At 34.4% G+C, this 144,179-nt stretch overlaps 1 protein-coding gene across 1 annotated transcript; it reads right to left on the reverse strand.

Annotated features, from left to right (window-relative positions):
• Window positions 1-10,949: 10,949 nt before the first annotated feature.
• Cdh19 (cadherin 19) lies at window positions 10,950-97,743 on the reverse strand. The gene is made up of 11 exons (XM_027418129.2): window positions 97,552-97,743; window positions 93,011-93,302; window positions 83,278-83,397; window positions 80,785-80,949; window positions 73,888-74,072; window positions 73,116-73,369; window positions 65,259-65,380; window positions 56,990-57,111; window positions 27,614-27,731; window positions 24,924-25,175; window positions 10,950-11,506 (listed from the first exon to the last, which is right to left on the reverse strand). Exons 1-11 carry the CDS (start codon window positions 97,741-97,743, stop codon window positions 11,016-11,018), a joined length of 2,313 nt encoding a protein of 770 aa, XP_027273930.2. The 3' UTR covers window positions 10,950-11,015.
• Window positions 97,744-144,179: the final 46,436 nt, after the last annotated feature.

Here is a 144,179-nt window from a genome sequence, read left to right on the forward strand (position 1 = left end):
ACTAGCCTACAAGCCTTTTCACCAAAGGAACTAGGAAACAAGAAGGACTCTAAGAGAAAAATGCATGATCCCTGGGTAATGGGAAGGGCCAGGATCTCCTAAGCGAATTTAGAGCATGAGGGTAGGGGAAAGGGAGCTGGCAGAATGTGAGAAGGAGAAGAGGAGGGGAGAGGAGGAAATGGAAGGGCAAAAAGGTTGAATTGGGGGGAGAATAGAGTAGAGCAGGATAAGAGATATAACACAGGGAGCCATTATAGGTCCGAGGAGAGATCTGGACTTAGGGAAATTTCCCAAGATCTACAAGGATGACACTAACTGACAATATAAGCAATTGTGGAGAGGCTACCCTAAATGCCCTGACCCTATAGTGAGACTGATGACTACTTTATATGCTATCCTAGAGCCCTCATCCTGTGGCTGATGAGGCACACACTCACAGCTATACAGTGAACTGAACTCTGGAATCCAGGTGCAGTGAGGGAGAAATGAAGATCAAGGGGGTCAGGACCAGGCTGGTGAATCCCACAGAAACAGCTGACCTGAACAAGGGAGAGCAAATGGCCCACAGTCTGCTGTCTGAGAGGACATCATGGAACTGATCCAAACCCCTGAAAGTGGATGTCAATGAGGAGGCCTCGGCACCTTTTCCCTTGGTGTACGAAGGGACTTTGAGAGCCCATCCCACATGAAGGGATGCTCTCTCAGCCTGGACACATGGGGAAGGCCTGGGCCTGTCCTAGTACGATGTTGTGGAATTTGTGGAGCCCCTGTGGAGGGTCCTACCCTCTTTGGGGAACATAGGGAGGAAGGGGGAGAGGGCTGTTGGGAGGTTGGCTGGGGATGGGGTGGAGGGAGGGAGAAGGGATTGACATGTGAATTTATAATTTTGTAAAAATAAAAATAATGGTAAAAAAAGGAAGGAAAAAAATGCCTCCTCTTTCTCCTGGATATTGTCCCTTGAATGTGATTGTCTCTGCTCCATTATCAGTGTCCCATCTGGAATGAATAGACATTTGTTCATCTGCCTCAAATCACACGAAATACACATTGTAGTCTTCGGAATATGGGTAGACTATACTCCCTGCTGAGAAATATTATATTGATGCTTTTGTTTACTGTGCTTTCGTAGGACCCAGTTCAACCAATGTTTAACAGTAAAAACCATTGCAATTACCTGATCAAAAATTATTCATTAATGCCAATTGTCTCCACAATGTAATAATTATCCAAAAATAATAAGGAAATATATTTAGATGGATTGATTTCCAGTACATGAAATGCTAAATAGTTTAAAATAAATCTTGTAAATACATTTGTCTTTTGAGAATGTGCCTAGGTATGCAGTTCCAGATGCATTATTTATAATTTTTCCCATGGTTGGTTATTTAAAGGGACTGCAGTATATTTGACCAACAATTAGTTCAGAAGACATCGTGAAATAAAAAAAAATAAAGTCCAAACAGCAATTAAACTCACTAAAATATAACTGAGTGGACTACATTAATAACCTATAGAGGAAACATTATGTTACAGAGTCAAAATAAAATACATCATAATCCAGATAAGGTAAATCAAAAGGTAGCAACTCATCATTTTGTCTTTCAGTAGCATTTCCTTAAATCCCAGCACAGCCATTTTGTGGTAATTCAGTGTCTACTGTATAAGTATGGGAAAATATTTTAGGTCACTGCTGCCATAAACTGTGTTCAGAGCTTTTGGTTACAGAGCAGGTCGTGCCAGTACCAAGAGGCAGATTATGTTTGCTTTAACTCCCACTGAAACTTAAAGTGTTTTCATATTGTACAACTGTGCAATATGTTATACAGCATTACATTAGTGAGACAGATTTTATTTTTAGGGTCATTTTTAATAGTCAGAGTACTACTCTTTCTACAGTAGGAAGATAATAGACATCTGGAATTTACGAAAATGGAAAATAAAGATGCCAGGTATGTCCAGTGGGACATAGTATATTTTCATAATAATAAATTAAGGATTCATCTGCAGACCTTGGAAAATGAAAAATTAACAAAATCCAAAAGAGTACACAGGATGAGAACATCAAAATAAGGAATAATTGTAAGGAAACAGAATAAAAATAATCATATAAGGAAGAGTTGCTATTTTGAAAATATTAACAAGGCTGACAAACTTTTATTCAAATTAAACAATGAGGGAGTTGACTAGACATTTAGTGTTTTCTCATTCATCAGACTCAGAAAGAAAACTCACTGAAAAAATGTAAAATATATAAGGTTGAGAAACAAAAGGTAATTTGATAATGCAAATTAGAATAAAAAGTAAATTATACAAGAGAGTTTGGACTCACCAAGAAAGGAGAGATAATTGAATGTTTTCTCTGAATTTATTAAATTCACATGGAACAGACATTGTTTATGTAACTTTTGCTGTATATATTGTATATACTTACTGTATTTATTGTATATAGTTTTTCTTATGTCAGTCATATTCTTTTTTGTTATACAAAAAGGGGAAGTTTGGTGATATATTATTTATGACTTATTAAAACATGCCTGAGGATTATACATACCTTTAATCCCAGGACTAATCAAACTATGAGGTGGTGCCATATACCTTTAATCTAAAGACACAGGATTAAGAGATTGATGAATCTCTGTTAGATCAATGCCATGCCACACTGAATACAGAATATTGATCCACTATTAAAAGAAACAGCTCACATATAGTTCATCTCAGCCCCTGGCATCACACACCTTTAATCCCAGCACCAGGGAGGTGGAGTTGGAGGATATGGCTGAGCAGAGAAAGGAATGTAAGGAGGGGGAGACAGGAATTCAGAGGCTTTTAACTCTGCATATTTGTGGAGACAGAATTTCCATTTCAGCTGGGTAGAAGTAATGTCTACCAACTTGGCTGCTTTCCTTCTCTGATATTCAGCTTGAAGCTTGAACCACAATATCTTTGTTTGGGGCTTTTACTTATCCTGTTACAATAAGAAAATGGTTGATGTGGTTTTATAATTCATGTATGTGAATTTGTGTGTGCAAGTGCACTGGGTTGTGTGTGTGTGTGTGTGTGTGTGTGTGTGTGTGTGTGTGTGTGTGTGTAGGCAAGAATATTTTAGACCAATAGCACTAATTCATAAAAAAACAATGTAGAAACAGCTGCTACTCAGTGAAGTATAGAGGGAGCTATGTCCTTCTCAAGTTCACTATAGCTCCAGTACTCACATTTGAAGCCCACAGGTTTCCTACATTTCAGTTTCAGAGATGCCTCACTATTTTCTCACACAAGACACAGCAGTATTTACCTGGTGAAAATTCTTTTCAGGAGATGGGAATACAGTCCACTTTTTAAAATTCTTGTCTGGCATGCAAGGCAACCCAGTTTAGATCTCCTACACTTCCCCAACTAGACAGGATTGTTACATTCCTATATTCTCAACAAACAGTATGTGATGGTAGGTAGATCAGAGGTTTAAGATCATTTTTGACCAGACATCAAAAGCAAGGAGAGTGTGAGCTACAGGGTTCTTCATCTCAACCCCCCACAATCACACATTTGAATATCTAGCTCTTAACTTGATGACCTCAGTAAATTGAATTTGCAAATAGATGCTCAAAGTACAATATGCTTGATGTTTGTTATTTTTCTTAACAAAACATCATTTTCATATTTAGCATATTTAGAATAAGTGAAATAACTGAATATTTGCAGTTCAGTTAATATCATTCTGAGTATAGTGTCTATTTAACAATTATACAAAAATAAAGTAATATGGATATGTCTGATGTGTTATAAAGAAGAGACCTTTTCTCATATCCATTGTATTAGTGTTAAAATTATTTTTACTATAGGCAGTAGTTAATGGGTGTTATTACTAATAAATATATAATAATCAATATATATTGATATACACATTTTTTAAATTCAAGTATTTTCAAATATATATGATAAATTTAGTATTAGGAGAAATGTGTTAGTTTTAAAAAGAGATAACATTGATAATTGACTTTACAGAATATCTTCCTGAGTAAGGCAGAAATCATCCACAATAATAGGAAACTTTCTGAATTTTGAAGTATTATTCAATCTGAAGAATTGCTATACATTATCCCAAGTTGCAACAATGACTCAGAAATGACAGAGAAGGTAGAAATTTATAAATTTTAGAACATGCAGCAATGTGCACTCAAATGAATCTCAAAGGGAACAGAGCAGATAAATTTAAGTTTCTGATTCCAAGTTTCCTTTTGTCTTATCACAGGTGAAATAAATCTACTTCCAATTTATCTTTTTTAAAACCATAAATTGAAAAATATGAATAACAGATGTTAGATATGGGAAATACATTTCCCAGACTTGCTATTGGATAAATCAGCTTATTTCCTTTCTTTTCTTTCATGTAGTGCTAATTCAATCATACAAAATTTAGTTACTCTATCACTTACAAAGTGGAGGATACAAACTCTAACAGATTTGTTTGCAAAGTGCATATACCAAATTAAGTTGTCATAAAGTTGGTTTGAAGGTAAATTTCCACTTTCTCCCCAAAATAATTGCCATAGAGAACTTATTTTATACCAGAAAATTACATGAATAATATATAACAAAAGCAATTAATTTATTCCTTTAGTAATAACAGAATAATGCCCTAGGGCATCAGTGGGACAGAGCAGAAAGGGAAAGCAAGCTAATTATTGACCCAAATTAACACATTTTCTTTTATCTAGTTCATTTAAGTTCTATTAGTTATATAATGAAGAGATGGGTCTATGTCTTTAGGAATCCACCATTAATAATGTAATAATTGTCATTATTTTAGTAATAATAGAAGGAACATGTGTGCAGTATCTGCTGTGAATTATGTATATCATGTACACATTTGTTAGTTATAGTATAAAATAAGAAATCATTATTAGAAATTCAGCTATATTTTACAAAATTTCCATGTATTCGCAATATCCCCACTGCATAGATCTAGTTGTCAAGGGAAAATGTTTTAAATAACTTGCTCAAGGAAAGACAGTAAAAAGTTAAGAGCTAGATAATAATTAAAAGTAAACTTCAGAGACCACTGGTCTAGCATACAAATAAGGAAAATAATAGAAAGGCTTAAAATTCTTGCACAGAGGTAATGAAACCATATACACTTTCTTTTATGGTATTAAAATCTATTGATTTTCTTACTACTCCAATCATTTTGTATTTGAAGTACCGTTTCTAGCTTAATTTATACTAAAGATGTATAGTTTCATACTATGGAAGTTATTAATATGCACAATATTTTAAATAATATTATGAATAGAGGAAGTATATGTAACAAAGTTGAATACACTACTTTACTATGATGTAACCTATTTTAAGGACAATAGAATTCAATTTTATATTTTTTAGGTTTTAAAGAGCAAATGAAATTTTGAATTGCTACTGGGATTCTGTTATACAGAATTTGATAGATATCAAGAAATAGATAACAGTATTTTTGTTAGTTTCTAACAAGAAGTGAGTCATCAATACAATGTCTTTCTTTATACTTTTGTAGACAGCTTTTCATTGACTCTTCTGATATGCACAGAGGCCAAATATTAGTTAGAAATATCCACGGCTTCTGATTATTGTCAAATACTCCCAGGAACTGATTTAGTATATAGTAGAGGAACTTGGAATTTCCTCCAGGGTAAAATGTTTGTCCTGTACCAATGTAGCAACTTCTTGTCATCCTCTGAATCCTGGCATAAGGTAGAGTGCTTAGAATTAAGATGATAAATATTTTGGAGCTTTGTCTTCTGTGAAGATACTGAGTCTATGATTGTTCTTTCCTAGGGTGCATAATGAATTTTGTTTTCACGGATATTCCTCAAGGACATCATATCTGCTGTTTAGTTACCCATGTGAATATTTTTGGATGACTGTTTTAAGCTTCTTCTTAGCTTCTACTATCTTTGCACTCTCTAAAATTGGAATGCCTCTGGCTATTGAAAAGTCCTAACATTCATTGGTTTGGTTCTAAGAACAAAATATTGCCCTTACTTTTCCCATAATGGTAGGGTTGATCAGATGCCATCCTCAGAGGTTCATAAGTCAACTATAGAAAAATTGTAAAAATTCCAGTCTGGTACATGTTTTTAAGCAAATTATTTGTCAATAGATAGATAGACAGCAATATTAGAATATATAAAATGCCCTATATTCATTGGTTCCCTCTATGTAATTAGTCTTAATTTTTTGTGTAGATTCAAGATGCAAGATAACTCATAAACTCAATAGCAATGGGTTCCTCAGTAAGCTTGTGGTGCACATTTTGCTATAGGATCTTTTACATGTTTTTAGCATCCAGTTTTTAATATACCATGAAAACCTTTGAATCTGTCTACAATGATTATCAAAGAATTTATATTAGCCCAATAGTATAAATTTATTAATACTCACTGTCTTGTTTTTACCAATGAATGCAAGCTAAAGTGTCATAACAAAAGACAAAAACAAGCATTACCATTTCAAATGAGGATCCTAAACTGAAATATTCAGAATAAGACATTCAGTACTCACTACATTCTAATATGCAATCAGAATAACTTATAGAATTTCTTCATGTGGCTAATTCAAATAGATTTGGGTTTACTGTTATAACCTAAGAAAAATATTTATTGATCATTTTCTTTTCAGTCTTTTTTTTTTGTTTGTTTTTTGAGACAGGGTTTCTCTATGTAGCTTTGGAGCCTATCCTGGGACTCGCTCTGGAGACCAGGCTGGTCTCGAACTCACAGAGATCTGCCTGCCTCAGCCTCCTGAGTGCTGGGATTAAAGGTGTGTGGCACCAATGCCTGGCTATTGCTCATTTTAAATGTGCTGGAATCCATTAACAAAAGTATAAAGTAACAAAGTTCATGACTTTTATACCACATAGGGCTTATACTTGAATAAGGAAGAAAAAGAGAAAACTACATTTGTTTGTATTAGTATTAATGGTAAGTAGCTAAGTTGTGAATTTTTTAAAATAGGGAAAGCAAGGACTAACCAGAGAGAATTAGTAGTCAGATGTGTCATTCTGAGGAAGTCATATCTGAGAAGAGCCTAAATGTGAGTAGAGATAAGAGAAATGGTATTGAGATGATAGTGACAGATAACACATAATTAAGAGACAAAAATCAATATAGAAAGAACATGTAAAAAGTGAATTATAAATACTGGAAGGTCCATTTTAGAGAAGGTTCCATGAGGTTGTGAATAGAAGGTATATTCTTTCATGTTTGGATGGAATGTTCTATAGATATCTGTTAATCCTAAGTAGGTCATAACTTCTGTTCATTCCTTTCTCTCTTTGGTAAGTTTCTGTCTGGTGGTCCTGTCTAGTGGTGAAAGTTGGGTGTTGTGGTCTCGAGCTATAACTGTCTGAGGTCTTATTTGTGATTTGAGTTTTAATAATGTTTCTTTCACGGATGTTGGTACCTTTGTATTTGGGGCGTAGATGTTTAAATTGAGACTTCTTCCTGTTATGTTTTTCCTTGATGAATGTGAAATGACATTCTTCATCTCTTTTGATTGATTTTAGTTTGAATTCTAATTTGATAGATATTACTATTGCTACACCAGCTTTTTTCTTGTGTTCATTTGATTGGAAAATCTTATCCCAACCTTTTACTCTCAGGTAATGACTCTCTTTGAAGTTGAGGTGTGTTTCTTGTATACAGCAGAAGAATGGATTCTGTCTTTATATCCATTCTGTTATCCCATGTCTTTTTATACGCAAGTTAAGACCATCAATATTGAGTGAAATTAAAGAGTTTTGAGTATTAATTATTCTTTGTTTTTGATTTGTTGGTGGTGGTTGTATTGTGTGTGAATTTACCCTGCTTTTTCTTTTGGCTTTTGGTAAATTGGGATAATCTGTTGCCTATGTTTTTGTGAGTGTACTTAACTTCCTTAGGTTGGAGTTTTTCTCCCAGTGCTTTCTGCAGGTCTGGATTAGTGGCTATGAATTGTTTAAATCTTGTTTTGTCATGGAATATCTTGTTTTCTCCATCTGCCATCACCCAGAAGCTGATAGAAGACATCCATAGCTAAATACTGAACTGAACTGGAATCCAGTTGCAGAGAGGCAGGGGTGATGACCAAAGGGGTCAACGCCAGGCTGGTGAAAATCCACAGAAACAGCTGACCTGAACAAGGCAGAGCTCATGGTCCCCAGACTGAGAGTTGGGAATCCAGCATAGGACAGATCCAGACTCCACAAACATGGGTGTCAGTGAGGAGGCGTTGGAAATCTATTGGTCCTCTTGTAGTAGATCAGTACTTATTTCTAACAGGAATGGAGGAATACTCCATTTCACATAGAGGGATACTCCCTCAGCCTAGATACATGGGGGAAGGCCTAGGCCCTATCCCAAAGGATATGACAGACTCTGAAGATCCCCATGGAAGGCCTCACCCTCCCTGGGGAACAGAAAGTGTATGGGATAGGTAGGGTTTTAGTGAGGGGAAGGCGAGGAGGGGAGGGAGACTGACATGGAAAACAATATTGTTTCTGATTTAAATTAAAAAAAGGAAAAAATAAATACTGGATAGGTCAAAATATGGTTGCTTATTGTAATAGATGCTAGCAAGCTTTGGGGCACACTCTTTCCCGAGAAAAGAGGGGTTGCCATCACAGCAACAGGAATTGAATGTTATCATAATGTTCAGTCATTGACTAAGCCCTTAGATAGTGTCACTCTCTGCATATTCTTTTTTCCATCTTATTATTTATTCTCAAGTATAATTATGTAAATAGGAGGCTGATCCTTCCTTAAAGAATATAAACTGGGAATCCAAAGGATTAGATGGTAACAAAGATCAAAGTTCATGCAAGTAGTTAAATTCATTTAAATTAATTCACACTCGTATCAAGAGGCACAAAATATATTCTGAGTACTTACTATTACTTATGTTCTTTGAATTCTATAAGTTTGGATATCACTCATTTTAATCAATGGCAACTGAAGCATATGTGTAAGATTGCTATAAATTTCCTAGTATTAGATATTGTTCCCTGGGAAGACTAAAAATGTTATGTTGTAATAAAAACTGTTATTTTAACTATGCTATTTTCAAGTGTATCACACATTTGGCAGTCTTCTAATAATATAAAGCACAATGTATTTATAAGAATTCCACAAAGAGTAACTGGTCATGAACAATAAAAATATTGTTATATATTTTATATCATGTATATAAGTTGTTCATACAGATGGCCATTGGATTAAGGCAGAAAATTCATGTTTTGACCCAAAGGCATGATTTTTTCTTGACTTACATTCTTTGTACTTAATCATCTTTGTTCATTATAATTTTCAGATCTTCAGCAAAGATTCTATAAAACTCATGTTTACATTTATGGAATAACCATTAATGAATGGATTTTATTCATTGTAATTTGTATAAATTATGATTGATTAGCAGGCCAATATGACAGGAATGATAAACTACTAAATCATACATCTCTATATGAATTGTAAGTTTTGTGGTTTGGGGGTAATACTTTTGTTTTGTATTTTTTCCCAATGCCATAATGACATTATTCAATGTGTAGCTTACAGTGTCTCATCTACTTATACTGTCTTAATGGTTGTATTTCATATGTGACTCTTTCATGATCTTACAAGGTAATAATATCTGTGACACAAAACATGATTCCCATTTCAAATTTATATTATTTTCTTTTTATTTGACATAGATGTTTAATTTTCAAAATACAAAGGAAAAATATACCTGCCCCACTACATAGAAAATTACTTTAAATGTTTCATATAAATATACATATTTTAGTTCCAGGTCATACACTATTAAAAATAGTCACAAAAATCAAATTGAAGAGCACTGTACTCATTACATTATTTTTTATTAACTATCAATTTTGACTCTATCATTATTTTGATATAATAAGAAACATTCTTAATAAGTCCATTAAAAATACCATATTTTATTACGATATAGCCTAATTTACCCAAACTTGTATGTATGACAGTTTAGCACTTAATCTTCAATAATACTATAAACAGAAGTTTCCATTCTATATGATTTCAGACTCAAATGAACTAGTAGCACTGAATGGTCACTCAGATGCTAAGTGTCTAACAGGAAAGAAATGAAGAGACTGGCATCATGTTTTATTTATATGTTTATATAAGTGAGGGAAACACAGTGCAGGTGTTTATAACAATTGTGGTAAATAGTAATTCCAGTTCGAATCTGGTATTACTGTCATTTGGCTTTCACAATTTTAGTAAAATGGAACACATACTTCAAATTTTCTATACTTCTCATCTCTTACAAAAGCAATAATTTAATAAGTAAATGTTGACCTGCATTTGGTTATTGTAGTTTTTCATGAAAATAATTGGTATTTGGAGGTGGTAGCAAATTAATCTATGAAATTCCCTTAATCTGCTTTCCTTTCTTATACAGACTCAGAATAAATGGAGCAACATGAGATAATGTGTAATTCTCATTAATTCATACATTTAAAACATAATCAAATTCAGAGTACTAAAGAGTAATCTTGCAAAAATATACATTTTCAAAATAAAATACTTCATAGAATCTCAATAAGAAAAGTGCTAACATATAAAGAAAGTCTTTATGAAATCATCTTTGCTTCTCTCAGGTGTTAAAATTGATCTTTGAACAGAATCAGGAATTTAGTATATGTAGAGGCTTCATTTTTACATTTTAAAAGAATGGGTAGATGAAAATTATGCAGAAGGATTTATGTGGTACATTACCCATTTGGCCTTATGAATTGTTGAGAATATGCATTAGATTACATGAAAATATTCTAGAGGACCATCTTAATGATAACAGCAGCAGTGCTTTCAAGTGGTATATGAAATATCATTCGTTTTGTCCCTCCCACCCTCCCTGTTGAACTTGAAATGACCATAATTCTACAAACAAGGACATCTAACAGATTTCCAGAGATGAAAATTCTACAAAAGACTGTCATTTCATGTAAATGCAATACAATACTTTTTGCATATAGGTATAGGAAAGCCTTAATTGTTTGGTTTCATTGCAGAACTAAACATGCACGCTAATCTTTTAAATCGAGGACCCAAGTCATTAAGATAGTCAAAATTGTCTTCCTGATCAGTGGCTCTGGATCCTATGGAGCTGAGAGAGCCTGCTAATGACCCTGTGCCTTCAAAGGCAAAGGTCTGCAGTGAGTCGAAGGGGGGAGCATATGGATCTGTGTTGGCTTCTTCCAGCTTCTCTAGGATAAATTTTCTGAATATGGCAGTGTCTGGCCCTACCTGCAAGGACTGCCTATAAAAGCTCCTGATCTCGGCACTCTTGCTTCTCCGAGATTTCTTTTCTCTCATTACTGTGTTGCTTCTCAACTCCACAATATCATAGGCCTCTGAGTCTTCTTCCCCACCGCCTTCATCATCATAGCAAAATATATTCTCTCCATACTCTTCACTTTTCTCTGGAAATAGGGTCTGCTTCCTTCGTTGTTTCATAGCCAGCATAAAAAAGACAAACCCTGGTGGAAAAAAATGACATATGAACATGAATTAATTTATTAAGCGTAGTATAAATTTTGCAATCCTTGCCTTTGACACAAGTTTAAGAAATTGCCCTCAACTCGATGACTCTAAAGAAACAGGTAAGCCATAAAAAATGATATCTGGATCACAGCCATGATTCTAGCTGATGCTTTATAGGAATGTGTGGAGAAAAATAGAGTATACTGTATTGTTTCTTATTTAATTTAAAACTCAATTTGTAATTTAATTAATTTTCCAGTAGTATACAGAAAAAGTACAATAATAGAATATTTTCCAAACTGAATTACTTAGTGATCAACCATATATGATAATGGAAGTTTAAAAAAGGAACTATTTGATATTCTCTGAGGCACTATCATGGAATAATTATTTTTAAAATTATCATTTACAGACTTCTATGTATATTTTATTAGTAGTATGAATCGACTATATACTATACACTTATATATAAAGTGTATATACTTTATTTATTTAATTATGTATCAGACTTCTTATAAAAGCTTAACAGTTTCTGCTAGATTTTATTATTTTATAATGTTATGCTAAGAGACTCTGCCTTTTATTAGAGAAGTAGCAATTAATATTCTAAATACCAACCTAGCAGAATTAGCTTATGATTATGAAAACTTGCCTTGCAAAGTCTGCAAGAAATACAGATTTCAGAGTATCTGTGGCTATGAATTTGGCTGTATGATCTTGATATATAGAACATGAACTGGGTGCTTTATAGTCTCAAAAAGGACCAAGAGAAAGGAGATTAATTCTCAGTGGGGTATCAATGATAGGAGATATAACATCCAGGATCTCATATAGCCCCTCTCATTGATCTAGTGCTGGGAGAAATAGCTAATATGGATCAAGGGCACATTTCCTGCCAGGTTTATGCAAATTGTCATTGGCTGAAACTGCAATGTCCTTGTTAATGAAATATGGCCAGTGAGAAGCAGAAAGTATAAGAGCATCACACTGTATCTCCCAGAAGAGCAAAGACAGTAACAAAAGAATCCAAATGTCATTCACATTTTGATTCTATGACATAAAAATCCAAATTAACTGGCATGCAAACCATATTAATGATTAGTAGCTATATTGGAAATAATTTTTAAAAATATGTAGAAATGGAACAATTTCAGAAAACATTTTTATTAAAAAAAAAAAAAAACAGGATAGGCTCCAAAGTTACACAGAGAAACCCTGGCTCAAAAAACCAATATATATATATATTATATATATATATATATATATATATATATATATTTGTAACACTTTTTGAGCTTGTGTATCAACAATAACCAATCCTTTCTTAACTTTGTATCTATTTACTTCCTCAGTGTTTTCCATTAAAGTAGTTGAAGTAAATTGAGGTTATATTATTAAAATTTCAACCAAGAGATATATATTGAATACTATTTCTTATAAAAATGGCAAAAGGAGCCAAGTGAAAGAGAAAAAATAGGAGTGATAAAACAGAAAACATGGTATTTTAAGAAAGCACTATGAACAATTTTATAATGATGAATTGTACGATGTAGAAAAAAATGAATGAATGCTGAGAACATACAACCTACTGAGAGACATACTAAGGAGAAATAAGTACTCAGGTTAAATAATAAGAAAGAGATTGGAATTATAAACCTACCATGAAAAAAACAAGACAAGGCAAGGACCTCACATTTTTGGTGATGAATTTTACCAGGAAGTTTAAAAAAATAAAATACCAAGGCTAACCAAAATCTTATAAAAATTCAAAAGTAAACACTAATTTGATTGTTCAAGAAATGATTGTGTCAATTGATACTTGTATTTTTTAAAAGATTTATTTGTTTTTTTATGTGTATGAGTGCTGTGCCTGAATCTTTGTAAGTCTCTGTACAGATGCCTGAAAAGGGCAGAAGATTGATTCAGAACTGTATGAGACAAGAATTACAGGTAGCTGTGAACCATGGTGTTAGGGTGTGTACTAGAAACTGAAGCTCTGCAAGAGCAACAACTGCTCTTGAGGGTTGAAACATCAATATAACTGAAAACATCTAAACTTTTATGTATACCCTTGCCATTGTCAGCATAGATAAGTTTATGATATCAAATTATTATGCTATGTGTGTGCATAGAATATTATTTGTTCAGATCACAACACAAAGTCACTTGTGCCCACATATCCTGAAAAACCAAGAATGTTATGCATACAGAATTATCTCCTCAAAGGGATGAATGTAGAACCTGTACTTTCAACCATAAATCTGGGTATTAGAGTTGTTTAACAGCCTGGACCATGTTATCTCTTGGTCCAAACCATCTCAACCCCTTATGACCAGAACACAACCAGAGGTGGTTAGTAATCTAAATCTTTTTACAAATGTCTATCCCAGGATCTTACAGCCAGGATCAGAGGCAACTAAAAGACTAAATAAATTATTTGGTATCTGTATTATGAATACCAGGCCAGATCCTTTTCTAGCCCTTAAGCTAATATAGGTAGCCTGTCTCCAAACCCAACTTCTAAGAAGAAATGACATGTATTATGAGTTGAATTTTGCTGTAATCAAGGTTCCTTGAATTACAACAGGAAAGTTTTCTTACAAACTATACTGTATTTAATTTTGTTGATGATAAACTACCTGGCATCAGACTCAGTAGAAGTAGTTGAGTTTGATGATGCCAATTCAGTCTTATTTTTTTTTTTGCGTTCCTGTTTCTTTTCCTGTTTGGTAAAATTGGATGATCTATTGCTTATGTTTTTGTGAGTGTAGTTATCTTCGTTGGTTTGGAGTTTTCCTTCCAGAACTTTCTGTAGTGTTGGATTTGTTAATATGTATTATTTAAACCTGGTTTTGTCATGGAATATGTTGTTTTCTCCATGTATTGTGATTGAAAGCTTTGCTGGGTACAGTACTCTATGTTGGCATCCATGATCCTTAGTATTTTTAGAATATCTATCCAGGACCTTATGGCTTTCAAATTGTCTATTGAGATGTTTGGTGTGATGTTGATAGGTCTGCTTTTATATGTTACTTGGCCATTTTCCATTGTGGATCTTAATATTTTCTACCAGGAATTCAAACAAGAGAAAATACCAGTACTCCTCAAATTGTTTCACACAATAGAAACAGACAGGATATTGCCAAACTCTTTTTACCAGGCTACAATTGCATTGATAACCAAGCCACAAAAAGATACAACTAAAAAAGAGAATTACAGACCAATATCCCTCATTAACATCAATGCAAAAATACTCAACACTATATTGACAAATTGAATCCAAGATCATATCTGAAAAATGATCCATTATGATCAAGTAGGCTTCAACCCAGGGATGCAAGGATGGTTCAACATACAAAAATCCATCAATGTAATCCACCATATAAACAAATTGAAAAAGAAAAACCACATGATCATCTCACTAGATGCTGAAAAAAGCCTTTGACAAAATCCAACATCCCTACATGATAAAGATCTTGGAGAAAACAGGAATAACAGGAACATATCTAAACATGATAAAAGCAATATACACCAACCCAATGAACAGCCAACATCAATGAAATGGAGACAAACTCAAAGCAATTCCTTTAAAATCAGGAATGATACAATGCTGTCCACTCTCTCCATATATCTTCAATAGTTTGCTTGAAATTCTAGCTAGAGCAATATGACAAGAAAAGGGGATCAAAAGGATACAAATTGGAAAGGAAGAAGTCAAGCTTTCGCTATTTGCAGATGATATGATAGTCTACATAAATGACCAAAAAAACTCTACCTGGGAACTCCTACAGCTGATAAATACCTTCAGGAAAGTAGCAGGATAAAAAATTAACTGAAAAAAATCAGTAGCCCTACTATATGCAGATGATAATTGCAATGAGAAAGAAATCAGAGAAACATTACCCTTCACAATATCCACAAGGAACATCAAATATCTTGGTTTAATGCTAACCAAAAAAGTTAAAGAAATGTAACACAAGAATTTTTAGTCTCTAAAGAAAGAAATTAATGAGCATAACAGAAAATGGAAAGATTTCCCATGCTGTTGGATAGGTAGAATCAACATAGTAAAAATGGCAATCTTGCCAAAAGCAATCTACAGATTCAATGCAATCCCCATCCAAATTCCAACACAGTTCTTCACAGACCATGAAAGAAAAATCCTCAAATTTAAATGGAAAACAAAAAACCCTGAATAGCCAAAACAACTCTTAAAATAAAGGATCTTCTGGAGGCATCACCATCCCTGACTTCAAGCTCTATTGTAGTGCCATAGTTCTGAAAATAGTTTGGTACTGGCATAAAAATAGACAGATAGAAGAATGGAATTGAATGAAAACCCTGATATTAACCCACACATGTATGAACACCAGATTTTTGACAAAGAAACTATATTTATACAATGGAAAAAAGAAAGCATCTTCAACAAATGGAGCTGGCACAACTGGATTCAGACATGCAGAAGATTGCAGATAGATCCATATCTGTCACCATGTACAAAACTTAAGTGCAAATGGTGTCATGACCCGGCTTGTGTCAGCTTTAACCCACAACACCCACAAGGTTCCACCTGAGTGGGGGTGTGTGGATCTGGAAGCTCCCAGCAACCCAATGGCCATAAAGATCAAACACAGGCATCTTGTCATCTTCAGAAAGCTCTCAGTTCCATGTTGTAGAACTAGAGTCATTTCTTTATTAGCCATCTTCTCTGGTGTTTCTTAAACATCCTCCCAATACCACGAGGAAAACCATTTCCCTCTTTGTTCCCTCTCTGCTCTGGCCACTGGCCCTTAACTTCTAACCTTCCAACCTCACAAGTTGCTGACATACCTCTAGCACCTCTGCTCAGGTGAGGGCCTATTCAGAGGCTTAGGCACATACAGATGCAAATAAGAGGCATATTACCCTGAGGCCATGGTAAACAATAGTAGCCTTACTGGCATTAACAATACAATAGTGGGCCTGAGCTTTCTGGTGCTCCATGTTTAGTGAGACCAAAGGCTGGATCTCAAAATATTCCATAGCAGAAATGCTTTGGTCCCCCACAAAATGGATCAAAGGTCTCAACATAAATCCAGCCACACTGAATCTTCTAGAAGAGAAAGTGGGCGATACCCTTGAACAAATTGTACAGGAAACTTCTTCCTGAACATTACACCTGTAGCACAGACATTGAGACCCTCAATTAATAAATGGGACCTCCTGAAACTGAGAAGCTTCTGTATAGCAAAGGACACAGTTAGTAAGACAAAATGAGAGCCCACAGAATGGGAAAAGATCTTCAACAACCTGACAGAGGGCTGATTTCAAAATATACAATGAACTCAAGAAGCTAGCCACCAGAACACCAAACAATGAACTTAAAAAGTGGGGTGTAGAGCTACATAGAGAATTCTCAACAGAGGAATCTGAAATGGCTGAAAGACACTGAAGAAAGTCCTCAAAATCCTTGGCCATCAGAGAAATGCAACTCAAAACAACTCTGAGATACCATCTTACACTGGCCAGAATCGCTAAAATCTAAAACACCAATGCAATCTATGCTGGAGGGGATGTGGAGAAAAAGGAACACTCCTGCATTGCTGGTGGGAGTGCAAACTTGTAAGACCACTTTGGAAATCAGTATGGTGGTTGCTCAGGAGAAAAGGAATCTGTCTACCTCAAGATCCAGCAATTCCTCTCTTGGGCACATCCCCCAAAAATGCAATCTCATACAACAAGGACATATGTTTGACCATGTTCATAGCAGCACTGGTTGTAATAGCCAGAACCTGAAAGCAACCTAAATGCACCTCAACTGAAGAATGGATAGAGAAAATGTGGTGCGTTTATACAATGTTGTACTACTCAGCAAAAAATAAAAGGCAATGCAATCTTGAAATTCACAGGCAAATGGATGGATCTTGATAAAACCATCCTGGGTGAAGTAACCCAGTCACAAAAAGACAAACATGGTATGTATTCATTCATATATGAATTTTATACATAATCCAAAGGATTACCAGCCTACAATGCTGTTCACCAAAAAACTAGAAAACAAAAAGCACTCAAAGAGAAAAATGCATGGACCCCAGAGAATGGGAATGTCCAAGACCTCCTGACCAAACTGGGAGCCTGAGGGAGCTGGCAGAATGAGAGGAAGAGAAGAGGAGTGGAGAGGAAGTAATGGAGGAGCAGAAATTTGAGATGGGGGAAGAAGGTAGATTCCCAGAGTTCTACAAGGATGACATGGACTGAAAATCTAGGCAATGGTGGAGAGGATATTCTAAATTCCCTTCCCCTATAATGAGACTGATGACAACTTTATATGCTATCCTATATCCCCCATCCAGTGGCTGATAGAAGCAGATGCAGACACCCACAGACATACACTGAATTGAATTCTGTAACCCAGTTGCAGACAGGGAGGAATGAAGATCAACTGTATGGAGACCAGGCTGGTGAAAAACATAGAAGCATCTGGCCTGAACAAGAGGGAGCACATGGATCCCAGACTGCTGTCCCAGAAAGGGACTGACCCAGACACCTGAACATGGACATCAATGAGGAGGCCTCTGCACTCTATGGGGCCCTTGGTAGTGGATCTATTTTTTCCCCTGGTGTAAGAAGGGAATTTGAGAGCCTATTCCACATGAACGGATGCTCTCTCAGCCTGAACACATGGGGGAGGGCTTAGGCCTGTACCAGGATGATGTGGTAGACTTTGGGGAGCCCCCACTGAGGGCCCTACCCTGCCTTGGGAGTGGTGGGGGGATGGAGTGGGGGGCATGTGGGGTTTTGGGGGGAGGATTAGGAGGAGGGGACGGAGAAGGAGAAGGGATTTACATGTGAAGCAAGATTTTTTCCTAATTTGAACCAATAAAAAAAAAGAAAGAAAATTATAACTATACTACCTAGTGTTTATCTCTCCCAAAGACCCCAGAAGGAAATTATATTAACTTAGTAATCAGGAAGTACAAGCAATCCACTTCCAAAAATGTGAGAAATGTTAAAAACAGCTGGCTGCCAGTACAGTCACCCAGGTCCTTCTGAAATGCTGGGGCATATATCTTCAGGCTATACTCCTCGTAACTCTGAAAGACTTTTCTGTGAAGAAGGATTTTTAAGGACTGTACTCTCTTATCTTGGAAAGTTTTCCAGTCATTCTCATTTCTGTCCAGTTTCTCCAATTTGGTCAGCAAAGTATCAACAGTTGAGGCAAGGACACTTTCTTGCCCAGTGGTTTATTTTGCCACAAAGATTCTATTTGTAGAAACTCCATTTGTAGTTTCTTAGATGCTCATCAGCTTTTCTAAAGTATATTTGTGCTTCCAGGAATAGATATGTTTCATTGTCATAAAAAGTTCCTATGTTATTAAAATATTTTAAATGCTATATTCTGTAGATCTCTGAAGTGTTTGAAGACAACCTATCTAAAATATATCTGCTTGACCATGAAAATATGCTAATATGACTTAATATTTTATTGTTACAGTTTACTCATTACTAGCATATATCTCCTTATTATCTTACATAATTGGTAATAATACTTCTGCTAGTTCCTTTGTTTCTTTGTTATGTTTCTGTCTGGTGGTCTGTCTAGTGGTGAGATCAGGGTGTGGAAGACTCCCACTATAAGTGTGTGAGGATTTATGTGTAATTGGAGCTTTACTAAAGTTTCTTTTATCAATGTGTGTGCCTTCGTATTTTGGGCATAGATGTTCAGAATTGAGACATCATCTTGATGGATATTTCTGTGATGAATGTGAAATGCCTCTATTCATCTCTTTTGATTGAGTTTAGTTTGAAGTCTAAAGTTATATATTAGGGTTGCTACACCACCTTGTTTCTTAGGTTCATTTGATTGGAAAAACTTTTCCCAACACTTTACTCTGTGGTAATATCTCTCTTTGAATTTGAGATGTGTTTCTTGTATTCAGCAGTAGGATTGATTTTGTCTTCATATCCATTCTTTTAGCCTGTAGCTTTTTATAGGCACATTAAGAACATTGACTTTGAGATATAAATAACCTTTGATTTTTCATTGTTTTTTTGTTTTGGATTTTTTGTTGTTGGTGTTATTGTGTGTGGATTTCCCCCTTTTGTCTTTTGGTGTTTGGTAAAGTGAGATTATCTATTTCCTATGTTTTGTGAGTATACGTATCTTCATTGGATTGGAGTTTCCCTTCCAGTATTCTGTGTATGGCTGTGTTTGTGGATATGTATTGTTTAAATCTGGTTTTGTCTTGAAATATCTTGTTTTCTCCATCTATAGTGATTGCAAGCTTTCCTGGGAATAGTAGTTTACGCTTGCATCCATGTTGCTATAGTATTTATAGAACATCTATCTAGGACCTTCAGTTTTCAAAGTTTCCCTTGAGAAGTTGGGTATAATTTAAATAGGTCTGACTTTTTATGTTACTGGGCCCTTTTTGTGGCTTTTAAATTGCAGAATCCCTACAACTCAGTGAAATTGAACAATGTGTAATTGCACAATTTTTCGGTTAAGAAAGAAATAAAAAAAGAAATTAAAGACTTCCTAGAATTTAATGAGAATATAGACACAATATACCTAAACTTATGGGACACATTGAAAGCAGTGTTAAGAGGAAAGTCCATAGCACTAAGGGCCCACATGAAGAAACTGGAGAATAGTACACTAGAGAATTAAATTAACAGTGCAACTGAAAGCTCTAGAACAAAAAGAAACAAACTCACCCAAGGAGGAGTAGACACCAGGAATTAATCAAATTGAGGGATGAAAACAATAAAGTAGAAACTAAGAAAACAATAAAAAGATTCAAGGTAACAAAGAGTTGCATCTTTGAGAAAATCAACAAGATAGACAAATCTTTATCCAGACTAACCAAAAGGCAGAGAGAAGCATGCTAATTAACAAAATAAGAAAGGAAAATGGGGATATAACAACACACTGAGAAAATCAAGATAATCATCAGGTCAGAAAAATCATCCACCTTGTTCAAGTAGGCTTCATCCCAGGGATTCAGGCATGGTTCAACATATGAAAATCTTTCAATGTAATTTACCATATAAACAAACTAAAAAAGAAAATCATATGATCATCTCACTAGTTGCTGAAAAAGCCTTTGATGAAATCCAACATCCCTTCATGATAATGGTTTTGGAGAGATCAGAAATAACAGGAACATACCTAAACATAATAAACACAGTATACAGTAAACCACTAGACAATATCAAACTTAATGGAAAGAAACTCAACTCCATTCCTCTGAAAGCAGGAACAAGATATGGCTGTACACTCTATCTGCCATCTGTCAAATATTGTACTTGAAGTGATAGCTAGAGTAATAAGACAACAAAAGGAGATCAATCAATGAAATACAAATTGTAAAGGAAGAAGTCAGATTTTCACTATTTGTAGATAATATTATAGTTTACATAAGTGACCTTTAAAACTCATCAGGGTACACCTACAGCTGATAAACACCTTCAGCAAAGGGGCAGCATATGAGATTAACTCAAAAAGATAGTAGCCCTACTATATAGAGACAATTAAGGGGCTGAAAAAGAAATTAGAGAATCATCATCATTTATAATAGTCAAAAGCAATATAAAATTATTTGGGATATGTAGGAAGCCGGTTCCTGCATTATAATGTTGCCTGAAGACACCAAGGTGTGAATTACTTCACAGGCGCTGGGTAATTTCCATTCCTTTGATCTCTGCCTATCCCGTGGCTCATTTTTGCCTGAGGAGCTGAAGCCATTCATAGGGTAATACGTCCCAGGCGGCTGGTCAGCCTTTTATAAGGGATGGTTTTCTTAGTTCAGTGTCTCTGCTCAGTCTCTGTTCAGTCTCCACTCTGGTAAAATGCATTAAAGCTTGTCTGCAGAAGGATCCGAGTGTCCTGCGTGTATTTCTTGCTGGCGAGGAATACAGAGCGGGCGCGGGACAGGGATAGCCAGGCAGTGATGGCTTTATCCCAGCATTCGGGAGGCAGAGGCAGGCAGATCTCTGTGACTTCGAGACCAGCTTGGTCTACAAGAGCTAGTTCCAGGACAGCCTCCAAAGTCACAGAGAAATGCTAATCAAACAAGTGAAAGACCTGTATAGCAAGAACAATGAGTCTTTAAAGAAAGAAATTAAAGAAGATACAAGTAAATGGAAAGATCCCCCATGCTCTTGGATAGATAGGATCAACATAGTAAAAATGGCAATTTTGCCAAAAAGCAGTCTACAGATTCAATGCAATTCCCATCAAAATCCCAACAAAATTCTTTATAGACCTTGAAGGAATAATATTCAACTTTATATGGAAACAAATAACAGAATAGCCAAAATAAAAGCCTGTACAATATAGCAGCATCTGGGGGCATCACCATCCTGACTTCAAGCTCTATTATAGAGCTATAGTCCTGAAAACAGTTTGCTATTGGCACAAAAGTAGACTGGTAGACAAATGGAAAAGATCTGAAAGCATTGATATTAACCCACATACCTAAAAATGCATTATTTTTGACAAACAAACAGAAGTTTTACAATGGAAAATGAAATCATCTTCAACAAATGGTGTTGTCCACTGGATGAGGAAATGTAGAAGATTACAGATAGATCTATATCTATCACAATGCACAAAAGTTAAGTACAAAAGGATCAAAGACCTCAACATGAATCTAGCCACATTGAACCTCTTAGAAGAGATAGTGAGGCATACCCTTGAATGAATTGGTACAGGATACCACTTCCTGAAAAAAACATGCTTAACAAAGACATTGAAATCGACAATTAAGAAATGGAAACTCCTGAAACAAAAAAGCTTTTCTAAGGCAAAGGACACAGTCAACAAGAAAAAATAGCAGCCCACAAAATGGGAAAAGATCTTCACCAACCCCACATCTGATAGAATGCTGATTTCTAAAATATATGATGTACTCCAGAAGCTAGTCACCAAAACACCAAAAAATGAAATTAAAAAGTGGAGTGCAGAACTAAATAGAGAATTCTCTAAAGAGGAATCTAAAATGGCTGAAAGACACTTCAGAAAGTGCTCAACATCCTTAAACATCATGGAAATGCTTGTCAAAACAATTCTGAGATACCATCTTATATGTGTCAGAATGGCTAAAATCAAAAACACCAATGACATTCTATGCTAGAGAAGATGTGGAGAAAAAGGGATACTCCTCCATTGCTGGTGTGAGTGGAAACTTGCATGACCACTTTGGAAATTATTATGGAAGTTTCTCAGGGAAATGCCAATCAGCCTACTTCAAGATCCAGCAATTCTTTTCTTGGCTTTATACCCAAATAATGCAATTCATACAACAAAGACATATGTTCAAAGACTATGTTCATTGCAGTGTTGTTTGTAACAGCCAGAACCTGGAGGCAAACTACTTGCCCCTCAATTGAAGAATGGATGGAGAAAATGTGGTACATTTACACAAAGTTGTGTTACTCATAGGAAAAAAAAATGAAATCTTTAAATTCACAGGTAAATGGATAGAACTGGAAGAAAACATCCTGAGTGAGGTAAACTAATCACAGAAAGAAAAGCATGGTGTGTACTCACTCATATATGGATATTAGACATACAGCAAAGGACTATCAGCCTAAAATCCATATTGCCAGAGAAACTAGGAAATAAGGAGAACCCCAAGAGGACAACATATGGTACCCTGAAGAAGGGAGTGGGACAAGAACCCCTGAGCAAATTAGGAGTATGGGGGAGAGAGAAAGGAGGTAGGAAGAGGTGAGGCAGAGAAGGCCATGGGGGAGGAGAACAGGAAAGAACAGAACTGATACAGGGGTGGAATAAAGAGGGCAAGAAAGGAGATGCCCTGATAGTGTAAGCCAGTATAGATTTAGAGATAGGACTGGCACAGAAGAAAATTGGGGGACCCCAGGGATGACCCCAATAAAGAATCTAGGACATGGTGGAGAAGCTGCCTCTTCCCCTATAATGAGATTGATGACTACCTTGGTTGCCATTCTTACAGCCTTCATTCAGTAGCTGGTTGAGGCAGAAGCAATCACCCACAGCTTAACACTGAGCATTACTCCTAGAATCCAGTTGCAGAGAGGGAGGAGGGATGAACAAATAAGCCAATGACCTAGTGAATGCAGGGAGACCCTAGTCATAAAGCTGGGGAACCAGCATTGGACTGAACCAAGCCCCTTGAATGTAGGTCCCAGATAGAAGATGTGGGCAGTCTATATGACCTCTAACAGTGGAGCCAGTGTTTATCCTTAGAGCACTAATGGACTTTGAGAGCCCATTCACTATGGAGGTTTACTATTGCATCTCTGATACAAGAAAGACGGCCTAGGCCCTCCCCCAAATGATGCTATGGACTTTGATGGTCCTCTGTGGAGGGCCTCAGTATCCTTGGGGGTAGGGTGGGTTGGGGGCATCAGTGGGGAGCATAGGATGATGGAAGAGCAATGAGATGGGGTGATTGATATATAAATAAGAGTGCTTCTAAAGTTAAAAAAAAAGAATTCCCAGTAAACTTACCAAATCTGCCAATCATGTCAGTGAACAGTGAGGTATAGCATGTCTGAATTGGAGAACTACCTTGTGGCCTTGTGCTGACAGTTTCAGACAGAGGAGAAGGACTGTATAAAAAGCCTGAAAATTTCCTGAGTTTGGTGAAAGTTGAAGTTCCACACTTAATCAAGGATTTGAGGAGAATATAGAAGAAAACCTAATTTGTCAGGAAGGGACACAGGCTTGGAACTGGGCTGGTGGCATCAAAGCAGTTTTTTTCACAAATTCATAATTTATAGTTGGTTGCCAATTGTTGCATGTTAAAGAAAAGACCCACAGATTGATACTGGGTTCAACCTGAATTTCAGGGAAGCAAAGCAGTAAAGCTACTAGAAATGTTTTGTCTATAAAAGGGATGGGGCTTTCCTGTTCTCATTGTGGCTAGAGAATGAATGATGGATACCTTACTCCTGTCTTATATAACTCCCTAATTTTGGGATTAAGTGCATGTGTTCCCAGGTCTTGAGATCATGTTTGAGTGAGCTATTTCTCTTTAGTACTGAATCAATCTTCTATAGATCTGGGTGGCCTTGGACTCAAAGAGACCACTCTACCTCTTAATCCTGAAATGTAGAATTTAAGGTATGTACCACCACCTACTAGGTTCTGTTTGCTGGAATTAAAGGTAGGTGCCTGGCTTCATGGCTTCCAAATAAATTTGTTTTTTGAATTCTCAGTCAGTCTTTAACAAATCATAAATATCACCACACATTTTATAAGATATGAGAAGTATCAAATTGCAAAGCAAATACAAAGAATTAAAAGCCAAGTGTATTTGGTTTTAAACTTCAATATGTTTAGAGAAAATAAACATGTATAAGAATATTTTATAACCACTTCATTCAAATATTTCTAGTTTTCCTTTTGCAAATAAAAATTTGTAACCTTCAAAAATGACTTACCAAGTATTACCATAATGCATACAAGGATGGCAATTACTAGTTCTGTTTTGAATCCCATGATAAAAAGAAGTCCCTTGCTAGTACAAGTCTCTGTGCTTCCACTTTCTCCACAGTCACAGACTTGTATAGTAAGGGTATTTGTGCTTGTAAGAGATGGGATTCCATTGTCAGCAATAAAGATGATAATGGAGAAGACAGGTTCTTCTTTAAGGCTAAAACCAGTTCTATTGGTCAAAATTACAGCTGTGTTATCTACAAAAGAAAATGCATGTTCATATTTTTTATTCAACAATATAAATCAGATAGGATCAAAATGAATACTAAGAGCAAAGACATACCAATATAACCATATCTGTGAAAATATTTAAAATATATTAAAATATCTAGTCACAAATCATTTTCAAATACTCTGAAAGTGAATTATATAATAAGAAGAATTATTTGAATCAGTCCCAATGCATCCTGAGAAATATAGAAGATACATAGTGAAAACACAAGAAAATATTTCTGTACTCATGCATCAGTACTAGTAGGGGCTATTTAGCATTAGACATATGATGAGCTCAACTTTATTTCCATTAATTTTGCTCAACATTCATTCAGAACAAATTAATTTCATAATACTGGATATGTGTAAGACATTCAGTAATCTAACTTCAAAGCTATGTACCCTTAAATAGTGCACATCCTAATTAGAAAAAGACATAATTCAATTTTGGAGACAAATTATATTAGAATATTCATTTTACTGTGACTTTACCAAGTTGTACTTCGTATAAATTCCAGACATACCTTTATTACTTGTCATCCCAATTCATACATCAAAATAACAATACTGCAGAAATTGGTGAATATTTCAAAGATACTTCAAAGCATAAATGAACGTAACAAACATTACTTCCATTTCTGTGAATATTTTCTTCAAATCTAAAATACTTAGATTGATATTTTCATGATTTTCTTCCAACAAATTTTTGACTTTTACCTTTCTAGGCTTTTGTATCTGTTCTGCATTTGTTTTGACATTGAGTATCCCTCTGTGACAGATAATCTTCGTTTACTAGTTGATATAATGGAGAAAATTGAACCTCAATCAGGGAATGCTTCAATTAGCTTGACCTGTGGGCATATCTGTGAGACATTTTCTTGGTTGGAAGTAGATATTCGAGGGACCAAGATTCTAAACCAGCCTTAGGCAAATGGGACTACTCTTTCTAAGAAAGAGAACTAAGCAAATAAGAGAAAAGCATGCTAGTAAGCCTCTTTGTTTTCTACTTCAAGCTCCTTATCTGAATCCCACCAAAATGGACTGCAAGGCAATTAAACTGATTCCTTTCCAAGAGGATTTTAGCCAGTGTTATAACACAGCAACAGAAACAAACCAGGGCACGTTCCCATTACCATAAATAGTATTTGTATCCATAAAACCAAAGTGAGAGGTACAAGATAAAATCCTCATTTCACTATGAGACTGTATGTAATTCATAACTTTTAGGTAAGAATCAAAATTTAAATATATATATATATATATATATATATATATATGGCAAAAATATCTTTAAGGTTACTGAAAAAGCTAAATTAAAAATTTTTATTAGTTATCTTCTTTAGATAGAAGGAACAGAAATGCAGCACAAAAGCATAAAAACAGACCCATAGATACTTAGTGGGTTTTCAAGGTTCATGTTGAGATCAGAGAATCAAAGCAGCCAAGCCATTAGATTTTACTTCTACCCAGGTTAAATGGCAATCCTTTGTCTATGAATCCTCAGAGGCAAAAAGCTCTCAGTTCCTGTCTCCTCCTATCCTTTATTCCTTTCTGTGCCCAGCCATATAACTCCTGTCTCCAGCTCCCTAGTGCTGGGATTAAGGTGTGTGATTCCAGGTGCTGAGATCACTTTTGTGTGAGCTGTTTATTTTAGGACTGGATGAAAATACTTATTCATGTAATAAGTGTGACCTTGAACTCGAAGAGATTTGTCTAATCCTCAATCCTGAGTACTGTGACTAAAGGTGTGTACTATCACTGCCTAGTTTCTATAGCTAACTCTTATGCCTGGCTTTGCACCATGAACTCTCAGGCAAGCTTTATTAAATCATAAATAGTATATATCATCACACAGAAATTCTAAAATCCTAACTTCACGATATTTATTCTTCAATTAATAAAATCTTTGGATTGCAAAGAAACATACTTAAACACTAAGTTTATGTAACCTAATTGTTGTTGATAGGTATTCATTATTAAGTCAAGGTAATCTCATTGTAACTTAAATATAGATTACTACCTATTTGTCTTTACATTGATAATTGATAGAATCCAGTATGGCAAAATATTAGTGATGTCACCACCATAGTTATATTTGAGAGCCTGTAACATTTTCTAGTATCACTGATAAAGGATAGCTTTCCATTTTAAATTTACATCAAGGTGCTGTAAATGAAGTACTTGGTCTTACATATGCTAGACAAAGCAATTATATCTCTAGTCCTTTGACTCATGACTTCTGAATGTGCTTCTAGTTTGAGGAAATTTGAGCAACAACAGAATCAGTGTCATTAAAATTGATTTTGCATTATTTTCAATTTTGGCCATTGCTCATTTGTTATATTTTTCAGTATTGCACCAACAATAAATGATCAGTTCCCCATATCCACTTGTATAAAAGATATTTGATTGGAGGGGTTACCTTTATTGTCTATTAGTATAAAACTTGAGTTGTTCCTGTCTTCCACAAAGTGATTAAAATAAAAATGGTGATCTTCTATTGACTCATCTCTGTCTATTGCACTGATGGTCTGAATTATCTGGAAACATAAAAAGAAAGTTGTTATTATTTAAATTTCAAAATGCTCAAGCTATTATTTCATGTACTGTTTCTTAAAATTACTTTAATAACATCATTGGAACTATTGCACTAGTCCTGTATTTGTCCCATACTTCATTATTTGTTCTCATTATTCATCTGAAAGCCAGTCCTTATGATTTGCAGATGCAGTCATGATGATATTGACTTTCTGTTTATAAACATTTTTAAGGTCATTAGATTTTCCTAAACTAATTAGTTGTGAGGTGGATTTTCAGAAATGATGAATTTAAAGCTTAAAGCTAATGTATGATTTGACAAAAACAGATGATAGGAAAATTATTTCAATTTATGTGTCACTCTGTAGCACAAATCATAAAACTATGAAGAAATGCTCATACAATCAACTCAGTTCTCAATTAATTGTTTCATGAGAAGACATAAACTTGGTCATTATATTAAAAAATAGATAAAACAGTCATGATCACACAGTGGGATTATGATTAATTCTGGAAATTAAAGTAAGTTAACTATAGTAACTATTATTTTCTAGTTTAATCAAATCATCATCAAAATGATTGTAACAGTGTTTCAAATAAAATTTCACTTGATAGTAAGATGAAAGATCCAAATGGATAGGATATATTTTAAAGACCAGTTAACTTTGCACATGGGAACAGATAAAATTTTTATGATACTGAAGCAATATATATAATATACATCCATATTGACTTACATTTTCTAAATAAATTGTTTCTAGTTAAATAATATGTCTTAAGTATGTGATAGAAAGAAAAGTTTTATTGAACCTATGTTTATGGTAATAAATGTGGTTATCACATGATTGCAAGGCATTAATTTTATTTTAAAATACTTTATGCCTTTTTTACATTAATGAGGTAAGGAATTGTAGTATTCTTAACCCATATCATGCTACTTGCAAATTTTCTGATCTCAGACACTTGGCTAGGTGTAAATATATAAGTGTAACCATTCATTTGCAGGCTCACTTGGGCTAGCCTTTTAAAGTGATTTGTGCATCTCTATAATTTTATTGTATCCTCACCAAGAAACCTTTCTCTGATTAAATTCACATAAATTGTGTTCCAGTTTGTTACTGATCATATAGTTTTGTTTTATTTGTCAGAGTAAAGCAAGATTTATCAGAAATCGAATGGCTAAGATCAAAAACACAAGTGACAGCTCATGCTGGAGAGGATGTGTAGCAAAGGGAATGTTTATCCTCTGCTAGTGGGAGTGCAAACCTGTACAATGACAATGGAAGCCAATATGGAGTTTTCTCAGAAAATTGGGTATATATCTACCTCAAGATCCAACTATACCACTCCTGGGCATATACCCAAAGCATACTCAATCATAACGCAAGGACACTTGCTCAACTATGTTCATAGCATCTTGTTTGTAAGAGCCAGAATCTGGGAACAACCTGGATGTCACTCAAATGAAGAACGGATTAAGAAAATGTGGTATATTTACATAGTGGGATATGGCTCAGCTGTTAAAAACAAAGGCATCAGGAAATTTGAAGGCAAATAGATGGAACTGGGAAAAAAAAATCCTGAGTGAGATAACTCAGACCCAAGAAGGCAAATGTGGTATGTACTTGGTAATAATTTGATATTAAGTCTAAAGCAAAGGATAACCATGCTACAATCTACAGTCCCGGAGAGGCTAGGTAACAAGGAAGTCCTAAAGGGGGACCTTGGATCTTCCTAGGAAAAGGAAATAGAGGAGATCTCCTGATTGGACTCAGAGTGGGTGGTCAAATGAGCTTGAGGGATAGGGTTTGGGAGGGTAGGTGGAGGGGGAAGAAAAAAATTTATCAGAAATCATGAAGCTTACACTTACCTTGATGGCATGTACAATTTTTTTTTTTGAGTTTAGGACTTTTAGTTAATTTGTCCTAAAGTCACTGTAGCAAAAAACATGATAAACATTTTTTTACAACCCACAAGGAAAAAAGGGTAGTAAAAAAGCTTTTGAAATGGCTTTTAAAGGCTCTGTCATTTAACAGAATTGTAAAGCCCCACAGTCAATACTTTAAAATGAAGTGGGGAAGATTGGGACTGATTGTTCATGCTTGTGAGACTTGCTGAATGAGGCAGAGGCAGGAGGATCAGAACTTTGAGGCCAGCTTGAGCTACATATTTGGAGATTAGAGCTCACAGATAAAGCATTTGAGAGCAAGTACATAAATTGTATGGCAAACACAATTTCATTTAAAAAAATGACACCCGTTAGAAATGGAAAGCTTCAAAAGATGAAACCAATGATTGTATATGCATGTTCCAATGTGTTTAATTAAAACTATCCAAAGAATATTGTTCATCCTAGAAACAAATAAAACAGATCAGTTACATAAAATATAGATGCACTTACATTTGCTTCATAGAGGGTTTGCAACAAGATATAATTTATTCTGATATTTTAAAAATATTAAGAAATGAACACTAACACGCTCCCAATATTTTTTCTTAAAATTTAACAATGGGACTCATGTATTTCAGTGTGAAAATGAATCTAAAAATGTACTTCTACTTAGAGGTGATTAGTTATCTAAGCTATTATATTTATCTGAGTCTATTGAGCTCTTTAAAATTGATGGTGTTTTCAGTAATGAATTATAAGATTTAAAATTTAAATATAAAATATTCATGGGTTTAGAAAACAAGCATTAGGGATAAACCCACATTATAGCCAATTTTCATAGTGTGTTTCTAATATTCTATTTGCTCTCTGGGTATAACTCTGCCTTAATTCCCCTTACATGGTTTATTGGACTTCCTATCTATAATTATCTTTTGATTCTGTGATAAAGATTAATTCTATAAACATGCAGAATTTGAAAATATACACTTTCAATATGGACTTCCATATGATTTAGGCACTGGTATATATTATTTTAGCTAATCTTCAAAATGCTCTTTTGGAATAAATTCTGTCACTACTTATATTTTATCAATAGTGATATTAAGTTTCAGGGGTGTACTACAATTAAGCAGAATAAGAATGGATGATAAACAGTTGTTTGAATGTCTCTTTGATCTCTTCTTTCTGTTAGACATAGAAGTTTATTACTAAATACATAATTATATTATATACTGGTCTATTTTCATATTAACATAGTTAAAATTTATATAAAATGCAGTATATATGATTAATTGACAGCATTTAATGTACTTTAAAGAATAAAGCATCTTTTACATGGTTTAATTTGATACAAAGAATAACTCTAATTTCAACCATTATATAGATCTACTTATGATTTAAATAATACTTAGAGTGAAATAATCTTTGTGTACTTGATCTTGTCAATAAATTTGAGCATGGATCAAATTTTACTCTCAAAGTTGTCTCATAATTGCTATTTATTAATGAGCTTGTAAAACATTTTATAATTAAAGAGTGACCCTATCCTCAATATAATTGTGATGGATATTATTTATGATGTAATATAGCTCGCCTGGAGATAGAATGCAAAGGAAACCAAGACATAGAAGCAAAGCAGTGTGATACACACCTTTAATTCCAGAAGTCATATTAGATAGCCATAGAATCAGGGCAGTGGTGGCACACAACTTTAATCCCAGAACTAGAGAGTTATATAAGACAGGAGCAGAGTCTCAGACAGGAAATTATTCTCTAGATGTATTTAAAGAAAGGATCAACCCAGCCTTGATAGAGGTAAGAGCTGTCTGCTGGATTGGCTGCTTTTCCAATCATCACCTTAATCCTTAATATCTGTCTCTGAGATTTTCTATTCATGTTATACAATACTTCTTAATATTTTCAGTCTACCAACTGAGATCCAACCAAACAGTCTACCAACTGAGATCCAATAGATGTGCTATTGGAGATCATTCTCATTTCAATCCCTCAAATTAAATGAGTTGAATTTCCACAAATATAAAATCAATGTGTGAAGAGTTCAAAAATTCAAATAAGGATGAACATCTGTTGATCTTCCTGTAAGCCACTTATTCCAGGTTTGTTTTAAATTTAGTTAATGAGAAATATTGTTAAGTCCCTCTTTGCCAAGAGTTTATACAATGTAAATATGTCAAATACATATGAATGAGTATACATTTTTTGGAAATTTAATAAAAGAGAATGAAAATGAGAAATAAAGCCCCTCCTGTGGGGATACAGCTCAACAACCCCACCATGCTTCTCTTTGGACTGTGCAACATACAAGTCCCACCCTGAGCCACAATCAAACAGAATCCATCATCCTCTCCCCTGCTCTGCCATCCAGTCCATCATCCAATGAGACATCAGTAGGACCCTGAGACACAGGCACCACCTGCCATGATTGGTGGAAAAGCCTCAGCATCATGTCAGAAGGTAAGACTCATGCACAGAGGACACTCCATCAACCCCAAGCATGCCACCCATTGGACTCTGCAACCTACAAGTCCCACCCCACCACCCAAACCCATGGAAGTTGTGATCCTCCCAGCAGCTAACTATCAACAATGATAAAATGGACCCCCAGATACACAGGAACCACCTGTATGAATTGGAGGAAGAGCCCCAGTATCCATTCACCAGAGGCTTCAAGAGGTATGGCTCCATCTGTATCAATTTGAGGAAGAGATGGGTACACAGCAGTGTAAAACTACATTCATCAACATAAAGAGCAATTTGGCATGAACATAATCTAGTGCTTCTACAACAGGAAGACCTGAACATCTCAACACCAATGAAGCACGAAAAAAAAAAAAAAACCTTAAAATACACTCTAAAGTTGGCAGAGTCCCATAAAAAGGAAACAAAATGTTGTTTAAAAAAATCAAGAAATATAAAAGACAAAATTTGGAAGAAATCTATAAATCACAAAAAGAAGGATAAAAAAGTCAAGAAATCCCTGATGTCTCCTGAGCCCTACCCTTGCCCAAGGTCACCATCACCCAGGATCTCTCTGGGCCTGTGGCAGCAGAGAGTCAACCCTCCTGCATAGAGTGGACCAGCCCAGACAGGTAGGACCTCCATGAGTCTGGAAATATTCCTTCCACCTCTGCCTCCCTAATTTCACCTGAGCCCTACTCCTGCCGAAGGTCCCATCACCACGGGATTTCTCTGGGCCTGCAGCTGCAGAGAGTAGTCCCACTCAGAAAGGAAGGACCTCCTATAGTCTTGAAATACCTCACTCTCTCTTACCCCACTGCAGCCCCAAACTCTCCTGAGTGAGGAGATTACCACAGGAGAGGCAAGACCATGCATATCTGCAGACATTGAAGTCTTGGCCTACACACACCAACAGGTGACAAGAGGAGATACAAAGACCCAACATGCACCCACTGGAAGAAGAGATGAGAAAAAGGCAAAATAAGAACACACTCAACAGAAAGACCAATATGATACCATCAGAATCAAGAGATTCTAGACCAGCAAGATCTGAAAAGCACAACACAGAGGAAGAAGGAGATACAGACCTAAAAATCTACTCCATGAAGATGTTTAAGACCCTTAAAGAGGAAACAAGAAAATCTCTTGAAGAAATAGAAGAAAAAAACAAACAAAAAATCAAGAAATAAGTAATTCTCTTAAAGATTCTAAAGAAAAAACAAACAAACAAGTGAAGGAAGCATTGTAAACAGTTCAAGGCATGAAAGCTGAAATACAAACAATAAAGAAAACAAAGAATGAGGGAATACTGGAAATACAAAGGCTGGATAAATGATCAGGATTTAAGGGTGTGAGTATAAACAACAGAATACAAGAGATGGAAGAGAAAAACTCAGTTGTTGAAGACTCGCTAGAGGATGTACAGTCATCAACCAAGGAAAATCTCAAGTCCAACAAATCTCTAACACATAATATCCAGGAAATATGGGACACCTTGAAAAGGCTGAAACAAAGAATAATAGGTATAGAAGAAGGTGAAGAAATACAGCTCAAAGGTACAGAAAACATATTCAACAGAATCATAGAAGAAAAGTTCCCCAACCTACAGAAGGATATGCCTATGAAAGTGCAAGAAGCTTACAGAAAACCAAATAGATTGGATCACAAAAAGAACTCCCCTCACCACATAATGATCAAAACACCAAACTTAAAGAATAAAAAGAAAATATTAAGAGCAGCAAAGGAAAAAGGCCAAGAAACATATAAAGGCAGACCTATCAGAATCACACATGACTTCTCAATGGAACATTTGAAAGCCAGAAGGTCCTGGATAGATGTCCAACAAAGACTAAGGGAACATGGATGACAACCCAGACTACTGTACCCAGCAAAGCTTTTATTCACTATAGATGCAGAAACCAAGATATTCCATGACAACCAGATTTAAACAATACATATCCACAAATCCAGTACTACAGAAAGTCCTAGAGGGAAAACTCCAACCCAAAAAAGATAACTACACTCACAAAAAAATAGGTAATAGATAATCCAACATGAACAAACAGGAAAAGAAACAGGAGAGCAAAATCCACACCACCACCAACAAATCCAAAACAAACAAAAACGAACAATCAATGGATATTAATATCCCTCAATGTCAATTGTCTTAACCAGCTTATAAAAAGATACAGGTTACAGAATGGATATGAAGACAGAATCCATTCTTCTGCTGTATACAAGAAATACACATCAAATCCAGAGACAGGGGTTAACTCAGAGTAAAGGGTTGGGAAAATATTTTACAATTAAATGGACACAAGAAACAAACTGGTGTAGCAATCCTAATATCTAACAAATTAGACTTCAAACTAAAATCAATCAAAAGAGATGAAGCAGGGCATTACATACTCATCACAGGAAAAGTCCATCAAGATGAAGTCTCATTCCTAAACATCTATGCCCCAAATATGAAGGCTCCCACATTTGTAAAAGAAACATTACTAAAGCTCAAACCACACTTAAAATCACACACATTTATAGTAGGAGACTTCAACACACCTCTTTCACCACTTGACAGGAGCACCAGACAGAAAATTAACAAAGAAACAAAGGATCTAACAGAATTAATGACCCAACTGGCTTTTACAGATATCGATAGAAAATTCCATCAAAACAAAAAAGAATATAACTTGTTCTCAGTGCCACATGGAACCTTCCCTAAAATTGAACATATACTTGGCAACATAGCAAAACTCCACAGATAAAAAACATTGAAATAACCCACTGTATCTTATCAGAACACCACACATTAAGATTAGAATTCAACAATAATACAAATGGCAGAAAACTTACAAACTCATGGAAATTGAATAACACACAATTGCACCTTCCTGGGTCAAGGAAGAAAGAAAGAGTGAAATTAAAGTCCTCCTAGAATAAATGAGAATGCAGACACAACATACCCAAACTTAATGGACACTCTGAAAGTAGTGCTAAGAGGAAACTTCATAGAACCAAGTGCCCACATGAAGAAACAGGTGAATAGTCACACTAGAGTATTCACAGAACAACTGAAAGCTTTAGAACAAAAAGAAGCAAACTCACCACAGACGAGTAGACACCAGGAAATAACCAAACTGAAGGCTGAAATTAATAAAGTAGAAACTAGGAAAACATTACAATGAATCAATGAAGCAAAGAGTTGCTTCTTAGAGAAGATCAAAAAGATAGACAATCCTCTATCCAAACTAACCAAAAAGCAGAGAGAGAGAGCATGCTAATTAACAAAATCAGAAACGAAAAGGGGGATATAACAATGGACAATGAAGAAATCCATGGAATCATCAGGTCATACTTTGAAAACCTGTACTCCACAAAATTGGAAAATCTAAAGGAAATGGACAATTTTCTGGATAGATATCACTTATGGAAATTAAACCAAGAACAGATAAGAAGTTTAAATTGACCTATAACCCCTACTAAAATAGAAGCAATTATCAAAAGCCTCCCAACCAAAAAAAATCCCAGGTCCAGATGGCTTCACTGCAGAATTCTACCAGAAATCCAAAAAGAGCTAATACCAGTACTCCTTAAATTTTCCCCCATTAGAAGAAGAAGGGACACTGTAAATCACTTTTTATCAAGCTGCAATTACTTTGATCCCCAAGCCACACAAAGATACAACTAAAAAAGTGAACTACAGACCAATATCCCTCACGAATTTCAGTGCATAAATACTCAACCAAATATTGGCGAATCCAATCCAAGAACACATCAGAAAAATCATCCACTATGATCAAGGAGGCTTCATCCCAGGGATGCAAGGATGGTTCAACATATGAAAATCCATCAATGTAATCCACCATATCATGAAATTAAGAAAGAAAAACCACATGATCATCTCAATAGATGCTGAAAAAACCTTTGTCAATATCCAACATGCCTTCATGATAACGATGTTGGAGAGCATAGGAATAAAAAGAACATATCTAACAATGATAAAAACAATATACAGCAAACCACCAGCCAACATCAAACTAAATGAAGAGAAACTCAAAGATATTCATTTAAAATCAGGAACAAGACAAAGCTGTCCACTGTCTCCATATCTCTTCAATATTGTACTTGAAGCTCTACCTAGAGCAATAAGACAAGTAAAGGAGATCAAAGGGATACAAATTGGAAAAGAAGAATTCAAACTTTCACAATTTGCAGATGATATAATCATCTACATAAGTGACCTGAAAACCTCTACCAGGTAACTCTTACAGCTGATAAACACCTTCAGCAAAGTAGCAGGATATAAAATTACATCAGAAAATCAGTAACCCTACTATATACAGATGATAAATGCAATGAGAAAGAAATCAGAGAAACATCACCTTTCACAATATCCACAAGCAACATAAAATATCTGGGGGTAACACTAACTAAAAAAGTGAAAGACCTGTACAGTAAGAACTTTGAGACTTTAAATAAAGAAATTAAATAAGATACCATAAAATGGAAAGATCTCCCATGCTTTTGGAGAGGTAGAATCAACATGGTAAAAATGGCAATCTTGCCAAAAACAATCTATAGAGTCAATGCAATCCCCATGAAAATTTCCACACAGTTCTTCACAGACCTAGAAAGAACAATCGTCAACTTTATATGGAAAAACAAAAAACCCAGGATAGCCATAACAACACTGTACAATAAAAAATCTTCTGGAAGCATCACTATCCCTGACTTCAATTTCTTTTATAGAGCCATAGTTCTGAAAACAGCTTGGTATTGGCACAAAAATAGACAGATAGACCAATGGAATTGAATTGAAAACCCTGATGTTAACCAGAACACAAGTGCAAATGGATCAAAGATCTCAATATAAATCCAGCCACACTGATTCTTCTAGTAGAGAAAGTGGGAGATACCCTTGAATGAATTGGCACAGGAGACTGCTTCCTGAAAATTACACCAGTAGCACAGATATTGAGATCTACAATTCATAAATGGAACCTCCTGAAACTGAGAAGCTTCTGTATAGCAAAGGACACAGTCAGTAAGACAAAATGAGAGCCCACAGAATGGGAAAAGACCTTCACCAATCCAACATCTGACAGAGGGCTAATTTCCAAAATATACAATGAACTCAAGAAGCTAAACACCAAACACCAAACAATGAACTTAAAATGTGGGGTGCATAGCTAAATAGAGAATTCTCAACAGAGGAATCTGAAATGGCTGAAAGACACCGAAGAAATTGCTCAAAATCCTTGGCCATCAGAGAAATGCAACTCAAAACAACTCCGAGATACCACCTCACACCTGTCAGAATGGCTAAAATCAAAAATACCAATGACAATCTATGCTGGAGAGGATGTGGAGAAAAAGGAACGAACACTCCTCCATTGCTGGTTGGAGTGCAAACTTGTAAGACCACTCTGGAAATCAGTATGGTGGTTGCTCAGAAAAATGGGAATCAGTCTACCTCAAGATCCAGCCATTCCTCTCTTGGGTATATATCCAAATAGTGCATGTTCATACAACAAGGACATATGTTCAACCGTGTTCATAGCAGAATTCTTTGCAATAGCCAGAAACTGGAAGCAACCTAGATGCCCCTCAACTCAAGAATGGATAGAGAAAATGTGGCACATTTTTACAATGGAGTACTGCGAAGCAGAAAAAAGCAACACAATCTTGAAATTTGCAGGCAAATGCATGGAACTAGAAGAAACCATCCTGAGTGAAGTAACCCAGTCACACAAAGACAAACATTGTATGTACTGGCTCATATATGAATTTTATACCTAGAGAAAAATTATTACCAGCCTACAATCCTCTTCACCAAAGAAACTAGGAAATAAGAAGGACTCTAAGAGAAAAATGTATGGACCCAAGAGAAAGGGAAGGGGTCAGAAATCATGAGCTAATTGTGAGCATGAAGTTAGCGGACAGGGAGCTACCAGAATGAGAGGAGGAGAAGAGGAGGGGAGATGAGGAAATGGAGAATCAGAAATATCGAATTGGGTGAAGAATAGAGAAGAGCACGATGACAGATACCATATCAGAGCAAGCTATTGTAGGTCTGAGGAAAGATCTGACACTAGGCATATTTTCAGAGATCTGCAAGGATGACATGAACTGACACAATCTAGGCAATGGTGGAGAGGATAATCTAAATTCCTTCCCCCTATAATGAGACTGATGACTACTTTTTATGCCATCCTAGAGCCCTCATCCTGTGGCTGATGGAAGCAGAGGCAAATATCCACAGATATACACTGAACTGAACTCTGGAACCTAGTTGCAGAGAGGGAGGAATGAAGATCAAAGGGGTTTACCACACTAGAGAAACCCACAGAATCAGCTGACCTGAACAAAGGGAAGCACATGGACCCCTGACTGCTGTCTGGGAGGCCAGCACAAGATTGAATCAGACCCCTGAACATGGATGTCAATGAGGAGTCCTCTAGGGGGCCCCTGGTAGTGGATTAGTATTTTTCCCTGGTGTAAGAAGGGAATTTGAGAGCCCATTCCATGTGAAGGGATGCCTTCTTGGCCTGGACACATGGAGGAGGGCCTAGGCCCAGGCCAGGATGATGTGGTGGACTTTGGGGAGCCCCATCAAGGATCCTACCCTGCCTGGAGAGTGGAGAGTGGGTGGAGGGCAGGTGGGAGGTTGGGACGATGGGAAGGAGAAGGGTTTGACATGTGAAGCAAGCCTGTTCCTAATTTTAACTAAAATATTAATTACAAAAATATAAATAAAAGAAGTCAAGAAAAAATAAATGAATTAAACAATTCAAGAAGTGAAAATTAAAATAGAGGCAATAAACAAAACATAAACAAGAGAATTCTGTAAAAGGAAAATCTGGGTAAATTAATAGAAACTACAGATGGAAGCACAATCAACAGAATTGAAGAAATATTTCAGTCATTAATGATATGATGGAGGAAATAGGTTCAATGTTCAAGAAAACTTTAAATCCAAAGAAATCATAAGGCAAACTATCTAGAAAACCTGGGACACCATGAAAAAACAAAACTAATATTATTGGGGAAATAAGAATGAGTAGACATCTGTCAGAATGACTAAAATCAAAAACACCAATGACAGTTTATGCAGGATAGGATGTGCAGAAAGGGGAATCACTGCTCCATTTCTGGTGGGAATGTAAAGGATACAGCCATTTTGGTAATCAGCATGGCAATTTCTCAGGAAAATGAGAATCAGAATATCTGAAGATCCAACAAGTCAACTCTTAGGCATATGCCCAAAGGATGCTTATTCATACCACATGGACATCTGTTCAAGTATGTTCATATCAGCATTATTTGTAATAGCTAGAACCTGGAAGCAACCTTGATGCTCCTCAACTAAAGAGTGGAAAAAGAAACTGTGGTACATTTACATAATGGAGTACTACTTCTGGAATCCAGTTGCAGAGAGGGAGGAGTGAGAGCAAAGGGTTCAAGACTCTGCTGGTGAAACCCACAAAAATTGTTGACCTGAGGAAGTGTGAACTCACAGACACTAGCAGTCTGACAGCTGAAGAACCTGAATAAGACTGAACCAGGACCCTGAATTGTGGGTGTCATTTGGGAACCCTGGATAGTCTTGAACCTCTGACAGTCGAACCAATATTTATCCCTAGTACATTAATGGGCTTTCAGAGCACATTCGCTATGGAAGGATACACTCTCAGCCTAGACTAATGGGGAGGGGCTAGGTCCTGCCTTAAATAAGACAGGTTGATGTTCCCCAATGGGAGGCCACACCCCTACTGAGAGGATAGTGAAGCAAATGGGAGGATGGAAGGGAAAGGCAACTTGGATTGGTATATAAAATAAGATAGTTTTTAATTTAAACAAAAATTCATTAAAGAAATGAGTGAAAATAATCTACATTTAAAGTCACAGAAAACATATTCAATGAAATCATACAAGAAAATTTCCCAAACATACTATTAAGGTATAAGATGCTTAAAGAACACCAAATATACTCAACCAAAAAATAAATTTCCCGTGTCACATAATAATCAAAACATTAAGCATATAGAAAAAGGAAAGAATATTAAGAGCTACAAAGGAGTAAGGCCAGGTAACATAAAGATGGGCCTATTAGAATAAAACCTGATTACTGAATGTAGATTTTGAAAGCCAGAAGGTTCTGGACAATATTATGAAAACAATATGAGAGTACAGACTGCTGCTCAGACTACTATTCCAGCCTAATTTTATTCACCATAGACAGAGAAAACAAGATATTCCATGACAAAACCATATTTAAAAAAATATCTCTCCACAAAACTTACTGTACAGAAAAGTACTACAAGAAAAACTCCAACCACAGGAATTGAGCTACATCCACAAAACCACAGGCAACAGATAATTTGACAGCACCAAATTCCAAGGAAGGAAAACACACACACACACACACACACACACACACACACACACACACTTCTGCCATATCATACAAGACAAAGAAATAAGAATTAACAATCAGTTGTCATTAGTATACCATAAAGCCAATAGAATCAGTTCACCAGTGAAAAGATACAAGTTAACAGAATGGATATGAAAACAGGAGCCTTTCTTCTTTTGCATATAAGAAACATATCTCAACTTCAAAGGCAGATATTATCTCAGAGTAGAGGGCTGGGAAATAATTTTCCAATAAAAGGTACCTAAGAAAAAAGCTGGTGCAGCCATCTTCACAGCTAACAAAATGGACTTTAAACTAAAATTCATGAAAAGATATGGAAAAGGACATTTAATATTCATCCCTGGAAACCATCCATCAAAATGAAGTCTTAATTCAGAATATTTATGCATAGAATACAAGGATACACACATTTGTATGAGAAACAAAACTAAACATTAAATCCCATATGAACTCCCACACTGCTATAGTGGGAAACGTCAACCAACACCCTACTCTGACTAATGGATGGGTTTGCCAGAGATAAATCTAAGAAAGAAATAAAGGAATTAAAGCATGTGATTCAAATGTGCTTAACAGATATCTATAGAACATTGCACCAAACACAAAGAACATACCTTATTCTCATCACCTTGTGGTACCTTTCCTAAAACTGACCACATACTCATTCACAAATCTCAACAGATAGAAAAAATTAGAATAAGCCCCTGTATCTTATCAGATAATGATGTAAACTTAAAGTACAACAACAAAGCAAATTACAGAATACCTTAACCTCATGGAAAATTAATAATTCTCAACTGTATCACCTCTAGGTCAAAGAGGAAATAAAGAAATTATAGACGTCCTAGAATTCAAAGCAAAGGAAGGCACAACATACCAAAATTTATGGGACATTATGAAAGCAGTACTAAGAGAAAAGTTCCTACCACAAGGTACTTATTTAAAGTATTTGGAGAAACATCACACTGGCAACTAAGCAGCACCCCTGAAAGCCCTATAACAAAAAGAAAAAAATTAAACCACTGAGGAATAGATGCCAGGAAATAATAAAATTGAGGACTGAAATCCATAAATTACAAAGAATCACAAAGATTGGTTCTTTGAAAAAAAATCAACAAGATAGGCAAACCTTTAACCAAATGAAGCATGAGACACAGAGAGAATATCCAAACAAAATAAGAAATAAAAATGGGGATATAACATTGTACCCTGAGGAAATCAGAGAATCATTAGATCATACTCCAAAAACCTGTACTCCACAAAATTTGAAAGTCTAAAAGAAATGGACAACTTTTTTTAATAGAGATTATACACAAAATTAAATCAAGACCATACAAACAATTTTAAGATACCTATAACCCCTAGTGAAATTGAAGCAGTCACTAAAATTCCTGCAAAAAATAAAAACCCAGGGTCAGATGTTTTCAGTGCAGATTCTATCAGAATTCCAAAATACTCCTCAAATTGTTCCACTGAATAGAAAGAGTAGAAGCATTGCTAAATACTATCTACGAGGCTACAGTTAGCCTGATACCCAAACCACACAGAAACACCCGAAAGATAATTAGAGACCAATCTCACTCAAGATTTTAATGCAAAAATACTCAGCAAAATACTGTTAAAATGAATCAAAAAGCACATCAAAACCTCACCTACCATGAGCAAGTAGGCTTCACCCCAGAGATGCAAAAATGGTTTAGTATAGGATTATCTGTTAACGTAATCCTCTATATAAACTGAAAGAAAAAAATTAATTAGATGCTAAAAAATCCTTCAAAATAATTCAATACCCCTTCATGATAAAGATCTTGAAGAGATCAGGATACAAAAAACATACATAAACATATTTTAGGCCATATACAGCAAGCCAACAACCTACAACAAATTAAATGGAAGGAAACAACAAGAGATTACATTAAAATCAGGAACAAGAGAAGGTTTTCCACTCGCTTCATAACTATTAATGAAGCATTTGAAATTCTAGCAAAAGCAATAAGAAAACAAAGGAATATCAAGGGAATTCAAATTTGAAAGGAAGAAATCAAACTTTCATTATTTGCAGATGATACAGTAATACAGAAGTTCCTGAAAATATTCTACATCTGATAAACACCTACAGTTATATGGCAGGATACAAGATTAACTCATAATATCAATTTCCTTCCTATAAATGAAAGATGGACTGTCCAAGAAAGAAATTGGAGACACATCACCTTTTTTTATTTTCCTGCATTTTTATTTCAATTAGAAACAAGAATGTTTTACATTTCAATCCCAGTTCCCTCTCCCTCTCCTCCTCCCCTGCCCCCCACTAATATTATACCTATCCCATACCATTTTTACTCCCCAGGGAGAGTGAGGTCTTCAATAGGGGCATCTTCAGAGTCTCTCATATCCTTTGTGATAAGGCCTTGGCTCTCCCCTATGTATATAGGCTGAGGGAGTATCCCTCTATGTGACATGAGCTCCATTTACAGTAGCCACAAATGGTGTAAAATTTCATGTGGTAACTCTAACCAAACAAGTGAAAGACCTGGAGAGGAGTTGCCTTAATGGAGGGGGCAATTATAGGTTTAAAGAAAGATCTGGCATTATGTAAATGTCCATGGATCCATAAGGATAACCCCAGTTAAGAACCTAAGCAATAGTGGAGAGGCAACCTTAAATGCCTTCATAGAGCATTCATCCAGAAGCTGTTGTGAGAAAGAGGAGGAAAAGGAGGAGGAATTTTGGTTGGCATGTAAAATTAATTTAAAACTTAAAATAAAGAAAATAGGTAAAAAAGGAAAGGAATGGTAAGATTGTTCCTAGATATGGTGGAGGAAAGAGTTTGTTGTAGATAACAATAAGATCATAACAAGAGGCACAGACAACTTAAATAGTCCAGATCAGACATGAAAAGCCTGTTGTGGGGGAAGGAAGAGGAAATCAATTGCAGCTTCCAAATGTACAAAAATGTTATAATATATTACATAATATCTGCCTTCCCTTTCATCCCTCTAAACTATCCAATATAACCTCATATTGATGGCCTGCCTTTTCAATCATTGCTGTTACAGACAACACACACACAAACACACACACACACACACACACACACACACACACACACACACACACACTGCATGTTCAGAAAGCAAGAATCTTTCCATTACTCTAGATTAAATGCTCTACAGACTTCAGAGCTTATTCAGAGTAAGAGAGGGGAAAAATAATCCTGGTCTTAAGTGCAGAAACTACCATGGCTTGGAGTGTGGTATTTCTCTGAGACCTACTACAGATTCTATTCAGTGTTGGTCCTACCCCAAACACATGGAGCAGGCCCCTGCTCTACTTGCCTATCACTGTCAGTAATAGGTCAAGGTCACTTACTTTGTCATTATTCTGAATAATACTGTAGTTTGATACACAAACTCCTTTTTCTTTGCATTTCAGGACATCATTAAAATATTATTATCCTGATGGGAATTTTCTTAAATGTTCTATGATATAATTGCTTTCCACTATTTACGAGCCATTTTATTTTCTTTTTTTCACAAACACTTAATACCTTTGAAAATACTGTATGTTTAACTTAAAAACATGCTTTGTTTCTCTTATTGTACTACTAGATTTATATCTGGAAGGATTCCTAATTCAACATTTATAAAATATAAATCAGTGTTATCATAATAAATATGATTGATCATTAAATAACATAGTCATAGCTATTCATAATCCTTTATTATACATTAACCAAAAAAGCAAAAAAGAATTTTCTGTATGTCTATGATATGTGTTTCTTGCTATATGCTAATCATATAACTTCCTTATCTTGGCTATAATTATTGTTATATGACTCTTTTTCCTCTAACTCCACTGCAATCAATTTTCTGATAACTTCTGGTACAGAACTTCTAACCAACTCATTATCTTTCAATACATGTTGATCATGTTGTTCATTAGTCATTGTGTTTAGAGCACAATTCCATATCTTATTCACCACTTCAAGTCATATGTCATGTGCTACACAGATCATAAGTTTGTTGTGGCAATCACTGTACACTCTGCCTACATTGGTGACTCAGTTTTTCTCAGTAGAGTTGCTCTAAAATATTTACATTTTAGAAATTTTCCAGGCCATTGCATTGCTTTTTTTCTCTTCCATATCCATATCCATCAGTCATATCTACTTGTGTTTTCCCTTGAGACATGTAATACTGGAAGTAAGACCAGATAATGTGTATGCCTGCTCGTCTTCTCACTGTAGAAAGTTTGGGTAAAAATATTGCCGCTGGGTCAAAATATCATATGTTTGTCCGTGTAATAAAATGTATATACTCATTATTTATATATAAGTATATATGTAGTATATAATATGTAAACATATGTATTACATATATGAGTGTATAAGCATATATTATACAGTAAGTATGCAGACATAAATTGTACAATTTAATATCTTAGTCTTAATGAACTATTTATTTCTATCATACTTACATGTGGTATACTTTACTACTTAGTACAATCGTGTATAAGATCATTAAATAAAATATTTTAATGCAATACACTGTAACATTGGTAATTTGAAAATAAAAGATCATCAAATGGAAGATTAATTTTTGATCACACAGTTATTTTTGCATTTCTTAAAATACATTACTTTGTTTATGAAAAGGTGTTATGATAAATATTTTCACCAAAATCTGCCTGAGCCTCACAGCCACATGTGTAATATAATCCAGCCACCAGAGTTCTGCCTGCAAAAGTTAGGTCCCAAATTAATGCACAGAGACTTATATCATGTACAAATGCTGCTTGGCCAATGACTAGGATTCTCATCTGTTATCTCAGTTTTAATTATCATAAGTCTATATATTTTATAAGACTTATCTTATCGGATGCCTTCCACTGGCATCCCCCCTTGCAGGTGGATCACATTGTGCCACTGGAGGAAGAGTGGAGGGGAAAAGGGCACACTTCATGTTTGTCCTTGCTTAAATATGAGTCTCCTTGCTATGTCACTTCTTGCCTGGATCACCACTTCTCTACTACATTTCCCAGAATCCTCTTGGACTACTAGTCCCGTCTAACCTGCTGCCTCATTGGCCAAACAGTACTTTATTCAACAATCAATAAGATAAACATACAGTACTTTCCCCATCATCTCTTTTCTGTCTAAATAAAAAGAAGGATAACTTATCTTTTATAATAACTGAAGAAAACTATAACCATAACTGTCTTCAACTCTATCAAAGACCACAGAAGGATAATATATAAACTCTAGAATTGACAGAGACATCTCGATACCTGAACAGTCACCCAAAGTTGCTCTGTAACATTGGGGCATCCATCTTTAGCCTATAGGCCATAATGTGCCTGGCACACTTCTCCATTTCAACAGGAACCCTTTAGTAGGTCTTGTTTTGTATGTTTTAAGTCACTTTCTTGTGGGTCCTACATGTCCAGTTTATACAGCAACAAACAGTCCAGGCAGGAGCAGTTTCTTGCACAAATGGCTAATCTTGCCATGTTGAAAGCAAACTCCATGACAAGTTTCTTTGATGCCCATTCACCTTTCTGACATATTTGGTGTGCCAGGAGCAGTTGTGTCTCACTGCCAACAAAAACCCTAAACCATTTAAATACATTTCTGTAGGTCTTTGAAAGGTTTGAAGAATACCTTTCCATCTCAAATACATTTCTGTATATTTAGAAGACCTAACTAACCATAATTATAAAGTTCTGACTATCATAGGTGACTATATAAACTGTATTTAATTATGAATATCACTTTAAAAGATCTGTGTAAACACAATACCTAAACAAGAGGAGACATATACATGTCACAAAATTGACTTAAAATTGTATCAATAAATGAAAATCCATACCAATGTAAAGTATTCATTCCTATATCCTATTCCCTTTTTTTCTTTAAAAAGAGATTGACTATGCTCATTATCATTTATAACCAACCCCATTTAAATGAAGACAAACATTTAAAAAAATATTTGGTCATTTGGGCATTGTTCATTCTAAACTGTTTCCTGCTGATTGAGGGTGATGTCTATACCATGGGTATCATGATAAAACATAGAAATCTGACCAAGTTTTTGTTTTTTGTAGTCTGTAAGGCTGCATAGTCTCAGATGTTTTGAATGTAGGATCAGATGGGTCACTGCTTCAAGGGTTCTTGCTTGTTCAAACCATATTAATCTGGAAGGAATCCACAGCTTTTCATTTTCTGTGGAAACACAAGTAAAAACTTTTTTCCCAAGTAGCCTGTCCTTAGACTTAAATTTTGAAGTTAAAGCATTTTTAATATGTATAAGTTGGATTAATTTAGCAGCATTTTTAATCAAATGTATTTTAGCAGAAGTAACTCTTTCCTCAGCAATCAAACAATTAAAGACAATATAGAATATAGTATCCAGAGTCTGTGTATTTTTTATCTTTCGGTGGCTTTTCTATTATTCAATGTTTACTTCCTTTTGTTTCTTTTTTCCTGAGGAAGGGTTTCTCTGTGGATTCGCCTGCCTCAGCTTTTGAGGTGCTGGGATTAAAGGTGTGTGCCACCACACCCAGCTACTATATTTGCTCCTGTTACTTTTTCTCTCACAAGCCTAAATATATTTTTAAATGTAGTGTAAACCTTTAGAGGTTTTTCTTTATCTGGATCTGCCTTTACTGTAAATCTTTAACTTTTTCTGGCCACCAGTCTTTTAAATGTCAAACAACACAGACAAAATTAATGTGGCAGATTTCTTAGCCAGTCTTAATTTTTTTTTTCGATTTTGCTGAGTTACGAAATCTCTCTTAAAGCAACAAGTCTGTTTGTCTCTAGCAAAATAGAGACCATCCAAGAAAATGCTGCTAACAAGAAGTCATGCTTGTTTCTGATCTTTTGCTGCTAAAATCCCTTTTTAAGCTTTTGTGAAGTTTACATGGAAGTTTATAACGTTACCTCCAGCTGCACAGGTTCTGCCGCTATTTGACTAGACTCCAGAAGCCATCTTTCAGTACTGAGAGCTCAGAATCCTAACCCTGGAACTCTCAAGGGCTGCAGGGGGTCTCTGGAGTCCCCAGTCCAACCCCTGAGAGCCCAGGAATGGTGAGAGCAAATGGAAGCTGCTCCAATGCCTCTCAGTGGCCAGACAGGGCAGGCTGTGGTGGCAGGTTTCCCTCTTCCTCTGGCAACCTTGGGGCATGCTGTCAACCCACTTCTGACACCATTCTGTTATGATAAATCTTTCTGCCAAAAGCTGCCCTAGACCACATAAGGTGTTGTGATATCTTGCTTGTAAAAATAAAGCATGTCTGAAGGTCAAAGAATGTAGCATGCCACTAGGTAACCATAGAGGTCTGGAGATGTATACAAACAAAAAAGAAGTGAGATAGCCAGGCAGATAGAGGATAAAAGTAGGGAGAAACTGGAACTCGAACTCTTGTCTGCTGAGATACTAACGAGGTAAGGTTAGGCCCTGGCTTGCTTCTTCTCTCTGATGTCTCAATATTTTCCTCTATATCTGACTCCAGGTTTTTATTTTGTAGACCAACTAAAAACCCCTTTTGTATTTTGGTTCCAAAAATGGGGCATGAACCCATGACTCTGGGATTAACAGTACCATGCTCTACTTGGAATACCCTCCCTTCTTTATTACCTAAAGAATAGCCTACTCTATGTATATACTTAAAAATACTGCTTCTTCACTATACCTTTACAAGAAAATGACAGAAAAAAATTTGCCTTTATATTGTCCACTTACAATAATTCCCAACCGGATAAAAGACATCAGTGCAAAGTTTTACAACAGGATATCAAATAGCCCTGCCCTGGGCAAATATTTTGTATGGCAACCATTGGAAATGATAAATAAGCAATTTCTTCAATCTATAATTTACCACTTTATTATCAGATTCAAATGTAGACAATATACAAAGTATGGTTGGGCATTGGTGGTGCACGCCTAGGAACTCAGGAGACAGAGGCAGGTGGATCTCTGTGAGTCGAGGCCCAACTGGTCTCCAGAGGCAGTGCAAGGATAGGCTCCAAAGCCACACAGAGAAATCCTGTCTCAAAAAGCCAAAAAATATAGAATGTTTGAAGAAGTAAAGAAAATTTTTCCTTATTTGAAATTTTAAATTGCCCCTGAAAAAAACTAGAAAGAGGAAATTCCATTAATTATTTAGCCTATAAAATAGGATTTCAAGATGTGCAAATTAGGAGAGATTGATTCAGACACTTAATGACTCTCAGAGATTGCTAGGAGACAGTTCTAATATATGGCACATTATTGGGGAAAAACTTGATAAACTGAGTAATATAAACAAAATATTAGATGTTGACAAGGACTTAACCAACTGATTCTGTAAAAGAATTGGCATTAATGGAAGACAAATTATAGATTGAACATGTGGATCATGTGGATGCCAGGCTTAAGTGCCTTCTACTCATATGAACCTGTAACATTCCCACATGGGAATTTTAGTGTAGAGGGAAGATACTATATTAGAATGGATTTTTTAACCACATAAACCAACTATGAAATGAAAAACTTATGTGGAAAAAATATCTGACCTTATTCTAAAAGGAAAATTGAGACATTGTCAATTATCAAGACTAGATGCAGCAGAAGTTGCACTGTATTACTAAAAACAAAATTGACAAATTATGGATAGAAAGTGAACCCTAGAAAAGAGTTTGTAGTATTTTTGGAGAGGTCAACAATTATCTCAAATGCAAGAGAATTCAACTTTTAAAGGGAACTAATATGATCCTTCCCTACATTGTAAGGGAAACACTAATAACTGGAGCACTTACATTCTATACTGATGCAAATAAATCAGGGAAGGAAGCTTACAAATCAGAAAATTTAAGTAAAGTGAATCTAAGTCCTTATGATTCTGTCCAAATGTCAGAAATATATGTTATTCTCATGGTTTTGATGCATCGTAAAGAAACTCTTAACATAGTTACTGATGCACAATATGTATAAACAGATGTTTTACACACTGAAGCCACTGAATTTATATCACATGATACAGAATTGACTTTATTATTTATTCAATTTACAAGAAGACATAATCAAAGATAGTAATCATACCATATATATAGATATAGACATAGACATAGATATATCACATCTGATCCCATGTGAGTCTGCCAGGCCCACTAGCTCATAGTACTCAGGAAATTGATCAACTATTGATAGGAAATGTGCTAAAGGCCTCAGAATTTCATAAAACTTGATAACAATAGCAAAGATTTTAACAAAGACTTCTCCATTGCATAGCGACAAGTCAAGGAAATTATAAGGAAACTTCCTACTTGCTCTTTATAAAACCAAACTCCACTACCTGCAGGGTAACTCAAAGCATGGTCAAAGGAATGAAATATGGCAGATGGATGTTTTCCATTTTACAGGTTTTGAAAATTTATATTATGTCTATCACACCATTTATACCCATTCAGGTTTTTAATGGGCAAATGCTTTGATTAAGGAAGGGGCTTACTTGGTAATTACATATTTGCTAGAAGTCATGGACAATGTGGGTATACCTGCACAAATAAAGACAAACAATGTTCCACCATATGTGTCTAAGAAGATGATAATGCTAAATATAACATAAAACATATCACGGGTATACCACACAATCATACAGGGAAGGCAGTATAGCAAGATCACGTCTATCTTTGTATGATATGCTAAATAAGCAGAAAGGGAAGATAAAGGACCCCAAAATATATTGCATAGTGATTTATGAACTTTGAATTTCAAGAATTCTAATGACAAAGGGAAAACAGCCGCAGAGAAATATTGTTAACAGAAAGAACTATGGAATTAAATCAATCGGTCGACTTCAATTAAGTGTTGACCATCAAATGGAAACCAGGATATGTGTTACACTGGAGAGGAGATTTGCTTTTGTTTCCACACATGAAGAAAAATATGGAAAAATCAAAGTTAATAAAGATTTGATTTGAACATGACACCTCTTAATTTAAAGAGCTGATTATTTATCAAGTGACTTTTGAAGTCTCCAAAAGAAGGAAGAGGCCCCGCAATACTAAATAAAGATCAGCTTTGGACTACAAACTTCTCCAAACAGTTTCAAGGTTACTTCCTGAGATTATCCAGTCTTATAGACACTACTCTGATCAAATTTGAGTTAGCTAGTTGAGGTGATCCAAACTCATAGACTACCTTTGCTAGGATTTGAAACAAGCCCTCTACTCTCTATTACTCAGAGACTGGACAATACATGGTACAGCTTGATATTTATTCAAATTTTCTTTTCAGGATCCTTTAAAATTGCCATCACCCATAGATAGCAGCAATTAAATTTAAGAACAGAATGCCTCTATTCCCAAAAGATCGGATGAATGCTTTATGGTCACTCAATGGGTTACTGATATTTGTCAATGTTTAAAGGGAAACAAGTGGATCATATTCAAATTCTTGTTAAGAAAAAGGAATACAAATATGAGGACATAAAAAGACTAGATGATTGTATCTACTATGAAAAGCATAAACAGGATATAGATACATAGGACAGTAGGATAGATTATCGAATCTACTCTCAAAAAGCAACTACTAGTTTTAAATATTTTATGATGGATTTGATTTTTATATAATGCATGCAAAAGTTTATATTGTTACAAATTTGAAGTGCATTATTTTAAAACATATATATATATATATATATATATATATATATATATTTCTAATATTGTTCAAGGTATTGTATTTGTTTCTAATCCTTGAAATTTATTGTTTTTAGTAATTAGTTGACTATTACATTAGAACTTGCAGTCACATTAGTTATGATTACAAGGTCAAAGAGATCTACAGAATATGCACTTGACATGTTTTAATAACATAGGGTCCTTTTTATGATAATGAGACATGTCCACACCTGGAAGCACCCATGTACATCAGAGAAGATAATGGACATCAAAGAAACTTCACATGGAGTTTACTTTCTTTCTGGCAAAGGTAAGCCACTGAGAAAGAAAGTGCTTTTGCATCAACTCCTGACAGGATACTGTTAAAATTACACAAACAGGAGACCAAAAAGTTGACTGCAAATCTTGCAAAGACAAGATAATCCAGTCCTTCAGAATATTTGTGTCACATAAATGTAGATCAGAGATGTTAGGCATCTAGACCACAAAGATGACTGAATATTGCAGAACAACCTTGGCTGACTGTCTCAGCAGCTAGCTTTTTCTGTAATTTCTCAACAATCACTTGATTGTACTTCCTGTGTACTCAGTTTGTATTATTTCCTTCTTGAGTCTCTGAGGGAGTAAAAGAATACATAGGATAGTTACAGTGTTCCTTGTTTACTAGAATCAGTATAGAAACTCATTAAAATTTATTAAATGTAATACATTTGAAACACATTAATAGGTAATTTGATAATGTAATAAAGAATAGAAAAAGAATTAGGTACAATACTTTGGACTCATCAAGAAAGAATTGATCATGGAGCATTTTCTCTGAATTATCAAAGGCTAATGGAATAGACATTGTTTATGGACTTATTGCCTGTGTATATTGTACATAGCTATAATTGTTATTGTATATATTTTTCATATATTAGTTATAACCTTTATTAAATTTAGAGATAAAGGGGACATGTGGGAGATATCTTGCTTATACAAACAAAGCCTGTCTGAAAGTGACAGAATTGAGCATGCCGATAGCTAAACATAGATGTCTGAAGTTCTGTACAGACAGACAGGAAGTAAGATAGCAGGGCAGGAATAGAATATATCCAGGGAAAAACAGAAACTTTCTCTTGTCTGCAGATAGGTGAAGGAGGTAAGGTTTGACTATGGCTTGCTCCTTCTCTCTAATCTCTCAGCACTTTCTTCAATATCTGACTTGGGGTTTTATTACTTAGACCAATTAAGAATTACTTTTACAATAAGGATTTTAGTTTTTGCCAAGTAAAAAGATCATAGGAGAGGTATACAAAAATTCTAATATCTAATACCCTGCTCAGAGCCACCTGAATCCTAGGGAATGCATTCTGTGGATCCCATCTCAGCATGGTGCACACCACCCAGAGACTGTCAGCTAGTGTCTTAGTTCCTTTCTCTGCCCTCTGCACAATGAAGAGGAGAGCCATCAGTGTATTGGACACATGCTTCCACAAACCAGAAGGGTACCTTGGTCCTGTACACACTAGGAAAGGAAGAAAGTCCTTAGGATGGGAAGAAGACAATATAAAAACACATTCAACAACAGAAAAACCAACATGACACCATTAGAGTCAAGGGAATCTAAACCAGTAAGACCTGAATATCTCAATGCAGATTAAGCAGAAGAGAAGGACCTAAAAAGAACTTGATGAAAATAATAGAGGCCCTCAAAGAGGATATGAGAAAATCCCTTAAGGAAATGGAAAAACACTAAAGAATACAAGAAATAAATAATTCTCTTAAAGAAAGCCAAGAAAATACAATCCAACGGATAAAGGAAACAGTTCCAGACTTGAAAACTGATATAGAGACAATAAAGAAAACACAAACTGAGGGAAAACTGGAAAGAGAAAAGTTGGGTAAACAATAAGGAATTACAGATGTAAGCATAACCAATAAAATAAAAGAAATGGAAGAGAGAATCTCAGGTGTTGAAGATACACTAGGAGAAATAGATTCATTGACCAAAGGAAATCTTAAGTCCAACAAATCTCTAACACAAAATGTCCAGAAAATATGGGACACCATGGAAATACTAGACCTAAGAATAATATGTATAGAGAAGGCAAAGAAACCAACTCAAAGGTGCAGAAAACATATTCAACAAAATCATAGAAGAAAACTTTCCCAACCTAAAGAAAGCCATGCCTATGAAAGTATAAGAAGCTCACAGAACACAAAATAGAATCAACCACAATTTAAAGTCCTCTTGCCATACATTAATCAAAACCCTAAACATACAAAATAGATAAAAATTATTAAGAGCAGCTAAAGGAAAAGTAAAGCAATATATAAAGGAATACCCATCAGACTTACACTTGACTTCTCCATGGAAACTCTGAAAGCCAGATGGTTCTGGATAGATATTCTACCAACACTAAGAAACCATGGATGCCAGCCCAGATTACTACTCCAAGCAAAGCTTTCAATTAATATAAATGGAGAAAACAAGATATTTTATGACAAAACCAGATTTACACAATACATATGCACAAATCCATCTCTACAGAACCTTCTGGAAGGAAAACTCCAACCCAAGGAAGTTAATTACAACCAGAAAAATCTCAAGATAATCTCACCACATTCTGAAAAAGCTTTTTACAAAATCCAACACCCCTTCATGATAAAGGTCTTAGAGAAATCAGTGATAACAGGAACATACATAAACATAATAAAATCAATATACAGTAAACCAACATCAAACTAAATGGACAGAAACTGAAGTAGATTCCAATAAAATCAAGAACAAGATAAGGTTGCCAACACTCTCCATGCCTCTTTAATTTTGTACTTGAAGTTCTAGCTACAGCAATCGGACAACAAAAGAAGATCAAGGTGATACAAATTGGAAAAGAAGTCAAACTTTCATTATTTGCAAATGATATGATACTTTACATAAGTGACCCAAATAACCCTACCAGGGAACTCCTACAGTTGATTAACACCTTCAGCAAAGTGGCAGGATAGAAGATAAACTCAAAAAAAATCAGTAGCCCTAATATATACAAATGATAAATGGGCTGAGAAGAAATCAGAGAAACATCACCCTTTACAATTGCCACACACAACATGAAATAACTCAGTGTAATAGCTAACCAAACATTGAAAGACCTGTATCAAAAGAAAATTGAGTTTTTAAATAAAGAAATTAAAGAAGATACCAGAAAATAGAGAGATCTCCCATGCACTTGGATAGGTAGGATCAACATAGTAAAAATGGCAATCTGGACAGAAGCAATCTACAGATTCAATGCAATCCCCATCAAAATTCCAGAACAATTCTTCACAGACCTTGAAAGAAAAATTCTCAACTTTATATGGAAAAACAAAAGACCCAGGATAGCCAAAACAACCCTGTACAATAAAGGAAGTTCTGCAGGCAGCACCATCCCAGACTAAGCACTATAATGGATCTACAGTCCTGACAACAGTGTAGTACTGGCACAGAAAAATAGAAAAGGAGACCAATGGATTCAAATTTAAAACCCTGATATTAATCCACAAACCTACAAATGCGATTTTTAACAAAGAAGTTAAAACTATACAATGGTAAAAAGAAAGCATCTTCAACAAATGTTGCTGGCATTTAGAACTGGAAGCTGACATGTAGAACATTGCAGATAGATCCATATCAATCACCATGCACAAAACTTATGTCCTAATTGATCAAAGACATCAACATAAATTCAGCCACACTGAACCTCTTAGAAGAGAAAGTGGGTGGTACCCTGGATGAATCAGTATAGGAGACACTTCTGGACCATAATACCAGTAGGGCAGACAATAAGATCAACAATTGGTAAATAGGACCTCCTGAAACTGAGAGTCTTTTGTAAGGCAAAGGACAAGGTTAACAAAACAAAATGGCAGCCCCAGAATGGGAAAAGATATTCATCAACCCCACATCTGACAGAGGGCTGATCTCCAAAATATACAAAGAACTCAAGAAGCTAGTCTCCAAAACACCAACTAATCCCATTAAAAAGTGGGGTACAGAACTAAATAGAGAATTTTCAATGAAGGAATCTAAAATGTCTGAAAGACACATAAGAATGTGCTCAACATCCTTAGCCATCAAGGAAATGCAAATCAAAACAAATCTGAGATACCTTCTTACTCTTGTCATAGTGGGTAAAATCAAAAACACCAATAACAGCTTATACTGGAGAGGGTATGGAAAAAGGGTAACACTCCTCCATTGCTGGTGGGAGTGCCAGCTCAACTCTTACAGCCATTTTGTAAATCAGTATGGCAGTTCCTCAGGAAAATGGCAATCAGTCTATCATAAGATCCAGCAATTCCACTCTTAAGCATATACCCAATAGATGCACATTTATACAACAAGAACATTTGTTCAACCATATTCATAGCAGCAGTATTTGTAATAGCCATAACCTGGAACCAACCTAGATTCTGCTCAACTGAAGAATCCATAGAGAAAATGTGATATATTTACACAATGGAGTACTTCTCGGTTGGAAAAAAAAACAATGGAATATTGAAATTCACAGGAAAATGGATGGAACTAAAAGAAACTTAGTCACAAAAAGAGAAAACTGGTATGTACTCACACATGTATGGATTTTAGACATACAGCAAAGGAGTACCAGCCTACAATCCATACTGCCAGAGAAGCTAGGAATCTATGAGGACCTTAAGAAAGACATATATGACCCCCGGAGAAGAGGAAAGGGACAAGACCTCCCGAGCTAATTGGGAACTTGGGGGAAGGGGAGAGGTAGCTAGAAGAAAGAGAAGGGGAGAAGAGGAGGGGAGAGGAGGCCATGGGAGAGCAAGAAGATCTAGTCATGGGAAAAATAGTGAAGAACAAGGAAAGAGATACCATAATAGAGGGATCCTTTATAGGTTTAAAGAGAATTCTGGCACCAGGGAAATGCCCAGAGATCCACAAGTTTAACCACAACTAACAATCTAAGAAACAGTTGAGAAGCTACCTTAAATGCCCTTCTCTGATAATGAGATTGATGACTACATTATATGAAATCCTAGTGCCTTCATCCAGTAGCTCAGGGAAGCAGAAGCATACACCAGCAGCTAAACACTGAGATGAACTCTGGAATCCAGTTGTGGAGAGGGAAGATTTATGAGCAAAGAGGTCAAGACAAAGTGTGAGAAACCCACAGAAACAACCTACCTGAACAAGGGGTTGCTCATGGACCCCAGACTGATAGCTGAGAAACCAGCATAGGACTTTTCCTGACCCCCTGAAGAGCATGCCAGTTTGGAGGCCTGGGCAATCTATGGGGCCTCTGGTAATGAATCAGTATTTATCCCTAGTACAATAATGGACTTTGGGAGCCAACTCCACATCGAGGGATATTCTCTCAGCCTAGACCCATGGAAGAGGGTCTAGGCCCTGCTGCAAATGATATGACAGATTTTAAAAATCCCTTATGGAAGGCTTCACCCTCCCTGGGGAGCAGAATGGGGTTGTGATAAGGTTGGGGGTCCGGGGAGAATGGGAGGGAGTGGGAACTGGGATTGACATATAAAAGAAGATTGTTTCTCATTTAAATAGGACTTATTACATTTATAAAGATTAAAAATAATTGTTACTTTCTTTAATAAAAATGTATATAGCATCTGTACATACATATTGTGATGAATATAACACAAATGATATACTTTATATAGTATATGTTGCCTTTTATTAGCAATTATTTTATATTATATTTAGAGAATATAAAACATGATATGCTCTACTGCTCAGGCTTTGATGATCAATTGTGATAAGTTATCTTACCTCTCCATATTTAGTGTTTTCACAAACATAAGTCTCATAGTACTCAGAGAATTCAGGAGCATGGTCATTAATATTGATAACTTGTACATACACAGGAACAGAAGATATCTGTTGTAAGTTGTCTGCAAATTAAAGATATAGAATGCAATTAATTACATCTTATAAAAGTCATGCAATAAGTTGAATTAGAAGTTTGTTGTATGCTGACATATTTACTTGAGGAAAACTAAATGTTGGATCTATGTAATCCATACATTTATCTGTAATAGAGGGTTGAAAAAGAATCTAAGAAGAAATGTTGCTTACTCCTTTGCTCTTCATTGGGTGCTCAAACTGCTTTCTTATAGCACTAAGGAACATCACCCCTGAGGTGGCACTGCCACTGTTGTCTGGGTATTCCATGTTCAATAATCTGTTAGAGGAAATGTATCACAGGCTTCCACCCATGGTAATTTTGTTGGGCAAATTCTGACCTTTGGTTTACTCTTCCTTGATTACTCTAGCTGGAGTCAAGTTAATACAACAACAACAACAACAACAAATACAATAGGCAGTTATCCTTATTCACCCTCAGATTGTTAAATCTCTTTTTCTTGTCACCAGTGCTACACACTTCCTCTTCAGGTCCTAAAATCCTCTGCATCTGGACTCCAGCAGAGTGGTTACTGGAATTGAAACCCATGTACCTTAGAAGACAACTCATGGAATAAAACTGATATGTGTCATCTCTATCACCATGCCTAAAATATTTTTCCTAGAGAATTTCAAATGATCCTCACAATTACTTGCCACTGTTCTATCATTTGCTTATGTATCCACAATATAAACACCATTGCAAGATTACATTCTCTTGCAATAATTTATGGTTTAATATTGAAATCATGAAGTCATTTAGGACTATTGAATGAATAGTGTATGTGCATGCATGCACATGAATGTACATTATGTAGACTACTTGAACCCATTTCCTTTTTAAATAACCTAAAGTTGTTGATCATTTGGAGAGTGTAGGGAAGGGTTAGGAGTTGAAGGCTTTTCTTACTGCACATGTTGTGCTAGTAATTAAATATTATATTATGCCAATGATCAAAATAAATAATATCATTATTAGATATCAAAGTATAACAATATTCATATATATATTATATTATATTTCACTTTACTCAGAATCTTTGAAGACTGATGACAAAGTTTACTTTGAATCAGAGAACAGAGCTAGCTATGGACTGACAACAATTAGTCATAGAATTTTTGGAGGACTAACAAAATATAAAGAGACAGAGGAAGTAGGAGACTGGGCTTAGAAACATTTTTGACCTTTATAATCAAGGAAGGAGAGAGATGCTCACTCATTGCTTTTCCATAATCTCTCTGGTCAATCAGGTTCTTATCTCAATATCTAACTTCTGAGTTTTTTTTTTAAAGACTAATTAGATAATAGCTTTGTCTGTTGTCCAGCACTGCATACAAAATCATGAGGCAGCTATTTGCCACAAGCATTATATTCAACACATTTGCCACCATTACTGGCTTTCCCTCCCACCCCCAAGTTCCTCTACATGAATCTGGTGTTTTCCATTGCAGCCTCTCTAGAGCAGACTCCAGCTGCTACTTTCTCCAAGACATAAATGTCACAGGCAGTTAGGCCTCAACAACTTCCTTCTTTAACCACCCACTGCCACCCAGCTCTGTCCTTCAGGAGACACCTGTGCTCTCACTTGCTGCCAAGTGCACTTCTTCCAGACATGCATCTCCCAATACCACCTCTCAGGATGCTTGCTACCTTTTCCCTTTGGTTGTAAGTTTCCTCAGGATGTCCTTCTTGGGCTGCTGCCATGTGTGGTTGGCCACTTCAACACCTACTTTTGCTTACTTCTTCAGCCACTGCCATACAATCTCAGGCCCCAGATACAGCTGAAGCTGCCCTCAGCAAAGCCTTGTCCTTTTTTTGTTCTCTGCTAATCTGTGCAGAATAGCATCAGCCAGGCTCAAACTTTGTTGTTGTCATCAACAGATTTGATAAGAAGCTTGGTAATTCTTAAAAGAGGAATTAGTTTTGTTTTTGTTTTTGTTTTTTTTTAACGATTCCCCCCATTTTTGAATGGGGAATAATAAGACTATTCAGGGAATTAGGTTCTTCATGGTGCCACAATAAATAATTTGAAAATGAAAAATTTAAATGAAATGATAATGAGCTTAGCTGGGATTGACATTGTGTTTTATATAATGAATATCAGTTTGTTGATTCCTGTGTTATTCTTTAGAATGTGGTTTAATATCACTGTCAAATATGAAAATTGTTTGAAAAGATACAGTCTTTAGAAAGACCTACTAAGGAAACAAAGAAAATATTCACACATAGACAGAAGATTCTAGAATAGGCCCTACCATAAAATTTATTAATAAATTGAAGAGGAACAGGCCTAGGGTATTGGAAAACCAAATTTAATTTATCTAATTACTGTTCAAGAAGGACCACCAAATTATAATTGTTACAAGGCTAGTCAATAGTTACCTGTGATCCTATAGAAATGTTAGATTTGAAGATATTTAAAGAAAACTTAGTTTTATATGTTATGCATTCACTTTAGTGAAGCAGATGCTAAATTAATGGCCAATTTAGAACAGAAATATTCCACAAGACAGGAAAGATTTAGCCACAACAACACTGAAAGCTGGACCTCAGTTACAATGGAAAAAATGGTGGAAATAGAATAATGAGGTTGATTTAGAGGTATGGAAATTTTCCAAAGCTCCTTGGTGAAAGCAAGTTCGCTGATCTGCAAACACAGTTTAAATTTGATAATCATACATTGGCCCCATGCCTGATAACAGATTTCAATGCTTGAAACAAACTTGAATAATCAGGAAAAGGAATAAATCATTTACTAAACTCATAGAAATCCCAAAAGAAGCCTCCACTGACTTTTTATAATGATTGACTTCAGCTGCAAACAGAATATTAGATGCAGAAGTTAGACAAATATTAATTAAATCCTTGGCTTTTGAAAATTCTTAATTCAGAGAACAAAGGGGTGATTAAGCTCTTAATGACAAAATCAGCACCAATAGATGAAAGGTTTAGAAATGAAGTTGACATTGGTTCTCACACTTACAATGATACTTGGATAGAAGTGATTTCTAAAAATTTTAAGAAAAATCAAAAGGTTAGATGTTTCAATTATGGTAAACCACATCATCTGATACAGGATTTTAGGCACGGTTTTTCTAGAAACAACATATGCACTTCTGATAATCCAAACTGAAGGCTATGGCCTTCTGAAGTATACAGAAGGTGTGGAAAAGGCCAGCATTGAACTAACAAACATAGATCAAAAAGGGACAGACAAGATAATGCTTTGTCACAGGGAAATGTCTTGGTGGGCCTCTCATAGGCCACAGTATCAAATTTCTTTAACCATTCCTTATCCTTTAGGGAAACCCCACCTCAGAGCAATTAAAAACTTAAATACCTGATATTAAAACCATACTGCTCTGGATCATGTAGCAGCTTCAATAGATAAAACAGAACTTTTCAGGGAAACCATTAAAATGTGTTTTGACAGACTGCTATAAATGATCAGAGACCAAATATAAAAATACAAATGAATGTCATGGAAATTGAGGGTTCAATATAGACAGGTGAAGATATAACAAAAATTTCATCAGTAACTTGGCATCCATAATGGTCTTTCCAGAAGGTAAATGTCCAGCTTCTAAAGATTTAAACTTTATCTCAGGTTAAAAAAATATGTGCAAATTGGGTCAATTGTATGGGGCCAGAAGGACAGGTAGAGAAATTAAAGACACATGTAGCTAACATAGCAATGAATATATGGGGATGAGATTTATTCTAGCAATGAAAAACACAGGTTAACATTCCTCCAATCTCAGAAACAAACCTTAATACATGCTTCTGAGAAAAGCTATTAAAAAGTATTAAGAAGAACAATCACCAACCTTACAAGTTATACATAAGCAGGGCAAAACAGTTGCTGATTGCTCAAGGTTATCAACATCCTAATCTTTAAAATAGTTAACTAAGAAACCTGTCTTTGTGGAAAAGTGGCCTTTGACATCAGAAAATTTACAGGCAATGGAACAGCTGTTACAGGCAGAGCCAAATGCTCAGCATATTTGGAGAATCAACCAGAGTCCTTGGAATTCTCCTATATTTTCCAGTAAAAAGAAACTTGGAAAATGGAGAAGAGGATATTAACAGATTTAATAGTCAAATAAATGAGGTTATGCAACCAATAGTCTCTTTACAGCTTGGACTCCCCTCACCTTCTCTATTACCTAAAGGATAGTCTAAAGCATTACCCTGTGATAGACAAAACAATGCTGTATTTACTTTATTTTTACATGCTAATTTGAAAGGAATAACAGCTGTGGAGAGACAGGATAGTAGTAAAACAAAACAAAAACAAAAGCTACTGAATTATATTACCCTGTATACTTTAACAATGTGTTGACCTTTGAATGGAAAGCAGGATATATGTTATTGTGGAGAAGTAGTTTGGCTTTTGTCTCCTCAGCACAAGAAAATCTATGGATACTATCAAAATCAATAAAGATTACATTCAAACAAGAGAGACGTCTTGATTTGGAGAGGTGATTGGTCATCAAACAGCCTGCCATACATTCTTAACTTATAAGACTAACAAATGCCTTTTATTTGATTAGATAATAATCTGCCAAATTTGGAAATATACCAAAGTTAGGTTTGAAGCAGGATTTTTTTTTCAGTCTTTTCAAAAGAATAAAATAATTCAATTGAGGAATCTGAAGACCATTGGACAAATGAGACCTCTGAAAAAAAAAAGGATGAATCATCCAAAGAAAATGTCTCCAAAAAAGAATAATTTGGCCAGATAGTATAGCACATTTCCAACAGGATAAAATTTCACAAGTCTTCCCATTTTTTACTGCTGTTCACTATACACAAAGAAAATGGACTTTCTTTAGTCCCAATTTAATTGAGAATGAAAGCTTGTTTTGGACTTGGAGTATGATTCTCTCCTACCCTGAAGCAAAGAATACTTGTTAAAGAAAAATCCAAAAATCTCTGTCTCATGTAAGAAAAACCACCTTCTATGCAACAGAAGAAAAAACAAAATTAAAGGATTCTTCTATTGCCACCAATCTCATAATCCTTTAGTTTTAATTTGATTCTTTAAAACTTGTCTTAATAATTAGAATTATTTCAAAAGTTATACATATATATATATATATATATATATATATATATATATATATTTGTTAGTGGTCATATATACTTATTAATTCTAGAAATAATATTATCTACCTTCCTTACATGATTTAAGGATTGAGACTAATTCAGTTCAGTAGAAATTAAGTTTGTGCAACATAGATGACTATAGTAGATTGTGATGCTTTAGCATTTCCAAATCTGCTTCATATGAATTACATTTAGAATGTTTATGTTTTCTGAAGTGAATCATTTCCATTATAATCATCTGTATTTCATGTCTCCAAAAGGATAGTGTCAGTTAACAATGACTGTTCCACCTGGACTGTGATAATGCCATTAAGTTCACGAACACCATCCAAAGATCAGCTTTGGAGTACAAACTGCTCAAGACAATTTTAAGGTGATTAACTGTGATGGTACAGCCCTAAAACAAACACTTGAGCCAGAATTATCTTAAAAAAGAGATAAGCCGGGCTCTTTCTTATTACATGGAAACAGGAAAACAGCTAAGTGTTCCATGAATTGACTATTATCCCAAATTTCTCAGGGTCTCCTTCAGATGATGTCACCCCCAGAAAAAAAGGGATAATTTTAAAGAAAATAACATCCATGTTCCTCAGAGGTGAAGTGTATTGGTTTTGCTCATTCAATGGATTATGGATGTTTTTCATGCTTTGGGGTATTGTTTACAAGTTTTTAATGGTCATAGGAAGGAAAGTATGCAAAGGAGAAGTATGCAAATTAAAGTACACATAGTATTCAGGAATCTCATTCTGAGAATAAAAAGAATGATATAGTGATGAAAGCTAAAAGGATAGATTACTGAATCTACTTTCAAACAAAAAAAGCAATTTTACATTGGCATGGATTTTTTTTTATATTGACACAAATATAAGTTTTTCTTGTTGTTCTTTTACCATAATGTACATGTTTCTTCTCTTGTTTAAGGTGTTGTACATATGAAGTTCATTTTAAAATGTAACACAAAGTTCTAGTCCTTAAAAGCAACTACTACAAACTCTTTAAGAAAATTAAAAAATATATATAGGTTAGTTGTGAGTCATCTATATCAATCAATTCTTTTGTCAACCAAATATACTTTTATTCATTATATTATTATTTAATGTATGAAGACTATAACATTCTGAGTCTACAAAGACTGACTATGGGGCTAGAGGTATTGCTCAGTAGATAAATAATCCTGTCACCTTGTCTGAATATCTGATATCTGTCCCTGAAATTCACATAATAGTAAGAGATAATCAACCTCATAAGTTATCCATTTACCTCCAATTATAAACCAATATTTTCATATGAATGTTCACATACTTAATTATGTACACACTATCACAACTAAAAAAATACGTATAAAACACTGTCTATAGTTTATAAAGATTTTTCCTAATCACCTATTTATTACCCCTAGTATAAGAAGATAAATAATTTATTCTCCCCATGTATGACAAAAGTTAGAAATGTCTTCTTTTTAGAATTTTGTTAAATTAAAATCATTATAACTTGAAAGTTACTTCATAGAGCAAACTTTTTTTTTAATTTCAAATTTTCTCTAGAACTGATGATTTATTATTCACAACAGCTTTGCAGCGTGTCATCATGAGCCTCTTCATGTTTCTAGCATTGAAAGTCTTGGAATTTTCTCTCTCTGACAAACAGTCATTATAATATTTTTGCTATCACTTACCACTTAATTGGTCATAAAATTCAAAATGTAGCATCAATGCCACCTGTCTTGTTCAATATATAACAACATAATAGTGAAAAAAAAAAACAGGCTAAATTTTCTTTCCAATCTAAAATGTCACATAATAGCTATATGTGTAGTGTGTTATAAGACAGGTTTATGTATTGAGCATTAACAATTACTAAGAAAGCCCCAAATATTTTTTAATTATTGCTAAAATCAATAACTAGGAAGATATGATATATTCTGTGTGCAGTCTTCATCCTTTGCTGTGCTACATTCACTATGTTCAATAACTAAAAAAAAAATAGGTGTCAATTTTCTTATGAATATTACTTTTTGCTTTAATCAATATATTTGAACAATAAATGACTAATTCACAATTTAAAGGGCAATATAAAGCAACAAACATGTATGAGTAGATGCATTTTTATAATAAAAAAAGACAGTCTACCTATGTCTGAAAAGCAAGGTAATCAATTTATAGTCACTACTGAGAATTAAAACTTGAATGACTGAAAGCAAGAAGTGGGCACAATTTTGAAATGAATTCATGTTTTTGTGATATATATGCATAATATACATATATATAATAAATGTTCCTTGAATCTTTCATATACTACAATATGATTTGATTGAAATATGATTTATGTTAAATGTGCTTTGGTACTAATATATAAAATTAGTTCTAATAGTTCATTCTAAAATAGATAAGGTAGCCACATTCCTTTTCAGTTTCTACATATTATCTACATATGTATAAATAGTCTAACACATTATGGCTAAAAAGATATAACTCAAAATTCCACTCAGTAGATGAATTATTTGCACAGCAGTGAGAAAAAATTAAATCAGCATTTTAGCAAATGGCGAGCTTAGGAATCAATACCTAGTCAGTAGCATTATAACTATCTTTTCAAATATATCTGATAACTGATTGTACATGTTTTTTCATGAAACAGGCCATTAAAGTATTAACATGGAGAATATATGCTAAATGAAATATACATTTGTATTATTTTTAATTTAAATATTTAACCATCAAAAAGCATGACATAAATACATTTTTAAATGAAGTTTTCATTATACTGTTTCATTAAATCTTTGTTTTTAATTAAGCTAATATTTTTAAATGAGGCAAACCTAGTATTTAGTAGTTAGTTCATAGGAAGCTTCTGTTACAGTCAGCATTTACTAACTTACAATAAAATTGCCTACATATATGAACTTACACATAAATTTTTAATTTAAATTTCTACAAAACTTAACGTATGTCAACCTATAATTTCAAATTCATGTAATTGTTTACAAAATATAATGACTGACTGTGGAGCTGGTTAGCCAGGACTTACATGCTTCTGTAGCTGTGACACTCAGGTTGTACCAAGCACTGACCTCCCTGTCAAGCAGGTTAGTGGTAATTATTGTTCCATTGTCATGGATATGGAACATTTTGCTTCCAGTGATTGAATATCTGCACCAAAAGGTAAAGAAATATTAAAACAGATAATATTATCTAATTTATAGAAATGCTAAAGGGAGCCCCACTTTCAAAGCTGTCAGATAAATTATTAAGTGCATTTTTTGCATAGCTAAGTTGTTGCTGAAAAATTCCAACAAACTACCTTCACTTAAGATTCTGGTTAGAATAAATGCTGCTTAAAAATAGTGAAGAAACAACAATTAATAAAAAATCCTTGAATTTGAAAAAGAATGGGAGAGGGTTATATGGGAGAATTTTGAGGAAGCAAGAGGAAGAAACAGATTATATAATTATATTATAATGTCCAAAATAAATATAAATAATTTTTGAAAATGGTAAATTTATAGAAATTTAGAATGATACTTGGGTATTCTAAATGCAAATGTACGACTTTCCTACTCATATTCTTGACATACTTTGAATTGATAAATAGTTGAAGGAAATTTCAAGATACATGATTGTTATGAACTAAATTACAACTACATCATGAATGAAATTTCTGTCAACCTCTTTTCATTTCTGTTTGAGAAGTAAGCACTTTTCTTAGTCCTGTTTTACCCTGTTAGACTTCACCTTATACAGCAGACATTGTTGAAATCAGTAAGTTATATCATGTATGGAAATATGAATATCTACAAATGTTTAAAACAAACATTTTATAATTTTTAACGTGAAGAAATTTTCTATACATACCATAGCAACATATTATTATTTTGTGAAATAAACTTTAAATACTAAAAGCCTTTTCTGTCTACTATCCCTTCACTTGGGTAAATATATAAATGATGAATTTAGTTGAGTATTCTTGGAAAGTAGTTGGCAGAGAAATTTTTAGGGGGTTGGTGGTGGGCAAGAGAGTAGGGGAGGGAGAGGGAAATGGGATTGACATGTAAAACAATCTTGTTTATAATTTAAATAAAATAGAAATTCTTTCATGGATAAGTCGTCTCAATCTACAATACGGGCAGCCTTTGAACCCCTCAGTATTTATTATCTGCTTGGGATTGATTAATAATTATAATTAATGAAGAGTAATATCCATGGCTTAGATGACTTAGATGACTTAGATGACACATTACTGAAGATTTTCCAGAAACATACATGAGATTTGCTACATTTATATGGCAGTGATGTGGTTATTTTATACTTGTGTTGACCAGTTTAAAAAAATGTAGTAATAATGTCAGGCGTTGTGTTCAAAAGAAGGTTAAAATAGGAATTAGAGAAAATGAGAATTTAGAAGAATTCATTTTTGTATTCACTTATCACAAATATCTACAAGGGGTGCATTTTAGAATAAACAGATTTGCTGGCAAAATTTAGAATTTTCGGGCTTGCATTTTTATTTAACATCTAATTCTGTTTATATACACACTATTGAAGACAAAGCCAATTAAAAGCTTTAGGAGAAATGATGTTTTTATCAGAGTTTAACAAGCATCTGCTAGAAATTAGGACTATAGACAAGCTCAGACAATTTGGTCTAGATTCTATAGGAAAATTAAACTAAAAATTAAAACATGTAGGGATTATGCTTTTTTAGTAAACTGAATTTATATGTTCTCCTCCATGTTTCATAATTTCACATGCACTGAGTAGTTAACTATGTTTCTATGGTCAGGCATAGTTTCCCTCTTGTTGAATGCTTTTTAGGTACAATTAGAGAGCCTTTACTTACCACCATGATATATGTGCCACTCCTGAAACTTTATGATTAACCTGTTGAAGGCAAAGTTTCCTTCCAGCCATGTCTTGCTGCCCTGAAGTCCCAATTAAACAAACTGAGGCTTATTTTAATTTTAAACTGTTTGTCTGATGGCTTACTTTTCTATTTGACTCTCTCTTAACTATTAACCCATTTCTATTAAACAATGTATTGCTATGTGTCTGTGGATTATCTGTAATTCTCTGGCATGTTACTCCTTCTGTGGCTACATGGTGTCTCACTGGTGATTCAACTCCCTGTGTTCCTCTCCCCAGCCTTCTCCTACTCTAGTAGACATGCCTGTTCTTCCTGCCTATACATTGGCCAGAAGAGCTTTACCCATCAAACAATAAGATACACATATTTATAGCATACAGAAATACATCCCCCATCAAACTGCCATGCTTTTTGTTGCTGTGGTAACAGCAGATAAGTGTAGTACTTCCCGTAATTATAAGGGCTATTTTTTTGCAACAGATATGACCATTACAGAATACAACAACCAATCAAATCACACATTTGTGTGGAGCCATATCATAATGCACATTTCTACAAAACACTCCAACACCTACTGCTCATAAAATTTAGCTGAAGAGGGAGAAAAAGATTGTAGGAGTCGAAAGATATCAGGAAGGATTTTGTGAGATTATGTTACTAGTGACGTCAGAAGGTAAATTTGAAATCTCATTTGTATAACTGTGGAAATATTGGTCATCAACAACAACAAAAAACAAATAAACATGCCAAACTGCATTTGAAAAACTCAAGAAGGCTTCAAATGTGCATGAAAAGCTGTAGGAATTAAAGGATCCTGAGCATGGTAGAAATGATTTTCCTCAGGGAGAAACACACCAATTGGTATCAAATACAAAATGATTAATCCTGAAAAGATTTATATACATATATGTGTATAAAATACCTGTACACATATATATGAATAAACATAAACAATGTAACAACAATTAGTGATAACAAAGGTTGTGAGGTCATGGATTTGAAAGAAAACATAGAGGGTTATATATGAATGGAGGAATATTACAATTATATTGCAATATCAAATATAATATAAAATTCAACCATTCAACAACCAACAACAACAAAAAATCAGATCTAGGCTTCTAGGAGCAGTATCTAAGCTAGAATAGATGCACACTTCTTACTCTTTTCCTTATTTTCTTCAAGAAAATCCTGTCTACATGAATCTATGACAATTGTTTGCCAGTCTGTATTCAGAAGATTAATTAATATTTGCTGACCTTGAGTACAGTTGAAAATTTCAATATGCATATCTCCCTTTATTCCAGCTGATAGTATTTTTAAAGAAATGAGCACAATCTGTAATCTGGCTCTCAGTCACCCTTTCATAGTGCTCACACATGAAATATTCTGAATATCTGATACTTATATCAAAATTCATAACAGTAGAAAATAATAGTTATGAAGTATCAATGAAAATAATTTAATGGATGGAGGTTACTACAACATGAGTAAGTGTATTAAAACATCCCAGAGTTACAATGGTTAACAACCGCTGGCCTACAACTTATAGGGCTCTCCAAGCTGACTTAAAACTCAGAGCAATGTTCCTGTCTCAGATGACTAACTGCTGATACTGCATGCGTAGGGGGCCATTCTTGGTTATTATTTCATTTTATAAAGTAAGAAAATAGTCATAAAATTAATCAATATTAAGACATTTGGTTCTTTTTACATTTATGATCACTTCCAAAGTGACAAATATTATTGTTAAATCTCTCACTGATCAATTAATTTGTATTTTGAAATAAGTTTACTCTTGAAAACTGTTACATGATGATGTTCATGTAGCTTCATCTGCAAATCTTTAAATCCAGTTTTGTGTCAAATCCTAAAAAAAAATATTTTTCTAATATTTTTCCCTAACCTACAATTATAAGGAGATATACCAGCTTTTCCATGATGTTTATTTTCATGAACATGCCTAAAAATCCTCATTGTATTTCACTGTTGTGTTTTTTCCTTGCCATACTTTTTCAATGTCTTTTATTTTAGTAATTGTTTATGTTGAAAAGAAAATTAAACTTCCATATTAGTTATTTTTAACTTTCATGGTTTTTACAAGATTAATCTCACTTATTTCAGTGGTGTGTGTATGTGTGTTTGTGTGTGTGTGTGTGTGTGTGTGTGTGTGTGTGTGTGTGTGTGTGTGTGTGTGTGTGTTTTCAGGCAGGGTTTCTCTGTGGCTTTGGAGGCTGTCCTGGAACTAGCTCTTGTATACCAGGTTGATCTCATACTCACTCCACCTGCCTCTGCCTCTTGAGTGCTGAGATTAAAGGTTTGCACCACAACTGCCCAGCTAACTTCAACATGTTTTAAGTAGCACTTAAGAATGCCTTTTATCACAGGCTCTATTTTCATACATTCAAGCTCATTAAAAGCAATAGATGTTTGTTTCAGAAAATGTCTTATTTTTTGAGCATTTTTTCAAGAATAAAAAATTGTTATACATTCTGAGGAAGAATAACACAAACATGTTATTTCATTTCATGGTATCATATCAGTGTTACATAATAGTGATCTGTCTTGCTAATGGTGATTGAAGGTATACTTGATCAATTGATTAGTGCAGTGTTTGCTAGGTTTTTCATTAGAGGATAATTTTCCAACAGTTTTTTTAATAGACAGAACTCTTGGAAATATTGTAAAACAATCTAAGTTTTTTCAAGCTGTCACCCAGCTGTGTTTTCAACAACAAGTTGATCAAGGCAGACATGTTTCCATGCTGGCGGAATTGATGATTTCTGTTCTTTCAGGCAAATATTTTTATACCAACATATTTCTATAAATATTAACAAATATTGGTTTCAAAACATAAGCAAGTTTTTCCAATGACAGTCTATGGATTTTGATATCTATGAGACATGAGTAACATTTCCATAGGAATATTGAAATATAACTGTGCTAAAAAGGCATTGAAACTTAATTATAGCCAATGCCATAGTCCTCCTTTGAGATACCTGCATTAATTCTGTCCTCTCTTCATTTGCTTACTACATCTGTGCATTGACATGTATTTATTTACTTTATTATCATTATTTATATGTGTGTTTGTGGTTGTGAATAAACTTCAGCATTTAACAAAGTGTAGAGTCAAGAACAAATTGCATTATTGAGTTTTTTCTGCCATCCATATACCAGGACCTGAGCTTAGTCATCCTCAGCATTATAGAAAATGTTCCCCTTATTGCATATTGGTCATCTCACTGGCATATATATATACCCCAGTGTACAAATTAGGGAAGCAAATATGGAACAATTTAGTTTGTAGAAGACATTATTCAGATGAAAAAGTTCTACCTCTTTTTTTTTTTTTTTTTTTTTTTTTTTACCTGAAAGGGACTTGTGTGTGCAATGCTGTCTGGGTAATACTACAGTGATTATTTTTTTATTTAGAGATCATAAATGGAATGTGTTATAAAATTCTTCATATAAGTTTTAATGTCAATACAATTATATATATTATATATTTCAAAGACATATATACGCATTTTTCACACATACATACACATTTCTGGAAGACATATACCTATAAATATATAATTTTTTGATGAAACAAAACACAGCCAACTCATATAGAGAAATATAATCTCATCTAAAAATGTGCTCTCATGCAATGTATCTATCTCTTTAATGGTTGCCTTTATTGACTTCTGTTGTCCTGATAACATTCTTTGGTTTTTAGCAATATCATTTAATTATCTAAGCATATTGGAACATGACTGTCTTTTCCCTGTGTGTTCCTCAGAGTTCTTACATGACACCAGCCATATAATTTCAGGTCCAAAATTGGCTTTGCCATACCTGTACCTCTACAGTAACTATGTCCCAAAAATATTCTATGCCAAAAAAAAATGGGTACTGTGCAAAGTCCCTTCTTGCACCAGGGAAAAATACTACACTCTGGCCCTGGACACATGGGGAAGGGCCCAGGATCAGCATAGGAAGACTTGGTGGACTTTGCAGAGCCCCCGTTGAGGGCCCTACCCTGCCTGGGGAGTGGTGGGTGGATGGGGTGGGGGTGGGCTGGGGGTGGGGGAGGAAGTTTGGGGGTGAAGGGAGGGAGAGGGAGAAGGGACTTGAAATAAGCTTGTTCCCTAACTAGAACTAATAAAATAAAAAAAAATGAGTACTGTCAATCAACATGTCTTTGGAGAGAATTCTCAGCAAAAATTATGTTTTCATTACACTTGGGAAAGTGTCTTAGTAGAGAGTCAAGTGGTTGGATAAGTGCAGTGATCTGCTAATTCCTTGTGATAAGCTCCATTGCAATCACAAGTTATTTTCTAAATCTTGAAATTATGTGTTTAGAATCCAGAAATACATTTGTTGCTTTCCATTATATATTTTGTTTGATTATTATGTAGCCCATAGTGTATGAAACTAGTTTCTTTTTGCAATAGAGAAAGAAAGTATCCTCACCTTACACTCAAAGAAACTCAGAACAGTGTCATTATATCTGCATTTGAAGGGAAAGATCTTAAGTAAATAGATTAAAAAGAAAGGAAAAGTGTATCTGTCTAACCACCACATAAGAACTTCTGTGCATAATCAATGCATCCAAAGAGTAAAACAGTTCTCAGCTTCTGAATCAATATGTATCACATCATGTAGATTTTGGATAATGGCATAGGAAAATTTAGTACAAAAGGGAAATTGTTGAAAGTCAATATAGAAAATGTTGGAATTTATATTCATCTCAATTATAGCTCTTGTTTTGAGAAAAAAATTATAAATCATCAACCAAAAATGGCTTTTAAAAAATAAACTATATTTGTTTCTCTAGACAAAGACAGAAATTTATCTGACCCTGTTTTAATATCCCTTCAGGCCTTATTGCTAGGAAACAACATTTTAAAAGTATTTTTAGTTAAATAGTATTCATATGAGTGATGTATTGATCATCATTTTTAAATTTATGCTTAGTACACTCAAGAGAATCTTTCCCCTCATATCCATTCCACAGTTAAAGTATTAGAGGGGAGTACAACATGGCTCAATTCTTAATAGCTTTACTCCCAAAGTTGGAAATCTGAGTTCAGTCTCTAGGGAAGAGATGGGAAAAGTAAAGACCCAACTCCCAGAAATCATGTGAATGAGAACTGATGGACCCAGTAAAGAACCTCAACTCCCAGAAATGAACATGCTAGTACTACTACCACAGGATGAAACATACTGATGTATATCACATCAACACACACACACACACACACACACACACACACACACACACACACACACCCCACACATATGCCAGCAAACATATTCGGATCTGAGAACTGGAAAGATGGCTCAGTGGGTTAAAACATGTAGAGTTAAATCATAAGGACCATGTGAAAATCTTGGGTTGTCATCTTATGAACATGCTAGTACTATTGCTTGTGAAGATATAAGTACCTATGATACCTGCAGGCTTATAACCTACTACCATATTCAATGAAGGACTGTTTCATGGGAATAATTTAAAGGATGATAAAGCAGGACAAACTCTTGTCCTCTGACATCCACACATACATATCAAACACACCCATGGGCAAATATACATGCACACACACACACACACACACACACACACACACACACACGCACACACGCACACACTCACACACGCACACACACACACACACACACACATGCACACACACATACGCACACACATACACACACACACACACACACACACACACACACACACACGCACACAAACAAACACACACACACACATACACACACACTGTATGGTGGTGCTGAATTTTAGGTGGGGATTGTCTTTTCTTGCACATTTTCACCTTGGCTGCTTCTATGCATTTGGGACAACACAGGCTATTTAAACTTGATTATTCCTGCTTTTAAAATCTGTTAAGTAATATATAAATATCTAGGTTACAAAAGTCTTGTTTTGCATTTTCAATGAACATTATTACATGCCAACCTGTTCAGTCATCTACTAAGACAATGATAATGTGAGTAAATATAAAGACATACCTTATAGGACATTGTCTTCGATCTGTGTCTATAGCAGATACTGTTCCTACAATTGACCCACGTGGCATTTCTTCAGGAATTCCAAATATATAATATGGTAGGAGGAAAACAGGAGGTTCATCCTCATCTTCAACTTGAACTTTAATGTAGGTTGACGAAGCATTTACATGGGCTGTTGCAAGCTCCTCAGCAACATGGCGGTTTTTAACTTTAGCCCTAATGCCATAGTGGTTCTGGTGCTCAAAATCAAGTTTCTACAAATAAATGCAGTGTTCTCAGAGAAAAATAATTTCAGTTAACCATTTATTTATCTATAAAATATTAACTTATTGATGTATCCGTTTTTTCATCTAGGCATGATTTTAATTTATGAAAATTGATTTGTTATAATCATTAGTCAGGCATCAAAATTTGAATTGGTTCACACCAGTACTATAAGATTTTTTTGTTTTTTTTTTTAAATAACTATAGTTTAATTTAGAAATAAAATTCTATATTTATGGACTTAATAGTTTAGAAAATGGAGAATTACTCTCTTACTAGGTAAAGGTATATTTATTCCAAAATAGATTTCATTTAAAAATTCTAAGAACACTTGTAAATTTATAAGTACTTTTAAAATCTCTATTAATCATATGTAACTAATTGTATTTCCCAGCTACATACCATGACAGCTCAATTAAATCATTAACAAAACAAATAATAATCAACAACTAATTATAATTATATATGTATATTTTTTACAATTATTGAAAGATTTGAATATATGTACCTTTTTTAGTATAACTATCCCTTCTTGGGTCTCATTATCAGTGATTATGTCAAATGTTTGTGAATCATCCTCTTCAATGCTATAGTCCATTTCGGCATTCTCTCCTATGTCATCATCATATGCCATAATTTTTCCTATAGTTGTTCCACTGGGTGCAAATTCAGAAACAGTGAAGCGGTAGAAACCTTTGCAAACAAAATTCATTAGTTTAGGATAACTTTTGTACCATATGAAAAGGCAAATTTTATAATTTCTTTGTGCTCCTAGGAAAGCACATGCCTTTCCTGCTAGCTAACTATTCTATATTTTAATATTGTTTTCTATCTCTCTTAGAAATTGTTCATATACGTTTGCTATTTTTCATTTATTTGGGTAAATTTAATTATCTACTTTAATTATCAGAATATTCTCCAAAATGCACCATATTATTATTGCATATATTTTAAATTTCTATTCATGCATTTCTTCTCAAAACTATTAGCATATTTTATTATATCCTACAATCAAATAAATTTAAAATAACAAATTTTTGGTGATTTTTTGATATCTGATGTTACCAAGAAATTTTAAAAATAATTTTAGACTTAAAATGATGTCAAGAATGCTGATAAATCCAGATGTTTCTTTTTTGTACAGGATTGTTTTGGCTGTTCTGGTTTTTGTTTTTCCATATGTAGTTGAGTATTTTTTAATTTTAAGGCATGTGAATAGTTGGGCTGTAGTTTTGATGGGGATTTCAAACAACATCCCTCACTTCAAGCTCTACTATATATAGAGCTATAGCAATGAAAAGAACTTGGTATGGGCACATAAAGAGATGGGTTGGCCAGTGGAATCAAAACAAAATCTGGTATTAATACACACACCTATTTACACATGATTTTGACAAAGAAGCCAAAATTATATAACGAAAAACAGAAAGCACTTTCAACAAATGTTGCTGGCATTACGAGATGCTGACATATAGAAGATTGTAGATAGATCTATATCTATTGCCATGCACAAAATTTAAGAGCAAATGATTCAAAGACTTCAACATAAATCCAAGCACACTGAACAATTTAGAAGAAAATGTGGAAAGTACCCTTGAAACATTGGCACCAGAGACCACTTCCTGACCATAACACCAGTAGCACAGGCACTGCGATCAACAATTAATAATCAGGACCTTCTGAAACAAAGAAGCTTCTATAAGGCAAAGGGCATACTCAACAAGATAAAATGATAGCTTACAGAATCGGAAAAAATCTTTACATACCCCACATCTGACAGAGGACTGATCACAAGTATATACAAAGAACTCAAGAAACTAGACACCAAAAGATGAGATAATCCAATTAAAACTTAGGGTAGAGATCTAAACACAGAATTCTCAACAGAGGAATCTCAAATAACAGAACGTTGGTCAATATCCTTAGCCATCAGGGAAATGCAAATCAAAACAACTCTGAGATAATATATTACACCTGTCAGAATGTCTAAAATCAAAAACACTAATGAAATATTATGTTAGAGTGGATGTAGAGTAAGGGAAACAATCTTCCCTTCCTAGTGGAAATGCAAACACATAATAGCAACTTTGGAAATCAGTATGGCAGTTTCTCAGGAAAATGGGAATTAGTCTCAAGACCCAGCAATACCACTCTTGGGCATATGCCCAAAGATGCACACTCACACCAAAAGAACATCTGTTCAACCATGTTCATAGTAGCATTATTTGTAATAGGCAGAACCTAGAATCAAGTTAGCTGTCTGCCAACTGATGAATGGATGAAGAAAATATGGTACATGTGCACAATGGAGTACTACTTAGGAGAAAAAAAAACAATGATTTCTTGAATTATTCAGGGAAATGGAAGGAACTTGAAGAAATCATCTAGAGTGAGGTAACTCAAACACAGACAAACATGGTATGTACTCAATCATAAGTGGATATTAGACTTAGAACAAAGGATAACTAGCCACAATGCCAGATAAGCTAGGAAACAAGGAGTCCCCTAAGAAAAACATATATTGTCCCTCCAAGAAGGAGATAGTAGTAAGAACTCCTGCACAATTAGGCAGCATGTTGGGAGGAGAAAGGGAATTAGGAGAAAGAAGAGGGAAGAAGTGGGGGGGAGGAGGAGAACATGTGGAATCAAGGAAGTTAAGTTTGATAAAGGACAGAGAAAGAAGGCAAGGAAAGAGATGCATACCTCGATAGAGGGAGGCATTTTGGGGTTAATGAGCAACTGGCACAAGGAGAATTCCCCGGAATCCAGAAGGACGTCCCAAACTAAGAATCTAAGCAATGATGGAAAAGTTACCTTAAAAGCCCTTTCCCTATAATGAGATTGATAACTACTTAAAATGTCATCAAAGAACATCCACCCAGTAGCTGATGTAAGGAGAAACAGGTATTCACAGCTTCGCACTGAGCTGAACTCCTCTAGTCCAATTGTATAGAGGGAGGACTGATGAGCAAAGGGGTCAACACCATGTTGGGGAAACTTAGCTGACCTGAGAAAGTGAGACTTTAAGAACTCCAGACTGACAGCTGGGGGACCAGCATAAGAACAAAGTACGCCCCCCATGAGGGTGTCAGTTGCGGGGCTTGGGCAGTCTACAAGGCCTCTGACAGTGGAACCAGTATTTATCCCTAGTGCATGAGTTGGCTTTTAGGAGCCCGTTCCCAGTGAAGGGATACTTTCTCAGGCTAGATGCAAGGGGTAGGGTGGCCCTCAGTCTTCTCTAAAATAATGGAACAAACTTTTAAGATCCCTCATGGGAGGCCATACACTCTCTGCAGAAGCCATATGGGGTAGGAAAGACAGATGTTGGGGGAAGTTTGAGGTCACCAGGGAGAGGGAACTGGGATTGGCAAGTTAAATGAGATTCTTTTAATTTAAATTTTAAAAAGTTAAAAATAAAAGAGATTAGATTGAACAAAAATCTTTGAGCTTTAAGTATAATAAAATACTTCTGAAGATTTGATCTCAAATTTCATTAACCATGTTAAAAACAGAAAGTTCACCCAAAAGGTGATGGAAAGTAAATGGAGTAATAATTCAACATGATTGGTGATGAAAATATTATCATTGAATTGGTAATGAAAAATTGATGGTGGAGGACTTTAAAAAATCTGTTGTAGTGATAGAATGCAGGAATGGTTTTCTTTATTTGGAGAAATAGCATGAATAAATATAATAAAGAAAGAAACCATTATTACAGTACTATTTATGAAACATGCTTAGATGTAGGAACGTTCTTTCATGTCAATATTCTAACAATGGTAATGTGTAAAGTGAGAAGAATTATAAATAATGGAATTACTTAAAGAGAAGTTAGTTCTGTTATGACTTTCTTCAAATCATTTCACAATTTTTTTCGATGTTATTTATTGCTTTAAACATAAAACCATACTAGTTAAATATGTCTGATATTCTACCACTTTATTTTTAGAATAAAAGTAACAAATTATGTACTAGAACATCTTTCATTTATAAAATCTTTGATTTCAGAAATTAAAATAATGAATACCTATCATACATTTAAAATGAAGTTCATGGGGAGTGAAAAATAGATTAGTAATTAATATCTCTTACTGCTCTTTCAGAAGATACAGATACAGTTCCCAGCACCTGTATCAACGTGTTCACAAATGTCAACAGTCATACTTCCAGGGAACATAATGGTGCTTTCTGCCACACATTCATAAGGCATATTTAGACACACACAACTAATAAAAATAAATCTTAAAAAATAAAAATATAAAGGGAGGTTCTTTCAGTTTAAATATTAAAATTTACACTAAGCTATTATTTTTTCAAAATAGAAACAATAAAAATATTCCCTTCCACCCTCACTTTATCTGTGTAGTTTACCTTATATTAAGAAAAAGCTTATTTAACCATAGATTCCATACAAATTATTCTTCTCAAATCTTTTAATAATATGTGAGCATAAAAATGTTTTCTATAGTTTATGGAAAAGCAAAGCAGGTAAAAGCCATTATACCTGTACGTTCTAAGGTATTATTATAGTGAGATTATTTTACATTTTTGGTAATGTTGAATGCATCTATAGTAGATACGATTTTGTTTTTGTTTTTTGAGACAAGTTTTCTCTATGTAACAGCCCTAGCTATTCTTGAACTCACTTTGTAGAACAGTCTGGCCTTGAACTCATGGAGATCCACCTGCCTCTGCTTCCTGAGTGCTGGACTTAAAGGCATGCAACCTCACTATCCAGCAAATGATTTTTAAATATGAACTGAAGCAATTGACATCTGAGGAAATAAAATTCTAGGAGGAGCAAAAAGGCAAAGTTTTGACTGTTCTAAGAACAGAGGAGAGGTCAAATTCTAGAGTGAGAAACATGTGTTCATAGACAGCTCAGTAATGACAAAGCATTTTTGGGCATGACAAGTTTATACTAAGGATTTCACTGTCTTCCATGAGTAAGATGAAACACTATGGTGAGAATATCTGCTGTTCATCTAACAATTTCACTAAAGTTGTGTTGAATTGGGAAATGTAGACCAAAGTCATATGCAGAAAAATCAGATGAGAAGCCATTGTGATGAGAGGAGAAATAAAGGTATTGACATGAAACAAGGAAAGAAGTGTTGTACTGGAAATCACTTAAGTACTTTAAAGATAGCATGAGGAGATTTCTTATATTATTCAAGTTTTAGTTTAAGAAATAGAAGCTGAAAATAAATCATTGAAGATTTTTAAGAAAATTATTTCTGATTTTCTGATGTAAAAGAAAAGTATTCATGTATTGGGTTAGGTGGGTGAGTTTGTGGTGTTTATCTGAATATTTGTGTATAAAATATATATTTGTGTGTGTGGTGTGTGTTTAAACTTCTGTGGGTTTGTGTGTTTCCATGTACGTAATTGTGTGTTTGTGAATGTGTGATGTTCTGCAACGTGTGTGTATTTGTATGTAAATGTATCCTAACTTGCTCAGAGAATATGGAAAAAAATTACTATAACATTCACCAATTCAAACAAAGTAAGAGATTAAGTTTGAAATGGGTTTGTCACAGTTTAGTATGAAGTTAATCATTAATTTTTGATATACTGTTATGTGTGAATTAAAAACATAAAATTTCTTCATGGGTAGTAGAAAACTTAAATATGGTATTTATTAGGTAGAAACTATCCTGGATAAGAGATTTGAAGCATACCTAATACTACAGCATGAACTTAACAAGAAAAATTGTGATATCATAAAAGTGTGTAATATATACAAGGAAGAAGTTTCATTGTAGTCTAATAGTCTGACACTAGTGTTATATAGTTTATGTATGATTTTTTGATTGCTGACCCAATCACATTATGTAATACATAACCTTCTGTTAGGCTAGAAGAATAACTATTATGGGATTGACAAGTATTGCCTGAATAGAATTATGTCTAGTCTTGAGAACTGGTAACTTTGTATGTGTTTACACATTAAAATCCACAGTAAACTGTCACCTTAATGAAACAATGAAGGCTGCCAAGGTTCAAAGTTCAGCTGTGAACCCCTGTTGATTGCAATAGGTAAACAGAAGCAAACAAAAACCTACAGTGCTAGCCCTATCAATGTAGTACATATTACATAGGAAGAAATGTAAAAGAAACACTTTGGGGGAACGTGGATAGTGAGGAGTGAGATAGGCAACCAAAAGATAGTTTCTTAAATGATATACCTCATGATGTATTTGCCTTACTTGAAAAGTTGAGACAGAAGAGTTGCTATGTGTTGTAAAACTTTGTGAAATACAGATTAATACCAGGTGTCAATAATTAAAAAAGAAGAAACTCATAAATGAAAGACAAAAATGACAAAACAGTATTAACAAAACCTTGAAAATATAAAAATTCAATCCAAATGAAATTACAATTTCATTTCTGTATGTCTATAGTCAATATCCAGAAAAGTATACTATGGCTGAACAATATATCTGCTATTCTCTTCATTTTTTGTTTGTACTTATTAAATGACATTATATTATGATAATTGAAAATTGTTAATGTTTTTTAAAAATGTTTGTAAATGTTTTCATTTTGACCAAAGAGGTACTCCTTTAGAAAGGAGAAATAATGAAATTTCACATGATATAAAACATAGAATAAACAAGCAGATCAAATGTTGCCATCTCTTGCTAAAGAATATAAACTAAAATTTCAAGTTAGATTATTACTTGGATGTTCAGAGAACCAATTCTAAAAATTATTCATCTCAATTTCCTATGATTCAAAGAATATGTTTCTTGAAATAGCCAAAGGAATCAGGCTTTCACATAAAATTAAATAGTCAATAAACTAAACTGACACTGAGAATTTACCCTGTCTCACTTAGTGCCCCACTCTAAGCATGTGAACCCATTGAAGTGGAAGTAGAAGCAAAAATATTGTGCATAGATATGTCAATGTGAAAAATATTAGTTCACTGGATGTTTCTGAGATGTGTGGTCAGTCCAGAATTAGCAGGCAACCTATGGATTAAGATTGTCCTCCAGCTAACAGGCATCAAAGACATTGAGTCTAGTTCTAGCAATACAGACAACTGAACAATGCCAACAATCTAATGAGCAAGGAAAGGGATTATGCCCAAAATATATAGGAAGTGCCACAGGATGTTTTGATAATAACATATTGAGACCCATACCAAAATTTACAAAGATGATATTTCAGTTGTCAGTTTGTGGCAATTTGTGACTACAGCCATAGTAAATATATAGATTGCTCCTTGTTTATTCCATGTTTTTAAAACTAATAAGAACAACTCTACTATATAAAATCAGCACATTTATTTTATGTATTTTTGTACTGATGCAATGGTCTGTGTTGAGTGTAAACTTTAATATATGTGCATATTGAAATGACATAATGTACATCGAATTCCGAGACACTTTCTACTCACTTTTCTTGAATATTGGCTTGTTGTCATTAATATCAGACAGTGTAATTGATACAATCGTTGTTCCAGATAAGGCTCCAGGCTGACCAAGCATGTCTCTGGCTTGAATAATGATGCAATATGTATCTTGTAATTCTCTATCCATTTTAGAAGATACTCTTATGACACCTTTAAAACAGTAATACAAATTGAATTACTATTATTACCCATGACCCCTTGTTAGCTAACTTCTTAAGCATCTTATGATATAACTTTCATTCTCTTGTATGCTAGTCAATAACAAAGATAAGTGTAATAGTAGTATAATTAATTACAAATGTTTTTCACTGTTCTCAATATATCACTAAAATATAACTATACACTTATTACAATAGAACAGGGGGTTCAGCCAAGTTATTCAGGAGCCTTACTTTTTCCCAATTCAAGAGATGTCTTTTATATAGTCTCAATAACTTAGAAGGCAAGTCTTTTCCATTCTTCCCTTCATCATTACTTATCCTATTATGCTTTTTAGCAAAATGTTCTTTACAAGAACATCTAAATTACATTACATTCATTCTGTTTTTCTCATTAATTCTTCATATTCAATGGGTAGTTGACAAATTTAGCATACTTATGATATTTATATGTTTATTAAACATCTGTAAGTTCTATGACACAGAAGCCCTTGTTTATGATTTCTTCCTTTTTTTCTATTTTAGATGTCACAGAGTGAAACCTTGAAATTTACTTTATGTGGAATAAGGTCTGGAACAAAGTCAGCATTTTACAAAGATTTATGAAGGTATTAAATCCTCATGTTTTAATATGAATGAAACAAATGATAGCTCAAGAAGGAAAACACTCAGGGGAAGAGAGAAACTTATTTATTGTTGGTGGGAGTGCAATCTGGTATAGCCATGTTGAAGTCAGTGTGCAGGTTCCTCAAGAAACGGTAGTCAATTAATTTACACCACTCTTGAACATGTTAAACTGAAAAAAAAACATGCAACATAACTACTTGCTTATCTGTGTTCACTGCTGCTATATTCACAATAATTAGAAACACCTTTCATTGTTTGATGAATGCATAATAAACATGTAGTGCTTTTACTCAATGGAATAATTTTTAGCTATTTAGAAAAAAAATATAAAAACTGCAGATAATGGATAGAGGTAGGAAAATATTACCCAATGTGAGGTAATCCAGACCCAAAAAGATAAATATCATTTGTTGTCTATTATACGTGGATGTTAGCTTGAAAGCTTTCAGTGTAAACATTAAACCCAAATAACTACAGAGATTAGGTACTTACAGCTGGTAGTAGAGTTTCTGTCCAATATGTTTAAGGCCCTGTCTTCAATCCCAATAAAATACCTACTTATTTTAAAATATTCTTTAAAGAAAGATAGAAGTGGATTCCCTTTGTCTTCAAGGGTATTCAAGTGATTAATGCAAACTGGAATGGAAATGATAAAAAACTCTTTGTTTAAAAAGTGTAAAATGACCCTGTCTTAAAGACAAAAATGTGCAAAATTCACAGGTGTGTTTTAAGGGACTTCATTACCACAGGATAGCACATATATAACATTATATATCAATCATAGACATCTAGTTAGGAAAGTAAATGTATTTTCATGGATTTTTGCTTCAGATTCCTGATGTTCCTCTAGTTGGAAACTTTTAAGATGCAGTCAGCCTTTTGGTAAATGACATCTGTGCAATTTCCTATAATATTTTCTCTCAATAATTTTCAATTGCCTTGTTGCTTTCTTTCCTCTGATAGACTTATAAGTCCCCTCACATATATTTTATATAGCACATATTAATATTCTGTGACATGACATGGAAAATCCAATTTCTGAATCATTGAAACACTGTTTAAAATTTTAGTGAAATTAAACATTAGGGAATAATTTTGATGGGGAATGTACTGTGTATGTTTATCTTATTGATTGTTAAATAAAATACTGTTTGGCCAATGAGACAGCAAGTAGATGGGACTAGGAGTCAAAGAGGATTCTGGGAAATGTAGTAGAGAAGTGATGATCCAGGCAGGAAGTGGCATAGCAAGGAGACTCATATTTAAGCGAAGGAGAAACAGGAAGGGCCCTCTTTTCCCCTCTGCTCCTGCTCCAGCGAACGATGTGATCCACAGCAAGGAGGGATGCCAATAAGGCATCCAATAAGATAAGTCTTATAACATATATAGATTTATGATAGTTTAGACTGAACTAGCAGATGAAAATCCTAGTCATTGGCAAAGCAGCTTTGTACCTAATACAAGTTTCTGTGTATTCATTTGGGCCCTAACTCCAGCAGGCGGCTGGCATAAAGTGTACACGTGGCACTGGGGCTCAGCGGCTTTTGGTGGAAAGATTTATCGTAACATAATTTCACACCTAATTTGGAAATATGACATCTATTTTCAAACATGTATGTAGCCATGTGGTATAAGCTCACATTTTCCCTCTTGAAAAACATAAATGAATGCATTTTGTAAAATTCACAAATACCTGTTGTTGGTTCAACAGAAAAATATGGTTGGCCTTGTTCTAAGTTGTATAGGATTCGAGTGTGATAGCCAGTTGCAGGGTCATCAGCATCATTGGCTGTCACCTTGATAACAAATGTTCCTAAAGAGAAGAGATATACTATAAGTAAATTCAGATGTGAGTAAATGGATTCAGTTCAGGAAAATAAGCAAAATTGTGACATTGAAGAAAAAATCATTTCATACTTTAGTTTTCAAATGAGAACTATAGTAATTTATATACAAACAAGACAGTAAATGTATAAAAATAAGCCTCATTCCAACAAGGTCTGAAAACTATTAGCTTATCAATTTAAAATTAAACTGCTAAGTCATTCGTTGACACATAATATTTATAATATTTCCAAGATGCATGGTCACCAGAAATACTTGAAGAAAAATATCAAAATATCAAAGCAATCTGTAGATCAAACAAACAAATAACAATGGAAAAGATTTGTAAACATTATTGAAATGAGCTTGAATGTTTATCATTTGAAGAAAAGTAGATTGCTCAAGGCATCTTTAATTGTCCTTGTAAATATCCACTTGACATAGATAATGAAAATAAAATAAAACATGTATATAAGGTAAACATTACTATTAAAATTCTACATATATGTAATTTTTGTACATCTACTATAAACTTTAAAAGATTTAAAATAATTTTGTTTAAATACTGAACTTTTGCCTTGTATCTCTTAAACTTAAAATTTCTACCCATGAATCTAAGGAAAACATTGTATTTTTGATAATTTTATATTCTTCATGGATAAGAATGAAAAAAGGGCACAAAATCAAGTAAACTTCTCAAGTCTCTTCATGAATTTTCCCAGCCAAATTCAATTTCATTAAACTCAGTCCCTATGTAGTGATAAACTGCATGTATTTTAACTTCTGAAAATATAAATTGTGACTATGATTTGTTGTTTTGTTTCTATTTTATCTTAGTATTTTGTTTTTTAACCTTTTTGAACAAACAGCATATTTTAGAAAATAATTTTAATGTATGCGTTCATCCATATCCTTATCTAATTAAAAACATGAGATAAAATTGAAATGTATCCAAAGAAAATGTTTCCTTCATCTCTTCCAAATCTTAAAAATCCCATATATTCAGCATATTAAAAGTTAGCTTAATGTAGTAAATGAAGAAATCCCTTAAAGAAATTGAAGAAAGATGAAAAAACCCTTGGAGGAAATCAGCAAAACCCTTAAAAATTGTCAAGAAAACCAAGCCAAAAAACATGTAAACGATTCAAGACATAAAAATTGAAATGGAAACAATAAAGAAAACACAAGTAGAGAATTCAAGAAATGGAAGTCTGCATAGATGAACAGGAACTACAGACTCAAGCATCCCAAACAGAATATGAGAAAAAATTCAATCTAAAGTCCTTCTAACAAAAGATATGCGACAAATCTGAGACACTATAAAAGACCAAATCTGAATATAATAGCAATAGAAGAATATTAGCACAGGGCATTGGTGGCACATGCACCAATCACAGCACTCAGGAGACAGAGGCAGGCAGATCTCTGTAAGTTTGAAGCCAGCCTGGTCTACAGAGCTAGGTCCAGGACTGGCTCCAAAGCAATAGAGAGAAACCCTGTCTCTAAACAACAACAACAAAAAGAATATCAGCTCAAAGGTTTAGTAAATGTATTACAGAAACCACTGACCTGAACAAGGAGGAAATCTTGGTTCCTAGATTGATAGTTGGGAAACCAGCATGGGACTGATCCTGACCCTGTGAACGTGGGTGTCAGTGAGGAGACTTCAGGAATCTATGGGGCCTTTTGTAGTACCTCAGTCCTTAACCATAGAATAGGAATAGACTTTGGGAGCCCATTCCACATAGAGGGATACTCCCTGAACCCAGATGACAGCACTCTGTATACAATTTCCTTTAATTGTTCAGTCTCAAAAATCTTCCACATGCCTCTAGACAAATAATGACCATCATAATTCACTTGTAGATAAAATTTCATTACATACAAATTATAATTTGTTGTGATGATATTTGTTGGTCATGAGTTAAACTGATATAAATGATATAAATATAATTCTAGTAATTAAATACAGTCATTTATGACTCTATTTTTACTTTTAAACAAAATATTGTCATTAAATGACAATACAATAAAATACATTATATAAAAGAAGAAAGTGACCATAGAAAGAAGAACTCATTATGGAAGAGGAAGAGGGAACACCCAAAGAAATGTGAAGGTGGACAAGGTATTTCTCTGCTTTGCTTGCAAAACAACTAATTTAATGCAGTTTTAGAAATATTTTAATAAAATTTGGTTCTGTCACACATTATTCAACTACATTTATATTGTCAGTTGTGTTCTATATAAGAACGATATTATCTCTTAATAAATTCAGAATGGCCTCATTAATTTGTAGTTAGAATTTTAAAAGTAAAAATTCAGGAAAAATATAGTGGGAAATATATTTTACAAACAATTGATACTGATACAAATCTTCCACAAATAATCTTCAAAATATGTTATCACATTTTAAAATAATCATGACCAAAGCATTTCTCTATCATTTAAAACAGATTTTGAACTTAGATTAGCTGTATATTGTTCTATACAAAGTTTGGCAGATTTAATAAAATAATTATTCATAACCATATATTCCCTTGACTTCAAAGATAATTTTTATTGAAAAACAATCTTATTTTACATAACAATCCAAGTTCTCTCTCCCATGCATCTTCCCATTCCCCCCACCAACCCACACATTCCATGGCCCCCATCCACTCCCTAGAGAGGGTGAGGTCTTCAATGAGGGACTCACCAAAGTCTGTCATATCATTTAGGGAAGGGTCTATGGCCTCCCCCGTGTATCTAGGATAGGCTGAGAGAGTAGTCATACATGGGAAATGGGCTCCCAAAGTCCATTTGTGCAGTAGGGATAAATACTGGTTCCACTGTCAAAGGTACCATAGACTGCCCAGGCTTCCTAACTGATACCCACATACAGAAGGTTTGGTTCGGTCCAATGCTTGTTCCATCAGTTTTACCACTGTGGTTTCTGTGCTTCCATTTGGTCAGATCAGCTATTTCTATGCATTTCTTCAGCATGGTCTTGACCCATTTGGTCACCCCTCCTTCCTCTCTACAAGTGAATTTGAGGAATTTAGATCAGTACTTAACTGTGTGTGTCTATTTCTGCTTACATTAGCTACTGGTTGAAGGCTCTAGGATGGCATTTAAGGTAGTTTTCAATGTCATTACAGGGGAAGGACATTTAAGGTAATCTCTCCACTATTGCTTAGATTCTTAGTTGGGGTCATCCTTGTGGATTTCTGGACATTTCCCTAGTGCCAGTTTTCTCTTTAAACATATAATGGCTCCCTCTATTAAGGTATCTCTTTTCTTGCTCTTCTCTATTCTTCCTCCAACTCAGTCTTCCTGATCCCTAATGTTCTCCTCCCCTTCTCTTCTCCCTTCTCATTATTCTACCTCCTTCCGCCATTCCCACATGCTCCAAATTTGCTCAGCTCTTATCACTTTCTTCCTCTTAGGGAGACCATGTATATGTCTCTCTTTTAGTCCTCCTTGTTTCCTAGCTTCCTCTGGATGTGTAGATTGTAGGCTGGTAATCCTTTGCTCAATGTCTAGTATCCATGTATGAGTGAGTACATACCATGCTTGTCTTACTGTGACTGGGTTACCTCACTCAGGATGGTTTCTTCTAGTACAGATTGCCTGCAAATTTCAATATTTCATTGCTCTTTTTTTCTCACTAGGTAGTACTTCATTATATAAATATACCATATTTTCTTTATACCTTCTTTGGTTGAGAGGCATCTAGGTTGTTTCTAGGTTCTGGCTACTAAAAATAATGCTGCTATGATCATAGTTGAAATTGTTGTATGAAATTACATCCATGGGGTATACGCCTAAGAATGGTATTGATGGATCCTGAGGTAGACTGATTCAACATTTTCCTGGAAAACCACCATACTGATTTCCAAAGTGGCCACACAAGTTTTCACTTCAAACAGCAATGGAGAGTGTTCCCTGTTTGCAGATCCTCTCCAGCCTAAACTGTCATTGGTGTTTTTGTTTTTAGCCATCCAGGCAGGTGTTAGATGGTATCTCAGGTTTGCATTTCCCTGATGACTGAGGGTGGTGAGCAGTATCTTAAGTGTCTTGTAGCCATTTTAGATTCTTCTAGTGAGAATTCTCTATTTAGTTCTGTGCCCCACATTTTAATTGGATAATTTGGCATTTTGGTGACTACCTTCTTGAGTTATTTGTATATTTTGCAAATCAGTCCTCCATCAGGTGTGGGGTTAGTAAAGATCATTTCCCATTTTGTGGGCTGCCATTTTGTCTTGTGGACTGTGTGTTTTGCTTTAAAGAGCTTCTCAGTTTAAGGATGTCCCATTTATTCATTGTTAATCTCAGTGTCTGTGCTACTGGCATTATGTTCACAAAGTGGTATCCTATACCAGTTCATTCAAGAGTATCTCCAAATTTCAGGAAGCTGTCTCCTGTACCAATTTGTTAAAGGGTACTTCCCAATTTCTCTTCTAAGAGTTTCAGTGTGGATGGATTTATGTTGAGGTCTTTGATCCATTTGGACTTATGTTTTGTGCATGGTAGTAGATATGGATCTATATACAATCTTCTACATGTCCACATCCAGTTATGCCAGCATCATTTGTTGAAGATGCTTTCTTTATTCCATTATATAGTTTTATCTTTTTGTCAAAGATCAGGTGTCCCTAGGTTTGTAGGTTAGTAACAGAGTCTTCAATTGGATTCCATTGTTGTACCTGTCTGTTTTAGTGACAATACCAAGCTGCTTTTATTAATATGGCTCTAGAGTAGAGCTTGACTTCAGGAATGGTGATGCCTCTGGAAGTTCCTTTATTACAGGGTTGTTTTGGCTATCCTGGATTTTTTGTTTTTCCTTGTAAAGTTGAGTATTGTTTGTTCAATATATATGAAGAATTGTGCTGGGATTTTGATTGGGTATGCATTGAATCTGTAGATTTCTTTTGGTAAGATTATCATTTTTACTCTGTTGATCCTACCTGTCCAAGAACATGGGGTATCTTTCCAGTTTCTGGTATCTTCTTTAATTTCTCTCTTTAATGAATCAAAGTTCTTGTCAAAAAGGCTTTTCACCTGTTTGGTTAGAGTTACCCCAAGATATTTTATGTTGGTTATGGCTCGAGTAAAGGGTGATGGTTTTGTTATTTCTTTCTCAGCCCATTTATCATCTATATAATAGGTCTATAGATTTTTTGAGTTAATATTTTATCCTGCCTCCTTACTGAAGGTGTTTATCAGCTATAGGTGTTCCTTTGTAGACTTTTCAGGTCACTTAACTAAACTATCATATCATCTGCAATTAGTGAAATTTTGACTTTTTCATTTCCAATTTGTATCTCCTTGATCTCCATTTGTTGTCTCTATCTAGAATTTCAAGTACAATATTGAAGAGATAGGGAGAGAGAAGACAACATTGTCTTGTTCCTGATTTTAGAGGAATCATGTTGAATATCTCTCCATTAAGTTTGATGTTGGGTGTTGGCTTGCTGTATATTTATCATTTTTAGGTATGTTCCTGTTATCCCTGATCTCTACAAGACCTTTATCATGAAAGGGTGTTGGATATTGTCAAAGGCTTTTTCAGCATCTAGTGAGATGATCATGTTTTTCTTTTCTTTTTCAATTTGCTTAAATGGTGATTACATTGATGGATTTTCATATGTTGAACTATCCCTATATCCCTATATCTATATCTAATTGACCATGGTGGATTATTTTTCCCATGTAGTCTTGGATTTGATCTTCTAGTATTTTATTGAGCATTTTTGCATAATTGATCATGAGAGAGATTAGTCTGTAGTACTCTTTCTTAGTTGTGTCTTTATGTGGTTTGGGTACCAAGGTGATTGAAGCCATTTAGAAAGAGTTTGGCAATGACCCTCCTATTGTGTGGAACAATTTGAGGAATTTTGGTTTTAGCTATTCTTGAATTTCTCGTAGAATTCTGCACTGAAACCATCTGGCCCTGGGGTTTTCTTGGTTAGAAGATTTTGATGACTGCTTCTATTTCATTAGGGGTTATAGGTCTATTTGAATTTTTATCTGCTCTCTATCTAATTTTGGTAAGTAATATGTATCTAGAAAATTGTCCATTTCCTTTAAATTTTTGGATTTTGAAGAGTATAGGTTTTCAAAGTTTGACCTCATGATTCTCTGGATTTCTGCAGTGTCTCTTGTTATGTCCCTGTTTTCATTTCTGATTTTATAATTTGCATCTTTTCTCTCTGCCTTTTGGTTTGTTTGGATAAAAGTTTATCTATCTTTTTTATTTTCTTGAGGTACAAATTCTGTGTTTCATTGATTCTTTGTATTATTTTCTTTGGTTCTACTTCATCGATTTCAGCCCTCAATTTGATTATTTCCTGGTATCTACTCCTCCTGGATGAGTTTACTTCTTTTGGTTCTAGAGTTTTCAGGTGTGCTGTTAATTCTCTAATATGACAATTCTCCATTTTTTTTTCATGTGAGCACTTACAGCTATGAACTTTCCTATTACCACTGCTTTCAGAGTGTCCCACAGGTCTGGGGATGTTTTGTTTTCATTTTCATTGAATTCTAGAAAGTCTTTAATTCCTTTCTTTATTTCTTCCTTGACCAGGTGTGATGCACTTGAGCATTGTTCAATTTCCTTTAGTTGGTAGGGCTTCTGTAATTTGTGTTGTTGTTGAATTCCAATTTTAAAACATGATGGTCTGATAAGATATAGGAGTTTACTCCATTTTTTATCTTTGTGAGTTTTGCTTACTTTCCAAGCACATGGTCAATTTTTTAGAGAAGATTCCACGAAGCACTCAGAAAAAGGTACTTTTGTGTTTGGATGGAATGTTCTATAGATGTCTGTTAAAACCAATTGGGTCCTTCATGTCTATTAGTTCATTTGTTTCTTCATAAAGTTTCTGTCTGTTAGTCCTGGCCAGTGGTAAGTGTTAGGTGTTGAAGTCTCCCATTGTAATTATGTGGGCTTTTTCAGTTTTAGTAATGTTTCTTTTATGGATGTGGTTACATATTAATTTGGTGAATAGTTGTTCAGAATTGAGAATTAATCTTGTTGGATTTTTCCTTTGAGGAATATGAAATGCCTTTCTTCATCTCTTTAATTAACAATTAATTTTTGGATGAAGTCTGATTTGTTAGATATTAGGATAGCTACACTGTTTGTTTCTCATGTCCATTTATTTGGAAAATCTTTTCCCAACCTTTTAATCTGAGATAATATCTGTCTTTGAAGTTGAGGTGTGTTTCTTCTATGCAGCACAAGGACCTTTGTATCCATTTTGTTAGCCTGTATCTTTTTTTCATCTGTTTTTTATTTGAATTAGAAACAAGATTGTATTCATGTCACTCCTGGATGTTTTTATAGAGAAGATAGGACCTTCAATATTATCAGGTATTAATGACCTTTGGTTGTTAAATCTTGTTTGTTTTGGATTTGGTGGTGGTGGAGGTATTCTGTGTGGATTTCCCCCTTTTTTCTTTTGGTATTTGGAAAAGTGTGCTTCTCTATTGCCTACGTTTTTGTGAGTGTAGTTAACATCCTTGGGTTGGAGTTTTATGTATAATAATTTTTGTAGGACTGGATTTGTGGATATGTATTTTTTAAGTCTGGTTTTGTTAAGGAATATCTTGGTTTCTCCATTTATAGTGATAGAAAGCTTTGCTGGTTATAGTTGTCTAGCTGACATTCATGGTCAATTAGCATTTATAGACTAATTCCTGGACCTTCTGACTTTCAGAGTTTCCATGAAGAAGTCAGGTGCCATTCTGATAGGTTTGCCTTTATATATTACTTGGCCTTTTTTCCTTTGGTGCTCTTAATATTCTTTCTTTATTATGTATGTTTGGTGTTTTGATTATTATGTGATGAAGGGACTTTTTTGTGATCCAGTTGCTTTGGTGTTCTCTAAGCTTCTTGTACTTTTATAGGCATGATTTTCTTTTGGTTGGGAAAGTTTTCTTCTATGATTTTGTTGAATATGTTTTTGCACAATTGAGTTAGGTTTCTTCACCTTATTCTATACCTATTATTATTAGGTTTGGTCTTTCCACAGTGGCCCATATTTGCTGGATATTTTGTGTTAAGGATTTGTTAAACTTAAGAGTTTCTTTGGGCAATGTTTCTAATTCCTCTTGGGTATCTTCAACACCTGAGATTCTCTCTTCCATATCTTGTAATCTGTTGGTTATGCTTACATCTGTACTTCCTGATTATTTACCTAGCTTTTCTTTTTCAAGAATTCCCTCATTCTGTGTTTTCTTATTGTCTCTATGTCAGTATTCAAGCCTTGAACTGTTTGAATTTGTTCCTTTACTTGTTTAGTTGTTTTTTCCCCTTGGCTTTCCTTGATTTCTTTAAGAGATTTGTTTATTTCTTAGATACTTTTGTTTGTCTTTTCCTCCAATTCTTGTCCTTTTTGTTTGTATTTTCTTCCAATTCTTTAAGAGATTTTCTCATTTCCACTTTGAAGCTCTCTATCATTTTCATAAACATGTTTTATGATGATTCTCTTCTGTTTTATCTGCATTGGAATTTTCAGTTCTTGTTGATGTAGAGTCCTAGACTCTGATGGTGTCATATTGGTCTCTCTGTTTTGAATGTGTTTTTATTATATCATCTTATCATCCCTTCTTCCAGTGGATATTGGTGGTGTCTCTCACTCTCCTGGTGGGTACTGGTTTTAGGTTCTCTGCAAGAGAGGTCAGGGAGGTCCAATGTTCCAGTGGCTCTCCCTGTGAGTGCAGGCAGAAGTAGTACTTCCATGTTGTCAGACTCTAGATGGTTTGGCCTCCTGGGAAGGGTCTACTATACAGGCAGAAGTCCCTGATTCAGGAAACTCTAAGGAGAGTGATGGGAAGGAAGGCTAGAGAAAGGACCATACCCACCCCTCCAGGTGGGTGTAGGCATGACTAGGACAAAGATATTTTTCATCTACAAAGTAGCTGATAATTTTGTCTCATCTCTTATTCATTTGACAAATTGATGACTTTAACTGTAATAACATTTAAGACAAACTTGAAATGAACAAAGCTGCATTTAAATTATTAAGCAATCTTATTTTTATATTCCTTGTTTTTCATTACTGTAGTATTGTTGTATAAATTATTTTCTATAATTAATTATGCATGCATCATGAAATTTATTAATCCATCAAATATACACATCAAAACTTTTAAATGTAATTTGTTGAATTACAGGAAAATTAATTTGTAATAGGGAGTGAGAAATAAGAAGAAATTGATCTTTACCTCAAGTCCACTTGTATGTTCAAGTTGGAAATTCAGATATTAATGCATCTAACAAATACCAGTATTATATATAATGAAGTTTTTACATACACACAGTGCAAAAAGCAAGAAATAAAACCATCATATTAGACCATAGAAGTTCAAACAATTCTGAAACAATAATAAATAAAGAACTAATTAGATTTCATTAGGAAGTAGTTTATAATTTTTCTTCTAATTTTACCTTGTAAAATGTTATATTTTATGTAATTTTGCAAATATTTCACTTAAAATTTCATCACAGGAAAGGTTAATTTGGAAATTAAAGCTGTGTTCTACCAAACATATACTTGAAATTTTACATCAGTGTAATTGTTAATAAAGCTCCATTATAAATTATTATGCAATACCTTCTGGAGACATCTCTGGTATTGTGGCCTCATAAGGTTCATCGAGGAATTTGGGTTCATTATCATTGATATCCAAAACTCTGATGACAAACTCAGACTCAGGTTCCACAGCCTTTCCAGTGGTCACATCTATTACTTGTGCTCTCAGGAAGTACAGGGATTTTTCCTCTCTATCAAGCTTTTTTATGGCAAATATGTCACCTGTTCGTTCATCAATGCTGAAGCTTCCAGCTCCTGTCCCGAGTAATTTGTATTGGAAAGAGTTGTTTCCATTGTCCAAGTCAGATCTCAGCTGCAAGTAATGATATACAAGTCAATTTCCAGACATATGGGAAATTCAGTTTTGTATTCATGATTTTCAAGTATTTTACACAGTATCAAATGAAAAATTGTATGCAATTCCTTTTTACTAGGTTTTGATTTTTTGAGACCTGGTTTCGTTGTGTACTCCTGTATACACAACCATGCTCCAGCTTCTCTGTAACTTCCTCTATAGACAATATATTCTTTGAACTCAGATATTCACATGCGTCGACTTTCCCAGTGCTTGGCTTAAATGCATGAGCCATAACCACCCCATTTATAATAATTCATCATATCAAGAGGTAAAATATTAGCATCAGATGAATATCCATGTCTGGCAGTGAAGAGGATCCTAATTTCCAATATAGTGAAGTTGCAAAATAATATTACTTAAAAATTAAGTTTAATTTGTTTAGAATTATTTAGAGACTAATTATAATCACACTATTTATAGTTAGCCTCATTATAGCTTATTATTATTTATAATTAGACTAATTAAAATACCAAATACTTCTAATTAGTTTACTCTAATTAGTTTCGAAGTTTAGGGCTAGAGAGATGGCTCAATATTTTAGAGCACTAGCTGCTCTTCCATAGGACTGCATTCAAAGCCCAGCACCCAAGTGGTGGTTCACAATGGTCTTTAAAGCTGGTTAATGGATATCCAACAACCTCACACAGAATTACACAAAGGGAAAATATCAATGGACATGAATTAAAAATAAATTTCATTGTTTCGTGTTTTGGTGGCTAGCTTCTTGAGCTCCTTATATATTTTGGGAATCAGTCCTCTATCAGATGAGAGATAGGTGAAGATCTTTTCCCATTCTGTGGGTGATCATTTTGTCTTAATGACTGTGTCCTTTGCCTTGCAGAAGCCTCTCAGTTGCAGGAGGTCCCATTTATTAATTACAGATCTCAATCTCTGTGCTACTGGCATAATGTTCAGGAAGGCGACTCCTGTGCCAATTTGTTCAAGAGTAATTCCAACTTTCTCTTCTATAAGATTCAGTGTGGCTGGATTTATGTTGAGATCTTTGATCCATTTGCTCTTAAGTTTTGTGTATGTTGACAGAATGGATCTATCTGCAATTTTCTGCATGTCCGTATCCAATTGTACCAGCACCATTTGTTGAAGATGCTATCTTTTTCCATTGTATAAATTTAGCACCTTTGTAAAAAATAAGGTGTTCATAGGTTCGTGGATTAATATCAGGGTTTTCAATTCAATTCCATTGGTTATCAGTCTATTTTGTGCCAATACCAAGCTGTTTTCAGAACTATGGCTCTATAGTAGAGCTTGAAGTCAGGGATGGTGATGCTTCTAGAAGATACTTTATTGTAAAGAGTTGTTTTGGCTATCCTGGGTTTTTTATTTTTCCATGTAAAGTTGAGTATTGTTCTTTCAAGGTCTGTGAAAAACTATGTTGGGATTTTAATGGGGATTGCATTGAATCTGTAGATTGCTTTTGGCAGGATTGCCATTTTTACTATGTTAATTCTACCTATCCAAGAGCATGGGAGATCTTTCCATTTTCTGGTATCTTCTTTAATTTCTTTCTTTAAAGTCTCAAAGTTCTTATTGTACAGGTCTTTCACTTTTTTGGTTAGTGTTACCCCAAGATATTTTATGTTGCTTGTGGATATTGTGAAAGGTTATGTTTCCCTGATTTCTTTCTCATTGGATTTATCATCTGTATATCATAGGGCTACTGATTTTTTTGAGTTAATATTGTATCCTGCTACAGTGGTGAAGGAGTTTATCAACTGTAGGAGTTCATGATAGAGTTTTTTGGGTCACTAATATAGACTATCATGTCATCTGCAAATAGTGAAAGTTTGACTTCTTCCTTTCCGATTTGTATCCCTTTGATCCCCTTTTCTTGTCTTATTGCTCTAGCTAGAACTTCAAGTACAATATTGAAGAGATATGGAGACAGTGGACAGCTTTGTCTTGTTCCTGATTTTAGAGGAAATGCTTTGAGTTTCTCTCCATTTTGTTTGATGTTGGCTATTGGTTTGGTGTATAGTTCGTTTGTCATGTTTAGATATGTTCCTGTTATTCCTGTTCTCTCCAAGATCTTTGTCATGAAGGGATGTTGGATTTTGTCAAAGGCTTTTTCAGCATCTAGTGAAATGATCATGTGTTTTTTCTTTTTCAGTTTGTTTATATGGTTGATTACTTTGATGGATTTTTGTATGTTGAACCATCCTTGCATGCCTAGGATGAAGCCTACTTGATCATGGTGGATGATTTTTCTTATATGTCTTGGATTCGATTTGCCAATATTTTATTGAGTATTTTAGCATCGATGTTCATGAGGGATATCAGTCTGTAGTTCTCTTTCTTAGTCATATCTTTGTGTGGCTTGGGTATCAAAGTGATTTTAGCCTCATAGAAAGAGTTTGGCGATATCCCATCTGCTTCTACTGTGGGGAACTGTTTGAGGAGTACTGGAATTACCTCTTGTTGGAATTTCTGGTAGAATTCAAATTCTGAAGTGAAGGCATCTGGCCCTGGGCTTTTTTTGGTTGGGAGGCTTTTAATGACTGCTTCTATTTCATTAGGAACCCTTATAGGTCGATTTAAACTGCTTATCTGATCTTGGTTTAATTTTGGTAAGTGATATCTATCCAGAAAACTGTCCATTTCCTTTAGATTTTCGAATTTTTTGGAGTACAGGTTTTCAAAGTATGACCTGAAGATTCTCTGGATTTCCTCAGTGTCTGTTGTTATATCCCCCTTTTCATTTCTGATTTTGTTAATTAGCATGCTGTCTCTCTTTGCCTTTTGGTTAGTTTGGCTAGAGGTTTGTCTATCTTGTTGATCTTCTCAAAGAACCAACTCTTTGCTTCATTGATTCTTTGTACTGTTTTCCTAGTTTCTACTTTATTGATTTTGGCCCTCAGGTTGATTATTTCCTGGCATCTACTCCTCCTTGGTGAGTTTGCTTCTTTTTGTTCTAAAGCTTTCAGTTGTTCTGTCAAATCTCTACATCGTTTGAAATTATTTAGAAAGAAATCATTTTAAAATATTTGGAAGGTTTTTTTATTATGTGGGTTAAAATAATAATGTGTCTGTGGATGGCTAAATGGTTTAATGTGTGTTTTCCTCATTGAGAGGACCTTTTATTCAGTTCCCAAAAGTTGGCTCAAAGTAGTCTTTAAAATGAGTTAGGGATGATGACTTCTGACACCCACAGCCTCCATACATGCATATGATATATATATATATATATATATATATATATATATATATATATATATCTTCCTTAGAAATATTTATAAATATCACTTTAAACTTGACTAAGAATATAATACCAAGAAGCCCTCATTTATGTGTCATACCCATGTAGGTTGCTTGCCAGCAGACATCATAAAAAATAAAAATATTTTTAAAAAATAGCATTAGTGGCTGGCACACACAGCAAGAATTTTAATATGTGTGGTTGAATACATAATGTGGCTAGGATACATAATGTGTTCACCGACTGTGAAGACCAGGCTAACTAACAATTCATTCTCCCAAACGAACTGAATAAAGTTAAGTAAGTGAATTCTGAGTGCTTTACATTTTGAATCTAATTATATTTTACTGCCACCTAGCTAGCAGGTAACTTATTTCAGTATATCTATCTTAAAGCAAGAGAGTTACATAGAAGGGGATGCTATTGCAATTACCTTTGTTTAAATTCAATTGGAAATAATAAAAACAAATATAAAGATTGGAAAGATTTTTGGCTCATTAAGGAAAAGTTCCTTAAATATAATTCTCCAATAAAGAGAAAATAATGACCCTTTGCTCCTGAACTTCACTAATTAAATGGTGTGTGTAGGCTCATGAAATTCTGTAACTGGTAATACAGATGCTATTAATATAATTAATTATATATGAATGAAGATAAGCCAACATATCAGTACATGAACATGAATAGTTCTAACAAATGATATTTGACTCTGTGGATTCTTGGATCCATTTCCACAAATAGCATCTTTATATTGCTCAATGTTGATAAATGATGTAACACATTCATGGAAAGACAGAAAGAGAAATTTGAAAACTGGACTTCCCTCTTCAAGATTGAGTGGGTGTTTGCAAATCCAAATTAATTATTGTGCTTGTGTTTAGTAGATTCTAATGGCTCTCTTAAATATATGCAAATCATCAGACTTTACTAACATATTCACATAAAATCTTTAAAAAGCCATCTACCATAATTCTTTCAGAAAATAAGTACCTGTCCAACATGTTGTCTAGTAGTCATTTCTTCTGGTACAACAAATTGGTTCCATACCCAGCCACGCTTAGCTCTTCCAGGAGATAGGGCTGCTCTCTGAGCCCTCCCAGGTTGCAAGTTCTCAGCAACTTTAAAGCAACACCAGAGGAGAGCAATGACCAATATCCAGTGTTTCAGTAAGCAGCAATTCATTGTTATGTGTATTTTGATTCCAACCATTATTCTACAGAAGAATAGGAATGATGCAAACAAACTGTGTTTGTTTCTCAATATTCCTTTTATAATATTAAGTATCCTGTATATTCCTAAAACATAGAAAACAGGAAAAAACAACAACCTTTACTCACATAATTACTAAAAAACAGGTTACAAAACTTGCAGCTTGGAATAAGGGAATAAAACAGACATTTAATTTATCTTCCAATTAAGCTAGTTAATTGTATTTTGTAGCCCAGCAATGATCTAATTGTAATACTATAAATTTCAGCTCAAGCACCATTTGTTTTAAACTGCACTCATAAATCTGCCTGAAGGTTGCAGTACTGCTTTAACAATCTCTTTGATTGACAGCTGACATTGAGGTAGATCCAATTTTATTATCATTTAACTGATTTAGTTCATTCTTTATTTCTATGTCAGAAAAACTCCTGCCAACTCATTAATACAACAGCAAGCCATGAGAAAATAATACCAGTCTCCTCCATTTATTTGGTAGAAATAAGATTTATCTTATATTCTCATCATGATATAATACTAAATAAATGAATAAAAAATAAGTTTCTACTTAAAACCTGAGAGATTTATGAATTAGTGAGACTGATTTTATAAAGCACCTTTAATAAAAAGGCAGTGCAAAGTTATCTACTCTTTGAAAATTAAATAGCTAGGGGTTATAAAGATGGCTCTGTAGTTGAACATGAAATAATAAGGGAAAACATTCTCTTCAAATAAATAATATCAAGCAAATGACATTGTAGACAAATTATAAGCTAATGGAACAGAAGAAATATATAAATTGAAAGTTGAATATGAAGGCTATTGTCCGTTAACTACTAAAACACTCTCTAGCCTACTTCCACTCTTCAGAACCCTTTTGGCCTGAGCCTATTTTCGGCAACTCTGACACAACAGCCACTTTCCCCTTTCCTACATCTGCAGAACATCTGCATAGCAGTTTCAGGAATCCAAATCGTAGTTACTCTTTTGGCTTTCTTGACCGAATGTACAGTAGTAAATTCATATAAGAGTTTAACAAGATGATGAACAGAAAACTCAGAGAATCCCAGGTTATAAACTGTTCTGCATCACATTGCTGCTAAGAATACTATAAATTAATTTTTGAACTTCTTTAGAGAAAATATTTAGGTCTTTGGCTATAGTTAAATATGGTTGTTGCAAAACAAACCAGAAAGAATACAAGGACTCTGTGATTTCCCATAGTCCTTTCAAGCAGCTGAATGTTTTATTATGTATTTATGTAATGAAGGGCAAAAAGAAATTCAGCTTTGGGAATACTAGGATGAATTTCACCCTCTGATTGAAGTTTCAAACATTGTTTTATTCTATTGAAAAGTGTGTGTGTGTTTGTGTGTGTGTGTGTGTGTGTGTGTGTGTGTGTGTGTGTGTGTGTGATATTCAACCAAGAAATCTAGTACATGATAAACATTGAATTATCACTGCTGAGCTACAATCCAGTCCCTAACTGAATGGGTGATACATAGATAGACAGAAGAATAGATAGATAGATAGATAGATAGATAGAGGATAGATGATAAATAGATACAATAGATCTGATAGAAAGAATAACTATAGGTAAGGGGTGGGTATGAATAATTAGATTTTGCATTATTTGAAATTATCATGACAGCTAATATGAAAATAAAATTGTCATATTTGAGTATACCTCTTTTCTCTTAAGTCTATATTTTGATACATTGTGTGAATTCAATTTTTATTTTGTTTATTACTTAAAATATTTGATTGTTGTGTAGTGTGAGTGTGTGTGTGTGTGTGTGTGTGTGTGTGTGTGTGTGTGTGTGTGTGTCAGTGCATGCATGCACATACCAAAGCACAAATGGAAAACTGAAAAATTTTTGGTGTGAAGTCTCTTCTTCAGTGATGGTTAGTAGGAATCAACTCATATAATCATGTTTCATGTCAGGTTGTTCTTTCTCCTAAGCAATTTTGACATCATCTATTAATCATTACCTTCCTTGAACAGTTTATTAAAATGAAATTAATTTTTGTATCATAGTATATCAATTGTAAGTATAGAACAAAAATTAAAATTCACTAAAATTTCAGAATTCAGAATAAGATGTTAGGACAACCAAATTCATCAGGTGTTAAAATTTAAAATATTCAGGCATTTTGGAATCAGGATTGAAATATGTTGAGATGGAGCATTTTGTTGAACTTCTTTTTTTGCAATTTCTTTTGATATTTTTATATTAGTTTTCTTCCTACCTGTGTGATGAACAAAGATTAATTCAACCTATAATTTTTAAGATATTCTCAATTTCAATACCTGTGTCCCTCTGCCAAGATTTGATATTTTTTAACCATGAATATTCCATGTAAATACCAGAGGCCTGACAAATTAACACTTATTTTCTTGTAAAATAATCAGAGTGAATTAGGTCAGTCTCATAATTATAAACACCATTTTGTACATTTGTATTGATAAGATGTTACAGATAAATACCTTTATGCAGGTGCTAATACCATACCATCTAGGGGAAAAGGAAATAATAGAAACAGATTCAGTAAGGGAGTGTGTTGTACTGTTGAGGAATTTATTCAAATTTCATTCTTTATGCACAAAAATATCATAATATAGCCCAAAATATATAATATAAATCATTTAATATATGAGGATATAGCCTAGAATATATGTTACTATATTTATAGGTATTGTACTAATGATAATTTTCCTTTTGTGTCTGAGCCTATGTTTTATTAAAATTCTTTATAATAAACAGGTTTAATTGTTATACAAATCATAACAATTAAATCACAGCAGATATTCTGTAGTTCTATTCCATTATTGCATGTTCCAGTCCCCATCCCTGTATGTTACAGTGAGTATTGTGAGGGTGTGACTTTGAATATAATATTTACTTGGAGATTAATGTAATTTTTTTTTGTTTTTCCAGACAGGGTTTCTCTGTAGCTTTGGAACCTGTCCTGGCACTTGCTCTGTTGACCAGGCTGGCCTTGAACTCACAGAAATCCACCTCCCTCTGCCTCTCTAGTGTTTGGACTAAATGTTTGCACCACCATACCTGGCAAGATTAATGTATTTTTAGAGGAATAATTATTTAAGAATTACCTAGACAATGCAATTTCAAAATTTACTAATTAAGGTTAAATAGTTCAGTGAAAAAGTTGTGAAATATAAAAATAATGTAAGAAGCTTAGAAAATCAAATGCATTTCATAAGATATAAGATAGTACTTGAAAAATTTATAGAATTATACAATCAGCAGTTCACTCAGTAAACAAATATCTTTGACCCTTTATACAGACCTCAGCCTAATCTTGTTAAAGTCCATTAATAAAGCTCATACTATCAATTTTCTTCTGAAAATCAAAAGGAAAATTTTAGTATACAAGTATATCTTACTAAAAGCAAACATGTGGAAAACAAAATATCCATTGGAAAGAGGAAGTGATTTCTTTTTAACCAGAAAAAAATAGGAATAATAACCCCAAAGTGTTATTTTCAAAAAGGATAGAGGAAAAAAAAACTATAATAAAAAAATCAGAAAGCAAATGTTGGAAACTTTATTCATCAGAGCAATTACACTATGAAAACATTAAAGAAATCTTTAAAGGAATAACATTTAAATCCATATAAAATAAAGAGTGTGTTCTGGCTGGTTATGTGTGTCAATTTGACACAAGCTAGAGCATCAGAGAAAGGATTAGGAACTGTGTCGACCCAGAAGTAAAGCATTTTCTCATTAAGTGATCACTGGGAGAGTGTTCAGCCCATGCTGCATGGTGCCATCGCTGTGCTGGTAGTCGTAGGTTTTATAAGAAAGCAGACTGAGGAAGTCATGAGAAGCAAGTAAGCAGCAATTCTCCATTGCCTCAGCATCATTTCTTTCCTCCTGAAAACTGTACTATTTCAGTTTCTGTCCTGAATTTCTTCAGTGATGAACAGCAATGCTGAGCCGTAGCCCAATAAACCCTTTTCACCCCAATTTGTTTTATGGTCCTGTTGTTTCTTTCAGTGATAAAAACCTTAACTAAGACAGAGTGAAAGAGAAATATTATGTATTGGGTTAAATGAAACAACATTTTCTTCATAAGCATTTTTGATAAATTTGTTATCTGTGCATTAGTATTATTGTTCTGGGACACATAGGAAATGAAAAACCAGAATTCTTACAGATACTGACAAAAACAATGAGACAAAATTGTGATGTATTTGCCTGTCAACCCCTTTCATTGCAGTTAAAGAGACAAGCAGTGTGGGAGGCCAAGAATGGACAAATCACTAGTTCAGACAAAGAACAATGAACAGAAGGCCAATGGTTAAACACATCATTGCTTTTCACAGGGAAAAATAGATTTTTATACATACCAATATAATGGTAGTTAGAGATTGATACAAAACTCTAAGGTAAATTCTTTTGACCTTGAATAGCACAGATACTACTATAGGAGAAAAGGAAATGTCCTAAAAGTTATCAGACTTCTAATTCTGCTGTTAAATTCATAACTTTCTACTTGCATCATAACTAAATATGAATTCAATCAGAATAATAGGAAAACAAGTGAACAGGCATATATTCCATTATATATGTAAATGGGCAACTGAGGGGTTTTTTGTTCTTTGTCTTTGTTTTTTGGTGTTTTTTTTTTCTTTTGCCTTATTTTCATTTATTTTTATGTAACAAAGCTTTAGTGTGTATAACAAGTAGACCCTGAACTTGACATCATCCTGTCTCAGTCTGTGGCATCCTAGTAATTATAGAAAAATACAACAACAGGCATTCAATGGGAAAGTGATTAATAACAGGGATTCAAAAGGCAACTGTTTTATAACAGGGATTCAAAAAAGGCAACCAATTTATTACAGGGATTCAAGAGGCTAAGAGTCAACAGAGGAAAAGTGATGTTGGAGGCAAAAGCCCTGAGTTCACTTGGGAACAAATCGAAACAAAAGAACAGTGTTGTTGTCAGTTCTCTTTTTAACACTTTTTAACAAATGAGAGTAATATACATTCATAGTGTACAGAAGGATTTTTCCACAGTGCTGGGCTTCATATTTTGTCACATATAAAGTGACAAATAATGACAAATTTAAGAATAAATCTTTGTTATGTGATTAAATGATTTTTTGTAGATAAGGGATTCTCTGTCTTTCCTGAAACTTGCTCTGTATGCCATACTGCCCTCAAATTCAAAGATCTGCCTCCCCCTACCCCTGCTCAGCTGAATAACTCTTACAAACATGAAAATCATATCTGTTAAAATTGGTAAATTTAACAGCATTCTCAAAGTTGTACTCTTATTTTCTAGTGATACTCCTTTTCACAATAGAAGTGTAACGAACAGTTTAAAACTTAGTAGATTAAAATGAAACAGTTTATTATCTGCCATTTCTGTGGATCCAAATTTCAAACGGAGCTTCACTGAACCAAACTCCAAGCTTCTGGAAAGGAAAACCCTTCCTTAAAAGTGTCCAATACCCAAGCTATTTTCAAATGATTGTCTTCTGGGGCTCCTGAGCCCATTCAATGCCCCAGCAGAGTACCACCAGATCTTTCTTAATATACCTGCCTATTGCCTTCTAGTGCTATGTGAAATTTCCCTCTGCCTTCTTATTTCAGTGAAACATTATATTGTATTTTATTTTCCTATCACGGCATTCCAAAGAAAAATTGTTGTACCATAATGGTAGTATTCATAATATTCAGGGATTGTGACCTCAAATATTTTGGCCACCATTATATATCCTACAAGAAATACTAATTGATAAAGACAAGTCACAGACTGACTGCAAAGGTTTGGGGATTATATTTATGAAAAAGAAATGTATGTAGTATATTACAGTGTTGAAAATTCAATTGAAAGTGTCATTATAAACTGTGGTATGGAAAAGCATTGGAACAAAGTTTTATGAATGTATCTATGACAAATACATTATAAAATAATCAGCATCTTGACATAGTAATATTTCAAACTAACATAGCATTAGGTACTACTGCAATTCGAATGGTAACAAAACGTTAACAATTCTGTGTCTAAAAGCAGGTAAATGAGTATCCATATATCTCCTACCCTGGTGCTGATGGTGAGAAAAAAATAGATTATTTAGGTAAATATTCCTTTAATTTACTAATGTTTGAACATAACTACTCTTTATTTAACTTAATTCATTTGTATTTATGTGTGTTTTTGAGAAGGATTCTCTCTACATAGTCTTAACCTTCTTGCAACTCAATATATACTCCAGGATGACATTGAATTTTCAAAGATCTACCAGCCTCTGACTCCCAAATGTTCTGATTAAAATGTGCCATCATATCTGAATGGATGCAACCATTTAACTGTGTAAAATTAAAACTTTTATATACATAAAGACATGTGAATGAGGGTTCAAGCAAAGAAAACAATGCAAAACAAAATAAAACAAAAACAAAAAATGTTCAAATGATAACAGTACAGTGTTTTGCAATCTTGTTATACAATTCAATATTATAGGAGGAATGGTTATTTTTATTGAAATTGATCATTTTCTCTTACAATATATCCCAACCATATTTTCCCCTCCTTTACTACTCCTAGATTAGCCTGTCCCCTTCACCCAAATTCCTTACCCTCTGCTTCCTCTTCAGAAAGGAGCAGGCCTCCAAGAGACAACAACCACACACACACACACACACACACACACACACACACACACACACACACAAAGACAAAAGGAGACACAATAAAACAAGGCCAATCCCTCATATCAAGATTGAACAGTGTAACTAAATAGGAGGAAAGAGGTTTCAAGGGTCAAATACAAACTCACTCCATTGGGAGTCATAAAATAAAATGAAGTTATACATCCAAAACATATTCACAGAAAAACAATTCCAGACACATGCAGGCCTCATTATTGCCTCTCCAATCCTTGTGAGCACATATGACATATATGAACACTTGAACTCTATTTCCTATGACTGCTAAAGTCTTCTTCCTCCTCCTTAGGGTTCCCCCTATTTTTAAGGTGAGGAACTCAGTAGAGACTTCCAGTTTAGAATCTGTCTGCATAATGTCTGGATGTTACTCTCTGTACCTGCTCCCATATGCTGCAGGATGAAGCATTTCTAATTATTCCTGGACAAGTTGACAAGTCATTTATCTATGAGTATAGGGGAATTTTTTTCTGACAGTATTGTTTCTACTTCTACACTTTATATCCAGGCCATGCAGGCTCTGGTTGCTAGACATTAAGGGTGTAAGTGTCATGGGCTTCCTCTTGAAGCAGGGTTCTCAAGTTGAGCAAATATTGTTTGGCTACTCCCACAAGTTCTATTTCATCATTAGCCAAGATCCTCTTGTAGGTGGGATGGATTTTAGGTCAAGGGATTTGTGGCTGGGTTGGTATCCAGGTTTAGCTATTAAAATATTTTGTGGTATGAATGTGAGAGAGAATCTGATACATGTCTGTAGTACTTAAGCGTACTTCTATATGCTTGTATGTAGCTCACAGTTAAACTAACAGTGGCCTGTCTTTTCATTCTTCATTTATTCCCTTTAGATAGGTATTTCATAGTACATCAGCAATCCTTAGGTTTTTTTTTCTTTCTTTCTTTGTTTCTACTGAGTATGACATACCAGCTTTTTACACAGATGGTTGGAATTTTAAGACAAGTACTTATGCTTGGGACAGTAAGCATTATTACCCATCACTCCAATCTGATGCCCTTTTTGACACTGCAGCATATGCATTCAGTGCTTGAATGATATCATAGCACATAAAGGAACAGGTAATTCCATTTCATTGTTAGTGTTGAATTCACAACATGGACACTTTATCCATGAGGATGAACAAGCAGTGCACTTGAGGCACTAGGCATGGTCAATATTGATGGTGAAAAGCTGGCTAAGATTACAACACAGAATCCAGATGTAACATAACCTGAAAAAGTATAATTTTCTTAAATCTACTTGTCATTATTCCCCTCTTCTACAAACTTTCAAAAATATATATTCCCCCAGTATAATACATTTAATCATTTGTAAAGATAAATGAAATTGGTAAATCAGTTGAGCAGGAAACAAGTGTATAAAACATATAAACATAAAATTACTATATCATTTATTCATTAAATCTGGTCCCTGAAAAAAATTTGTATGATAAATGACATACAAAATGATTTCTTATTTTAGGTTAAAAGTTGTATTCTCATTCTGAAAGGAATTTATGGCATAGTGTGACCTATCTATAACACTAACATATATATGTAAAGCATGTCACAAGACATGTCAAATGGTTTTACTTAATACCTACTGACTCTAGAGTTATAATCTTCAACCTTAAAATAGTGAAATATACTCTCAAAGGCGTATCAGGAAAGAAAAAGGGCCAAAGATAGTTTTATGTGGAGAAAAAATACACATTGTGTTCATGTGTTCCATGTGTTCTAACTGGTCTTAATAATAAAAGCCAGGGACCAGACATCAGGGTCAATACTGAAATATCAGAGAAAAAAATGAGAAAGCCACCGCCAACTCTAACTTTGCTAACTCCTCAGCTGAAAAATGGCTGAACTCCTTTCTCAACCCACCTTATATTCCTCTCTAACTCAGAAGAATCAAAAGAAAATGAACTTAAATATAACTTTATGAGGATTATAGAGACCCTTAAAGAGGAAATAAAAAAATCCCTTAAATAAATGGAGGAAAAGGCAAACAAGAAAATGCAAGAAATCAATAAATCATTTAAAGCCAAGAAAAAGCAAACAAAGGTGTGAAACAAACAGTTCAAATTGTTCAAGAGTTGAAAAGTGAAACAGAGGAAATAAGGAAAACAGAAACTAAGGGAATTCTGGAAATGAAAATCTGGGTAGACAAATAGGAACTACAGATGTAAGTATAACAAACATTATACAAAAGATTAAACAGAGACCAGGAGTTGCAGATATGTTAGTGGAAATAGATTCATTGGTCAAAGAAAATGATAAATACAACAAATTCTTAATGTATAACATCCAGGAAATCTGGGACATTATGAAAAAACAAAATCTGAGAATGATAGTTATACAAAAAGTAGAATTCCATCTCAAAGGCACAGAAAATATATTCAAATAATGTTCCCACTCTAATGAAAGATAAGCCTATGATAGTTCAAGAAGCTCACAGAACACCAAATAGACTCTAACGAAAACAAATGCCCACATGCCACATAATAATCAAAATGCTAAACATGAAGGATAAAGAAAGAATATTAAGAGCTGCAAAAAGAAGATCAATTAACAAAAAAGGCAAACTATTCAGAAGTATACCTTACTTCTCAATGTAAACTCAAAAAGCCAGAATGTCCTGGACAGATGTGATGTAGACACTAAAAGACTATAAATGCCAGCCCAAACTACTATACCCAGCAAAGTTTTCAATCACCATAGATGGAGAAAACAATATATTAGATGAAAAAATAGATTTAAGCAAAACACATCCATGAATCCTGTCTTACAGAATGTATTAGAAGGAAAACTATAACACAAGGAAGTTAGGTTCACTCATGAAAACACACAAAACAGATATCCTCACACCAGCACACACCAAAGAAAGGAAACCCACAAACACTAGCATTTAAACAATGAAATTGTTAATCCCTGATCATAATATCTCTTAATATCAATGGACTCAATTAACCTATTAAAAGACACGGGCAAACAGAATGTATAGGAAAATAGAATCCATATTTCTGCTGCATGTAAGAAACATACCTCCCCCTGAAAGACACACAATAATTCACAGTATAGGTTTGCGTAAATATTTTACAATCAAATGGACATAAGAAACAAACTGGTATAATGATGCTAATATCTAACAAAATAGATTTCAAACAAAACTTGCTCAAAATATAGAGGATACTTCATGCACACCACATGAACAATACATAAAGATTATCAACTTAATTATGAACATCTATGCCCTAAGTAAAAGTGCACCTAAACATGCAAAAGAAAAATGAACTAATAAAACTGAAATTCCCACATCAAACCCCACACACTAATATAAGTGATTTCACTATTTCACTCTCACCAATGTACAGGTCTGCCAAACAGAACATTAACAGAGAAATAAGAGAACCAACAGATGTCGTGACTGTTATGGACTTAACAGACATTTATAGAACATTTCACCGAAACACAAAAGGACATAACCTCTTCTCAGCACCTCATGGAAACTTCTCTAAAATTGACCACATACAAAATAACAAGCAAACCTCAACAGATACAAAAGATAATTGTAATTCCCCACTTATAGGATCATCAGGGATTAAATTTAGAATTCAACAAAAAACTAATTGTAGAAACCTTACAAACTCATGGAAATTGAACAATGTTCAATTTAACCCCCATCAGGTCAAGCAAAAAAGACAAAATTAGAGATTTCCTAGAATTAAATGAAAATGAATGCACAATATACTCAAACATATGGGATACAATGAAAACGGGGTTAAAAGGAAATTTCATAACACTACATAAATAAAATGAAGAAATTTCACTCTAGATACTTAACAGTACACTTGAAAGCTCTAGAACAAAAAGAAGATGACTCATCCAGAAGGAGTAGATGAGAAGAAATAGTCAAACTGTGGGCTGAAATCAATAAAAATGTACAAAGAAAAGAATCAAAGAAACAAGGAGCTGGTTCTTTAAGAAAATAAGATAGACAAACCCATATCAAATTATTGTAAAGTCAGAAAGAGAATTTCCAAATTAACAAAATTAGAAATGAAAGGGGACATAAGAATAAACACTGAGGAAATCTAAATAATCATCAGGTCTTATTTTGAAAACCTGTGCTCCATAAAATTGCAAAATCTTAAATAACTGGATAATTTTATGGATAGGTACCACAGACCAAAATTAATTCAGGCCATAAAAACAATTTAAATAGACTATAATACCTAAGGAAACAGAAGGAATTAGCAAAAGTCTCCTAAACAAACAAAAAAACTAGTCCAGATGGTTTCACTGTAGAATTCTACCAGAATTTCAAAGAAGAGCTAATACCTAAACTCCTTAAATCTTTCCTCACAATAGAAACAGAAGAAGCATTGCTAAACACCTTTTTTGAGACTACAGTTACCCTGATACACAGATCACAGAAAGACCCAACTAAGAGAACTTGAAATCAATCTCCCTCATGAACATGGATGCAAAAATACTCAATAAAATACTGGTGAACCAAATCCAATAACACATCCAAAAATCACCCATCATGACAAAGTTGGATTCATCCCAGAGATACCATCCCAGGGATGGTTCAAAATATAAAAATCTGTCAATACAATCCAATATATAAATAAACTTAAAGGAAAAAAAAGATGTTCCATCATGTTACATTCTGAAAAGACCTTTGTCAAGATAAATTCTTGGAAATAAAGGGATATAAAGAGTATATTTAAACATAATAAGAGCTATATGCAGTAAGCTGATAGAACAGCCGAAATCAAATTAAAGGGAAAGAAACTCAAAGTGACTACTAAAATCAGGAACAAGTCAAGGCTGTCTACTCTATATATCTATCCAATATAGTAGTAGAATGTCTAGCTAGAGCAATAAGCAACAAATGGAGATCCAAGGAATACAAGTTGGAAAGGAAGAAGTCAAACTTTGGCTATTTGCAGAAAATATTATTGTGTACATAAGTGCCCCAAAATTCACCCAGGGAACTCCTTCATCAGATAAATACCTGAAGTATTGTGTAAGAATACAATATCAACTAAAAAATATTCAAGTAGCCCTCCTATATAAAAATGATAAATGGCTGAGAAAGAAATCAGAGAAATGTTAAACTTTTTCAATAATAGATAACATAAAATATCATTGGGTAACACTAACTAAAGAAATGGAAGACCTGTATGAAAAGATCTATGTGTCTCATTAAAGAAACTGAAAAGGATATAAGAAATTGGAAAGATCTTCCTAGATCATGGATAGGTAAGATCAACATAATAAAAATGACAATCTTACCAAAAGCAATCTACAGATTCAATTCATTCCCCTCCAAAATCCCAACACAATTCTTCACAGAGCTTGAAAGGACAATACTCAACTCTATACAGATAAACAAAAAACCCAGGATAGCCAAAACAATCCTGTACAAGAAAGGAACTTCCAGAGGCATCACTATACATGACTTCAATCTCTACTATAGAGCTATAGCAAAGGAAAGAACTTGGTATGGGTATAAAAAGAGAAAGTTAGAGCAATGGGATTGAATTGAAAATCCTGATATTAATCCACACACCTCAAACACCTGATTTTTGACAAGAAGTTAAATTTATAGATTGGAAAACAGAAAACATCTTAAGCAAATGATGCTGGCAAACTGAGTATCAACATGTAGAAAATTGCAAATAGATCCACATATATATGCATGCACAAAACCCAAAGACCTCAACATAAATCCAGCCACACTGAACATCATAGAAGAGAAAGTTGGAAATAGCCTTGAACATATGGGCACAGGAGAACACATCTTAAATATAACACCAGTAGCACAAAGACTAAAAATCACAATTAATACATAGGACCTCCTGAAACAAAGAAGCTTCTGTAAGGTAAATACTGTCAATAAGACAAAATGGCAATCTACAGGCAAATGGATGGATCTAGAAAAGAAACATTCTGAGTGAGACAGCCCAAACACAGAAAGACATACATGGTATGTATACACTCATAAGCAGATATTAGACATAAAGCAAAGGATATACAGCCTATAATCCAAGACTGAAGATAATCTAGGTAACAAGAAGGACCACCAGAGGGACATACATGAATCCCACTTTGAGCAGAAATAGACAAGAACTCCTGAGAAAATTGGGAGCACAGGGTTGGGGGTGGGTGGTTGCAGAATGAGAAGGGGAAGGGAGAGGGGGACAAGCAGGAGAACATGAGGGAATGTGATGGTTGAGATGGAGGAAGAACAAAGACAGAGAGCAAGGAAAGAAATACCTTGATTGAGGGAGTCATTATGGGGCTAGCAAGAAACCTGGCACTAGAGAAATCCCCAATAATTCACAAGGATGACCCCAGATACCATCATAATTATTGGTGTAGAGGGTACCTAGACTGGCCTTCTCCTGTAATCATATTGATGACTACCTTAATTATCATACAGCCTTCATCTAGAAGCTGATGGAAGCAGATGCAAAAATCCACAAATTAGCAGTTGACACAGCTCCAATGATCCATTCAAAGAGAGGGAGGAACAATAATATAAGCAAAGGGATCAAGACCACTTTGGATATACCCATAGAAACAGCTGACATGAGCTAGATGCTCACTGACTATGATCTGAGAGCAGGGTAATCTGCATAAAACCAAACTATGCTCTCTGAATGTGGATGACAGTTGTGTGGCTTGGGCTGTCTGTCATGGCACTGGCAGTGGGAAAAGGACTTATTCCTAGTGTTTAATTGGCTTTTTGGAGTCCAACCTCTTTGTTGGGATACGTTCTCAGCCTAGATATAAGGGGGGGGGGCTTGTTAAGGCCTCAAAAGGCCAGACTTTGTTGACTCTCCATAGGTAAACTTACCCTCTCTGAGGAGTGGATGGGGATGGGTTGTGGGGAAGGTGAGAGTATCAGGAGGAGGGAAGAGAGTTGAAACTATTATGTAAAGAGAGAAAAGATTGTTTTCAAATATCAAAATGTTAACAAAAAAGGAGATTCAATAATCTATCCTTTTATCCTATCATATGAATATTCCTTTTCTTTTTTACCCAAGACTGCTGAATCTAGTCTCCTTTATTCATCTTTTGTTTGACCATTACCAATAACAATTTGTAACCAACACCCCTAAACAATGACAAATATCCATAATAGTTTGAACTATCATAAACCTCTTACCATGCCTCTTTGTAAGGTGGGTATAAGGTTCTTTGTTTGTTTGTTTGTTTGTGGTTTTTTGAGATAGGGTTTCTCTGTGTGGCTTTGTAGTCTGTCCTGGAACTCACTTTGTAGACGAGATTGACCTTGAACTCAGAGATCCACCTGCTTCTGCCTCCCAAGTACTGGGATTAAAGGTGTATGCCACCACCACCCAGCAGGTATCATGTTCTTAAAATTATTTCTTGCTGTTTGAGGGCAATAATGTCTTTAGTGGATCCTGAAAAGAAAATTTGGGTCAATTTTCAAGTCCTAGGAGAAGTAGCTATATCATTTGCTATCCAGTATCTGCACAACATGAAACTGCAGGGCTTGCCTGGCTTGACAAGTCCTGTCTAGAGTTGTTTATAAGGCTGGATCATCTTAGCTAGCCACCGTGAAATTGTGCTGAGAAGTTTGTTGTCCAAAGTTGATCTTTAGGTGGTATTTGCTGGCTTTTTAGCATTATCATACTTCTGATGAAATCATCATTGTGGTCCACATCTTCCTTTTGGAGACTTCAAAGATCACTGTAAAGCATGGTCTTAGTTTACTGTAGAAAACTTAAGCATCTTAAATGTCATATGCAGCAGATCCCAAAGAGAATAAAGGGCCATACTTTGTTATGTGCATCCAGAGTACAAAATCTTAATTCCTAGTTACCTTATAGACACCCAAACCTGAAATCATTAAGAGAAACCTAGATGAAGCCTTTTTCTAGAACTATTTAGTCCTCTATATGACCATTAATATCGTGAGAAAATTTTTAATATATTTATTATCATATGGATTTTGAGAAAATTATACCTTAATAAAGTTTACAGAGAAAAAAGAAAACCAAATAATTATGAGAGTCATGGCAACATGATAGTCCCTTATTCTTTTTAAATTTTACTTCTGTCCCAAAACAGGTGGCTCATCTGACATGAGTCAGAGTTATTGGATTTACTTTAACTAGCACATTTGGGTTTAGAGAAGAGTTATACTCCAACTCCAAAGCCAGCTTTAATTTTTAATTGGAGTGCGAATGCAAAAAGACCTTTTGCATTATATGTCTGTAGAGAACAGCAAAAAGGAACATTTGGGAAGATTTATGAAATTTTGCCCTATAGAAAATTTGATATATATTTATAAGCATAATTATTCCTTTTCTTTGGACATTTTTCTGAATTACTTATCCTTCTCTTCATAATTCTTATTTCTCCAGTGGTATTCAGATTCCTTATCTGCATACTTTCATTCTCTTGAAACAACAACAACAAAAAAACCATTTCCTAACCCTAATTTTGTGAATTAACTCTAAACCTAAAGTTGTGAATACAACTTTTGCCAAGTTGTATCATATCAAATAAAAAGCATTCTGTTAGTTTTAAAGTTAGTTTAAATTGAATGGCCTTGTTATTTGATGAACTATGACCTCTTTCAAACAAGATGCCTCTTTTCTTCAATTCTAATGTTTATCAATTTTGATTTATGGTTTCTCCAGAATTTTTGCTCTCTTGTCTATAGCTGTTTTATCATGCAGGGCAGTATGATACAATAGGCATGAGTTTCTTATTTGCTCTAGGAAAGAGTTTCCTACTCAATGAGAGGGAATGAGTGAATTGAATTTAACATAGAGACCTGTGAGAGGCCCACCAAGGCATTTTATGATGGCAAATGGTTACCTTGACTGTCCTTTGTTGAACTGTATTTATTTTTTGAATGCTTACATTTGCTCCTTCTTCTGCATAATCCAGAATGTAGAGACATTGTGTTTGGATTATGCTTGGGAAATAATTATTTCTAGGAATACCCTGTTTATGAACCCTTAGAGGTGACCTTGTTTCCCACAATTGTAATACTTCACATTTCAATATTTCTTCAAATCTCTGGAAGCTCTGTCAAAGCTTAATTATGATTATGAGATTCAATATTGTTTGTAACTCAGTTCCATTCCTCTTACCTTTAATGGCCCAGTTATCATTTTACATTGTGTATTAGCATTTTCAAAGGCAGATATTCAATTATTATTTACTTAGCTTCTGATAATCTATTTATTGCTGAAGTCAATCTTTGTAAGAAATCAGAAAAGGTTTCTTTTGGGTCCTGGATAACTTTAGTATATGATGCAATTTTCTTTTCTACTTTTTCATTTTTTTTTGGTCCCAAGCATTCAAAGCTGCTGCACAGTAGCATAATCTCCTTCTCCATGAAGTTGGTCTTAGGAGATTTCTATACCTCTAGCTATACTTCATTGTCCAATGGTCTTATTATCATTTTTCCAGCATATCCTCCACTGTAATTGAAGACTGGGCTCCAAGATTGGTGTAACCAAGTCTCCCCAGTCTTGTGGGATAATTCTATTAGAATTTGATCACAAATTTAACATTTACTTCACAAAAGGTGAATGCATGGCAAATAAAGTTATTGCTTCATTTTATCTTCTTAAATCTAACATTTCCCCAGGAGTCCACTCAGCTCTTGCATAGCCTTCGTGATATCTATTATTTGGTAATTCTTCTTATAAGGTGACTGCATAAGTTAAAGTTGTTTTTTTGAAAATCTTAGGCTGTTCCTCTCTAACCTTATAATGCAATGCTAAAACTGGTTCTCCATTAAATTCCTCTGTCTACGTCTTTATATCTCTATTATCTGTTTTAATAAATCTCTCTGAAATTTGTATCAGCACTCATATTGATCAACATTTTAGAATTAAAATAAAAATTATAAAAGTGATGATGGTTATAATTGACATTATATATATCCCCTTAAATTAGCTATCCTTTCATTTAATTATTCCATTTTCAAATGGCCCATCATATTTTGATACAGAGACCTAATTACCTCCATTCTAATAGTGTTTCCCATTTTTTAATGTGGGAAAAAAAAACTCTCATAATTGTCTCACCAAATCTGTCAATGATGACAATTCCAGTGATGGTGAAATATGAAACTGAATGCTGTTGCATCAAAGAGTAGATTTCAAGGCAGGAAGTTACATTGTTTGACAGCAGCTTAAGAAGGGGAAGAAAAGGCCACAACTCACCTGGACAAAAGAAGTCAAAAGCCAGCATGGGGGGGAATGTGAAAAGACTAACTCCTTCTGTGTTTGGAACCCAAACACCTGAGGTGTTTTCTACAGAGAGGTTGAAACAAAATAATTCCAAATTTGCTTAGAGGCTTGGGGCTGGGGGAAAGAACCTAGTCACCTGAATGAATATAGTCTAGTGGTTACAGATGGTTCAACATACTTTTAATCGAAGGAGTTCTTTATAAGTCATTTTTTCATACATACTAAAGGGCCAAAGGCTTCAGAGGAAGGTCAATAGGGAAGAATTCTTAGAATAAAGACACTTGGATATGCATTCCAATTCTAAGAAATGACACACAAAATGCTCAGACTAAGTTCATCCCCAACTATGATACCATCATAGTAGTCCCACGGGGTGTTGTAGATGCTAGGCTGACTCTAGATAAAGTGAAGAATCTTATATGTAAGGGAATATGGTAGTCAGTTTTGGAACCAGACACCCAACATCCTATTTTGGATTCTTCATATTTGCTTGCACACATGTGTGTGCACATAACACACACACACACACACACACACACACACACACACACACACTCACACACAAACACACACAAGAATTAGAAAATAAAACAAAATATTTATAAAGGAAATCTATGTTTTAAACCATTATTTTGGTGACTAAATATATTACTACCCAGAGAAGAACCTACCACTATTCTACTAAATTAATATAAAATTAAAATTAAACATACTGACTTATTGCTATACTTATAGATTTGTGCATCTCTTAGAACTCATCAAAGAGAGAAGTTTTTTTTTCTGTTTTGTTATATTTCAGTGAAGGCAATCAATACAGAGACAATAAGAATACAAGAGACTTTCGAGTACTCACCCTGAACTGTCAACCAATATCTTAGCTTTTCTCTTCAACTGTCAGTGTTCACTGGAGAGGGCACTGCTTCTGGAGTCAATAAAGTATAATTCCAGAGTCAGTGGTTTCCTACAAAGAAAAAGGTTTTCAGATAGATCAGGGCAATTGTACATATACGATCTCAGTGATTGTTAGCAAGACTTTCATAAGCACAAGACAAACATAGAGGGTGCAAATGGTGATGGAATGAATATACATTTCCAGTTGTGGAGATATTGGAATTTGTCAGATGCTGTGGGAGGAAGAAACTGTTTTATTTAAGACTTTATACCTAATATGTCACCCAACTCCAGGGTAGAACCCACACTGAAAATTATTTGAACAACGGAAATTGAACTCATGAATTTAAAGAAGCGTGAATTCACAGAATTCTGTGAGTATAGAGATGGGCAGTGATATGAAAGGAACTGGGAATTTGGTGATAAATGTGTTCAAAATACAATGTAAAAATTATCAAGAATTAATAAAATATTTGAAAATCAATGTAGAGTGTATTTATATGACATGTCCCACAATCATGTAAAAGAACTTATAGGATAACTAAATGGATGACAAATGACAAGTATCAGAATATACCTCATTCATCATCATTCATATAAAAAAGTTAACCTGTGTTTTGGTGAATGGGTTTAAGCCTAATATGGAAATTTATACATATAAAGTAGGAAAATGTCTGTTTCATTTTATTGAATAAAATATTGTTTAAAAAAATACATCCTGATTACGATTTTTTCCCATTCTAGTCTTGCCAGTTCCTCCCTGCATCCCTTCATATCCACTTGTTTTTTGTCTCTCATTAGAAAACATTATGAGGGATATTAATATATGATATGATATGATATGATAAAATGAAAACCAACACACCAGAGTTGGATATATCCCCAAACAGTCACAAAAGATCCCAAAGGAAAATTCAAAGCCCCATTCATTCACACACTTAGAAATCCCATAAAAACTCTAAACTGGAAGCCATCCTATATTCACAGAGAATCTGGAGCAGATACTAGGATGTTAACAGTAAAGAGTTCAGGAAAAGATAAGCCAATCTGAAATATAGTTAGATACCTAGTCATAATTTTTTCACTTCAATTTGATATTTATATTTAAATTAATTGCAGTTGGTATTTAATTTTTATTATTATGTGGACTGCAGTGTTAATTCTCCAAAAAATACTTGAATTCATATAAACACTTAAAAAAGACTTCTTTGAAGGACATGAAAAAAATGTTCACATGTCACAATGGATCAAAGACTTCTTATCCACCACTTAAAGTGTTAAGTTGCAGCACTACTCATAGTAGTTATTTTCCCTTTAAATGAATAATGTGATCCAGAGCTTTAGTTTAAAAAATTGAGATTAAATTCTTTCCTGGAGGATGCTAGGGACAGTATTGAGGCAGGAATTAAAAAGAAATCCCAGAGAAATGCTTATTACTGGTTTGCATCCCATAGCTTGCTCTTATGCAACACAGGACCAGCTGTTCAGGAGTAGGACTTGCCACAGAGGTCTGCACCCTTCATGGTCAACCCTTACACAAGAAAAATGACCCACAGAACAATGTAACACATTCAATACTTCATTGAGACTCTTTCTTAGTTAATTCCATATTGTGTCATTAATAAACATTAGATAATACAGTCATTTTAATTGATTTTAACTGTAAACTCCTTCATCAAATAAAAATTTGAATATACAGTGTATTTGTAGAGCTTCAATCAGTGATTTAATTGTACATGATAACACAAGAGTCCTACACATGAACTTAACTAAAATAAGACTTTATATCTCCATTGCCATTAAGTGCTAAGGAGGTCTATGCTAATTACTTCTTTTGACCACTTGATGAAAACTAAAGTAATCCATGAAGGAAAACCTCAATAGAGAACATGGTCCTACTAGACTGCCATCCTGGATAGGGTTTGCTGTTTTTCTGAGAGAACACCTGAGCAGACCACAGAGAACAATACAGGAAGCAGCACTCCTCCAAGCTCTTTTTCGTTTTCCTGACTTATATTTCATTAATCCTTTATCCATACATAAATGGTTATTTATTTTTCTTATTTCTGTTAAATACAGAAATTTGTCTGTATGTATTCCTAAATACCTAAGTACTATGTTTTCTTTCTGTATATAGTTACTGCCAAGTAAGTTTTCAGGGCTGACCATTTGTTATTAGGTAACCATATGCTATGCACTTCCCTGAGTAAAACTATCCCTCTTCCCTCAGCATTCTGGGGTTGCTTGGAGTTTTATTGTTTGTTCATTTGTGTTCTTTTCTTGTGTATGTGTGTGTGTGTGTGTGTGTGTGTGTGTGTGTGCGCGTGCGCGTGCGTGCGCGCGCGTGCGCGCGCACGTGCGCGCAAGTGTGCGAGCATTGCAATGCAAACATGTTTGAGTTTCAAAACTCCTGGGCTTTCTGCTACGAGTATAATTGTTCCAAATATTGTTAATTTTGTTCAGATCATATGTATGAAGTCATGGTTGTTGACATCCAGGTGTACTTTATGACATTCTTAGAAAACATGATCTCTTTTCGAAGTCTTTATTACTCTATCCACAAGAACTAGTAAATGGAAACAACATGAATGATCTTCACTGATTAATGGGTAATGAAAATGTTGTTCCAAACATCTACTAAAAATGTCTCCACCAATTGCTTTAGACAATTTGTAAGACATTTTCTTTTTCATTCCTTTTTCTGTCTTTTGTGTGTGTGTGAGAGAAAAGACTAATGAAGGCTTTGCTGCTCCTAGTTAGTTGTTCCTTATTTGCATTAAATAAGTAAGTAAGTAAATAAATAAATAAATAAATAAATAGAACAAGTGCTGAATGAGCACCAATAATCTATACTTCTCCTTGTGCTCTGATTCACCTCCTGCCCTGAATTAATTATTTCTTTATGTTTCTCCTTTAATTGCAAATAGATTTTCTCAGAAAATGTATCTTGATTATACTTTCCCTTCCCTCTATTCCTACTTGTTACTCCATACCTACACTCCCTTCTACATCTACTCATTTTCTGCCTCTCATTATAAAGCCAATAGCCTGCTGAGGGATAAGAGCAAAATAAAATATATGAAACAACAAATACTAACATTTTGGAGTTCAACAAGACAAACCAATAGAAGAAAAACAGCCCAAGAAAAACCCATGCATACACTGTGCATGCTGCTTCAATCTTCATGAATTCATATGAATTCTGATCATGTTGTTTTTGAGGGCTTTGTTTTATTAGTGTCCCCCAACCTCTCTGTCTCTTATAGTCTTTGTGCATCTTCTCAGAAGTTCCCTGAGCCTTGAAGGGAGGGATTTGATAGAGGAATCTTGTTTAGATCTGTGTATTCCAAGGTATCTCACTTTCTATATCAGATCTGGTTGTAGGTCTCTGTACTTTTTCCTACTTGCTGTAGGAGGAAGTTTCTGTGATGATAGAAGCACAAGGCACTGATCTTTGAGTGTAGCAGAAAGTTGTTACATGCCATTTTATTGCTATGTGCTTTTTGCTTGCTCTTTTGTTCATTTAATTTTGTTTTCACAAGCATTGTTTAGGTTTACACTAGATCCCTGGACTATCTATTCTCTGGTTCCTTGTCACATACATAGTGTCAGATATTAATTCCATTTTGCTGGATGTTAAATCAAATCAGAGATTGTTTAGTTACTCCCACAGGCTTTGTGGCACCCTGCTGGTACCATATCTTTCAGGAAGGACACCATTTTGGATGAAGGGTTCATGGCCAGCTTGGCAAATACCTATTGGTACCTAGCAGAGTACCATATCTTTGTCATGTGCCATAGACACTGTAACAAAGAGGAGAATTATTTTGTCAATGCTGGCCTATGAAAAGGAAGTATAAACACTTTGGTGAAGAGGACTGTAGGCTAGTAATCCTTTCCTCTATGTCTAAAATTCATATATGAGTGAGTACATACCATGTTTGTCTTTTTCTGACTGGGTTACCTCACTCGGGATGGTTTCTTCTAATTCCATTCATTTACCTGCAAATTTCAAGATTCCATTGCTTTTTTCTGCTGAGTATTACTCCACTGTATAAATGTACTACATTTTCTCTATCCATTCTTCAGTTGAGGGGCATCTAGGTTGCTTCCAGGTTCTGGCTATTACAAATAATGCTGCAATGAACATGGTTGAACATATGTCCTTATTGTATGAACGTGCATTATTTGGGTATATACCCAAGAGAGGATTTGCTGGATCTTGAGGTAGACTGAGTCCCAGTTTTCTGAGCAACAACCATACTGATTTCCAGAGTGGTCTTACAAGTTCACACTCCCACCAGCAATGGAGGAGTGTTCTTTTTCTCCACACCCTATCGTGCATAGATTGTCATTGATGTTTTTGATTTTAGCCATTCTGACAGGTGTGAGGTGGTATCTCAGAGTTGTTTTGAGTTGCATTTCTCTGATGTCCAAGGATTTTGAGCACTTTCTAAAGTGTCTTTCAGCCAGCTTACAATCCTCTCAACAAAGAAATTAGGAAACATGAAGGACTCTAAGGGATAAATGCATGGACCCCAGGAATGGGAAGGGGGCAGAACTCCTGAGCTAACTGGAAGCATGTGGTAGGGGAGAGAGAGCTGCCAGAATGAGAGCATGAGAAGAGGAGAAAATGGAGGAGCAAAAATATTGAGTTGGGGGAAGAATAGAAGAGAGCAGGATGAGAGATACCATATTAGATGGAGCCATTTTAGGTCCAAGGAAAGATCAGGCACTAGGGAGATTTCCAGAGACCTACAAGGATGACACGAACAGACAATCCAGGCAATGGTGGAGGGGATAACCTAAACACCCTTCCCAAAAAATGAGATTGATGAATACTTGTTATGCCATCATAGAGCCCTCATCCAGTGGCTGATGGAAGCAGAGGCAGACATCCACATATACACTGAACTGAACTCTGGGACTTAGTTGCAGAGAGGGAGGAATGAAGATTGTATGGGTTTTTACCAGACTGGTGAAACCCACAGAAGCAGCTGGCCTGAACAACAGGGAACACATCCACCCCAGATGCTGTCTGAGAGGTTGGTACAGGACAGATCCAGACCCCTGAATATGGATGTCAATGAGGAGGCCTCTGCACTCTAGGGTGCCCCTGGTAGTGGATTAGTATTTTTCCCTGGTGTAAGAAGGGACTTTGAGAGCCCATCCCACGTGAAGGGATACACTCTTGCCCTGGACACATGGGGAAGGGCCTAGGCACAGCCCAATTATGATGTGGTGGACTTTGCTGAGCCCTTGTTGAGGGCTTTACCCTGCCTGGGGAGTGGAGGGTGGATGGGGTGGGGGGTAGGTCAGGGTGTGGTAGGAGGGATGAGGGTGCGGGTAGGGACAGGGAGAAGGGATTGGCATGTGAAACAAGCTTGTTCCTAATTGGAACAAATAAAAAAATAAACACTTTAGTCATTTGGTTTTATCATAGTAATAGAACTCTAAGGAGGATACATAGTAAGCCATCTTGTTGGCTATATCGTATAATTTTTAATGTCTTTCCTACATTGAATAAAATAAAATATAAGCTAAATAATTGGAATTTGCTTTCCTCAGTTTATGTGTGTTACATAACTTTAGTTACAAATACCAAATTCCTAGTTTCCCTTTCCTCTTTGTATTGCCCTATATTCTATTTTGTTTTCCTTTGGAAATCCCTTTTCCTCATTGGTTCTTTTTAAAATTTAAATTAGTAACAAACTTGCTTCATATGTCAAACACAGTTCCCTCTCCCTCTCCTACTCTCCTGCCCTGCATCAATTAAGTATCCCATCCCATTTCTGCTACCCTAGGACAGTGAGACCTTCCATGGAGGAACTTCAATGTCTGTCCTATCATTTGGATCAGGGGCTAGGCCCTCCTCCATGTGTCTAGGCTGAGAGAGGTGACAGGGAAATAACACATAGCTACTGAGGGAGCAAGAGTGCAGGGCAAACTTGGTAAGCCTAGACAAAGTGGCGATGCATAGATTAATAGAAATGTGTTAGTAATTAAGAGAGAGCTGGTCAACAAAGAGCCTGAGCCATGGGCCAAACAGTTTATAATTGATATAAGCCAATGTGGGTTTATTTCATAATAAACTGCTATGGCACCAGGCAGGACAGAAACTCCATCTTCAAGTGGTGCCTAGATATTTGGTAAGAATTTTCATATAAAACCTGACCAAAGCTTAAAAGGTATTCTAAAACCCAAAGAATCATGCAAGTCTCCTTGATGGCAGTGATTTCCTCACGTGTGCTCTCTCTCTGCTAGAAGCAAACTTTAAGACAGACTTCCTGACCCAGTGTTAGCAACAAAACCACAAGGCTCTTTTCAGAGACTCTGCTACCAAACAATTAAAGTTAGTTTATGACCATGCTTGTTGGTGGTGACAGGGACCTAGTAACTCTTCAGAGTTGTGGCAATAAGCATGGTTACCATCAGTATCTCCACCATGAAGCTACCTAGACCATCAGAAAGCCAAGGAGTATGGCAAAGACAGCCACTGCTTTCATCTTAGCTATTCTGTTTAGCAGATTAAAGACTCCTGGTCAGAAAAAAAATAGAGATATACAGTAAAGTCTGATTCAGATAAAGAAAAAGCAATAAAAGGTTTACACTATGTTTACAAATTTGCATAGGCTTTGGATTAATCCAACCTACAAATTTTTAAAATGCCTTAACATCAAAATTTAAGTTTAAGGGCATGTTACACTGGGGGAAAAGTTTCTGCTTTTGTTTCCACAGAGATGAAAGCTGTGGATTCATTCCAGAATAATATGGTTTGGTCAAATAAGACCCCCTGAAGCAGTAGCCCAAGTGATCCACCATCCAAGACAGCTGTGATGATGCATCCTTTCAGGAAACTACAGCCAGGAGTTGGCCTTGATTCTGGGTTTTCTCAGGATCCCCCTGAGATTGTCAGTGGTCCCAAAGATGAAGCAGTTTGAGGAGAATTGTTCCCACATTCCCAAATATTGTTTATAAATGTTTGTTTTCATTTATGAGGTTGAATATAAATGGTTAATGAACATAGTCAATCACTTTCTAAAGAATATAAGGGAATATTATATAGAAATGAATACTTGCATTGGTATGGATTTTGGTTTAATGACACAAATTGACCTTAAGCTCAATATATATAATATATATATATATATATATATATATATATATATATGTATTGTGTATGTACAGCTCATTTAAAATTGTAATGTGTAATTAAATAATACTATAAATAGTAATCTATAAGTCAAAACTAATAATAATTAGATTTTCTAGATAAAAATATATATTTCAAATGAATAAATATTATTGAAAACCTTTCAAAGACCTACAGAATATGGCATCTAAAATGGTTATTAGGGTTTTTCTTGACAATGAGACAAAACTGCTCTTACCAACACTAATGTCATCAGAAAGGAAGATGGGCATGGAAAACTTCCACATGGAAGGAATATACATTTGTACAAGAAATTGTTCTTGCCTGGACTGCTTGACATCATATTGTCAAACTGGTGAAAAGCATTTTAAAAGGAAAGGGACTGCAGAAATTGCTAAGAGACAAAATGTTAATTCAGTGTTTCTGCTTTACAGAGGAAAGCAACTGATGAACTTTGCCAGTACAAGACAAACAGGTGTTCAAATTTTCTAGTTCACTAAAAGTCTGCCAGACACAATGTGCCAATGTTGTAAAGGAACTATAGGTGACTATCCAGTTAGTTCTTGAGTTTTTATGTTATGCTTCTGAAGTTTTTGATAGAGTTGTAGACAGACAGTTATGGTTATTGTTTCACTTATTTGTGATAAAAGATAAGTTACACATAAAACTTTATACATGCAAAGATATGGTAGATGATAAAATATTTTCTTTAATTTTTTTCAAGTGTAAATGGACAAAATATTGGTAACTATATTTTTTGCTCAATAACTGCTTTGTTTTATATGAATTTACCAAGTAAATGTTAAAACCTTTCTTTTCATTTAGACAGAAAAGAGGATATGATGGGGGATATTGTTATGTATGTGTGAATATATTTTCCCTTATCAGTTTATGAATAAATGCTGATAGGGCATTAGCCAGGCAGGAAGTATAGATGAGGCTAACAGACTAGGAGAATTCTGGGAAAGGTAGGGAAACAGTTGACAGCTGCTGAGGGAGCAAGAGGGATGTGATTCACTGGTAAGCTTAGACAAAGTGGAGATATATAGATTAATAGAAATGGGTCAATAATTAAGAGAGTGATAGTCAATAACATGCCTGCAACATCAGCCAAAGAGTTTATAATTAATATAAGCCTCTGTGTGTTTATTTGGGACTCAACAGCTGCTGGATGAGGCTGACCGGAAATTCCATCTTCAGCTGGTAACTAAACAAGAACTTCAAATTAACTATTTATAATATTTTTTGGGGGGTGAAAAAGATAAAATCATATATGCAGTCATTGGGCATGGTTTATTTTAATTGCAATGTTTTCTAGTTTTTCATTTTATTTTGCTGAAATAGAGAGACTGAGGGTGGTGATAAAAGAAAGAGGATGGAAGATAAAAATAAACAATGCAATATACCATTAATGCCATTGAAAATTGAAAACAAGCATGAAGTGAAATGTTTGTATGTGTATATATAATTTAAAAACAAGTAATATTTATCTAAAATTTAAACTTTTGTAATGTATTTTACCAATTGTTCTCAAAATACAAATGCAAATTAATGAAATTAAGCATAAAATCTAAATATCTCATATTTATGCATAAAATTTTTCTCTTCTTTATGGAATGTGGAAATAAATACAGGGCCTCAAAAAGTGGGAAAAAACATAACATGATCAAAGCACTCAAAAGAAAAATAAGAATTACTGAAGTTGTCATAATTCTTGAGATAAAATTATACTATAGTGGCATTAAAAAATATAAAAATACTGTCAAACAGGGGACCAAAAGGCACCCAGACTAAAGGAAAGAAAATCCCAGAAAGAAGCTTAAAAAAACTATCTGATACATTTAAAATATACTTTTCAAATAATTTATTTTCTCTGATACAAAATAATATTATGCATAAAATCTTAAGGTAATATACATGAAAGTGACATTTCAAACAAGTTAAAATTATACATTGACATTAAATATATTCTGATATTGATAAACTAAAAACCATACATCATCTTAAATCACATTCAAGTCAATTTATTAAATTCCTATGGATAACCATTCAGAATATTCCATCATGGGAAAAAGACAAAACAACACCACCAAAACTGTAAATAGAAGAAATACTTTAAGGTTTGCACAAATTGGGAAAACTACTGTTTATAGCAGTGTGTGTGTGTGTGTATGTGTGTGTGTGTGTGTGTGTACATGTAAGTAGGAAAGTATAGGGCAGTAATAAAGAGTAAAGCCTACCCAAATATGGAGATATTAAAATGTATATACAATTCATGAAAGGTAAAATATACTTTGCTAAGTGTTAAAGAAGACAAGAAGTAAATAACTTTAAAGAACTGGAAATTATTATTTGAATTACAGAAATATTATTTAAATTTAGAATCATTTCATTTTTGTATTTAAAAACATATTTCACTGGTTATTCATATAATCTTCATATCATAAAAATCTAATTTCAAATAAAATGTTATATCTTGCTTCAAGTTGCATTTTGGAATAAAGACACATAATATTATTAATTCATCTATTGTATATTATAAGCAGATATAAAAAATGAGACAGTATTTTTGCAACTAACATTGATAATAGTTATGTGACATGTCACAAACTAATAAAATGTTAAGCATCATTTGTTTTAAAATCTAACTTAAAAACTAATCCTAGATAAATAAATACATAAACAGGCATACACACATTCTTATTAATAATGACAACATTGATGAATATTTATTCAGTATAATTTAAATAGTATGAATTACATGGACTTTGATTAATTATAAGCATATTAAAATTACAACTATATTATGAAATTTAAATTATTGATTTTTATCTTAATGAATGTATTTTAAAGCTAATATATAAATATATATAGAGAAATATTCCAGAACCAAACATTGTATTTTTTTAATGTTCTATATTTTATAACTATCATTTGCAACTTATTTTAGGTATTATTAAAACCATAAATGATTTATTAAAATGATAACTAAAGTTGATGAATTAGAATTGATTTAACTTCATTATTTTCTTAATTTGTTATCCTTTGTCTAACATTTAATTTAAGATATATAAATGTCTTTCCAAATATTTGCATGCAAAAATGTATCTGTCTCCCTCAATGTATTTATTTTTATTTGAAACATATAATTTACCACCTAAATCCTTTCACAATAATTTTTAAAGAAAATGGAAAAATTATGAAAATGAGAAAGAAATCAAATATTTATCCCCTGATTTTGATAACAGCCTTCAAATAAAGTCCTGTTGATATATGCAAGAAAATTCCATTCTGAAAAGTAGTAATCAAAAAATCAGTTATGACATTAAATACTTATTTTATAAGGAAACATATTTCTCATGGTTCAAAGGAACACACCTTCATTATCCGTATTCACAATGCAACAAAGAAAATGCATGATAATTTAAAATAAATTCCAGTCTTATCTCTTAATAGAAGAACATGTTTCTAATCTCCTAATATTTCATCGTATTTCCCTGAATTTTTATTAAGGTAATATAAATTTCTTCTTTTGTGTCCTTTTTAAATCAAATTTCCAACACATTTATTGGCTTCAGTTATTTCTAGTTTATTTTTTCATTATCAAATGCCAACTTGTCAAAATTTTACAACTACTTGCTGAATTAGTCTAATAAATGCAAATTATTTATACATTTCAATCAATATTAGATTATCAGAGTCTCACCTGCTCAATTTCAAATCCCAGGTCACCTGAAAAAAAATGATAATTGCACCTTGGTAGCAGTTACAGGAGGAAGAAGGAAAAGATCTTCTGAGTTAACTTTACATGCTTCTCGGAAAAATCTCCACATCTCAATGTGCTCCGAGTTTATCACGCTGCGACTTTAATAGCACAACATTGTCAGTATGTCATTGCTTAGTCCTGCTATTTTGGGTTCTCTAAGTAGAACCAGGAACACTGAGTCTTTTGTGCAAAATACCATGAGGGCATTCTGATGTCCGTTGTTAGTCTGAGGTTAAAATGGAGACAGCAAAACAAGTAGTACCAACTGAGCTTTTCTTTCTTTCTTTTTCTTTTTCTTTCTTTCTTTGTTTCTTTCTCTCTTTCTCTCTCTTTCCTTTCTTTCTTTCTTTCTTTGTTTCTCTCATTTTTCACACTCTCTCTCTCTTTTTGTTTCTTTCATGTTTTGTATTTTTACTAATAACAAGCAAAAGAAAAAACTAGTTTGATGTGACAAGAAGGGGACCTAAAACTAATGATAAAAGCTTTATTGTTTTTTTATGAAATCAGCATGCATTTTCAATATGCTTGTGCATATACTTTATAATTAAAATCATTTTTGAACAAATGAGAGGAAAGCTAAAGTAACATAAGCATTGTCTAGAAAGTAAATAATTTTGATAAAATTATTTGAACCTTGAATATGTAAGTATTCATATACTTGTGAGGAAACAACTTTCAGTTTCAGGAATAACACTTGAGACATGAAAAATCTGTGTTGCATTCAGACTCATTTTTATAATAAACATAAGAATACATCGGTACCTGGAATAGAATATTATGAGAAGCTTGTTAGTGCAAGAAATTATATTCTGAACAATGTATGCTTTCATGTTGGAATGTACAACAAAGTTTATTAGTTTTAACTAGCCAAAAACTTTTATGTGACTTTGTAACATGAAGCAAATTTAAATTCTGTGCACTTATGCACATAGTAGTAACTATGTACTTATTTATTACCATGGATTTTTATTAAAAAAAAAATGCTTTATGTGTTGCAGACATTATTGAAAATCTACACTCAAAATCAACTAAATGATGATTTATTGATTCCTAAAGTTTAGCTGAATAAATTTTCAAAGCAACAGCAGTCTAAAATACTTATATGCATTTATGTATTTTCACATGAAAACACTTTATTTTTAATATATAATTGAATATGCATCAATGCAGAGGTCCTTAATTTTACTAATCACATTATTTAAAATCTTTCCTGAGGCAGCACACTCAAAATAAAGGATTCTCTTTGCTCTTTCTACCTAAAAGTTTTCAAAATGTCTTTAATCATTCCACATTTTTCCTTCCAAAAGGAAACCCAAAGCTCTAGGATCTGATGTTTGTGATGTATCTTCTCTGTGTGGGGAACTGGTTTTGTTGTTGTTGTTTGTTGTTTGTTTTATTTTTTATCATGTGTGTCCTTGAGATTGCTTCCTATGGATAGCCCTATGATGGAAGGGGCAATTTCTGGGAGAAACAGTTGTTTTCCTTTGTCTTGGCTAACCTGCAGTAACAAAACTGGTTTTAGAAGTTTTAAATGTTAGAATTTAGAATGCTGATAGATTTTACAATGGTGAGCTTAGAAAATACAGTCATGAATCTATTTACCAATGCCCCTCAAAAATCCTTTTTCTCTGAATTTGTAGCTATGATGCCCACAAAAAAGTATGAGACTCTGGCCAATGTTTTTAGCTTTCTGAAAACATGGAAGAAATACAAAATGCCTACAGTCATTAAACAAACCTAGGACTGACTAAGAGAGTTTAGGAGAAAATATTCCAGTTCTTCATCTGAGAACCATTCACATATTTCTTCACATTGCATACAATGTCTACCAAAATACTATGTGAGCTCTAGTTTGGGCATCACCAAGCATCATATTTATAATGACGGTTATCCTTGCACTAATTTTCTGCTTATTATAAACTCCAATGTGCACATAATTATAAATACCACACTTCATATCTTTCACAGTCAGAAAGTAAAAGAAAGCTGACAATTATGTAAGTAGGACTTATATTATTTCCTTTAGAGCTAAGCTCTTGCACACTAAAATCATTAGCTTTAAAAATACTGATTTTGACATTCATTTCAAACCTCATCCTTATTGTCACAACCTTTTGGTTTGGGCTGTATTCCGATGCCTTCTTTAGTAAAACATTCCACTGAGAGTATAGATGACAGATATCAAGAAAAAATGAAATTAAAAATTATTGTTGTCCATTCTCAGTTGAGGGGCATCTAGGTTGCTTCTAGGTTCTGGCTATTACAAATAGTGCTGCTATGAACAGATGCCCTTGTTGAATGAATGTCCATTTTTGGGTATATGCCTAAGAGTGGAATTGCTGGATCTTGTGGTAGATTGATTCCCATTTTCCTGAGGAGTCACCATACTGATTTCCAAAGTGGTTGTACAAGTTTGCACTCCCACCAGTAGTGGAGGAGTGTTCAGAAAGGATATGTGATAGGTAGGGTTTTAGTTGGGGGTGGTAGGGGAGAAAGGGAGTTGGAACTAGGATTGACATGTAAAACAATCATGTTTCTAATTCAAATAAAAAGAAATATAAAAAATCATTATTAGAAATGTATACACAAAATTATGCCATGTGGTCTACAAAGACATAAAAACTCACAGACTTTAATACAAGAAAATGTTGAGCACATTATTTTAAAGATGTAATGTAGCATGACTGACTAGACAAATTTTTCCTATGTTTTGATAATTTTGTTCCTTGCTTTATGTGGTTAGCCTGATCTTGGAAATTGGCTCAAATGCTTCAATTATGAGATTACTATCTGCCAATTCAGGAGCATATGAAATAAACTCTTCATTGCTTGCATTGGGTGCTGTGTAGATGTCTAACTAGGGATGATACTTTCACTTTAATTTCAGTGACTACTTCTATTTAATCTATATTTTGACCATTTTTCCACCCATTTATTCCCCGTTTCTTCATGCATACCATGTTTGCTTTGGCCATTTCTAAACAAATTTTAAAAGCTACCCAACAGCCAGTTACTAGCCCTTAGCAATTTATTTGATTTTTTATTCTTTTAATTATTTTTTAAGTATTCTTCTAATCCAAGGCAACATTTGCTGCAATATTTTATTAAAGGTCAAATGTATCATGATATAAATATAAATATTTTCATTTAAAATCTCAAAAGTACAGTTTTACTTAAATATAATTTAGTTTTCTCACAAAACAAAGACAAGCTTTCAATATTGCACTGTGTAAATTACAGAACCAAATTTACTCAATTATCTAAGAACTTGTTTTTTCCTTCAGAATGTTCAAAATAGCATTTAAGTGAATTCCACTATTGGCATGCATAATTAAGACAATTAAATGTGTTTAAAAATTAAGTTTTCATAAAATTGCTTTGTTATATTCATACATATGATGTTATAGAAATTCTTCTTTCTATGTCCCTCCAAATTTGGGTCACCACTGTTCATGTACCCATGTCACCACTTGCTAGCCCCTTTCTACAATCAATATATCCCTAATTTCACACATTTATTTCTTTACTTTTGTTCTCATTCATCACAATTGTTCATTATTTAAATCTCATTTCCCCAGTTTATGAGGCTCTTTATATATTTATGAACTATACAGTAACACACACACACACACATACACACACACACACACACACACACACACACACACACACACACACACACACACTGTATTTATATTTATCTTCAGGTTCTGAATGAGAGAGATACCTTGTGGTTTCTGTTTTTCCAAGTCTCATTCAATTTTATTAATGTAGCAATTTACAGACTCATCTATTTTTTCTTCAAATAACATTTTTCTACATGAATTCATAACATTGTACTTTATATAACACATAAGTACTTGTAAATATATGTTTGGATATTCATCATTTGAAGGGCTTCTAAGCTCTTTCAATTTCTAAGTTTTGTATTGGAGACAAAAACATAGATTTTAAAGAAAATTTGAAGTAAGATTTCCAAGCTACTGAGTAACAACCAAGATTCTTATAGCTAGGTTTTATGCTAATTTTATCTTTAATCATTTGAAAATACTCCACATTTATGTCTACAATGGCTGCATCATTTGATCATTTGTTTCCCCACTAGTGGCGACTAAAGGTTCTTTAGCCAAAACTTTTTTTTCAACACTGTAGTCATTTACCTCTTGATGCCCATTCTTTTTGGGGTGAGATGGAATCTCAAAAGAGATTTAATCTGCATTTCCAAAATGTTAAGATGATGATATTTTATCATATATTCATTGTCCCTTTTTTTTTCTTAATTAGAGAACTGTCTATTACCTCATAGTGGATTTATTGATTAAAATATTTGCTTGAATTATTGTGTGATTTGTTGCTATTAATTTATATTCTAGATATTAATGCCTTGTGTGAGGTGTATGTTGGAAAGATTTTTTTTCTTCAGGCTGCCTGATACCTCTGCTCATAGTTTCCTTTGTAGTTAAGGTGCTTTTAAACTTAATTTAAATGTTTTTGTCATTTCACTAGATTATTCAATGCCCTATTGTAAAGAATCTCTTCAAACAGAAACTTTTGTTGAAGAAATAGAGCTTTGTAAACATATGTCTTTATTATTATTCTTAAAAATTAGGAACTAGGAGATGCTCTCTCTGAAAAGTAATATCATCATACATGTGAGGACATGAGCACATATCCGAAGAATCCATTCAAAAAATACTATGCCACCAAAAAAACAAACAAACAAAATAAGATAGGCACTGTGTCCTGACTTATAATTTCCGTGTTGGAGATAGAAAATACTGATCTCTAAGGATTGCTGGCCAGGTATCCTAGACCACATGGCGAGTTTAAGGAAAAATGAAAGACTTTGTATCAAAATCAGAGCAAAAAGAAAATACGAATGAACAAAAGCCAAGAGAATCGTGTCCCATGGAATAGTACCTAAGGTTAACTTGGTGTACACACACACACACAAGAAAAAATATAACTGTGTTTGTGTGTCATTTGGTGAGTCTTCCTTTCTATCTGTTTTCATTTTCATTGCTTTGTTGAATGTGAGATTTTTTTTTGTGTTATATTATTGTTCTTGTTTTTCACTATAGCTCTGTAATATAATTTGACACCAGATACCTTGAGGTCTCCTTCGTTGTTCTTATATTACAATCTTTACATGGCTAGTATTATTCTTTTTTGTTTCAGTATCCATTTGGGGGGATTTTTTAACCTTGTTCTGCATAGATTTTCATTGAGATTTAGAGAGGGATTTTCTTGAATATATAGAATACTTTCAATTATATAACTGTTTTCACAGTAGTCTATATGTATGTGAATCTAGTGTTCTCATCATTATATTAAAAGTTCTTATCTTTCATGGTTAGCCTCAGTATAAGAAATGACTCATAAATTTATATTCGTGTGAGATGCAAGCTAAAATAATAGAGGCAAACAATTGGGATATCAAAAGTGACAAATGTAAAACAGTATAGTAAGATATTAAATGATAAAACTAAGTGAACTATTTTTATGAATGGGCTCATAAAACATGGTGGGGACACTACTGATTTGAATAATTGGAAAAGAACAATGGTATGCTCTTCTGGAACATCTGGGATCCCATCTTCTGCTAAAATCATACTCTGTGACTCACTACCAACCAGCTCTGTCTGGTTTTATCTCTGGTGTGCTGAATTACCATTTCTATGAGGCAGCTTTCCCTTTCTGGACATGGGAACAGTGAAGACTGAGAGGTTAAAGAGATTGACCAGACCATGTTGCATCTATACGTGCTAGAGTAAGATGCGTAGAGGAGTACAGGGCATGAAGCCTGCTAAAACATGTAGTGATGGAATCCCACACCCTTTCTGAGTTACCTCATAATACAGATCTGTAGATAGCAGCACAGTGATAGTAGACAAAAAGTTAAAAAGCTTATCAATTATTTATACATGTTTTAGAACATTTGCTAATAAGAAAAAATAAGAAACTTTACTAAGAATGTCAGCAAGATTTAGATATTTTCTTTATTATTTACAGATTTTAAGTGAATAAAGTTATCTGCTAAGTACATTCCTCTTTTACTATTATACTGACATATTATATATTCTAGTATCTCTTTTAGAATATAATGTTTTATGGAATTTGATTTCCCCTTCATAAATATATAATCTCACCCTGACATTTAATGGAACCTATGTCCTTCCTGTGGTCAATCAATATGGGACTATATGTTTTTCTCAAGATATTTTGGAGCAGATGCGTTCAGTTCTGAGTTAGGAATTACTAAATCATTGATCAGTAAAGATATTAGGACTGCAGAAAACATACCAAGATCCAGGTGTTATGTAAAGTATACATGCATGGCCACTAGCACACCACAAAAAGGAACTTGAAAGCAACCTAGATACCCCTCAGCTGAGGAATGTATGAAGAAAATGTAGTACATTTACACAATGGAGTATTAATAAGCAGGAAAAAAATGGAGTCTTGAAATTCAAAGGCAAATAGATGGAAATAGAAGAAACCATCCTGAGTGAGGTAACCCAGTCACAAAAAGACAAACATGATATGTACTCACTAATATATAGATATTAGGCATAGAGCAAAGGATTAGCAGCTTACAACCCCCACCTCCAAAGAAGCTAGGAAACAAGAAGGACCCTAAGTGAGACATACATGGCCCCCCCCAGAGAAGGGAAAAGGGAAAGATTTCCCAAGTGGGGGGGGAGAGGAGAGGGAGTTAGGAGAAAGAGCAGGGCAGAATGAAGGTGGGGGAGATATGAGGGACCAGGAAGATTGAATCTGGGGAAGAATAGAGGAGAGCAAGAAAAGAGACACTTTAATACAGGGAGCCATTATAGGTTTAAAGATAATTCTGGGACTAGTGAAATGTTCAGAGATATACAATGATGACCCAACTAAGATTCTAAGCAATACTGATGAGATGATTACTATCTTATATGCCATCCTAGAGACTTCATGCAGTGGCTGATGGAAGCAGAACCAGAGATCCACAGCTAAACATTGAGCCTAATTCCTGGAATCCCGATGTATATAGGGAAGAGTGATGAGCAAAGGGGTCAAGACCAGGCTGGGGAAACTGAGCACCTGTACAAGAGCTCAGAAACCAGCATTAGACAGAACCAGGCCTCCTGAACATGGGTGTCAGTTAGGACAACTGGGCAGTCTATGGGGCCTTGGGTAGTGGAATAGAATTTATTCCTAGTGTACAAATGGACATTGGGAGCCCATTCCCCATAGAGGGATACTCTGTCAGCGTAGACACTTTGCCCTACCCTGAATGATCTGACAGACTTTAATGATCCCCATGGAAGGCCTCACTTTTTCTATCCAGCAGAAGAGGGATGGGATAGGGGTTGGTGGGGATCATGGAAGGATGGGAGGTAGAGAGAACTGGGATTGATATATGAAATATGATAGTTGCTAATTTAAATATAAAAATCTACGGTATTCCATGCTTATGCATATTTTTATATTTTGTATCAATTTAAAATAAAGAAATTAGGTCTTTTTAAGTTGCTTATCTGTTCGTGATTCAATTTTGGTAAGTGATAACTGTCCAGAAAATTGTCCATTTCCTTTAAATTTTCAAAGTATGACCTGAAGATTCTGTGGATTTCCTCAGTGTCCGTTGTTATGTCCCCCTTTTTATTTCTGATTTTGTTAACTTACATGATCTCTCTCTGCCTTTTGGTTAGTTTGGATAACGGTTTGTGTATCTTGTTGATTTTCTCAAAGAACCAACTCTTTGTTATATTGGTTCTTTGAATTGTTTTCTTTGTTTTGAATTTATTGTTTTCTGCCCTCAGTTTGATTATTTCCTGGCATCTGCTCCTCCAGGGTGGATTTGCATTTGCTTCCATTTTTTCGAGCTTTCAGGTGTGATGTCAAATCTCTGGTGTGGCTATTCACTAGTTTCTTCATGTGAGCACTTAGAGCTATGAACTTTCCTCTAAAACAATGGAAACTTGAAATTTGCAGGAAAATGGATGGAACAAGAAGAAACCATTCTGAGTGAGGTAAACTAATCGCAAAAAGACAAACATGATATGTACTCACTCATATGTGGATTTTAGACATAGAGTAAGCATTACCAGCCTACAATCCACACCAATATCAAAGAAGCTAATAAACAAGGAGGTCCCTAAGAGAGACATTCATGGTCCCCTGGAGAAGGGGAGAGGTTCGAGATCTGCTGAGCAAATTGGGAGCACGGGAAGAGGGGGGAAGGAACTACGAGAATGAGAAGGGGAGAAGAAGAGGGATGGCAAGGACATGAGGGAGCAGAAAATATGAGTCAGGGGAAGAATACAGGATAACAAGAATGGAGATATAATAGAGGGAGACATTTTTTGTTTACAGAGAAATCAGGCACTAGGGAAATGTCTGGAGATCTACAAAGATGACACCAGCTAACTATCTCAGCAACGGAGGAGAGGCTACCTTAAATGCCCTCCCCTGATAATGAGATTGATGACTGACTTATATACCTTCATCCAGCAGCTGGTGGAAGTAGAAGCAGACACCCATAACTAATCACCGATCTTAACTGGAACCCAGATGCAGAGAAGGACCAGTGAAGAGCACAGAGGTCCAGACCAGGCTGGTGAAACACACAGAAACAGCTGACATGAACATCTGGGAACTCTTGCTCCCCAGTCTGATAGCTGGAATACCAGCATGGGACTGATCCAGACCCAGGAACATGGGTTTCTGTGAGGAAACCTCAGAAATCTATTGGACCTCCTGTAGAAGCCCAGTATTTATCCCTAGCATAGGTGTGGACTTTGGGAGCCTATTCCATATAGAGGAATACTCCCTGAGCCAAGACACACAGGGGTGGGCCTAGGCCCTATCCCAAAGGATATGAAAAACTCTGATGACACCCTATGGAAGGCCTCACCATCCAGGGGGATCAGAAAAGATATGTGACAGATAAGATTTTAGTTGGGGGGGTAGGGGAGGACAGGTGAGAAAAGGGACCTGGGATTGTCATGTTAAACAGTCCTGTCTCTAATTCAAATTTAAAAAGCTGGAAAAAAAAAGAAAATAGGACAAAGGACAATACAAAAAGGTGAAGATCACACTTCACCAATATCCTAAAAGCACAAAATTTTAAAAATTATAACTAAGGAATACACAACTAAAAACAAGTTAGAGACAAATATGGCTACTGAGGTCCTGAACTGTTTTGGCAGATGAATTGCAATCTTCCCCTGTGAAAACAGGGCTTTAAATTGCATTCCTTCATGAACATACTGAAATGTCTTCAACAATACATTGGGGCCTACTTTATCATTGAAAGTCAAGTTGGTACACTTCAAGATCTATGTTACAAGATGATTTATCTAATAATAAGGTACATTTCATGTGTATCAACTACATGATTTAACTGTAACAAGAATATTTTTTGTATTTTAATTAGAAAGAAAATTATTTTACATGTCAATCCCAGGTTCCTTTCCCTCCCACCCTCCACTGCCCCAGCAAATAACACCCTACCTATCCCATACCCTTTTGGCTCCCAAGGGAGGGTGAGGCTTCCAAAGGTGGTCTTAAAGGCTGCCTTATTCTAGGCTCAGGGAGTATCCATCCATGTGGAAGGGGCTCCCAAAGTCCATTCCTATGCTTGGTATAAGTACTGATACACTACAAGAGGTCCCATAGATTTCCAAGGTCTCCTAAATGACACCCAGATTCAAGGGGTCTGGATCAGTCCCATGCTGGTTTTCCAGCTATCAGTCTGGGGACCAAGAATTCTCCCTTTGTTCAAGCTAGCTGTTTCTGTGGGTTTCACCAGCCTGGTCTGGACCTCTTTGTTCTTCACTTCTTTGCAACTGGATTGCAGTTCAGTTCAGTGATTAATTGTGGGTGTCTACTTCTACCTTCACCAGCTGCTGGATGAAGGCTATAGGATGGCATATAAGTCAGTCATCAATCGCTTTATCAGGAGAGGGCATTTAACTTAGCCTCTCCTCTGTTGCTTAGATTGTTAGCTGGTGTCATCTTTGTAGATCTCCAGACATTTCCCTAGTGGCTAATTTTTCTTTAAACCTATAATGTCTCCCTCTATTATATTATCTCTTATCTTGCTCTTCTCTGTTCTTTCTTCAACTCAATGTCCCTGACCTATCATATCATGTCTTCCTCAACCCTCCTGTTCTCCCCTTCTCATTCTCCTAGCTCCCTCCCTGCCTCTTCCTGTGCTCCCAATTTGCTCAGGGGATCTTGACCCTTTCCCCTTCTCCAGGGGACCATGTATTTCTCTCTTAGGGTTCTCCTTGTTTGCTAGCTTCTCTGGACGTGTGGATTGTAGGCTAGTAATCCTTTACTCCATGCCTAAAATCCACAAATGAGTTAGTACATACATGTTTGTCTTTTTGTGACTGGGTTATCTCACTCAGAATGGTTTCTTCTTGTTCCATCCATTTGCCTGCAAATTTCAAGTTTCCATTGTGTTTTTTTTTTCCACTGAGTAGTACTCCATTGTGTAAATGTGCCACATTTTCTCTATCCAGTCTTCAGTTTAGGGCCACCTAGGTTGTTTCCAGGTTCTGGATATTACAAATAAGATACATTTCATGTGTACCAACTACATGGCATAACTGTAACAAGAATCTTTTGAATACCAACTTGATAACAAACTCCAAGCAAAATAAAATGATTTTTAAAGTTTGAATTGATATGCATAATCATGAAATTAAATAGAACTTTCAGTATCTGTCTTCAAATTCTATCCATTATCCACTGTCAACTCCTTTCTCTGTTCTTTTAAAGGAAACACTTTACTTCGATTCTCCAAAGGTTTTGGTTATTGTCTTGTTGACATAAATCTTTAATTGATTGTGTAGTTCTAGTGTAACAAAGACAATATTCAAACTCCATAATCCTCTTTTGAACCTGGGAGAAAGAACTACTTAGTGGAGAAAGCACACACAGTCCTGTAAATCAGAATGCAGTAATTGAGGATAGACTGTAGCTCACAGTGATGTATACATACACTTACAAAACTGTTGATGAAAGACTAACAATGACTTTTCTCTATGGATTACCCTTTTTATGATGGTATTTTCCTAGTAGTCAAATTTTCTACATTGTATTTTCTGATTATTATCTATACACAGGAATTTCAATAATAAATATGAATTTAAATAAATCACATGATAAAAATGAAACCCTAAATGACCTATGATTCACAGAATGGTAGCAATTTATGGCCAACTTTTTTTTAAAAAAATGGTTCATTGTGAATAAATAATAAATATAGCAAAAATTTTTTGGAACTTTGTGCTATAGATTTCAGTAATGGCAGACATTTTTTCTAAACTGATTACAAAGTCTTTGACATATGCATATGTATACATATGTATTTGCTACACAGATATACTCATTACTCAATTTCTGCCTTGGATTTTGCCCTTTCCTATAAGCCAGCATTTCTGTGAAAAATGCCATTTGCAAAATGATTTGTTTGGCTAAATTGCAAAATTATTCTTAAAACAAAAGAAATCCAATGTTATAATTGGCAATAAACAAATTCATGTACCCATTCTTTAAACACACATTCTAGTAGTTGGCAACACAGATTCTAAAAATACCAAAATTCAGTTTCAACTCTGTAGATAAGGTAATCATTAACCCATGCATGCTCAGACTTGCTAGGTAGATGACATTATCTAAGAACTTTTTTCTAAAATAATAGTTCATTGGTTCTTTGAGAATGTCAACCATTGTATTTTGTTCATGTTTACTTTCTTCTCCAATGCCTTGCATATCCACACCACTTTCCCTAGCACCCAACTTCCTTTCTTTGTTTTTTTTTGAACCAATGAATCCCAGTTTGGGCTGCTGATATAATCTTAGATATGTGTCCTTCACTGAGAGATGGAAGACTTACCAGTGTCAAAACTCAAAAACAAATGCTTCTCATCTTTCTAACTGCTATCAATTACCAATAGCTCCTCAATATTGGGAGGAATTTCATGCTCACCTCCTCTGCATGTTAGGATTTTATGTGACCAAATTCATACATATAACATTGTGTCCAGAAGGCAATGTTTCTTTGTTCTCTACTGCCTCTGGCTTCTTTAGACACACTTCCAAAATGATTCCTGGGCCTTGGGTAGATGGCTCTGATGTAGATATCCCATTTATGCTGTCATTGCACCATCTCTTTATATCTATATTAGTCATGGGTCTCTGTGTTAATGATCACTCCAGTACTGTGAATGTAAGCTTTTTTGAAAAATATTGAGAAATGTATTAATCTATGGGTAAATTGATGAATCATCAGTAATCAGTTTGATGTTATACCTATTTATCAAGATAACACTTGTAGATTTAAATTTTTATTTTATTTTATTATTATTTATATATTTGTGTAGGTGTGAGTCTATACAGATATGAATTGTGTGTATGTGTAGGCCAAAAAGTGTGTTAAAAACCCTACTTGCACAATTACACATGACTCTAAACTACGCACCATGTGTAATGGGAAATAATCTCTGGTCCTTTGCCAGAGCAGAAAGTTCTCTTACTCACTGAATAATTTCTAGCCAAGTCCTTGAATATTTTTTCATTTTTTGTATTTTAATTTCATTTTACATTCCAACCACAGTTCTCCCCCCATGGCTACATCCCTACCCTACTCCCACCTCCTCACCTTTTACATCCTCCTTCACACCCTCCCGCGCCTACCCCAGTCCACTTCTCCTCACAGGTAAGGGCTCTCATGAGGAGTCAACATATTCTGGTACAATAGGATGGGTCAGGGGCCAGCATTTTTACCATGCATTAAGACAGACAATAGCATCACACCATAGGGAATGGGCTTCAAAAAGATAGCTCATGTATCAGGTTTGTATTGTTGTCCTACTTCCAGGGGTGCCTCTGATAGTCCAATCTTCACAAATATGAGGGCCTAGTTAAGTCTTCTGGAGTCTCCACAGTTGTAGGTCTAGGGTTTGTGAGTTTCCATGAGGTTGGTTCAGCTGTCTCTGTAGATTTCTCCACTATGACCTTGACTTACTTTGCTCATATGAGCAGTCCTTGAACATTAAATTTTACAGCTTCTATTAGCTTGTTGAAATAAAAGATTTGCTTCACCATAATCTGTTTTTAGGGGGTCCTTGTAATTTATCCTACCCTCTTTTTCAAAACATTATTTTAAGGTTTATAATAATAAAATGACAAAGGAGAGTCATTAACTATTTGTCATCAATAAACTTTCTGAAATTAAAATGTTATTGGGAATTTAAAATCAAAGGCAATATTTTTTCAGTGAAATGCACTGGAAAAAAATGTGCCTTGTTTAATTTTGGTTCTATGGCCATGGATATAAAACAATAACTGTCATTGATATTGGTTCATAATAGCAATTGGTAAAATACCAAGGGTAAATTCTACAATAAATCTGTAATAGGTGAATAAACTTACCTCACATATAAAGGTTTGCTAGTATTCTTATTCTCTTGGTTAGAAACATGTTTGGCATAAGCCCAGGCTAATATTAAATTTGGATTCTACCTGCATTAGCATCTAGAGGGCTTAGAATATTGTTGTTATCTACCACCTTCAGCTATACTTAGTACATAAAAAGATTGTTTAATAATGGAATTTAAAAAAATTATTCTTCTCATATATCTCTACTAGTTTCTTCTCCCTCTACTCCTATCACTCCCCGTCTTTCCTCTCCTCCATAGCAACTTGTCCTCCATTTACTTTCAGAAAAGTGCAGGCATCCAATGGCTACTAAACAAGCATACTGTAATAAATTACTATAAGTCTATCAAATATGGATGAGGAATTTAAAATAACTTAAAAATATTATTTCAGTATTATGAGTTCATTTATACTGAAATATGCTGCATTTTGAGTTTAATTTTATAGGAAAGATTCTTTTACACATTGTGAGATGCTATTGTCACTGTTTAAGATGAATTGAACATAAATCTTTATATGAGTTTATTTTGTAGGTTCTTTTGTGGCCAATTTAGTCACTAATCTGCTTTTTAGGCTAGTACCATGCTGTTCAGATTACTACCTTTGGCAGTGTATTTGAAAATCTTGTGTTTTGATTCATCTAGTATTCTTTTGCTTAATATTTTTTCACTATTTGCATCCTCTGAGATTTCATGTGAAGTTTAGAATTCCTTTTTTCTGTCTGAATTATTGGAATTTCACAGGAATTGCATTAAATCTGTGTGACTCTATATAATACAAATTTTCTGATAATATTAATTGATGAAGATGTAAATGACATATATATATGGTTATATATATGACTTTATTTTTTATTATATTATTAACGTTTTCTCCCTTCCCTCAATATTTTCATGTATATTACCCATTTTCAAAATAATGATGCCTTTTTATATTACTGCATATATATATATATATATATAATATATATTTCTAGATAAAATTTCCTTAGTATCTATATTAACCTTATACATGTTTTCAGGGCTTACCAATTAATGCTTGATAACCAGTTCACCATTCTTTGGTTTCCTGTAACTTTTGTGTGAGACTGGGTTCTTGTGGGTTTTTCATCTATTTTGCATGTACATAGATATCATCTTTTTCAGCTCATCTTTATGCAATAATGTTGATAAAGACTTTTGGGTGTAGCTTCTGACACTCATTGAGATGTTGCCTCTCAGAAAACCCCAATTTTCTTACTCTTACAATCTTTCCACATCTCCTTACACAATGATACCTGAACCCTAGTTATGTGTACATTTTGAAGAAAGAACAATTGGGACCAGACTCTCTCTCTCTCTCTCTCTCTCTCTCTCTATATATATATATATATATATATATATATTATATATATATATATATTGGTTGTGGTCTTCTGTAATGGTTTTTGTTAGTTATTAAGAGAAGTTTCCTTAATGAAAGTTGCGGAATGCAATTATCTGAGTCTATAAGAACAAATTTGTAGATTGTTGTCAGTGAATATGCTGGTTTAGTATATTAGTGGTTCTAGTTTCTCTGATATCTATGATTTCATTAGCACAGAACAGGTAGCTAGGTTTCCTGTACCAGGTATGATTTCCCTTGTGGTAAGCACGCCTTCAGTCCAATTAAGGAACTTCTAGTTACCTCTAAATTTCATGAAGCACTACTGCACATGAAAGATTTGTGTCATGTAGATTGTTGATGTGCTTTATAGGCATCACACTTGTTTAGGACTCTTAGTTGCTCACATCCTTTGGAGCATGCATAATGCCTTCTGCTATGTTGAAAATTAGTCCTCTAAGAGTAGGTAACAAAGTCATTTCTATCTCAGAGGCCTCTGCTCCCTGTGTCTGAAATGCATAGAATCTTCCAAAAAAATATAGTGTTCAAAAGCACTTTTGTCAATGGTTGAAGATTGAGACAATTATGAAATATCATATTAGGTCTTGAAAAATTGCATCAAAAAGTCTAAAGTTAAAAAGTGTCACAAAGGTAACTTGAACTTCATCAGTGGGAAAGGAATTAAAGCAGTCACATATTCACAAATAGTTGCTACCTTTCTGTAGCATGTTCTTTCTAATGACAGAAAGTATAATTGAATGGTAGAGGAAAAGGGAACGAACTGGCAGGAGAGGGGGAAGGGAAACTCTGTTCTGATTAAATTGCATGAGGAAAAAATTCCTTTCAACTCAAAAGAAAAAAAAAACAGTAAAGAATTACCACAGAAACTTTATCGCAGCATAATCCAAATAAATGGTATATATCAAAAGTAAACGAAAGCAGTGTATTGAAGCAGAGTTTGTACACTCATTCTTCTGGTAAAAGAAGAAACTAAATACAACAACTAAATAAAATATCATTGTTACTTTTAACCTGTTTATTACTTGATGTTTGACTAACTTTATATTCATCCCATTTGTTTACATTGTTTTTTACTATGGTATGTTATGATTTTTTTTTAATACTACTCTCATTGAAGGATCAGTAAACATCAGCACCAATTCCGAAATGAACATGCCCATCATCAGATAAAAGGACAAGAAAATATCAAACACATGCAAGGGAAAACAGTATAAACCATAGGAATTATATAAAGACACATAATAGATCAGTGTCATAGATGAGCAGGCAGGATATCATCACCATAAAATATTTTAAGAATACAGATACAAATATATGATCACTACATATGTAATCTGAGAGTGTCAGGTTCAAAAGATATACATTCAATGTAAAAGACTCAAAGACAGAGGAAAAGGATTACAGATGTACAGTTGCCTACAGCCTATAGTAACTCTGCCTGCTTTTATGTGACAATAATAGCAGAATGTAAATGGAGCAAAGACATCACCTACAAAAGTGAAATTACTCTCCATCCTTGTAGGGAAAATGTTTACCAACTCTTATTTACTCATCTGATATAATATTATTCACATATACATATTTATGTTTGTACACATGATATGGTTCATTAAAATTTAGCCAGTTTAACCAATTAAATTGCTCATACCTATAAAAAGGCTGCTTCTCCTTGTCTCAGCAGGCATTAGTTACCACTATTATGAATACATTTCATTTTGAGTTTGTAAAAGTTCATAGAATATATAATTCCAAGAGTAAGTCAAACAATAGAACACACACACAGACACACACACAGACACACACACAGACACACACACACACACACACACACACACACACACACACATATATATATATATTGCCAAAAAGTTTAACAAATATATAACATTGATGTCAAATGTAGATAACTAGTGACATGGTGGTTGACATCTCCCATGTCTCTTAAATATTTTGGCATCAGAGTGTACTTTTATTGGACTAAAACTTGCCTAGTCTTAATTTATTCATTTTATTCGTTTCCTTAAGGCATGAAAATTATATAGATCCTTCTTATCTTTTACTAAAATAATGTGCTTTGAGTCATATGATGGCCCCTTAGATAGATGTGATGCACTTACAAATGAACCTTTAAGGATTTTCTATGTCTTTTCATGACTTCATAGCATTTAGCACTGAGAATTTTTTTCACAACATTTTTGTATTGTGATGTGTCTTTATTCAACTTCATGATACTGTGACTTTATTAAATTTTGATGGATTTGACTGAATTTACCATCATTATGCATGAGCAGTTGGTAAATAAATAAAATTGTAATTTATCTCAATAACTGAAAGTATTTGCTAGATTAATTTGTTCTACAGTATGGTGATAATTTTTTTCTTTCTTACCAACAAGAAATCTGTCCTGTTGTTCATATGCACTTTTTAGACGAATTGAGTTTGTAGTCATTTAATAAGACTATAGAAATAAATTCCTTTTAATTTCCAATTACTTAATGATATGTAGTAGGGGAATTTTCACATTGCTAAATTTATTAGATTGTTTTCAATATTTTCAATCTTTCTATCTTCTTTAGTAACCATATGTTCAAATATTCAGCTTGTGTTTTTTATGAATATTCAAATATTATTTTCATCCATACCATATATCCATATATATATGTATATATACATATCTTCCAATTAAGTATTTGCATATATCACAGTGACATCTACTGGAAAACTTTTCAATATGATTATTAGATATATTTCATTTGTTATATTTTGAAAGAGCCTATGCTCAACAATACAAAATTGTGTATAGCATATTTCTTAATTTGTCCCTTCATATT

The sequence above is a fragment of the Cricetulus griseus genome, chromosome 5 (genome assembly GCF_003668045.3).
Source record: "Cricetulus griseus strain 17A/GY chromosome 5, alternate assembly CriGri-PICRH-1.0, whole genome shotgun sequence".
NCBI classification, from domain to species: domain Eukaryota; kingdom Metazoa; phylum Chordata; class Mammalia; order Rodentia; family Cricetidae; genus Cricetulus; species Cricetulus griseus.

Excerpts from the sequence above, each read along its gene's own strand:
- Cdh19 (XM_027418129.2), bottom strand. The coding sequence starts at position 97,743 with ATGAATTGCTGCTTACTGAAACACTGGATATTGGTCATTGCTCTCCTC. Across the intron at positions 83,398-93,010 it reads ACCAGAGATGTCTCCAGAAG|GAACATTTGTTATCAAGGTG; the intron begins GTATTGCATAAT and ends TCTTCTCTTTAG. Across the intron at positions 57,112-65,258 it reads TGTCACAGCTACAGAAGCAT|ACAACTTACAACAGATATCT; the intron begins GTAAGTCCTGGC and ends TTTAATTTGCAG.